Source organism: Castanea sativa, chromosome 7 (genome assembly GCF_040712315.1).
Source record: "Castanea sativa cultivar Marrone di Chiusa Pesio chromosome 7, ASM4071231v1".
Classification (NCBI taxonomy): Eukaryota; Viridiplantae; Streptophyta; class Magnoliopsida; order Fagales; family Fagaceae; genus Castanea; species Castanea sativa.
In genome coordinates this window covers 13,093,116-13,237,294 of record NC_134019.1, presented here as the reverse complement: position 1 = coordinate 13,237,294, position 144,179 = coordinate 13,093,116, and the positions used below count along the sequence as shown (strand labels likewise).

At 36.9% G+C, this 144,179-nt stretch overlaps 2 protein-coding genes across 5 annotated transcripts; one reads left to right on the top strand and one right to left on the bottom strand.

The window, feature by feature from the left end:
- Positions 1-52,043: 52,043 nt before the first annotated feature.
- On the bottom strand, positions 52,044-58,126 carry LOC142643584 (putative arabinosyltransferase ARAD1). Its single transcript, XM_075818271.1, has 3 exons — positions 57,062-58,126; positions 55,430-55,795; positions 52,044-52,591 (listed from the first exon to the last, which is right to left on the bottom strand). The coding sequence occupies exons 1-3, from the start codon at positions 58,022-58,024 to the stop codon at positions 52,403-52,405; spliced, it is 1,518 nt and encodes a 505-aa protein (XP_075674386.1). The 5' UTR covers positions 58,025-58,126; the 3' UTR covers positions 52,044-52,402.
- Positions 58,127-79,904: 21,778 nt separating this feature from the next.
- LOC142605338 (putative arabinosyltransferase ARAD1) lies at positions 79,905-89,173 on the top strand. Of its 4 annotated transcripts, XM_075776799.1 has the most exons (4): positions 79,905-80,210; positions 84,160-84,793; positions 87,696-88,061; positions 88,780-89,173. In XM_075776799.1, exons 1-4 carry the CDS (start codon positions 80,026-80,028, stop codon positions 88,966-88,968), a joined length of 1,374 nt encoding a protein of 457 aa, XP_075632914.1. In that variant the 5' UTR covers positions 79,905-80,025; the 3' UTR covers positions 88,969-89,173. The 4 variants fall into 4 exon arrangements, with proteins under 4 accessions (XP_075632914.1, XP_075632913.1, XP_075632911.1 ...); XM_075776798.1 differs by lacking the exon at positions 79,905-80,210 and having other exon boundaries at positions 84,049-84,793; positions 88,766-88,898; XM_075776796.1 differs by lacking the exon at positions 79,905-80,210 and having other exon boundaries at positions 84,051-84,793.
- Positions 89,174-144,179: the final 55,006 nt, after the last annotated feature.

Below are 144,179 nucleotides of genomic sequence, written 5' to 3'. Positions count from 1 at the left end.
AGTAAAGAGAGCTTAAAATTGGCTCATAGTCATAGGATCATTCTATTCCGTTTGCTTTATTTTCAATGAATTCATTGTTTTGTAATTGTGCTCGGGTGGTATAACCTCTAATGTATGTTCTTTGTAATGTAAAGTAACAATTAATGAAAAAAGAGACTCTGTTCTCATCAATTTTATTTTAAGAGAAATGTTATGTTCACAACATTTTTATAACTAATTATAGGTGGCAGGTTGTTATTATTGGAGCAATAAAATAATCTCAGTGATAAGTTCAAATTTACACCAATAATAACCAATCACTTGTAATTTATTGTGAAAATATTATAAAAATATTGTAGATATATCACTTTTCTTATTTTAATCCTTGCTTTAGCGAATCAAATCTTGCAATTGAGTCTTTGTGAACTCAAGTCAATCCACAAGAGGTTAAATTGTAACTTATCTTTTAATAATCACCTTTTATGGTAACACCATGATAAAATCAAGAAGGAAAGTAGGCAATGGAGGATCAAAATCCAAGGTTTTAAAAGTAGGAGCAAACAAATAATCGAAAGGAGGTGGCTTTGGTTTTTTGGTCCGATGGTGATAACATCATAAATAATATCCATCAGAAAATTATTTAATAAAATAAATATATTTATATTTTCTAACATATTCTTCTTTTTTATTTTGTAATGTCCAAAATTTAATTCAAATATATTACTAGAAGAAAGAGTGGCTCATTTATAAGCAACATCATTGTTAACATCCATTTATTTTTTAAATGTGACTTTGTTTTGTGAGAGAGACTTCTGGAAATACCACTCCAACAAGAATTTTAAACATAAACTCAACATTGAACTCAATCAAAAGGCAGCCCAGTAAGAATGTTAGGCCCACATAATTAATTTGTTGATACCTTAATGTTTAAAATGCTTGATGGGTCAAGAGAATGTGGCTATACTTTCACACGTGGGACAAGTACCACACCAACACATACGACACACAATTCAATTTTCACAAATCCAGCATCTTATGATCTAACACGATCATCAACTTTATACTGATCTTGTTGCATCACTCTATCTGGTAATTTTATAAGCTATGACTAGAGAAGTTGCCTTTCAAATTATAACGACAGAGACAGAGGTGTGCTCTATCAGTGGATGAACAAATTCCACGGACTGGTGATAATGTTCCAATATAAACTTTCTCCATCTTCAACGAGATTGAGTATATGTATGTATCATTAGCTTACTTTTGATATTATTGGAGTTGGAGAATATTAGAAAAGTTTAGTACCTATTTGTTAAGAGGATTTTTGTTTTATTTTCAAAATAGTATGAAAACAATTTTTTAAAAATGGAAATTGAAACACGTGTTAGCTTTCACTTTTAAGAACAATTTTTAAAATATTGAAAAAAAAAATGTTTAAGATACCATTTCTATTTTTGAGATTTTAAAAAAATTATAAAAAATAACAAGTAAAATTGTAGTGGGCCTTTTGTGTGATATTGGGCTGGACTGGTTCCTGCCATACTAGACCCAAAGTGTTTTGGATTAGGGAGTTGGGACCGGTTCAATTGCAACCCACATTAGTCCGGCTTGTACACAAACTATGCCTAGTTTAGCCCAGGTTTCGATCACATGCCTCTAGCAGGAAGAGCTGTTATGATAATTATGGCAGACAGATACAATAAAGATGATAACAAAGATTCATTTGCCACTTAGACAAAATAAATAATGGGTTGTTACAAGAAACACATGTTTTATGAGATGGCAATACAAATAAATACTGAACAGGTGATAATAAGCTTATTGAATCACAAAGAAATATCAGTCTGCCGTGCAGAGTTATGTCGCGGGGTCTAAGTTAGGAAGGAAACACCATTTCCTCAATGCGAATAATCTCTCCAGTGAAGAAATTAATTGCTTTGAGGGAACGGGCTCTAAATGACTTGTGCCCAAATGAACATCTCGCTTTTAGCAGGGAGCGTGGTTTGAGAGGGAGAGGGGGAAATCATCCTATTCGGTGCATTCCTGTTGTGCTATTCTCTTCTTTTTTGTTTTTTCTTTTCTCTCCGATTCTTTCTTTCTCTTCCCTTTCGTTTTTTATCTCCTCCTGTTTTACTTATTCATTGTGGTTCTCTTTTTTTAGATTACTGTTCCCTCCCCCCTTGTGCACAGTAGGAGTTCCTTATATAATGCTTGCCGTAGCTGACTTTTACCATTTTAGCCCTTAATTGTCTTTATTTGATGTGAGTGTCTTTGCCTACCATTATTGATTGGTCAATCGCCCAGCCAGTGCCACTTACCTGTGTTGGTTGTGCCACTCCACCTCACTAGACAAAGAAGACTATTTTGTTTGTTTGCTTGCCATGACATTCTTATTTGTCACGGTGTAAGTACTCTTTTCCTCTTTGTTCCTCATGGCATGCACCTAGTGGTTTCAACTCAGCTTTGCTTCTTTTGGGCGGTATGTCATCCCAGCTAGACACTAACTCCAAAAGAGCCTGAGCAAGAAGCACAAAAATAGGTTTTCCCCCTCCCCACGGCCAGACCATGCCCTCTTACCTCTAACCCATGACCCGCCACTTTTTGTATTGGTTGGGTACAGACTGGTGGTGTTTGGACCTTGCGCGTGCCTTATTTCCATGTTCGTCCAAAATCTGCCTACTGCTCATGCGTTTGTTGCTGTTTGGAGGTTCGTTTGCCTATTCTGTCGTTTTTTCTTGACTTCTTACGGCGTGGGCTACTTTCTTGATTTCTCATTCTTTATGGCTTGCTGGGCTTTGCCCGATTGTGGGCTTCCCTCCGTCGTGCCATTCTCCGTGTTTCATTCTTAGCCTTACTATTACTTCCTGTCACATCATTCTGCCATGCCTGTCATGATGTTTACTTGACCCAGAACTGCTGGGCCTCTTTGGGCTTGCTATTCATCTCTTTTCTGATGGCCCAATATACTCATTGGGCCTCTTACTATATTACTTACGGGCTCCCGCATCCTATTTACTTCCTTTTGGGCATTTTTGGCCCTTTTACTTTCTTGGGGCATCCTTGGCCCTTTCTAATTCTGTGCTTCCCATGAGCTTTTACTAAGTCCTTGGGCTTCCTTGGCCCAAGTACTTTATACTTCGTCCTTGGGGCTTATGGATTCTCCATTGTCTCTTACTTTCTTTACTTACATTGCTTTAGGCCTGCTATGACAAATGTGACTCATTCTCACTTTTCTACATCTATACAGCCTATGTGTTTGCTACTTCTCTCTTTTCGGGTCTTTTTAAGTCCATTTACTTCTTCAAGGTCCATTTGTTTGCTTTATGGTTCCATGATCCATTATTTCTGCCGCTTAGGCTTAATGGCTTTTCTATCCAACTTTCTTCTGCCCACATTGTTGGGCTTCTTCCTTTTGCTGGGCTTCCAAAAAATGAGCATCTACAAGAATTTGTAGATTAATTTTTTTTTTTGGGATAATAATAAAGGAATTAGCTTAGTACCTTTTTATTTTTTTATTTATTATATCAGCTTAGTACTTTTTTTAAACAATGATAAGCTTCAAATTTGAAGTGTGAGATTTTTTTTTTTTTTTTTTTTTGTGATAAATATAAGCTCCTTAATTTAAGAGATAGAAGAGTTTGGACAAATCTGTAGGGTCTACAGTTTTTAATTTATTTACATCTATACCATTAAAAACATTTTCCATATCTTGAAAACATATTCTTAGCTGTTTTTAAATCTTGTATTAAATAAGGAAAATATGATACAATTTTCCGAAAACTATATTTAGAGAACATTGACCAAACCATTTATTGAAGTGCAAGACCCACCATATTATTGAATGCAAAACAAAAAACTATTTTTAAATATTCTTACCAATCAGACCATTTTCTAACAACACTGTACATACAATGGAAAAATGTATTACACTAGCTTCTTTGAGATTTATTGAAATCACACCTCCAAATATTAGTATAAATGGTAGTTCTATATAAGTACTACAAATAAATTAATATACGAGTTTGCTAACAAAATATTTCCTTTTAAAAGAAATCTCTACCAAAATTATGTTGAGAAATTGTATGTTCACAACATTTTTACAACACTTTCACAACAAATCTTAAGTGATAGGTTGGTAATGACTATTATGGATGGGTAAAAAAGTAATTTAAGTAGTGGATTCAAATTACAACCAATAATAATTAACCACTTAAGATTTGTTGTGAAAGTTTTGTGAACGTAGCACTTCTCTTTGAATTTTCTGGGTTTGTGTTCTTGTTCAAGATAAACCTAGATCTTAATGTGATTTTTGGTTTTTAATTCTTTTTTATTTAGTTAAAATTGATAAATTATTTTTTTATATTTAGAAGTTGACTGGATTTGACATGGAATTTTTAAAATGCCAAATAAAAATTGTTATTATTACTTTTAATGGTCACGTCAACATTTAGTATGCTAATGGTGAACCCCATTTACCACGTAGACTATTTCCATTAGTGAGACGACAATGGGAACCAAAATGAAATCGTTTTCTTGATTTTAGAGCTAAATATGGTAAAATTTAAAAGTAGTGACCAAAATGAAAATTGGGTCAAAATATAAGATCTAAAAGTGTATTTTTGCCTTGGTTTTAATGTCAACATGAAAGAAAATGCAAAAATGTTATTGTTATGGTTATTGTTAGAGGTGATGAGTTTCTACCGAACCCTTGGAAGTTCTCTTGGCGAAATATTTGGTATGTGTTTGAAATGTGTGCCCCTAGGGTGATGTGTGTGTGAGTGAATATTTCACACTTTTTACTAATTTATTTTCAAGGTTTTAGCAGTATTTGGGCCATTTACAACATTTTGGGGATAATAATAAGATAAATTTTATTATGAGTTAGATTTTTCAGAAAGGAATTCTCTCCCTTTATTGGCTCGGTCCTCGTTTTTAATTATTGACAAATGGTGGTGGTTCACTTGTTGGAATAAAAATACATATTAAAATCAACCTCATTAAACATTAGCTGCCATATACGAGAAAAAGCTCGTGTTAAATTTATTTTTCATCAGTGGGAGTGTGAGGGTCATTAATAGGTTAGTAGTGTAATTTGACTGTACAACTATTCTGCACCCTACGCTTCTCAACTTTGAGTGGTAACATTTAAATTGTGAAAAAACTTATAAAACAAGCTATATGAAAACTGCTACCAACACACTGAACACAGTATATGAAATCTCTCTTTTATTCCATTATACCTTGTTTTTGCAGCTTTTTGTTGGCAGAGGGAACCCCTAAGGAGTTTCCATGAATCATTGTCATTACACATCCCCCGGAGTTTTGGAATACCAATTATGGAGCAAAGCAGATGAGGAAGGCTATTTTTCAATCAATGATATACCTCTTAACACAACTTTGAGTGGTAACATGCTAAAAGTCATTTTACCGTTATTAGGTGTCTCTTATGTTGAACTTATCCCTATAAACAAGTTATTGACATGTGGTAATGACTACCTTCATATGCTAGTGGAAGTTTATTGATTCATGCAGAGTTATGTACTTTTCTTAGAGACTCTAAGATTAGTTAATCTCAATGGATTAACTAATTGTATCGTGTAGAATTTGTTATTATTATTATTATTATTATTAACAATAACCTTAACAATAAGGTTGGTGGTGATTGTGACTTTTGTGTGGTTAATATTAAATTTTACCCAATTTAAAATATAATCGAGACTAATCTAGCTTAAATCAACACTATAAAAAGTTCTAATTATGAAAAAAACACATAATTGCCGATTGAATGAATCGCCCTCAATTTTTTTTTTTTGTTGAAAAATGCCAAAATTATTTAATACTAGACTATGAAGAATCTTTTCATCAAGTGCTTAGAAAAGACAACAAAAGTGGAAGCAAAAAAAGAAAGATTAAGATACTTTAACGATGTGCAAATCACAAGTGAGTGAACTTGAGACTAGTTGATTTGGGAAAATAATAACAATGACAGTAAGAGTACAAGAAGTGTCTTGAGTACTACAACTATTTATACACTATCTGCAACTAATTAACAAATTATGAGTTTGTTTATGTATTAAATTATGTATTGGTAAAGGTTTACTATCACTACCACAACATAATGTTTGTGTGCATTGGGTTTAGATTAGCATTTTTCTGTTAACTTATTATAATATTTACAACTTTTTTTAACCTCAAACTTAAAAAAAAAAAAAATCCAAGCACTAATTTCATCTGCCAACGTTTTAATTGAAGCACAACAAAGTGATAACATAAGACAATATTTAGGATGAAAGCTCAAATTTGTGTGAAAAGTGAAAACAATAGAGCTTTATAGACCCCCAAATAAAAGTTACGGCTTGGTTGATTTTTCTCTAACTTAAACTAAGTACGGAATAAGAGTAAATGCAAGCGAACAAATAATAAAACTACTCTAAGTTATATCCATCAAATATCAACAATAAAATGAAAGCTAAAAGAGTAGGGAAGAATGATGCAAATACAAGATAACACCGAGACGTGTTATTGAAGAGGAAACCAAATAACTCGGTGAAAAACCTCTCTGTCGCCCTCTAAGCAGTAAATTGATCTACTAGAGAATAAGTTGGAGTACACGAATAACAAAAGACCCCCCAAGCTTAGTCTACCCCATGTGCTTGAGCCCTCCAAGCTCCTGCTACCAACTGACTTGATGAAGCCTTGTCTTCTTTAGCTCTTTGGATCACGCAATTCAGCTCGATTACATTCGCCAAACGATTGACTTTTTCCAATGCTTTCCAGCAGTACCAAAATCTCACTTTACACTCAGATTGGGTGTGGTGAGTGTTTGGGCTATCAACCTCTCAAGAATATGGATATGGAGAGGTAGGAGTTAAGGAAAATAAAAAAGGATTGTGTAGAGGATTGTGGGTATAACAATCTCTAATTCTCAAGGGTAATATCTAGGGTTTTCTCTTTGAAAAACACTCCTTACATTATGTGGGTAATGAGGGTATATATAGTGTGGGTGAAAACATGGTGGAGCAGATATGCCAAAATAGCAAAATAGAATATTTTGCGGGTATTTCACTTCCTTACCCACGAATTACTTGCAAAAACTAGTTGTCATAACTCTTCGCATTCTAGTCTTGTGCTCTGCACATGGCTCACTTTGCGGGATAGCTTCTCGCGAATTTTCTCATGAAATCCACTTAGTCTTCAATGAAAACTTGAGTTTTCACACTCTCTTTCACACACAACCCTTACAATAAAGTCCCACATAAAATACAGGATAAATGTGATTGAATATGATTACAATCAAATTTGGCACGAAATTAAAGCTAACACAAAATAGTTGTAAATAACAACTTTACACAGACTGTCAATAACAAAGTACTATTTATTTTTTCTAAGCACAACAAATTATTGGTTAACTTCAAATTTTCAAAATATGAAAATGAATTAGTTTATCAAAAGTCAGAAAGATGGAACTATTAATTACCAGTTACTATTTCCCTAGATTCTCCAAAAAAAAAAAAAAAAAAAAAAAATTTCCCTACACTTGAAAATCCAACAAACCTAGCTTAATATCATACTTAATTTTTTTTTAATAAATAAAAATCACTCCTCCTAATTGCATCCCATACCATATTCATTATTGGGGAACGTATTTTATTTGTAAGATTAACATTTGATGGAAAATTTTTAAATGTTCATTTTTTTCATCTAATGTTAATTTAATAACTACAAAATGTTCCCAAGCCAGTAATTAATAAAATATAAAAAATAAAATAAAAAGCACATAATTAATATTGTAAATCAACCAGGTGAGTTCCAATTGAAACTAATTTTTTATGGGTTGATTTTATTGTATGAATTTTGATAATAAAATTCGCTAAGATTGTCAACATTTTTTTTTTTTTGAATGAGCATGAATGTTCAATTAATTAGAATTTCAAATTTTATAAAATTATAGATTCTTGAGTGTTTAAAATAAGAAAAATTAAATGATATCATTGTTCATGTTCAGCAATGCAATATTTTTTTATCTCTCTTTTTCTTAATCTGCAGATCAATTTGTTTATCATCTCCACTAGCATGTCCTGGGTGGGGAGACAGATAATATGCCTGCAGTTTTGTCAGTCTTGTCATATTTATAAATGGGAGAAATGGTTTTGAGTAGCCAATGATCACAAGTTGTTATTTATTTTGATAAATATTTAGGGGTGTTTGGTAGAGTAGTTTGAGGCGAGATTTTTGTAATTTTTTGAAATACGTGAAGGTGAAAAAGTGTAAAAATGTATACAGTGTTGCTTAAAATATAAAAATGTGAGTTTGAGATGGAAAAACAAACGGCCCTTAAACCTTTTAAATTTATTGTCATCTAGTTATCTACAAACTGGAGTATTGTTTAGGGGTGCTTGTGGACAAATTATAAGGAATTCTTGGTAGACAAAGTGATATGATTTATCATTTAACTAAAAAAATTTCATTTGTTTAAAATTGTTAAGTCAGAAATTTTTTTTAAACAAAAATTGATTACTAACTCAACAATTTTAAATAAGTGGAATTTTTTTAGTGAAATGATAGACAAATGACGTGGTCCACTATGAGAACTGTATAATTTTTCGTGTTTGAGTAAGCACAAGTAAAGAGAGCTTAAAAAATGGCCCATAGTCATAGGATGATTCTATTCTGTTTGCTTTATATTCAATGAATTCATTGTTTTGTCCTTGCTGTGCTGGGGTAGTATAACCTCTAATGTATGTTCTTTATAATGTAAAGTAATAATTAATGGAAAAAGAAACCCCTGTTCTCATAAAGTTTGTCCTTTTTTTTTTTTTTTTGGGTCTGTGGGGCGACATTTAGTCATTTAGTGGGTGAGCAATGTTATTTCACTTGCATCTTTATAAGGTAAATTACAATTTACCCAATTTAATTTGGTGATTTCACAATTAAGTCTACCAATTGTTCAATTTGATGAATTCCTTACATTTGGAATAAAATGAAATCATTAAATTTTGTATAATAAGTGTTTTTGTAGACCGTGAGCATTTGACTCTAACCATTTCATTTTATTCCAAACTTTAGGCGGTCAAGTGTAGAAATTAAAAAGTTTTTGAACTAAAATTATGATGGGGCTAGATTGCAAGTGGGTAAATATGTTGAGGAAATCCCATTATGTCTAGCTAATTGCTAATCATGTTTATACGTGAAGCACATGCATATCCACACACCTCAGTGCTCAAGCGTGTCACCTGCCCCATGGATGGTTCAGTAACCAAAAAAAACCCACTATTCCAATAAGGCAATAAATTGTCGGCTACAACTTTGCATTCAAAACATCAAAAACATAAATTGAGCTGGTGACTAAAGGCAGGTGTATTAAGGATGTTCTCGTGAATTGAATAGGAATAAATCGTGAGATTGTTTGGCTTAATTATAGTTTGTTACTATAGGTACAAGAATTTAAAAAAGAGTAATTGTACCACGTGTCATAACCACGGCCGAGGGGGCCATTTTCATGCCGAGGAGGTCACATCCTTGGGCAGTAAGGTCACGCTAGTGGCACGTTACCAAAGGAGATCATACTATAGAAAAAGAGTTTTGGGGAAGGGGTTAGCTATGACATGACTGAAGGGATGGTAGCTGCCACTACATTTAATACATCCCACCAAATCTCCTAGCTGCATTTATGTGGAGAGAACCCTTGAATAGTGTTACTTTAATTGCTGCAACTCACAAGGGGTTTGGGAAGGCGTCTGATGGGACAAGCACTCAAGTAGTGGCCTAGACGATTAGCAAATGGAGGGCCATGATCATTTAAAGGGAGGTATATAAGGTAAGAAGCCCTCCGGGGAGAAGGGATCGGAAAATCTGTAGAGAAACCACTATAGCACCAAGAACTGAAGTTGTATCCCAGTTTAAGAGGAATACAGATAAAGATCATTCTTCTCGGATTTTCCCGATGAAGGTTTTCTTTGCGCAGAGCTTGTTTTTCTTTATTTTCTTACTATCTTTGATTTACTGTGCGGGTTGTGTGATCCATTGAAGCCTAAATTTTAAGCCCACTCTCTACAAATTTATTGTATTGGGTTATTTGGGCCTTAAATCCATTCATCTTTTGGGCTTAAGAACCAAAACCTGCCCTTACAATTACATTCAATATCTTTGCATACAAAATATCTTAATAGAAACAGTACAAAAAATATGCTCATTAGTTTAACAGCAAAAATCTAAACAATTTAATTTGTATGGAAAGCTAACAAAAGCAAAATCTAATTTTGATTCTAATTGAATTTTCTCTAAACCTTAGTTTAAAAAATTATTTTATAAATGGCATTACTATATAAATGAAACAAATAAGTTAATATCCTGAGTTTGTTAACAAAATATTTCCTTTTAAAAGAAATTTCTACCAAAATTATGTTGAGAAATGCTATGTCTATAATATTTTTACAACATTTTTATAACAAATTCTAAGTGGCAAGTAGTTAGTGGCTGTTATTGGTGGGCGAAAAAGTAATTTAAGTGATAGATTCAAATTAGAACTAATAAAAACTAACTACTTAGGATTTGTTGTGAAATTATTATGGACGTAACAATTTTTTTTGAATTTTCTGAGTTTGTGTTTTTGTTTATACTTGTTCAAGATATACCTAAATCTCAATTCATGTGATTTTTGGTTTATAATTATGTTTTTTTTTTTTATTTAGTTAAAATTGATAAATTAATTTTTTATATTTAGAAACTGAAGTAGATCTAACGTGGCATTTTATGCCAAATAAATTTTTTTATTATTACTTTAATGGCCACGTCAGCATTTAGTGTATTAATGGAGCACTTCGTCTGCCACATAAATTATTTCTGTTTGTGAGATGACAGTAGGGACCAAAATTAGAATGCTTTTTGATTTTAGGAACTAAATGCAGTTAAATTAAAAAGTAGTGACTGAAATGGAAATTGGGTCAAAACATAGGGACCAAAAATGTATTTTTGCCTTGGCTTTAATGTCAACATAAAAAAAAAAGTAAAAATGTTATTGTTATGGTTATTGTTACAGGTTGTGAGTTTCTGCTGAACCCTTGGCATTTGAGACCCACTTACTAGAACTCTTGGAAGTTTGCTTGGCAAAATATGTGGTATTTGTTTGAATTGTATGACACTAGGGTGATGTGTGTGAGAGTGAATATTTCACCCTTCTTTTTTTTTTGAGGTTTTAGCAGTATTTGGGTCATTTCTATTATTTTGGGGGTATTTTGGTCATTTTAATAGTTTTGAGATGATTTTGGTTATCTTATCTTTCTTAGGTGTGATCTTTTGGGGCTTGGGTCTATCTTGTATTTTATTAATCAGGAACAAATGATGGAAATCTTGATTCCATTTTCAAATTTATTAATTGGATGCTACGTTATCGTATATTCTACAGCCCTTGGTTGATTAATATTGAGAGTCATCCCCTCAAATATAGGGCTGAGAAAGAGTATGTTACTGATGGGATATTTTATTTTACTGTTTATTATACAAGCTCAGGTATAAGCAGAGAATTCGCTATATAATGTTAAGAGTCATCCCATAGGCAAGAGAATCAACTATAGGATTGAGAACGTATTGACACAGTGAAGTAGAGTAAAATAGAGAAGTTACATTTTGGGAAGATAAGAAGTAAAAAACGTTTGGGGAAAATAGTTTTCTCCCTTTGTTGGCAATGGTCCATTTGCTTTTCTTGAATAAAAAAAGAAAAAAGAAAACTAGCCCCACTAAGGGTAAGCAGCCATATACAAAATTAATAAAGCTCGTCTTAATTATTTTTTTATTTCATTCGAGTTAGTGTGAGGGTCATAAATACGTTGTTTGACAGTACATCTATTTTGCACCTTAAGCTTCTCAACTAGAGTGGTGAAATGCCAAAAGTTGTTTTGCCTGTATTAGGTGTCCCTTATGTTGAATTTATCCCTATAAACAAGTTATGGACATGTGGCAATGACTACCTTCATATGCTAGTGGAAATTTTGACTATTCATGCAAAGCTATGTACTTTTCTTAGAGACTCTAAGATTAGTTAATCTCAATGGATTAACTAATTGTATTGTGTAGAATTTGTTAAAAAAAATTGTTATTATTACTTCAACTAATAATAACAATAACAATAACAATAACAATAATCATAACCATAAAAATAAGATTGGTGGTGATTGTGACTTTTGTGGGGTTAATATTTTTACCCATGTTTGTACCACTTAGTTCAATAAAAGAAATATTGAGAAACGATTTAAAATTTCATGGCTTAGCAAAGTTATAAAAAGTTCTAATCATTAAAAAACAAAATTGCCGATTAAATTAATCGTCCTCAATTATTATTATTATTTTTATGAAAAATACCAAAATTATTTAATACTAGACTATGAAGAATCTTTTCATCAAGTACTTAGAAACGACAACAAAAAAAAGTGGAAGCAAAAAAGAAAGATTAAGATCCTTCAACGATATGCAAATCAAAAGTGAGTGTGTAAGTACACAATTGCACCTGGACCCAAAGAAGATTATGGGCTCAGGCCCAATGAGCCTTAAACAATGAAAATTTGTAGAGCGTGGGTTTGAAATCTAGATTAAAGGTACTGAGAACTTGATAACAGGCTTTTATATGCAAACACTTGTAAATAATGAATGATAATTGCAAATGGGTCTCCTCGGACTTGAGCCGAGGACTATTTCTTTACTATTTCTCTTTCTTCCTTAAAGATTACAATTCTTAATTTCTTTCTTAGTTACAGCCTCCCCTTAACTCTCTGGCCTTCACCCCCCTTAAATGCGGCCAGGGAGGTAGGTGCAGAGTCTTTAATGCGAAGGTGGTAGCTTTTGCTCTTGATATTTTCTTTAACACTGGTGCATCTAGAAGGTTCAGGGTCTCCCCCTTTTAACTAACAGTCTTTCCAGAATTCTGCCTTGACCTTTGTAGTAAATCTTCGAGTTCTCTTGGAACGGTCCGAGGAGGAACTCACCATCGGCTGTATCCTCGGACCCTTGGCATATGGGCCGATTCACAGTACTAACAAATTCCTAGCTTATGAACAGATCGGCCCTCCTTGCTAGAGCCCAAAGGCCCACATGCCCACTTGGGTCCTTTTACTCCCCACAATAGCCCCTCCAAACTCTGTTTTTCAACATCCGAGGAGAAAAATAGGGTTTTGATCTAACGAAAACTTTCCCCACACGTTCTGTAAATAACCGCGCGTGTGAAGACCGTTTCGCGTTCCAGAGGATGCCACTTGGCGGTTTTATTTTCAAAAACGTGCGCATTTATTACCGTAAGTTACACCTTGTCCCCCACGTTCAACGGTGAGATGAGCATCCAACGGTCCTTGTTACTCTATGAAAATTTGGGCGGGACAAATACAATTTCGAGGCCGCTTCCCGCACGTCGTGACGCTTTGGGAACCTGCGCCTTCATTTATTTCTTCAGAGGCTAATCCCATCAAAACATCAGTAATCACCTTTTGTCTGCAGAAATCCGTGGAAATTCGCACAACTTGAAATTTGTAAGTTCTTATTCCTTTTTTTCTTAACCCTTTCTCCTTGGACCCTATCCTCGGCTCCCCTTATAACTGTTCTCCCTCTTAGAACTTAGTCTTTCGTTCCTTTCTGATGAGAAAGTTTAAGTTTCTAGTTGATACCGCCGCTGGGATAGAATGTTTTAGAGCCAAGTATCATATTCCCAGCGACGTAGGTTTAAAATACTACCTGGCGGAAGCCGTGGCCGGTTCTAGGAAAACCGGAGAGGTCATCATCCCAATGGTCGCCTTCGTAGAAGGTGGGATGACCCTCCCAATGAAACCCGTAACCAGGGAGTACCTCCGCAACCACTGGTTGTGTCCCGATCAGTGCGCTCCAAACGTTTTTAGAGTTTTAGGTAGCGTCGACGCTCTAAATGAGCAAATGGGTCTCAACCTTACCTGGCACGACGTTGTTTTTATGTACGAGTGCCATAAACTTACCAAGGTAGGTTATTACATCAAATCCCGTTCTAGTGTCGTTAGGTTAATCTCCTGTCTGCCCAAATCCAATAAAGGCATGAAGGATGACTACCTCATCGTCTCTGGCAACTGGCACGACGGCCCCCACTGCCCAGTTGAGTGGGGAGATCCAGGTGCGACACCTTAGGATTTAACTTCCCACCCCCTAACTCCCTCTAACATCTAGAAATGTGCATTTACATTTACTTGAGCGTCTAACTTTAACTTATTGCCTGTTATATGAATCTGACCATGTTTGTTTATTTTGATGTCTTTCTTTGTAGATAAGCAACTCGTGCGCCCACACTTAAGCCATTGCAACGTTGCAGATTTGAACCGCGTGCTACGCTCCAAGGTATTCATCAGCGAAGATTTACAACTTAGAGCGGCTCATCTGATACTAGGCTACGATCCGATATCCTCGGACTTCCAGGAGATAGAGAACGCCATTATTGCCGGTGACCGGCGGCGTAGGAGGATTCACGTAGCTAGACCGCATTTCCTGGCCGACCACAACCTTCCCGACGCCCCCCACACCATACTGTACTCACAACCAATTGCTGCGATCCCTCTCGCTACACACTCTCAGGCAATTGTCGTCCCAGAGGAGCAGGTGTCTTCTTCGAACACATTGGACGAGGAAATAGATCAATTTCAACTCGAGGACGCCCCACGACCTCGTGGAAACCCGTTCGTTGTTCTTTCCGATGAGGACGAGGAGCCTGCCAAGATCTCTGGGATCGAGGGCCAAGTGATAGCACGTCCAGAAGACAGCTCCATTGAGGAAGACATGGACGAGCTTAAGGGCCTCATAACCGCGAGAGGCGCGAGAGTGGCCAAAAAGGGAACGAGGGGGTCCCAAGTTCCCCTTGCCTTGCCACCACCCCCTCCTCCAGCCGAGCCCAAACCTCCCACTGATGATCCTAAGAAGAAAAGAAAGGTGGATGCCGAGGGGGCTGGTGGCGAGAAGCCAAAGAAGCTGAAACAGCAGCCACCGCCGGCCCAACAGCAGAAGCTGGACAAGGGCAAAGGTCGCGCCCGCTCAGTTGAAAGTAGGGAGATCAGAGACGTGGCCGAGGTGCGCCGAGCACCAGCTACCTGGTCTCCTGACTTGAGACTAGACGGCGCACCAATTCCCTGCCACTCCAGCATTAGGGCAGTCCAACAAGGCCACGCCCACCATCTGGCCGAGGTGTTGGAGTGTCCTCTTCTGCTGCCCAAGGACATGGAAACCTTGGAGAAGATGGGTCAACCTCAGCTGTTCCTTTCATTAAAAAGGGGTTTAGCCTTGGTAAGTTCCACTTCGCACTCGTACTTTATATTTATTTGTAAACACTTTACCATATTTAACCTCCTGACATTTTTGCAGTCCATCCAAGAAGTTTTCGCGGCCGAGAAGTTCGTGGAGGATTCTCGGAAGCGCGCTGGGATGAAGCAAGAGCTAAGGCAAGAGGCAGAAAGGTCCCTAAGCCAGGCACTAGTAGAGAATGGCAAGCTCACATCAAGGCTGGCCGATCTAAAAAGAGAGAGGAATGGTGCTGAAGCCAGCTTGAAGACGATGGAGAGCTAAGTGGAGGGGCAGCGTAAGCTTTTCCGCCAAAAGGATGACGAGCTCGCCCAAGTCCAACAGGCATGCTTTGACTTGGAAAAGGAGCTTACGCGGGCGAAGGAGGAGGCTCGCGCCCACAAGCACGCACTGGAGGCTGCGAAGAAGGCCAGCTATCAGGAGGGGGTGACTAGAACGCAAGAACAGCTGACAGAGGCTTTTGCGGCCTTGTGCCGAGAGTACTGTCAGCAGGTCTGGGGAGAGGCCATGAATGCAGCAGGGGTTCCTCAAGCTTCCGAGCTGAGGAAGCCCAAGAACATTTGGCTTCCCCTAGACATACAGGAAATTGAAGACCCTCTTGTTGTTGCCTTTTTTGCCCTTCCTCCTATGGTGCAAGAACTTGTTCTTGATCCTACAGAACCTGAAGGTTCCCATAAAGAGAAGGACGAGTGTGGTGGTGCCGAGAAGGAGCAGATTCAAAATGTGGAGCCCCTCATTCCTTCAACAGACAAAGGGAAACAAGCCTTGTCCACTTTTGAGCTGGAACTGAAGAGCACTGAGGCTGGCAACAGCTCCCTCCAAGACCCTCTTTCCCTAGTTTAAGGCCTAGTATAGGAACTTTCTGTACTCCCCTTTTTTGTAAATAATTAATGAAGAACATTTTTATTCAACTTTCGTTCATGTTGTCTTTGTTTTACTTTATTCTTTTTGTGCTTGCCATGAAAGTTTTCACTAACAAATAGTTAAAGGGAGAACAGCATAAATAAGTCTAACTCCATTAAGCAAACAACTATGACTTCAAGACAGCCACATAACTTAGTATAGATATTAAACATTGTCGTAGTTAGACAACTCACATGATGGTTAAACCTTTGTAATCTGACGTATTGCTTTCAGTAGGATGTAAGGTCCGAAGACCATTCCTTACAAAAATTTGTTTAACACTTAAAGATGTGGGACTTGAGATCCAAATTAATGAATGGTAAGATACTGATTTCCACAAAACGGGTGATAAGAATAAGAACAATGACAAGATATTAAGAATAGTAACAAGATATCAATTTCCACCAGGTTTGTGGTCTGAGAACTACACTTAACCAAGTTTTTGTTTGATTCTTAAGAATAGTAACTTCAAATGTTAATTTCCCCAAAGTAGGAGGTCCGAGGACCCGGCATAACTAAGGTTCTGTTTAACAAATGACAAGATATCAATTTCCACCAGGTTTGTGGTCCGAGGACTACACTTAACCAAGTTTCTGTTTGATTCTTAAGAATCGTAACTTCAAATGTTAATTTCCCCAAAGTAGGAGGTCCGAGGACCCGGCATAACTAAGATTATGTTTAACAAATGACAAGATATCAATTTCCACCAGGTTTGTGGTCCGAGGACTACACTTAACCAAGTTTCTGTTTGATTCTTAAGAATACTAACTTCAAATGTTAATTTCCCCAAAGTAGGAGGTCTGAGGACCCGGCATAACTAAGGTTATGTTTAACAAATGATAAGATATCAATTTCCACTAGGTTTGTGGTCCGAGGACTACACTTAACCAAGTTTTTGTTTGATTCTTAAGAATAGTAACTTCAAATGTTAATTTCCCCAAAGTAGGAGGTCCGAGGACCCGGCATAACTAAGGTTCTGTTTAACAAATGACAAGATATCAATTTTCACCAGGTTTGTGGTCCGAGGACTACACTTAACCAAGTTTCTGTTTGATTCTTAAGAATAGTAATTGCAAGCCCCTGAGGTATTTATAACTTTGAACTGAGAACAAACAAAAGCATATTTTATTAATAATAATACCTTCGAAGGTTATTTACATTCCATGGGCGTGGTACAATTCTTTCATCTAGGTCAGCTAGCCGATACGACCCTATGCCTGCTACTGAAACAATGCGATAGGGGCCTTCTCAGTTTGGTCCTAGCTTACCCCAAGCTGGGTTCTTAGAAGTGCCCACAACTTTTCTTAGTACAAGATCCCCAGGTGCGAGTGGCCTTAGCTTCACGTGGGCATCATATCCTCGTTTAAGCTTCTGTTGATAGTAAGCCATTTGGACCATAGTTGCCTTGCGTCGTTCCTCAAGTAAGTCAAGACCTTTCTCTAGGAGTCCATCGTTATTCTCCGGGCTAAAAGAACTCGTCTTCAGGGTGGGGAAGCCAGATTCCAGAGATATCACCGCCTCGGCTCCATAAGTCATAGAGAATGGTGTTTCTCCCGTGGACCTGCGCGGTGTAGTCCGATACGTCCACAGGACATGTGGGAGTTCTTCTACCCATCTGCCTTTTGCATCGTCTAACCTTTTCTTCAGCCCACTGACTATGACCTTGTTCACGGCCTCGGCTTGCCCATTTCCCTGAGGATAAGCCGGGGTGGAGTATCTATTTATGATGCCTATATCACCGCAATACTTCCTAAAAGCCTTGCTGTCAAATTGAACGCCATTGTTTGATATAAGCGTATGTGGTATTCCAAACCTAGTGATGATGTTCTTCCAAACAAACTTCTTGGAGTTAACATCTCTGATATTTGCTAAGGGCTCGGCCTCAACCCATTAAGTGAAATAGTCTGTCCCCATGAGAAGCCATCTTTTGTTTCCTGCAGCTCTCGAAAATGGCCCCACTTTGTCCAATCCCCACTGCGCAAAAGGCCAAGGACTGGAGAGAGGGTTAAGAACCCCTCCAGGTTGATGAATATTAGGGGCAAACCTCTGGCATTGATCACATTTTCTAGCATAGTCCTGAGCCTCTCTTTACATATTGGGCCACCAATAACCCTGAGTCAGGGCTATATGGGCTAAGGACCTCCCCCCTAGTGTGGCTTCCACAAATCCCTTCATGTAGTTCCTCCAGAAGTGCTTCCGTTGATTCAGGGTGCACACACAACAAGTACGGTCCTGAGAAGGATCGTTTGTACAGTTTCTGGTCCTCGGACAACCAGAAATGTGGCGCCTTTCGATGTATCTTATCTGCTTCAGACTTGTCATCAGGAAGGATATCGTTCCTAAGAAAAGATATGACCGGTCAATCCAACTGGGTTCAGGTTTTATTAGATGGATGCGAGCCGCATTGACGGGGGTAAGAGTGGGCTTTAGCAAATCCTCTACGAGGATAATCCTGGGCAAATCTTGAGCCGAAGACGTTGCCAATGTGGCCAAAGAGTCTGCATGGGTGTTTCCACTCCTAGAGATGTGAGCTAAGACGAAGGAGTCAAATTCAGCTTGCTGACGCTTGACCTGGGCCAAATATTCTTGCATTCTTGGGTCTCTAGCCTCCATGGTCCCCGTGACTTGGCTGACCACCCATCCTATGTACCATCTCCATGCCCGAGAACATCTAGATTTCCTTTCCACCTATCCTATGTACCATCTCCATACCCACCAAGACTGCTTCATACTCGGCCTCATTATTAGTAGCCGAGAACGCCTATCTCAAAGATTTTTCGAAGACAATCCCCTCAGGGGACATTAGGACAAGTCCAACACCAGACCCTCTCTGATTAGCTGCCCCATCGACATACACTTTCCAAGTCGGAGGTACTGCGGCTGCGATCACACCAACTGATTTTTCATCCATGCGCGCCTCTTTTAGAGTTTCTTCTAGTAATGGTTCGGTAAACTCTGCCACCAAGTCAGCGAGGACCTGCCCCTTCACCGAGGTGCGAGGCATGTATTTAATGTCAAAGGCTCCCAAAATGGTTCCCCATTTTGCCACCCTGCCAGAGTAATCGGTGCTGCGTAACACCGCCTTGAGAGGCAACTGGGTTAGAACCACTACAGTGTGAGACTAGAAATAATGAGGGAGCTTACGCGTGGCATGAACTATGGCCATAAGTGCTTTCTCCAAGAGCAGATAGCGCACCTCGGCCTCATTCAAAGATTTACTAACATAATAGACCGGTCTTTGCACCCCGCTTTCATCCCTTACAAGGACCAGGCTGACCGCGTGGACGGCCACTGCCAGATAAGCAAACAAGACCTCGTCCGTCTCGGGGCGAGACAAAACGGGTGGCCGAGAAAGATATTGCTTAAGCTATTGGAAAGCTAACACGCAGTCCTCGGTCCATTGAAACCCTTTCCATTTATTCAACAATTGGAAGAAAGGACGGCATCGGTCAGCTGACCGAGAAATGAACCTATTCAATGCGGCAATCATTCTGGTCAATTTTTGGATTTCTTTCGGGTTCCGAGGCGGCTGCAAATCCTGAATAGCCTTGACCTGCGCTGGGTTTACCTCTATGCCTTTGTGAGTAATCATATACCCCAGGAACTTTCTAGACCCCACGCCAAAAGAGCACTTTGAGGCGTTAAGGCGCAGCTTGTACTTTCTTAGCACCTGGAAGGTGTCGGCCAGATCTCTCATGTGTGAAGGTATTGTTTTACTTTTCACCACCATATCATCCACATATACCTCGATAGTCTTCCCTAGTTGCTGTTCAAATATTCTGGTCATCATTCTTTGGTAGGTAGCCCCAGCATTCTTCAACCCAAACGGCATGACCTTATAGTGGTAGTTCCCTGTTGGAGTAATGAAAGCAGTATTCTCTTGATCCTCCAACGCCAATGGAATCTGATGGTAACCCTGGAAGGCATCCAAAAAACTCATACGAGGATGTCTGACAGTGGCATCCACAAGTTGATCAATACGCGGCATTGAGAACGAATCCTTGGGGCAAGCCTTGTTCAAATCAGTGAAGTCCACACATACTCTCCACGTTCCGTTTTTCTTTTTAACCATAACTGTATGCGCCAACCACTCGGGGTAGAAAACTTCCTTAATAGCCCCTGCCCTCTTGAGTTTGAGCACCTCTTCCTTCACAGCCTCGGAATGTTCTTTGGAAGAACACCGAGGTGGCTGCCTTCTCGGAACAATGGCAGGGTTGACGTTTAAATGATGACAAATGAAGCTCGAGTCTACGTCGGGAGCCTCATAAGGGTCCCATGCGAAAACATCAATATTGTCTTTCAAAAATTCCAACAACTCCATCTTCTCCTGGTACGGCAAACGTATGCCGACTTGGAAGAACCTCTCTGGGTCATCGGCTACCAAAAACTTCTCTAACTCCTCACAATGTGTCTCCTGTCACCACTCTAGGTGCATCAGGGGCCGTTAATTGCTATAAGTCTTTGATGATCAAAGCCGAAGACTCGACTCCCATCTGGTGCAACATTGCAGCCGATATGCATTGCCTGGCCACCGACTGGCTGCCGAGGATCTCTTCAACATATTCCCCCGAGGGGTACTTAACCTTAACGTGTAAGGTAGAGGAGACGGCTCCCAGAGCATGCAGCCATGGTCTGGCGAGGATGGCTGTATATGGGGAGTACGCATCTACCACAATGAAATCCACCTCAACCGTTTCTGAGCCGGTTTGAATGGGCAAACGGATCTGTCCCTTCGGCACAACAGCCCTTCCTTCAAAGCTTATGAGTGGCGAGTCATAAGAAGTAAGATCTTCCAGCTTCAACCTTAAACCCTTAAATAAATCAGGGTACATGATATCCGCACCACTGCCCTGATCAATCATCACCCTCTTCACATCATAATTCCCTATCTTGAGAGTGACCACAAGAGCATCGTCATGGGGTTGAATGGTACCAACTTTATCCTCCTCTGAAAATCCCAAGATGGGTAAAGTCATCTTCGACCTCTTCGGCCTACAGCCTGCCTCCTCGGCCTGAGAATGGGAAACCGCCATTACCCTAGTGGGACCTGAGCCGGTCCTGCCAGGTGCAACAAAGATAACGTTAATTGTTCCTAATGCCGGTCGAGATGGATTATTCCTTTGATTGTTTGAGCCAGATCGATTGCCCTGCTTACTAGGTTGACACAGGTGCTGCTTCAGTTTTCCTTCACTGACAAGCTGCTCCAAGTAGTTCCAAAGGGTCCGACAATTCTCGGTAGTGTGGCCCACGTCCTGATGGTACTGACAAAAGAGGTTCTGATTCCTCTTCGTGGGGTCTCCTGCCATCTTACTAGGCCACTTGAAGAAGGGCTCCTTACGAACTTTCTCCAGCAACTGGTGTACTGGTTCTCGAAACACAGTGTTCACGGCCTGAGGTGCAACCGAGTCGGATTGACTATTGTAATCTCTCCTTGGCTTGTTATTGTGGTATTTGTCCGACCTGAAATCCCTTCTCTCCTGCGGGATAACCTTCTCCTTACCCTTTCCTTGCTGCTGGTCTTCCTCTACCCTTTTGTATTCATCAATACGATCCATGAGGCGATGTACGCTGCGGACGGGCTTTTTGGTCAAGGACTTCCTCAAATCATGATCAGTAGGAAGACCTACCTTAAAGGTATTAAGCGCCACCTCATCAAAATCACCATCTATCTCGTTAAACATCTCCCAGTACCGGTCGGAGTATGCTTTCAACGTCTCCCCTTCCCTCATGGTCATGGATAACAGTGAGTCCAACGGCCGAGGTACTCTGCTACACGTAATGAACCGCGAAGCGAATGCTCTAGTAAGCTCCCCAAGCGAACCTATAGACCCCGATTTAAGGCCGTTGAACCACCTCATAGCAACAGGTTCCAAGCTAGAGGGGAAAACTTTACACATCAGGGTCTCGTTGTGAGAGTGCACCGCCATCCTTTGGTTAAAGTGACTCACGTGCTCCACTGGATCAGTCCGGCCATTGTAGATGGTGAAGGTGGGCTGGGTAAACCTCCTGGGGAGCCTCCCCTTCTCAATCCTCCGTGAGAATGGAGATTTGGAGAGTTGGTGCAAAGCCCGGCTCATAGCATCGTTCCCCAAGCCCCTAGAAGGAAGTTTCTTGCGTCTGCGAGCTAGCTGGTCGTCCTCCTCACAAGAGGACATTGCGCTGGGGGGTGAGCATGACCTTGAGCTGTAACTACCTCCCCGATCCTCCTCTGAGGAAGGATTAGATGAGGACGGTGAAGACCTACGTCTGGCGCGGCGTAGCTTTCTCTTCAAACGATTGATCTCCTTCTGCATGGCTTTAGCACCATCCTCGTGGGTGGTGCTACCCCCACCATAAGTATGGCTAGCCCCGGGGTATTCTGTATGAACACTTCCCTTACGATCCCTTTGACGCTCAAGACGTTCGAAAAGATCCTCCGGTTGTGATCCCTGAGACTCTGCATTGTGTGAGCCTAAGCCTACCATAGTATCCCAACTCCTTTTAGACTAGATTCCCACAGATGGCGCCAATTGTAAGTACACAATTGCAGCTGGACCCAAAGAAGATTATGGGCTCAGACCCAATGAGCCTTAAACAATGAAAATTTGTAGAGCGTGAGTTTGAAATCTAGATTAAAGGTACTGAGAACTTGATAACATGCTTTTATATGCAAACACTTGTAAATAATGAATGATAATTGCAAATGGGTCTCTTCGGACTTGAGCCGAGGACTATTTCTTTACTATTTCTCTTTCTTCCTTAAAGATTACAATTCTTAATTTCTTTCTTAGTTACAGCCTCCCCTTAACTCTCTGGCCTTCACCCCCCTTAAATACTTCATTCCCTGATGCTTTTTTGACAGTGACTAGAAGTTTCAGCCCTACTGTTCAGGGATCACTTCCCCATTAATGCGGCCAGGGAGGTAGGTGTAGAGTCTTTAATGCGGAGGTGGCAGCCTTTGCTCTTGATATTTTCTTTAACACTGGTGCATCTAGAAGGTTCAGGGTCTCCCCCTTTTAACCAACAGTCTTTCCAGAATTCTGCCTTGACCTTTGTAGTGAATCTCCGAGTTCTCTTGGAACGGTCCGAGGAGGAACTCACCCTCGGCTGTATCCTCGGACCCTCGGCATATGGGCCGATTCACAGTACTAACAAATTCCTAACTTATGAACAGATCGGCCCTCCTTGCTAGAGCCCAAAGGCCCACATGCCCACTTGGGTCCTTTTACTCCCCACAGAGTGAATTTTTTATTTGGGAAGGTAATAACAATAACAATAAGAGTAGAAGAAGTATTTGAGTACTATAACTATTTATACACTATCTTCTACGGATTAACTAATTATGAGTTTCTTTATATATTAAATTATGTATCGGTAAAGGTTTACTTTCACTACCATAACATAATGTTTGTGTGCATTGGGTTTAGATTAGCTTTTCTTTTCTTTTTTTCCCTGTTAACTTATTAGAATATTTACAAATTTTTAGTACATAGTACTTTCAAAAATAAAAATAAAAAACAAAAAATTTCAAGCAGAGAAAAGGCTCTGCCTCTACCTATTAAACATTAGAAACATAATTATGTAAGAGGCAAAAAGAATGAACTTATTCACATTTGCTTTTATGTTCTTTATGTTAAGATTAAACAACTATGTAAGTAACTAGGCAAAATCTCTTTTTACACTATGATATGTAAAGGATTGATTTTTGTTTACTTCCAATTACTTTCTATTCCCTCTACTCACAGGATAGAATATGCATTTTTCATCTAAAGGGGATCAATGGGTAAGATTCTCAAGCTCAAACATAGAACAGTCCTACTGATCATTAATATATTTGATGTACCAGAACTACACCATAAAAAATTGTGGCCTACTCACCTAGTTTGCTCGACCAATCTTCTTGCGCATTGCGAAGCACGAACAAACGCATAATATAGTGAGAAGTCAAAACTTTTAAAAGTGTCATCTTTTGAAGCTATTTTAGAACAAGAATAGACATTTAGTAATCCTGTTTAGCTATAGAATAGATAGACACAATATGCAAGGACATCCAACCTCAACATTCTTCCTCACCGAAGATTCAATCCAAACTCTAATTTCATCTGCCAACCTTTTAATCTAAGCACAACAAAGTGATAAAGTGATAACATAAAACAAGGATGAAGTTTCAGAGTGTCAATAACAAAGTACTATTTTTTTTTCCAGGAACAAGAAATTATTGGTTAACTACAAATTTTCAAATCTGAAAATGAATTACTTTATCAAAAATAAAAAAGATAGAACTATCAATTACTAATTACTATTTCCCCAAAAAAAAAAAAAGTATTTCCCTCCACCCGAAAATCCAACAAACCTAGCTTACTATCATACCTAAATTTAAAAAAAAAAAAAAAAATCTTACTTTTCACTCCTCCTAATTGCATCCCATACTATATTAATTATTGGGGAACATATTGTATTTATAAGATTAACATTGATGGAAAATTTTTAAATGTACATGTTTTTTCATCAAATGTTAATTTAATAACTACAATATGTTTTCCAGCCAGTAATTAATAAAAAAAGAAAAAAAAATTAAAGAATACATAATTAATATTGTAAATCTACCATGAAAATTCCAATTGCAACTAATTTTCATGTGTCGATATCATTGTATGAATTTCGATAATAAAATTCACTAAGAATGTTAACATTTTTTTTTTTTGAATGAGCATGAATGTTCAATTGATTAGAATTTCAAATTTTATAAAATTATGGATTCTTGAGTGTTTAAAATAAGAAAAATTAAATGATATCTGTTCAGCAATGCAATATTTTTTATCTCTCTTTATCTTATCTGCAGATCAATCTGTTCATCATCTCCACTAGCATGTCCTAGGTTGGGAGACATATAATATATGCAAGCAGTTTTTCAGTCTTGTCATATTTATAAATGGGAGAAATGGTTTTGAGTAGCCAATGATCACAAGTTGTTGGGACATGAGGGTTTATTTATTTTGATAAATATTTAAGCCTTTTAATTTTATTGCCATCTAGAAAAATCTGCCTGCAGCAGCGTTGGTTTCAGTGGCCTTTGAAAAAAACGCCACTATAGGGTTTTGCCACTATATGTACCTTATATAGCAGCGTTTAACAAACGCCACTATAGGTCCTTAAAAGACCACTTTAAGCAGTTTCCTCATATATATATAAATTTTAAAAATTCAGCAAAATTTTTTTTAAAATAAGGGAGCTATAGCAGCGTTTACAGAAGCCACTATAGAAACGCCACTAAAGGTCCGGCAAAAAAGAAATTAAAAAACATTAAAAAAAGTTCAGAACTAACAAAAAAAATTTAAAATAAGGGGCCTATAACATCGTTTTCAAACGTCACTATAGGTCCCCAAAAAAAAAAAATGAAAAACCCGCTAAAAAAGTGGCCAGATCTAAACGGAAAAATTTTAAAATAAAGGACCTATAGCAGCATTTGCAACCGCCACTATAGGTCTAGCTAAAAAAAATAAAAATAAAAAAGATAAAAAAAAAAGAAATTAAAAACAAGTTTAGAACTAAACAAATTTTAAAAAATAAAAATAAATGAGGGACCTATACAATGTTTGCAAACGTTGCTATAAGTCCAGCAAAATTCAGAATTCAAAACCCACTTTCCCACATACCCCCGTTATCTCCACTCAAAATTCAAAACCCACCTACAAACTGGAGTATTGTCTAGGGGTGCTTCTAGGAGTAAGCACAAGTAAAGAGAGCTTAAAAAATGGCTCATAGTCATAGGATGATTCTACTCCGTTTGCTTTATATTCAATGAATTCATTGTTTTGTACTTGTGTTGGGGTAGTATAACCTCTAATGTATGTTCTTTATAATGTAAAGTAATAATTAATGGAAAAAGAGGCCTTCTTCTCATCAAGTTTGTTCTTTTCTTCTTCTTTTTTTTGTCTATGGGGTGACATTTAGTCATTTAGAGGGTGAGCAATATTATTTCACTTGCATCTTTAAGATAAATTACAATTTACCCAATTTAATTTGGTGATTTCACAATAAAGTCCACGAATTGTTCAATTTGACGAATTCTTTACATTTGGAATAAAATGAAATCATTAAATTTTGTAAAGTGAGTGTTTTTTTTTAGATTGTGAGCATTTGACTTTAATGATTTCATTTTATTCCAGACTTAGGCAGTCAGGTATAGAAATTAAAAAGTTTGTGCACTAAAATTATGATGGGCGTAGATTGCAAGTGGGCAAAAATGACCAACTATCGCTATTTAGCAAAAAAAAAATAGCAATTTACCACTGTTTTGGAAATATGTAAGGATCTACTTTTTTTGAAACTCGAGTTCTTTGAAAAAATATATTTTGAAAAATTTTCAAAATTTTTCCATAAACTCGAGTACCATAAAAAATTTTCAAAATTTTTCCATGGTACTCGAGTTTTTCATGGTACTAGAGTTTATGGAACTCGAGTACCATGGAAAACTCGATTTCGCCAAATTCGAGTACCCAAAAAGTGGTAGATCTCTACATATTTCTGAGATAGTGGTAGATTGCAACATAGTTTGCAAAAATGTACTATTTGACTATTTTTGCCTTGCAAGTGGGTAAATATGTTCATGAAACCTCACTATATCAAACTAATTGCTAAGCATGTCTATACATGTAGCACATGCATATCCACACACCTCAGTGCTCAAGCATGTCACCTAGCCCTAGGGTTGTAAATGAATGAAACTGATCATGAGCAACTCGAGCTTGGCTCAATAAAAAGCTTGTTCACGTTTGTTTGTTTATAAATAAGCCAAGATTGAGCCTTAGTTTTAGGCTCGTTTAATAAACAAGTAGAACTCAAGAAAAAAAATTTGTTCACGAACAAGCTCGTGAACTACTAGGCTTGATACACAACAATTCAAGTATAGACTCATTTATAAATTTATATGTGTTAGCTAAATATACTCATTACACATATCTTAATAATGACATGGTCAACATGAGGCTACTACCTATATTACCTTAATTTTTTTCCTTTCCTTTAAACTGATCAAGAATCATTTTAAACTATAGTTACATTTAAAAATAAATAAATAATTAAGTAGGCTACATATGATCCTTCCCTATCAATTATCTAAAGTAAAGTTATGAAACATGTTAGTATTTTCGCATTCATAATAGTTACAAACATGTATATTTCTAGTCATTCACCATCTAATGTGAATGTAAAAATTTAATTTTGAACAATTGCTGAAGCTGTAGATAAGGAATGATGAATAAATGAATTATATAGTGTAAATTATTAATTTGAATAATAACTCATCGTAAGTAAGACTAGATGCATGATGAAATGAATATACTATTTTTTTTTCTTAATTTTAGAGATTTAAGCATTTAATAATGTAATTTTTTTAGGTCTCAAGGTCAAAAACTTGACCTGAGCTCGAGTTTGAGCTTGATATTAAGTTTGAGTTTGACTTGACTAATTAATCAAGTCAAGCCAAGCCAAGTTCAAACTTTTTAGCTTTCCCCCGAGTTCAAGCTCAAACACTATTCTTAGGCTTGTCACAAGCTCAAGCCAAACTCGAGCTTTTGATTTTTCTTGACGAGCCAAGCTTGAACATGTACTACTCGACAAAACTCAGCTTGTTTACAGCCTTAACTAGCCCATGGATTGTTCAGTAACAAATAATAAAAATAAATAAATAAAAACCAACCCCACTATGCCAATAAGGCAATAAATTTTCGACTACTACTACAACTTTGCATTCAAAACTTCAAAAACATAGATTGAGCGAATAAAGGTAGGTATATTAAGGATGATCTCGTAACTCTAACGTCCCACTAATAAGAGTAGTAGACTACATGAATAGTTTTTTCAATTTAATAGAATAGATCATCATTTGTTATGTTACGAGATTCATACACTTACACTACAGGATGAGACAAAAGTACTTGTACTTAAAATTAAATTTAGTGCATGTTATTCAAATTACTCTATGATTCATTCTTCCTTTTAAACCTAGTTTTTGGAAACTCTAGTCCCTAGGTAAGGTATCATCATATAGGTAATTTATTATTCTTTGCACTTTTAGACTTTTAGGAACTCAAAGGTTTTAGGAAACAACACTTCATCTGATATATCAATATTAGAATAAAATAGTGCTAATATATGATAGATTCATTTTTTTATTGGCTCACTCTGGTGGATTTAACAACGATTCTTAATGCTTTATATTCACAATAAATTATCCATCTCAAAACAACACACACACGCATATATATATATATATATATATATATATATATATATATATTCTAAAAAAAAGCCTATATATATGTTTTTTAAAATTGCCATTTTCCATGTAGTAAATTAGCAATTATGCGTGCTGCCCTTAGGATACAGCAGTCCAGCCACCTTGCTGACTATCCTTGCAAGTCTTCGTCACTTGTAGAATATGAATATTCTCTCAAATCTCAATAATACTTTATGAGAAATGGTGGAGATACAAACTTTTTTTACAAAAAATTTTACAAACTGTTGATGTGATGAATAATTATTGGTAAACGAAAAAGTAATATTAGTAGCAGACCTAGGTGAAAACCAATAAGAAATTGGTCACAACAACATTTTGTAAAAATGTTGTAAAATTTTTGATAAAAATGCTGTAATGTATATATATATATATATTAGAAACAAACAAACACACTCACGCACACACAAGAGAAAGGGAAGAAGGTTCTAATACAAAGGTACATCACAACTCCATTCAAAACCGTAGTAACTATTTTAAAATAGTTTGTAATTATAACATTACTCATATTTTTTAACGTAGAAATAGTTTAATTCATAAAATAGTAGTATCTTATTTATTATGTAAAATTAATATAACATAAACATATAATCGGATGGTTGAGAAGAGAGCAAGAATTTACGATGAGAGAGAGAGAGAGAGAGGAAAAAAAATTATATCACCTTTTCACTATTCAGCTGACCACACATATATACATTAGTCCGGAGGAGCATTCTCATTTACATAGATGTATAGCCGGCATTTGTGAATTCAAAAGAATTTGTAAACGTTTTTTTTTTTTTTTTCATTAAGCATTAACACATAGCAATTAAGCTATGCCTTATATGAGATGAGGCTATTAACTATTAATAAGAGAATGAAGGTTTTGAAACTAATAGAAAGAAAACTGATGCATATTAAAAATCCTTTTTTAGTTGGATTATTTTTTGAGAGAGTTTCAACCTATAGCGTCTGCTCTAAATGATAGCTCTTTATTATTAAATCAAGACACTAATCGGTTTTTGGAGTAGGCATGGATTGAACCACAAATCTCTTATTCAATTATCAGAGACTTTACTAATTGAGCTAACTAAAACCCACTATTTTTAGTTGGATTTGAAATCTAAATTTGAAACTGATATGCCATCCGTGATAGTAAAGCTGATTTCAAATATATTCACTAAAACGAAAGTTTAATAAAGTTTTATGATTTTTTTTTTAACAATACTCATCACTAATAATGTCTAGAGTGCAATTATATTTTTATAATAATATTAAATATAAGGGTAAATTACAATGACTTACCCTGAGGTTTGGAGTAATACCAAGCACATCCACAGATTTTAAAAAATACAAATTTGGTCTTAAATCATTAACACTGTGTACAGCCATTTGTTCACTCTCACCTAAACAATTTTCTAGTTCATTTATATTCTCCAATTCTTATTTTCTCTCTTGTTTACCCAGAAGGACCAGAAAATAAATGCCTCTCTCACTCACTCACAAGCTCAAACTGGTATTCAAATGATATACATGGTCATGTATTTAAGAAACATTCAAAAAACAATCTCACTAAACTTGTATTCATTTTCCAAAACCTTACATAGTCTCATTTAGGGGAAAATTTTTACAGAGCATTCAAAAAAAAAAAAAAAAATCACCACATCAATGATCAAACCAAGATCAACCCAATTAGATTTAGCATCACAAGATCACGCCTCAAACAAACCAATTAGGTTGGACAAAACGGAAAACCCAATTAAGTAATTGGTTGTTTATTTAATAAAGAGTTATTAAATAAAATAATGAACTTGGAAATTAAACGTACTTGTGATTACATATGTAGAATTGACTAAAAGACCATACATCTTTTCACTAAGAAAGAAAGAGAACACACGTAGAACTACTTGACACATTTTGGGCAAAAAGTGGAATTGGGGGTGAAAATTAAAGGTCTTCCTAAGATTAATCTTCTTCTTTGTTTTTAATTTCACAACATCAAGGTATACTTCTCCATTCTTTTTTTCTAAAATTCAAAATTCCATGTTATCTTACATGAATGAAGTAGATCAATATATATTTTTTGCTATTTGTTTTGTATGAGATACGAAATCATATGTTCCAAAATAATTAAAAGTAATAATTTGCAAGTTTTGTATTATATTACTGTTACATATGAGAACAACATTGATTCATAAGGAAAATTCGACAAGATGAATCAAGTTAGAAACAATCTTGAACCTACTTGTGGCATTGATGCTGACCCTTTTTAATTTTTAGGAACAGCAAAGCAAAAAGTAATGGTGTGGATTTAACATAAAAACATGATTGTTAGGGAATACGATCAGTGAACAAAATTGACGTGCTAGAACATGAAGAATTTGTTTCATCGAGCACTTCGAAAGGACAACAACAAAAGTGGAAGTGAAAAAAGAAGGATTAAGATACTTTAATGACGTGCAAATAAGAAGTGAATGAAATTCTAACTATTTAATTTGTGAAAGTAATAACAACACCAATAACAATAATAATAATAATAAGAGAAGAAGTGTTTTAAGTATTGCAAGTTTACAATTATTTATACATTATCTACTGCTACTGATTAATTGATTATGAGTTTGTTCCTATTAAGTTCCGTATTGGTAACAAAAAGTTTACTATCACTACCATGCTTGTGTGCAATTGGTTTGGATTAGCCTCTTTTTGGTTAACTTATTAGAATATTTACAGCTTTTTACTACCTCACACACGCAAAAACAAATAAATAAACGACGACGACAACAACAACAACAAATTGAGTAAGGAAAAAGGGTTTGCCTCCACCAATTCATATATTGCAAACAAAGGTACCACAAAAATACTGAAGATTGCATATGAAACTTGGCTATGAATGATACATAATAGGAAGGTTCAAGAGCCATCAAATCAAGTGCCAAAAGTGGCGTGATATGTAATGGATGTTTTTTCCTTTCCACTTTATCAATTGAAGGCATATTTTCAACTAACACCTAAGCTTGTTAAAAATGCGAGACTACTATTTCAAAGGATTTTAAACATCCCACTTCTTCGAATACAGAGAAATTGAAATAAATATTACAATAATTCTGGTTGCCTGAGAGACAATATATATGTATACCCTTCCCAAAAGAGATATTTTGAAGGTTGCAACTTTTAAGGTAGATAAAAAACATTCAACAATTAATGTTCTTAATGAAAATAACAATATTAAGAAATTCCCGATTCTCGTACCACTCTTTCATGGTTTCAACTTCTTTGAAAACCATAAAAAAATCCACCACTGCCCTTTAGAATCAACTTTTCATGGAACTCAATCTAAATGTAAATAATAAATAAAAGTAAAAATAAAAATTCAATCACAAACTACATTTCAAAGAAAACAATAACAATTCAACAAAAGAGACAAAAAGTCATGATCAATGAGCCTAAACATTGACTATAACCAACAATAGGATAGAATCCATGGAAGAATCACGGTAGTCAAAGCTATATGTGAAAGGGTTAAGTGTTTCAAAAACACATTTAGTTGAGTCATCTAGAGATGACTCAAATATTGTACTTGATCAACTTCAAGGAGGGAACTAGCAAATGCAAAGGCAATTAGACTATTGTCATTTAATCCAAAAAGCAAGGAAATTTTAAAAGGGAAGGCTCAAGAGAGAATTGTGAAGTCCATTAGCAAAATTATAGGCTTGGATGATGACAAATATTTCAGAATTTTTAAATTCAAGCAACTATGATTTCCAGAAATATTTACGACAAACTTTAGATGCTGTTAAAACTATATGTCTATGTCTAAAAACTCATTGGATATGTTATAAGGGTTGTATAAAGAACATCAATACATTGTTAGGTAGAGATTTGGCATTGGTGTTAACATAAAAAAATATATAAAATGTTATTGTTATGGTTATTTTTATAGGTTGTGAGCATCTATCGGTTTTGTGGATACCAGTTCTTTTGGCATTTGGGTCTCACTTACTAGAAACCTTGGAAGTTTTCTTGGAGAAATATGTGGTATATTTTTGAAATGAGTGACACTGGGGTGATGTGTGTGAGAGAGTCTTTCAATCTTTTTATTTACTCTTTTTTTGAGATTTTAGCAATATTTCGGTCATTTTCAACATTTAAGAGGGTGAGCAATTTCATTTCACTTGTATCTTTATAAGATAAATTACAAAATACCCAATGTAGTTTGGGGATATCACAATTTTGTCCACCAATTCTCAATTGTCCAATTTAATGGCCTCTTAATATTTGGAATAAAATGAACCTGTTAGGGATTTCGTCTAAATAAGTGCCTTTTTCACATGTTATCATTTGTCTCCAATGATTTCTTTTTACTCCAAACTTTAGGTGGTTGGATGTGGAAATTAAAATGCTTGTGAACTAAATTGCAATGGGACAAATTACAAGTGGGTTAATTGTAATTTTGCTTATTCAAATATGGAGGGGTAAATTTTTTCACAAAATTTATTAATTTGGATGAAGTCAATATCCTTACTTTGGGGAATCAAATGTTGCAATTGAATCTTTAACTCAATTATGATAGTGCCAATTCACAATAGGTTAAATTGTTGTATGATTATTGGCCCATCATTGGTAGGCCCCTGGGCCACAGGTCTAACACCAACTCCCCGATGGGCCCAATCCATGGTGCTCAAGAGATTGGGCCCTGAATTGGTTAGTTCTCAATGTCCGACCTTGCTCAGGGTCAACTCCAAGGGTATCTCGATAATGCCTTAGGGGATGTCGCCACCAAGCAACATCCGACGTCTATTGTGTGTCCTAGAGGCTGAAATCTCCGTTTCCAAAGTGGGGCCCATGTTTGTTAGGAATAATCCTGAAGGGCCCACTTGCACAAAAAAAATACTAAAAGTAATCAGTACTGATCCACTAAAAAAAAATAAAAAAAGAGAAAGAGAGGGAGGAAGAGGGGGTTAGACACTAGATGGTAAGGAACCCAAAACCTACAGCTTAAGAGAGAGAGAAACCGAGAACAAACAACCCTAGGTAGAAGGCAGATAACCGAATCACAAACACTAACTTTGGTCCTAAGGACCTTCCCATTGTAGGATATCCATTCACCCACCACAACAAATAAATTGTGAGCCCAATAAAGGAGTTAGCCCATTAAACAAAATTTTGGCACGCACAATTGGCGCCATCTATGAGAATCTCCTATTTAGTTGTAGTTTTGAGCAAAGTTAGTCACTTGGGAGTATGGTTGACTAGTGTTTGACGAGTTCCGCAGACAATCGGTTTGGAGGTTCGTCCACGAGTTTGCATTGGCAGAAAAGGAGGCAAAAAAGGGATCAGGAATATAGGTACGAAGGACATAGGGAGCAGTCAGACTCGGGAGAAGGGTCCTCTCAATTGTACCGCTCAACGTCCTACACTCCCGAGTATGAAGAGTATGATAGAAGGGATCAGGAGTTAGAGCGCTTGCGTAAGCAAGTTAGAGATTTGGAGCTAGAAGTTTGGGGTAATCGTCAAAGAAAGAATCATGGTGAATTTCACGAAGACTCTAGTAGTACAAGGGAAAGTCGAGGAGAGTTCTTTCACCATAGTGGCTCTCATCGATCAAGAAAGAGATCACATGAATTTGCCGAACGATTGTCAAATTCACCTAACCGACGAAGGCATCACAGCGTCGCGATGGATGCGATGAGTTTTACGAAGGGCGGCCTAATCACCATTTTTTTACGAAATTGAGCCTGCTCAAATGCTGTGACGTTTTAACCAGCCACCATTCATTTCATATGATGGTAAGGCTAACCCCGTTGAACATGTCAACCACTACATTCAAATGATGTCACTATACAGTCAGAACGATGTACTTATGTGCAAGGTATTTCCTTCTAGCCTTGGACCCATGGCTTTGAGATGGTTCAATGGGCTAAGGAAGGGGCCCATTCATAATTTTGGCGAATTAATTCAGGAGTTTCAGGCTTGGTTTATGACTCGTAGTCGGGTGCCCCAACCTATTGATGCACTACTATTAATAAAGAAGGGGGCTGAAGAAACTCTTTGGAGTTATACTAACAAATATTGAGAATTTTATAATGAAATTATGGGAGGCAATGAGAAGGTGGTTGCTAGCACCTTTAAATTGGGACTTCCACAAGATTTGGAGCTAAGAGATTCATTAACCATGAGGCCCCCCAAGAACATGCACCAGCTGATGAGGCGAATTAAGGAATACAAGAGGTTAGAAGATGATTGGTAGCAGGGTAAAGGCAAGGCACCTGCTACTTCACAGTATGTAAAGGATTCGTGGCCTGGGGGCTTTCAACTAAGACCGAGGAGGGAATTAAGGATTCAAGAGCCGAACTTGCAAATAAGGGAATATAACATGACGTTCAAAGAAGCCATCCATAAAATTCTTGAGTGGATCAAGAACGAACCATACTTTTGGTGGTCAAGGAAGATGGGAGCGACCCAGCCAAAAGGAATCAAAATTTGTATTACACGTACCATTGGGAAAAGGGACATACAACTTAATAATGCAAGATATTTAAGGATCATTTAGAACAGTTGGTTATATTGGGGCATTTGAAGGATTTTGTGGTGGCACTCGAGGGTAACGTTGTAGGGTAGCTACTGAGAATACAGAGGAATACACTTCCACCGCCGTTAGGGGTTATCGAAGTTATACATGCAGCTTCAATTTGTACAAGTTTAAGCCAATGCAAGGGGGTTTTGAGTATGGTTTTGGTGGAGAATCCTAAAGGTGAAGCTCGACCTGGAAAGAAGCCGAAGTTAAGTCGGGGACCGATTGAGTTCTGAGATGAAGACTTGGAAGGGACAACTCAACCACATGATGATGCTCTCGTAGTCACTGCTAGAATTGATGTTTTTTGTAGTAAAACGGGTTTTAGTGGATCAGGGAAGCGAGACCGAGGTAATATACCCCGACCCGTATAAGGGATTGGACTAAAAATGGAGGATTTGTCTAAGTATGACACCCTCTTGGTGGGATTTGATAGTAGAATGGTGATCCCCGAGGGACAGATCTCCTTGGCCATCAATACTGAAGGGAAAGAGGTAATGGTGAACTTCATAGCGATAAATTCCTTCTCCCCGTATACTGCAATTATCGGCCGGCCTTCGATCCACGCTATGGGAGTTGTACCATTTACTTTGCATGTGAAGGTGAAGTTTCACACCGAGCAAGGAATTGCAGTGGTGAAAGGAGACCAACAGGTAGCAAGACAATTTTTGGTAGTGGCTGTCAATCGAGAGATTAAGCAGAAAGAATTAGTCGAGCAAGACCTGTCATAGCAATTATAAGGGCCTATAGAAGGTGGGAGGGATGAAAGTGCTTAGGATCTGGTCAAGGTCAGTATACTTCCATATGAGGATAGCAGTTTTCGAATAAGTGCAAGCATAGGGCAAGAAGATTAGGCAGCTCTTTTGTTGACCTTGGTTCAAAATGTGGATATTTTTTCCTAGAGCCCGTATGATGTCCTCGGGTGGATCCAGACTTTATTACTCACAAGGTAAGCGTGGATCTGTCATTTCCCCCCCCCCCTCCCACCCCAAGAAAAAAGGCCAAGGAGATTGGCCAAACAACATGTTAAAGCTGTGAAACAAGAAGTAGAGAGGTTAAAGTAAGCTAAGGCAAATAGGGAAGTGTTTTTCCCAGAATGGTTGTCTAATACTGTGATAGTTAAGAAGAAGAACGACAAGTGGTGGGTGTGTATGGACTTCATCGATCTTAACCAGGCGTGTCCTAAAGATCCCTTCCCTGTTCGAAAGATTGATTAGCTAGTAGATGCAACATGTGGACACCCAAGGATGAGCTTTCTAGATGCATTTAAGGGATATCATCAAATTGCTCCGGCAGTTGAGGATTAGTAGAAGACGTCTCTCATAACCCCTAAGGCCAATTACCACTACATAGTGATGCCTCTCAGCCTTAAGAATGCGGGGGTTATTTATCAAATGATGATGATTAGGATGTTCAGGGATAAAATCGGGAGCACGGTGGAGGTGTACATAGACGACATGGTCATGAAGAGTTGGGAAAGCCAAAGACACGTAGACGATTTAATAAAGGTATTTGAAATACTCCAACGACACAAGCTACATCTCAATGCCAACAAATGTGCCTTTGGTGTGGAGGCTGGGACGTTTCTAGGATATATGATTACGTACCGAGGAATAGAAGTGAATCCCGATCAAATAAGTGCTATAGAGAGACTTAAACCACTGAGAAACCCAAAAGATGTGCATAGTGGGTATGCAAGGCTAGAATCATTGCAAGGTTGTAGAAGCATTGACATGATGCATCCGATAAAAGTTAAGATTAATGGGGGAATAATAATAAAAATAATAGGGGTAAAATAAATTAATTCAAATTGACTAAACATGAGCAAATCTGCACCCATTGTATCTATTTAAACCTCAATAGAGTTGAGCTTAATTTCAACATTTGGTCACCAAACATCGGTGACGCATAAACCAAACAAAGAAAAACAAGAACAACAACTAAGAATATATGCAGTGACAAATTTTAAGCTTTAGGGTCCGGGGCAGGGTCAGCAGGATTAGGAGATGCGCTTGAGGTAGTTTGAAGGTTGGGATTCGACAGGGCAGAAGGCATCACCTGATCTTCCGCGAGGGTGGAGTTGATTGACGCATCTAGTTCAATCACCTCGGCATGGGAGTCAATCTCTTCAACCAACTCCCTTATGCTGAGGCTATCTTCCTCTTCATTCTGAGTGGTGGTTTGGACGGAAGGATAAAGCATCTCTTTGGGGTAGGGCACTTGCTGATGTCCTTGAAAGTTGACTTTTCAGGAAGGCCCAAAGCGTTCACAATAGCCATCCATCCCTCCCTGAACTCGTACTGTTGGGATTTGAGCATGATGGGCTCACTAGAGTTCTCGGTGTCAGCAAACCCCATAGCGTAGAACTTATCTTCACTTTTTACCACTGCCTTCTTTAGATCAGCCGCCTCCTTGTTCCAAGCTAAAATGATGCTCTCGGCTTAAGCAAGCCTCAGCTCAGCTTCTCCTAGTTTTCCCTCCAAGTCCACTACCTGTTGTTCAGCTAATGCATGGGCCCTCTTGGCCTCTGCAACCCTCCTTTCGACAGCCTCCAGCGTGGCCCCCAAATCCCGCAAATTGATCTAGGATACTTCCTTGAGAGCTCTCTCCTTCTCAGCCTCCTCCACAACACCCTTGAGTCTCCCTTAAAACATGTGAGTCATTTGAGTAGCCTGCCAGGACAGTTAAAAAAAAAAAAAAAACTAAGGAAAAAAGGGGAAGCCGAGATGGCAATAAGAGGCAAGTAAATATAATAAATATAGAAGGAAGAGAAATAAGGGAAAGGATTTGGAACTTACTGCGATGGTGTGCCATTTAAGCCTTAGAGATATTGACTCATCAGTGCCATCCTCAAAGTAGCGCATGTTGTTTGGTAGCAACAAGGCTTGCCCTAAACTATCTGCAATCCGGCCACCTTGCCCATTGGCCCAGTTTCGGATGCTAGAGATTGCTGAGAGGGGTTGGTCACCCAGCATGAACACGCTCTACCGGCTCGGTGTTGGTGGTGCCGAAGAGGAGGCTATATTGAAGCCTATCATCTCGGTTGGTCTTGGGTCCAAAGGAGGCTCCTAGATGACTAGGGGTATGGTGGTGATCGGGGCCAAAGGAGGGCCAAAAGGCACATCACTTGGGCGCTTGGAGGATTCAGTAGTTTCCCATGGCCTTTTGCGTCCACGAGGAGCTGGAGGAGGAGGAGCTTCCTGTTAAGGTGCTGATCGTCCCCCTGGCAAAAAACGGTCAGTCGTCATTTTTCTTCTAACCACCATCTCAACTATGGGTTCCTCGGTCTCTATTCCTTCAGATGAAGAGTCAATGAGCTCCACTAATGTTGCTCCCTCAGCTTGATCAGTCATGAACAGCTCTTTAATAGGAATGTGCTCAGCTTGATCGTGAAATACCTAATTAGCCAAGCCGTCTTTGATTGGTAGTAATGATCCTTCCCTTATTTTTTGGGGATCGAGTCATCGAGCTTCGCCTAGTGTCAGTCCCCTTGGGAGGAAGCCGAGGAGGCGTACATTAAGGTAAGATAGCAACGGACTACCGACTGCAAGTGCTTGCCCTGGATTTTGGTAGCTCGTGTATGACAAAGTGCACCCAAGGATGAGATGGGACGCCCTGAGCTGACCATTGTATTGTACGAAGATCTCAAAGTTTAACACAAAGTTCAAGTCCCAAACATGTATAGCGTTGGGATCTGGCTTGAAATGCTTGGTGTCTGCTTGAACAAAAGGAAACATTAGTATTAAAAATAAATAAAAGAAAAAGGGAAAAGAAAATAGAGGGGGAATACTGACCAATCTCTTGAGGTGAGGTTGAGCGAGTTAGTTCGTCGACAAGCCTATCGCCGCACACTTTTACGTACTCTCCAGCCGAATTCCTATTGGAGTTGGGGAGGCACGATATTAGTCGAACCATAGTGTCTTGGACCTTATGGTAATATCCCGACCTCTTATTACCACACATACTATACATTAAGTTTGATGATGGAAAAAAAATCAGTGGGTTGAATGCTCTAGACTTCAATGGGCTAAAGATTGCTTGGAAGGCCTAAAAAATAGAAACACGACCAAAGGTGACCGGGACGAACCGGCCTAGAACCCCCCAATGCTTAAATTAGCTTCTCGCTCAAATTCTAGAGTTCCAACTTTTTAGGGGTTGTCAAAAACTTACCTTCATTCAATGCGAATAGGTCCTTATATAGTAAGTCTTGGGGCGGTTATTTATTTTGTAACTTCCCCAGTATTTATGGAAGCTTAACTTCTGTTAACTACCGTAGGAGTTAGAATATTTATTCTCATCTTCTATAACTGCCACGGGAAGTTAAGTTGGAAGTTAGAGAAATGAACAAAGATCTTGCCAATGCTACAAGATAGTTCCACACAGTCCAATTTATAAGATTTGGTGAAGAAATACATAAATTTCTTAAGGGTTAGGGGGTCGTCTAGGGACTTTTTGGATGGTCGACCCCTGCTCCCATGGACGACCATCCTAAAAGGGGACGACCACCTAATGTTAGGATGGTCATTCTGCTATGGACAACTTCTATGGATGAATTGGAGTTAACTATTTTTGCTCCCATCAAAGTTGATATCATGGTGGTCAAGTTGTAAATTGTATAAGTTATTAAGCCGACTAACGCAACTCACTACCCTATAAAAGTTTGGTGGACGTTGGTCGGGTTAAAAACCGTAAAACCTAAGTGCCCTAAGTAGTAAAAGGTCCACTAGCAACCTAACCCCTCCTTCCAGAATAGCCATAAGGGGGAAAAATACTACTTGAGGATGCCTATCATTTTCTATGCTACCCTCATGGTAATACTTTATGTCTACATATAGGGGAATGTCAAATCTGGTCCTAAAAGTGGCCAAAGCAGCCTCGGTCTTAAGAAGGTACGCAAAACCCATATTTGTTAGGATTAGTGCCCTTAAATCCTATTGTATGATGCTATGTATGATATTATGTATGACATTATGTATGACATGATGTATGACTTAATATTGTATTTGATAAAGTTATTTTATTATTATCTAAAATAGTGGTTACGTGAATATGGGACATTATCATATAGTCCATGAGATGCATTGTATGTGATTTATGTGAAAAGTCACAGAAGATGTAAATCACAAGTTCTTTGTAAACTCAGAATTAATAGTTCGTAGTCGGTGATGAAATTGGGCATTTCATCTGCGAAGACTATAACGTGTCAACTAAGATGATTTGTCTTGATCATGGAAGTAGAAGCTTCTAGTTGATATGTTGATATGTTTTAAGAGTTAAAACATATTTAACAGGACATCTTTGAGATTTATTTTTATTCTAACGACTGTCAAATGAATAATAATAAATCTCACGACTTCTATTTGCATGAACTCTTAATCCTAAAGAGAATAATGGACCTGATCATGAAGTGTAGGTTGCTTTGATATATCGGGAGTGAGATCTGAAATAACGGTCAAAAACCCGATAATGTTGGGCAGCCACATTTAGTGTTGATGGAACATATATTCTCAAGATGGAATTCATAATCTCTTGATGGAGATATAAAATATTCCCTTGAGATAAGTTTAATGGTTTCAGCTTATTCGAGAGTTAGGCCTAACCACTTTAGTAAGAAATTACTAAAGTATATATTTATGAAATTGGATTTCATAAATATATAATGAATAACTATAATGAATTAAACCGGGTACTCAAGGATAAGATGTAGTAATTTACAAAGTGGCAGCTACATTTATGGACTTTGTGTTACTACGAATATTTAATGAAGGGGTTACGTGTATAATAAAGTTTTGGGATATAATTTATTAATAAGGCCTAGAGTGCAATTATATTTATATAGTGGTATTAAATATAATTAATGGTAACTTTGTACTTGTCAAGAGTTGACGGAAAAGCCCAAGGCCCATTGGAGCTAGTGTCTTATTGGTCCCTTTTGGTCCCACTCCAAGCCACACACTAAAGCCCAATTGGAAAGGCCCAATAGGCCAACCCAATTAGATAATCAGTTAGTTATAAAGGGAGAAACATACAGAATTTTTATTGGAAGAGATTAGAAAAGAAAAAAAAACGGTGTGTAAGAGAGTGTGAGACACACTTTCATTCTCCCTTAAAAACTGATTGAGAGACCACACATCTTGGGCGTAAAGTGGAATTGGAGTGAAGATTAAAAGTGTTCCCAAGTGCTTCTAATCTTTGTTTTGAATTTCTCCACACCAAGGTACGCTATCTTGTTCTTAAATTCTGAAATTTATGTAGTGCACGTTATCAATCATGAATGAAATAGGACCCTAGTTCTGCGCTTCTTGTGGGTTTTGCATGAGATGCAAAACCAGATTTTTTCCTTCAATTGGTATCAGAGCCAGGTTTTCATATCATGATTGTATAGCGTGTGATTGAATTTTAGAATTTAAGAAAACCGTTATCTTTGTCTTTCAATTTTCTGCATCATTTAAATATATTGAAGAAGATAAAGTTATTGAAATTTCAATAACTGTTATGTGCGAACCATAACTGCACTGCTTGTATTTCTTTCTGCACGGTTTGGCTGGCATGTAAATTGCTTATAAAGAATTCATGCGATCAATATATTTTATATATATGACCATTACTGCTCTGCACGGCAACATTTAATATCTGTTGCCTGGATGTTTATTTGAATATGGGTAGTTATTGAAATGGGGCGGTTATTGAATGTAATTGGTTGTTATGGTACTGTTTCGGGTTTGACATTTTTGTTTCTATTTCATGGCCCACGGTTACATTAATGATCTTAAGGAAGTAATATAAGGATTCTTTTGAATCCTTGTCATTTACATTAGACCGAATGGTCTAATTGTTGTCAGATATCACTTTCTTGAATGCATGACTTTTGAATTCACATGTTAGTTTTGCCTTGGACATGAGTTTGTCTTTTGGCAATCAATGCATGGCTTGCATCTTTTGTCTTTTATGCCATGGAGAAATATGGGATCCGTGTATGTAGGATTCCACCATCTAAAAGTACCATTGTTGTGTATATATAATATAATATTGTTTTATAATATATGAGTTTTTTATTACGTTATATATATATATATATAATATAATGTAATTAAATATATATTACATATATTAATTGGTATATTATATTATATATAATATAATATGAATTTTTATATGTAATAAGGGTTTTTATTACGTTATATATATATATATATATATATATTTATATACCTTAATGCTAGTTTAATGAAATTTATTCCTAATTATATTAGGATTATTTTTTCAACGTGTCTAGCATTATTATGGTTCTTAATTTTAAAAACCTTTATTTTAAAATATCTAGTGGGAGAGAGATTCAAGGGTTGGATCTCACGGCCTCCATTGTTGGTTCATAGTAGTGTGAAATATATACTTTGTCTTTGCCTCGAGCTTAGCATTCCATGCGGAGAGTATTTATTTCATGGTCCTACAAGATTGAATTTCTTGGTTTATAGTGGTTTGATAAACACCTTGTCTTAGCTTCGAGCTTTGCATTCCATGCGGAGGGTGTTTTGTCATGGTACTACAAAATAAGCCTGTTAAAGGGATGAGATGTGGTTACACATAATTCTAGACAATGGTATACACTAGACTAAGTATTTTAGTATCCTCTATGCTGAGTTCTTACTATTATTACTTAGAGGCTAAATGTAAAACGGCATATTATTAGTGTTTGATAAGAGTTATCATGATAGCACTAGTAATGAGAATTGTTCTCAATCAATCATAGTATTTTATGTTCACTCTATGCTGAGGGATATTGAATATGAGATTGGATTGTCATTGCATATATTATTTTATGGTTTTATTAAGGTTCCATATTATATGCTTTTATGCTAAATTGATAATGTCCCATTTACTTATTATATTCATGTTTATTATTTTCAGATTTTGTCATGGCATCATTTAGCCCACTTGTTTCTATTCTTAACCAAAACAAACTGACTAGATCCAACTATGTTGACTGGAAAAGAAATTTGGACATTGTTCTTACCTCTGAAGAGCACAAGTATGTGCTTACTCAACCATGTCCTAAATTTCCTTCATTAGATGCTCCTCTTGAGGAAAAACAGCGATATGATCGTTGGCAGAAATCTAATGAGATGGCCAAGTGCTACATCCTAGCATCTATCTCAAATGTTCTACAGCATCAAATGCAGGATGTAGAACTTGCTTCGGACATAATGCATAGTCTGAAGGAGATGTTTGGTGAGCAGGGCCATTCTGCAAGGCAAGAAACCATGAGGCAAATTTATAATACCAAAATGGCTGCAGGAAGTTCAGTGAGGGAGCATTGTCTTAGGATGATTGCTAATCTGAACACATTAGAAGTTTTAGGTGCCGACATTGATGGAGAATCCCAAGTGGATATGATACTCCAGTCATTGCAGAATCATTCAAGGAATTCAGACTCAATTATAATATGAACAAAAAGATTTATTCTTTGTCTGAATTAATGAATGAGTTAGTGGCGGCGGAAGGCATCTTTGGTACTTCTAGTGTTGAAGCCAATGTGGGTGAAGCTTCTACTTCTCAACCTAAGTCGAAAAAAAATGGGAGAAGAAGAAGGACTTCACTAAGAAAGATGGTAAACAAATTGCCTTAGGGGTTGCCAACAAAGGAAAGAAAACCAAAGGAAAGTGTTTCCATTGTGGTGAGAAAGGACATTGGAAGAGGAATTGTCCAACATTCAAGGCTGCCAAGAATAAAGGTATGAAAAGTTCATTTCTTCTTGAAATATGTTTGGTACAGAATCCAACAGATTCCTGGTGTGTGGATTCAGGTTGTACTAATCATATCTGCAATTCTTTGCAGGGGTTCCAGGAGACCAAAAAGTTGAATGAAGGAGAACTATTTCTTACTTTGGCTGATGGGAGCAAGATTCCGGTTGAAGCTGTTGGAGTGTTTAATTTGTGTTTTAAGTCTAGAGTTTTAATATTGGAAGACTGTTTATATGTACCTAATGTTCGTAGGAATTTAATTTCTGCAACTTACTTAGGTAAACATGGATATTGTATTATCCTGAAAGACAATGTTGTAATAAAGAAGGATAAAGTGTTTATCGTCTGGCAATATTGTGGATGGTCTTTATATTTTAACTCCTGATAAGCATGAATTATACAATTCTGAATTAGATAGTAGCTTTCATGTGAAATCATTAAAGAGAAAGTTTCCTTCTACTAGTGATGCATATCTATGGCACTTGCGTTTAGGTCATATTAATTCAAGTAGGATTCAAAGACTAATCAAAGATGGACTTTTACAGCCCATGGACTTTGATGATTTTCCAGTTTGTGAATCTTGTTTGGAAGGAAAGATGACCAAACGACCTTTTAATGCAAAGGGTAGAAGAGCCCAAGATTTGCTAGAACTAGTACATTCAGATGTATGTGGTCCTATGTCAATCCAAGCAAGAGGTGGTTATGAGTATTTCATTACTTTCACTGATGATTACTCTAGATTTGGTTATGTGTACCTAATGAAACGGAAGTCCGAAGCCTTTGAAAAGTTCAAAGAGTTTAGGCTGAAGTTGAAGTTGAAATCAATTAGGTAAACACATAAAGGCCATTCGATACGATCGAGGTGGCGAATACCTTCTTGGTGATTTTAAGGATTACTTGACTGAAAATGGGATTATATCCCAATTGATCACCTGAACTCCACAACAAAATGGTGTAGCGAAGAAAGGAATATGACTCTTTTAGATATGGTTAGGTCCATGTTGAGTTATTCAACTCTACCATTTTCTTTTTGGGGATATGCCTTGAATATGCAATGTATCTTCCGAATTTAGTACCTTCGAAGTCTATTCCTAAAACACCCTGTAGAGTTGTGGAATGGGCGTAAGCCTAGTATGAGACATCTCCACATTTGGGGTTGTCTAGCACATGTGTTAAAAGGAAGGTTGACAAGTTACAGTCTAAAACAGAAGTGGTTTTCTTTGTAGGGTATCCAAAGGGAACAGTTGGAGGATTATTCTATAGTCATAAGGATAATAAAGTGTTTATTAGCACAAATGCCAAATTCTTGGAAAATGACTATATGAATAATTTTACTCCTAGAAGTAGAGTTGTCTGGGCTGAAATGAATGAACATGTAGTTAAACAGCAAATGGATGAAACTAGGGATGATGTGATCGTATTAGATACACCACTTGATACTACTCATGAGATGTCTAGTACACAGGTGCCTCGTCGTAGTGGGAGAATTGTTCGGCCTCCTATAAGATTTGTGGGTTTAGGAGAAACTTATGAGGCTATCTCAGAAGAGGCTGAATCGGATCCTTACACTTATGATGAAGCAATAAATGATATAGATGCACATCATTGGGTCCAAGCTATGAAATCTGAATTGGATTCTATGGATTCCAATCATGTATGGGATCTTGTAAAGGCGCCTAACGGCATTAAACCTGTTGGTTGCAAATGGGTTTACAAGAGAAAGAGAGGGATAGATGGAAAGGTTGAAACCTTTAAAGCAAGACTAGTGGCGAAAGGGTATACACAAAAAGAAGGTATTGATTATGATGAAACTTTTTCGCCAGTAGCCATGCTTAAATCTATCAGAATTCTCTTATCCATTGCTGCTCATTATGATTATGAGATTTGGCAAATGGATGTCAAGACTGCATTTCTTAATGGCAATCTTGAAGAAGAAATATACATGTCGCAACCAGAAGGTTTCATAGCAAAGAACCAAGAGCATATGGTATGCAAGTTGAATAGGTCCATTTATCGACTTAAACAAGCATCTAGGTCATGGAACATCAGATTTGATCAAGCAATCAAGTCATATGGTTTTGAACAAAATCTTGATGAACCATGTGTGTACAAAAGGCATCGAGACAAAGTAGTAATGTTCCTAGTGCTTTATGTTGATGATATTCTACTCATTGGAAACGATGTAGGGGTAATGTCATCGATTAAAGTTTGGTTGTCAAGCCAATTTGATATGAAGGACTTGGGTGAGGCTAACTTTATTCTAGGGATCAAGCTTTGGCGAGATCGCAAGAATAAGATGTTAGGCTTATCACAAGCTGGATATATAGATAAGGTTCTAGAACGGTTTAGCATGCAAAATTCCAAGAAAGGATTGCTTCCTTTTAGACATGGAGTTCCTCTGTCTGATGACCAAAGGCCTAAGACTCAAGAGGAAGAAAATATGATGAGACAAGTTCCCTATGCTTCTGCAGTGGGAAGTCTCATGTATGCCATGCTTTGTACTAGACCAGATATTTGTTATTCAGTTGGCATGGTCAGCCGATATCAATCAAATCCAGGACCAAAACATTGGCAAGCTGTAAAGCATATTCTCAAGTATCTTAGGAGAACGAGAGATTATATGCTTGTTTACCATAGTGAGGATTTGATTCCCATTGGCTATACAGATTCAGACTTTCAGTCAGATCTAGATTTCAGAAAATCCACTTCAGGATGTGTTTTCACCTTGGGAGGTGGAGCCATAAGTTGGAGTAGTGTTAAGCAATCTTGTATTGCGGACTCCACCATGGAAGCCGAGTACGTTGCTACTTGTGAAGCAGCAAAGGAGGCTGTTTGGCTCAAGAAATTCCTTTCTGATCTTGGTGTAGTGAGAATGGAGCAAGTTCCCATCACATTGTTTTGTGACAATAGTGGAGCGGTTGCACAATCCAAAGATCCAAGGAATCACAAGAAAGGAAAGCACATTGAGAGGAAGTACCACATCATTCGAGATATTATTGCTCGTGGAGATGTTGTGGTAGTAAAGATTGAAAGTGCAAATAATCTAGCAGATCCTTTTACCAAAGCCTTACCTCAAAGGACTTTCGAGTCACATTTGGAGGGAATGGGAGTTAGATTAGTGCACAATAGTCTTTAGGGCAAGTGGGAGATTGTTAGGATTAGTGCCCTTAAATCCTATTGTATGATGCTATGTATGATATTATGTATGACATTATGTATGACATGATGTATGACTTAATATTGTATTTGATAAAGTTATTTTATTATTATCTAAAATAGTGGTTACGTGAATATGGGACATTATCATATAGTCCATGAGATGCATTGTATGTGATTTATGTGAAAAGTCACAGAAGATGTAAATCACAAGTTCTTTGTAAACTCATAATTAATAGTTCGTAGTCGGTGATGAAATTGGGCATTTCATCTGCGAAGACTATAACGTGTCAACTAAGATGATTTGTCTTGATCATGGAAGTAGAAGCTTCTAGTTGATATGTTGATATGTTTTAAGAGTTAAAACATATTGAACAGGACCGCTGTGAGATTTATTATTCTTCTAACGACTGTCAAATGAATAATAAATCTCACGACTTCTATTTGCATGAACTCTTAATCCTAAGAGAATAATGGACCTGATCATGAAGTGTAGGTTGCTTTGATATATCAGGAGTGAGATCTGAAATAACGGTCAAAACCTCAGTATGTTGGGCAGCCACATTTAGTGTTGATGGAACATATATTCTCAAGATGGAATTCATAATCTCTTGATGGAGATATAAAATATTCCCTTGAGATAAGTTTAATGGTTTCAGTTATTCAGAGAGTTAGGCCTAACCACTTTAGTAAGAAATTACTAAAGTATATATTTATGAAATTGGATTTCATAAATATATAATGAATAACTTTAAAGAATTAAACCGGGTACTCAAGGATAAGATGTAGTAATTTACAAAGTGGCAGTCTACATTTATGACTTTGTGTTACTACGAATATTTAATGAAGGGGTTACGTGTATAATAAAGTTTTGGGATATAATTTATTAATAAGGCCTAGAGTGCAATTATATTTATATAGTGGTATTAAATATAATTAATGGTAACTTTGTACTTGTCAAGAGTTGACGGAAAAGCCCAAGGCCCATTGGAGCTAGTGTCTTATTGGTCCCTTTTGGTCCCACTCCAAGCCACACACTAAAGCCCAATTGGAAAGGCCCAATAGGCCAACCCAATTAGATAATCAGTTAGTTATAAAGGGAGAAACATACAGAATTTTTATTGGAAGAGATTAGAAAAGAAAAAAAAACGGTGTGTAAGAGAGTGTGAGACACACTTTCATTCTCCCTTAAAAACTGATTGAGAGACCACACATCTTGGGCGTAAAGTGGAATTGGAGTGAAGATTAAAAGTGTTCCCAAGTGCTTCTAATCTTTGTTTTGAATTTCTCCACACCAAGGTACGCTATCTTGTTCTTAAATTCTGAAATTTATGTAGTGCACGTTATCAATCATGAATGAAATAGACCCTAGTTCGTCGCTTCCGCTGTGGGTTTTGCATGAGATGCAAAACCAGATTTTTTCCTTCAATATTATAGAGTAGAAAATTTGAGGGGAACTTAAAACATAAGGCAAAAAATGAGGAACTTACAATTGGTACGCTGAGGAGGGTGGTCTCAAGAAGGAGGAAGGTGGTTAAGAACTATGGACACTGAGAAAAATGAGAGAAGTAAGAAGTGATCAATGAAGGGGAGGGCTTCCATTTATAGGGGGAAGTTCAATAAAGCATTAAATGAGATTTGGGTGGGAAAAGCATTAATCCACCTTTTTGTAACCGTTGCCCATATGGCCTCGGTAGACGAACTGTTAGGTAATGATGACCTTTCGATTAGACAGCCTGTTGCTTCACATGTCAAAAACAAAGGTTGTCTTGTTTGTAATTAATGACTGATGATTGGTATACCCGAGAAGTAACCGGAGACTTAATGAGAATCCTTGATTCCATCCCCGATGTGCAGGAAGGAATGAAGGTGCAGCTATTGTACGGTTACTGGCCTATCATTGGTAGGCTCCTGGGCCATAGGTTTGACACCAATTCCCCGATGGGCCCAATCCATGGTGCTTAGGAGATTGGGCCTTGAACTGGTTAGTTCTCGAGGTCCGACCTTGCTCAGGGTCCGCTTCGAGGGTATCTCGGTAATGCCTTGGGGGATATCACCACCGAGCAACATCTAGTGTCTATTGCAAGTCCTAAAGGTTGAAATCCCTGTTTCCAAAATGGGGCCCATGTTTTTCAAGAATAATCCTGAAAGGGCCCCATTTAGACAAAAAAATAATAATACTAAAAGCAATCACTGCTAATCCACTAAAGAAAGATATAAATAGGGAAAGAGAGGGAGGAAGAGGGGGTTAGACACTAGAGGATAAGGAACCAGAAAGCCACAGAGAGAGAGAGAGAGAGAGAGAGAGAGAGAGAGAGAGAAACTGAGAACAAACAACCCTACGTAGAGGGCAGATAATCGAATCACAAACACTAACTTTGGTCCTAAGGAACTTCCCATTGTAGGATATCCATTCACCCACCACAACAAATAAATTGTGAGCCCAATAAAGAAGTTAGCCCATTAACCAAAATTTTGGCACGCACAATTGTAATTTACCCTTTTAATAATTATGCATTTTTCATGTTAAAACAATGATAAAATCATGAAAAACAAAAGGAGTCCAAATCTTCTAAGACATTTTTCTTGCTCCACTATATACATCTTCTGTGACATTTTTCTTATTCTACTATATACTCCACCAATTATTGATCCTCCACCACCACCAACCTTCACTAAAGTCATCAAAAGCCAGACACCAACCACCACAACCACCCACCAACTAAAATAAATCAAAAATAAAAACCCAACACATGGTGGATCAAATCGGTCATGAAATCCACTATGACAAGCCCAACCACACCTATTGAACAAAATTCTTGGTAGATTTGTTGGAGGGAGTTGGTAGTGGCCGAAGGTGGTGTCTAGCTATTGATGACTTCAATGAAGGTTGGTGGTGGTTAGAGTACTGGCAGCGGTGGTGGCTAATGGGGAAGGTTTGGGTTTTTATTTTTATTTTATTTTAGAAAACTAGAATAAGAAGATGTAAAAAATTAAATTTTAATTAAATAGATGTCCATATGCAAGTTTTTATTGGTAGAATTAGGGTTGTCCAAGGAACCTACCCACTCGTCCAACCTGCCCGTACCTAAACCAAACTCCGACAGGTTGGTTGCAGGTCTCCTCTTTCAAAACCTGTGAAACCAGACCTGCCCAAAATTTTCAATTCTTCCAGCAATTTTTCAAGTATTCCAGACTAGACCAGTGAGATCTCATTGAGATCTAGTCTAGAACTTTCAAGATCTTGTAGTTATCTAACAAAATATCAACCAGATCTCAACAGATCCAGCCATATATTGGCCCTGGTGATAAAACTCAAAATTGATCAATACAACCCGAAACCGATGAGACTTGAACCAGGAAATCTGATGAGATATTTTGGGTTGGTTTTGGGTTACAAATGTATTCACTCGAATTTCTCAAGTTGAGTTTGGGTTGGGCACAAACCTGACCCAACTCGACTCGTGGACAGCCCTAGGTGCATAAAACATAGAGTGGAACATGAAAAATAGGACAAGGAAAATAATGCCATTTTAATAATCAATGTCATTGTTAATATCAATTTATTTTTCAATGTGGAACTTGTTTTGTGAGAGAGCCACCGAGAATTATAATTTTTTTTTTTAGATAGTTAAAATATGTTGCTAATCTCATAATTCGAATATTTTTTCCTAGACTCCCAAACACTTTATGCATGGCAAGAGCCAATTAAGCTATAAAGCTATTGACAAATTATAAACATACAAACAACATTGAACTGAAACAAAAGGCATCCCATTATTAAATCAATGAATGGTAGGCCTACAAAATAAATTAATCCATAAATTCATGTTTATAATTCATAGTGGGGTTAAAAGTTTTGTAGCTCAAAAGAAACCTCGTGGTATTTCCAAACAAAGACGTCCAGGTTTTAAATCCCCTTCTTGTATTGTTGTAACTAATTAAAAAAAATCCTTGATGGAATGTGGTATTTATAAAGGAGAAAGTATAGTATTCTCTTTCATTTTTGCAACGTGGGACTTTCAGTAACATAATTCAACACTCGGCTTTTCTCACTTCACAAGGTGCATGTGATACAAGATTCTGCCCAATTGTAATGTATTCACCCTATATATTATTTACAGCTTCTTAAAGTTTTATTTTCCAAGTACAAATGTACTTTTACCTAACTAATATATTTTAAGCCCAATACACCAATGAAAATAAGTATTGATTGATCTTCACAAATTCAGCATTTTATGGTCGAACATGATCATCAACTTTATAATGATCTTGTTGCATTCACTCTATCTGGTAATTTTATCAGCTATGACTAGATAAGGTGCCTTTCAAAAAAAAAAAAAGGTGCCTTTCAGATTATAATGACAGAGGTGTGCTCTATCAGTGGATGAACAAATTTCACGGACTATTGATGATGTTAGAAAGAAGAAAATTAATTTTGAAAAAAAATCCAATTGATAGAAACCATAGAGATCTCTAAATCCATTTCAGGTCCAATATAAACTTTCACCATCTTTGACGAGATTGAGTTTATAGCATGTATTGCATTTGTTTACATTTGATATTATTAGAGAGATTAGAAAGATTAATTTTCTAACAAAACTAGTTCAAATGATGGACAAATATATTAGGATTAATTTCACTGAAGTCTCCGAGGTTTATCAGAATGAAACTCTTTCAAACGTTGTATACATGACTTTCCCCCTCAGCTCAAGGTTTATATAAAAATGTCCAACTTAATTTCTTAACTGAATATTTATCCCCAAAAAAAATAAAAAAATTATTATCCGAACTATTAACAAATGACACTTACTACATTACTTTCCTTAACATATCAATTGTAAATGGTGAAAAAAGTAATAGGTTTATGTAAAAGTGATTGTCTAGTGTCACTACTCATATAGTTATCCACTTCAACAAATTGTAACAAAAGTTGTCCTGAAATTGTGGTAGAAATAAGTAGGAATCTTTTGTTTTTGTTGAACTGAGTAGGATTATTTATTTTATTTTTTGAAAATGGTATGAACAAATCGAGTCCTGTTTGCAAATAATACATGAAGACTTAAGATAGATGAGAACGACTTTAAAAACAGAGGCACTATATACTTGCGTAGTCATTGAGGGAAAATCTTAAATACATAAGGAATAAAAGAATCGATGAGTATAGAGATCTTTTTATTCTCTACCATGTACAAATGAATTACATTATCGAGTATTGATATAATTTACCAGTGCTGAATCTGTTCTTCAATCACCAAATCTACAACAAGAAAATGTGTAACAAAACCTCAACAAACGGCAAACTCTAGTACCCTATAGAGTGGGAAAAAACAAAAGCCTAAAAAGGAAATTGTGGTACTATCAGCATTTGGTATATGAGCTCAATTTATGAAGTAATTACCACCAAATCCTTCATTGAAACAAAAGAATCCTCCACGGTGATACTGGAAGACAACCATGCCAGTTTTCAAATTATATGCTCCAAAATCATCGACTAAAGTGGCTTCATAAGCTGGTGAGTATCCCTGTCTGATTCGTACAGAGGCAAGAACAGTCTGGCTCAGTTAATTCCCTCTTAACAAGCCGTTTGTCCCGATTAATCATCAATTTAATTAGGGGTAGCTTCTGTGAGACTTGGCGCCAGATTTCATTCACTGTACCGTTTAGTTCTCCATATTGGAAGTAATGCTTCACCTGAATCACATATTTTAAATTAAGAATATTAAACTTGGCAATCTGATGTTAACTGAGAATGTTGATCACTCAACAGATGACACACTGTTTAACACAAGAAAACCAGTGAACGAACCCAAAAAAGAAAAAGAAAAGATGTAGCTGTCATTTGAAAGCATGAAGGCAGGAAACACAATTTCAATTTACGAAGTGCATTAGCTGTAACGCAATTCATACCATCGCTATAGCGGCAACAGAACAATTTTGACAAACCTAGTGTTGCAGTCAGTTCTAAGTGCTGTCTCATTCAAAAGGACTCACATGTAACTACAACCACAAATGGCTGTGACTACTATTTGTAAAATGACCATATTCTGACTGTACAGCCGTGGTGGCCTTCATAAACATTCTTGTTCATCCAAGGCCACAATCTTGCGTTCTCACATACCATTCCCTTACCTTACTATTAAATTTCTTGAGTATCTTGTCCAAGGTGCCATAAGCAGAAAATAACCTCACCATTGGCAGAATTAAACTAACGGATGACATTACAGCTGCATTTTCAGTACTTAAATGTGAGCTCTATGCCTATATTTCCACCATAAAAGATCTTCCCAGACATTCCCATCATACACTGGTTTCTTTCCAACACTTCCCACTTTTCATGTGTTTTTCATATAGTATTTTTTTTCCCCGAGTTGTAGAAAGCATCAAAGATAGTGAAGACTAGGGTCTTATCCAGACAAGGTATAGCAAACACACCAAAAAGTGGGGTACAGCCCAGGTAACAGAGAATGTAAGTGACAGTACAGATAGACAAGGTGAATAAATATGAGCATGAACACCAACTAAACTAAGGATCTTTTCATAATTATTTAAATAAAAAAGTCCAAAATGAGGAAAAATGAGAGTCGCAGCACAAATATACATGGTGGAATATCAGCATGAACACCTCCCTATAATAAGGAAGCCTTTCATGGTTCATCTGAAGTCTGAAAAGGAGATAAAGGAGATGGAGAAAAGCTACAACATCCACGAAAAAAAATTATAAAAAGGATAATTGTTGCAGCCATTGAAATGATAGAGTAAGGGTCAAGTCGATACCTTTAGAGTGATTTTCAGTTATGAAAAGTTGACAACTTAGAACTTATCATGTATGGTGACAACATGCAAAAAGTGCAATTGAAGTGGGGGTATATGATTTATATGTATATATAGGGAACGGGGAACCTTTATAAAGAAGAGCCCTTTGGACTCACCTATACCCAGTAAAATCTATGGGCTGCGGACCCCACCCACGCAAACTAGTTGCTGGGCAATCTAGGGGCATTCACCCGTGATAGGCTAAGCAGTTTATGCTCATAACCCAGGTATATGCTTTTAAAGGTCCAGTGAAAATCATCCTAGGGTTAAAATCAATCTTCAATTTATGTTTTAATTTCATAAATTATGGTTAGTTTAGCAATAAAGGATAGATCTGAAATTTTTAACAACTGTAAATTAAAGGTATTTGATGAATTGAGTTGGGCGTAGAACTTTTCAGGAGTTTCTATGTTTGCTGGGTTTATTTTCTCTCAATCCAAGCTAGTCTTTGATTGTGTTTTATTTATACCTTCAGTTTACTGGTCAATTTAAAGTCCAAATACTAGTAGAAGAGAGTATATTATTATCCATACTGAGGTACTTAGAATGAGAAGTGATTTTGATAATAGGATCACAGGCATTTCATGTTGGGTAGGCATGAGTACCTATACTCTCTTTTTCTCACATTGGCCTTGCACAGTATCACCGTTCATGTTTCTATTCACAAAGTCTCTAAACAGCACACACTTCTCACTTTTCTTTCTTAAACCATGGATAACCAACGCACCCAAAGGAACTAAAGAAAAGCTAATTTCTTCTGCATAAGCCTACCCTCAATGGAAAATTCTCCTATTCCTCTCCTACTAAATGAACCACAAGGATCATAATAGAATGCTCAGGGTGTAATGTACTTGTATGCATACAGAATAAAGTTAAAATGATAAGTGTACTATGACTAGCCAAGGGCCTTGTAGCACCTTCTGGCATTTACAAAGAAGACGCCTAGGGCTCAAATCCCCCCTCCTCCATTGTAACTATCAAATTATCAAAAAAATAATATAAAAAATACAAAAGAGAAGAAAAAAAAAAAAAAAACTATTATAAGAACAATAAGTGCCACAAGAATCCTGTGTAGCCAATTTCATTAGGACCAACTATTTACAAACTATAATTATAAAGGAGCCATGTCTATCTTATGATTAATATAATAATATTGGTAGCTCTAGTGAAGATGTTCTGTTCTTCCATGAGAAAAATAAGCCTATAAGTAGACAGAATTTTATATAACAAATTAATAACTCCCACAATGGAATAAATAACAACTTAAGCAGCCAAAATAGGATGCATAAATAGATAAAGGAGCTACCAAGATGCATACATGAACCTGTGCAAATCCCATTACACCAATATGCTACAACAATTTTAGCTCCAATCAAACTGAACACATAAAAAGAGAAAAAATGATTTACAGCAATGAAACCAGTCCTGAAATGTACAAATTTCAAGTCTCAGTACACAGCGTTAGGGTGAAGTTCCTGTTGACTACAATGTAAAACTGCTTTATTCTATTGTTTCTTGCACAGCTGCACTCACGTGCATACACAAGCAGTTAAACTCACATATAACATATTTACAAGACATAACAAATTTACAAGAATAATTAAATATAATAAAAGGCTCAGGTTGAAATCAAAATAGGGAGGAAGACAACATGGAATAAATAAAAGAAAAGTGAAGCAATATTATACGCAAGAAGAATATGAAGATAGTACTAACCTCTTTTAGCTCTCTCTGATATTCCATAATGCTCTCAGTGGTTAGTCCTCTCAGCATTGAAACCACAAATCCCGGTTTGAGAGCAGAGGCAGAATCTACAAATATTGCAATCTTTCTATAATCTATAACATCTTCAAATGGCAATTCAATACTATCACTGATTATCACTGGGACACACAAGCTAACTATAGAATCAAAGAGTCGGCAAGCTGATGGAGTATCACCAGCAGGATTTAAACAAAACTTAGATGTATGCATCCCTTGGGAAGCAGCCCGTCTATTCTCTCTGGATTGTGTTCCATGTCTTACTATGACATCCTCTTCATTTTCAAGTAATTGGAAAAGCAAATCACGAATTTTTCCACCCTACACACACAAACAAGCCACCAAGAGAAAAAAGAAAATTTTAGATCCAGTAGTAAGTTTATTCAAAAATAAATCTCACTCATGAAAATATTCTTCTAGTGATGAAGTATATGCATGCTACTATCAGTTTTTAACATATCCCATAAACAAAGATGCGATTATATTCAAACCAATTATCCAGCTTGACAAGTTCCTGTGATGATCAAGTGGTGCTGCAGATTCATGGCCTATATTAAACTAACGAAAAAGATTCTGTTGACAAAAAATAAGATGGCCCTCATACCTAGGATACTATCAATCACGTTGATAACGATTTTCCTGTGTTGAACAAAGATTTAGGACAAAAACTAATAAATCTGAGAAGTTCTAATACAGGAATCTTAAGCATGAGAGAAACAGGCAGCATTCCTTGGAATTGGCCTTCAGAGCAACCTACAAAGTGTAATTGTTGAATATCCATTATCTGTTTTTTCTTTATTTTCCTCATAAAAAAGAGGTTTATTATCAATCTTCTCCATTTTAAATTTTTAATAACCTGAGACCAAACATCATCCTCACTCTGAAAGTGAGACAATTCTTCCATTCTAGTGGATATTGTAAATCCAATGGAAAACAACTACCATTCATGGGCTCACTCTTAAACATTCTCTTAGCACCTTACAAATGCAATCAAAAGAAGATAAACATGGCAGGGGTAAGTTTTTTTTTTTCCCCTTTTATGTGGAAAAGGAGACATATGCAAAAGGGATAGGATAAAGGAAACCAACTTAGAGTCTTAGACTACCGTTTAATCTAAAGGTGATTCTAGCGCCAAGTTAGAGATTCGAGTCTCTAGAGTCTCCCTGAGAAAGATGCCTAGCTAGAGCTCATTTCTGTAATCAAATCTAGATATGAACAAAGCAAACAAGACATCTTTGAGATTTGAATGTACTTCTCCCATATAGATGAAACCATTCTTAGTAGATCTTGAGCTAACCAATATCAACTAACCCATCCAAACATAAAGATATAGAGATCAATTTTAGAGTATTTCCTTATTTCCTTCTTCACCAGAGTACAAAAACACTGCCCACTTTCACATAGTCTTAACACTAACAAATATTCCAACAATGACCCATCAAAATATCAATCAAAATGTCTAATACTAATTCATTCCTACCCATCATCTCATATCAAAAGAATTATCAAAGTCAATGCACATTGCAACAAAAATCAACCATTTTCAAAAAAGCAATAAACTTTACTAAACTGCATTATTGCATATACCTCTTTCCGATACCGAGCCCCCATGAAGAACAATAGCGTCTTCCGATTCTCAACCCCAACATCGCCAGTATAAGTATTGATCCTATGCGAATACGGCACGATCACATCCTTGATTAACGACGCCTGGTCCGATCTCAACCGTCCAAAATCAGAGACCAAAAGCACACTATTCTTAACCTTATCAATCACTCTATACAATGCATTCGGATCCTGAGCCACAATCACATGGTCCCTCCCATTGTTCCTCTTCCAATACTCCTGCTCCTCCAACCAATCCACCAATGCCTCCTGGTTCTCCTCGTCACTGTACATGACCCGACCCTGATCCGGACCCGACCCGGCGGGTCGGGCCGTGTTCACAATCAAACTCAACGACGAAAAGAACGGCACGTAGAATAAATCCGCCTCGTCCGGATCCGATACCCTGATCACCGGAGAACCGACCCGTTCGGAATCGGGTCGGGTCAGATCTTTGTACAAGTACCACTCCGCCATGTGCTGGTGGCCCGGGTACTGGAGAAGCGCCACGTCATCGGCGGGCTGGCGTCCGCGGGCTATGGAGTGGTGTTCGATCACGCCGTGAGTGAACCTTTTCGGGAGCTCGTAGAGATAGACTTTGAGTACCGACTTTCCGGGAAAGTTGTTCGCGTTTTCCCGAGAAAATCCGTTTTCGACGGAAGCGGAATTCGCGTACGTGAAAGGGAAAGTAGTTTCGAGCTTCGACATCGACTTCGGCGACGAAGAAGACGAAGAAGAAGAAGAAGAATTGGCGGGACTGAGGAAAGTGTTGAGTAAAGCGTAAACGACGAGAAGGACGAGAATGGTAGCTAGGGTTTGTTTGAGCAGCGAAGACTTTCGCGCCATCGTGGAAATTAGGGTTTGAGTTTGGGACTGAAAAGAATTTAAATTTGAAGAAGTAGTGGGTTTGGAAGATCTTTTGGATTTGGATCGCACTTCGCTCATTGTGTGAACTTTATTTTCTTTTTTTGTAAAAACTTTTTATCTTGTGAGAGAGAGAGTGTTGTGTTGTTGTATAGTGTTTTGGAGAGGAAAAGTGGGAAACAAAAAAAGTTATATTGCTTGTGAGAACAAAAAAAATTTGCTTATTTTTTAATGTATGAAATGGTGGTGTTGATGGATGAGAATGGTGAAGGGAAAATGAGGTTTTAATTTGTTTATTGAGTTTACTTTTAGTATTTATTGTTGATGGGAGTTGGTAGATACATGGGTATTTCAAATTTCAATACAAATTGATGGGATGATGATGGTATTAAAAATATTTATTAAAGACTCAATCAAGATAAGGAAATTTTTATTTATGCTTTTTGAGAGGAAACTTGAATTTTTAAGAGAAGGCTAGTAGACAGTCTCAATCTCTCTTTATTAGGAGAAGATAAGGAATAACTGAACAAGCTAGTGGACAATTTCAACTCATCAATCAATACTAATTACAAACAAAAAACAAAGAACTCATCAATCATGCTGAAAATGAGAAGTGAATATGTTAATTTTTTTTTTTAAATTAAAGATGTGAATATGTTATAAGAAAAGATTATGGCTATTTATAATATTGATTCCCTTTGATGTTTTTATCATATTTTCTAAAATTGAATTAAAAGTACTTTTCTAAAATTGAATTAGAGAAAAATTTTGTACACTTGAAAAAATGGAAATATATAATGAAAGAAATGTTAAAGCATGTTAAATATAAATTTAAATAATTCTTTTACGTATTGATATAGTTATTTATACTTTATAGCGAGATCTTGTGTCATAAAGTTAATATATTACTTTTTCCTTTTAGCGTAGTATATAATAATGCATGGTTGTGGTGGGAGTAATTCTTTTAATATTTGTGGTGCATGAAAAGGTTTACCAAAAAATATTTATAAATTATAAATTTAAATATATCAAAAAGTAATATCAAATTGAAGGATTTAAAGAAAATATGCCACCTAATTTAAATAATATTTTTTTAGAAAAGACCAAATATAACTTTGTTAGTGTTTATTTTGTGTTGGGTTGCTAATGCAGATCGGTTAAAGGAGAATAAAATATTTTAATATTTTTGTAAGTGCACAATTGCACCTGGACCCAAAGAAGGTTATGGGCTCAGGCCCAATGAGTCTGAAACAATGAAATTTGTAGAGTGTGGGTTCGAAATCTAGATTAAAGGTGCTGAGAACTTGATAACGGGCTTTTATAAGCAAACACTTGTAAACAATGAATGATAATTGCAAATGGGTCTCCTCGGACTTGAGCCGAGGACTATTTCTTTACTATTTCTCTTTCTTCCTTGAAGATTACAATTCTTCTTCTTTTTTTCTTAGTTACCGATCCCCTCTTAAATACTTCCTTCCCTGATACTTTTTGGACAGTAATTACAAGTTTCAGCCCTACTGTTCAGGGGTCACTTCCCCATTAATGCGGCCAGGGAGGTAGGTGCAGAGCCTCTAGAAGGTTCAAGGTGTCCCCTTTTAACCATTAGTCTTTCCAGAGTTGCCTTGACCTTCATAATGAAGTTTTGAGTTCTCTTGGATCTGTCCGAGGAGAAACTCGCCCTCGGATGTATCCTCGGATCCTCGGCGTATGGGCCAATTCGTAGAGTTTAATTCTGGTGCAGGTCGGCCCTCCATGCTACAGTCCAAAGACCCATATGCCCACTTGGGTCCTTTTACTCCCCACAATAGCCCCTTAAAACTCTATTTTTTATCATCCGAGGAGAAAAAATAGGGTTTTGATTCAACGAGGACTTACCCCACACGTTTTGTAAATAACTGCACGTGTGGAAATCGTTTCGCGTTTCAGAGGATGCCACTTGGCGGTTTTATTTTCAAAAACGCGTGCATTTATTACCGTAAGTTACACCTTGTCCCCCACGTTCAACGGTGAGATGAGCATCCAACAGCCCCTGTTACTCTATGAAAATTTGGGCGGGAGAAATGCAATTTCGAGGCCGCTTCCCACACGTCGTGACACTTCGGGAACCTGCGCCCTCATTTATTTCCTCAGAGGCTGATCCCATCAAAACATCAGTAACCACCTTTTGTCTGCAGAAGTCCGTGGAAACTCGCACAACTTGAAATTTGTAAGTTCTTGTTCCTTTTCCTTAACCCTTTCTCCTCGGATCTTGTCCTCGGCCCCCCTTTTAACTGTTCCATCTCTTAGAACTTAGTCTTTCGTTTCTTTCTGATGGGAAAGTTTAAGTGTCTAGTGGATACCGCTGCTAGGATGGAGGGTTTTAGAACTAAGTATCATATTCCCAGCAAGGTAGGTCTAAAATACTGCTCGGCGGAAGCCGTGGCCGGTTCTAGGAAAACTGGAGAGGTCATCATCCCCATGGTCGCCTTCGTAGAAGGTGGGATGACCCTCCCAATGAAACCCGTAACCAGGGAGTACCTCCCCAACCACCGGTTGTGTCCCGATCAGTGCGCTCCAAATGTTTTTAGAGTTTTAGGAAGCGTCGATGCTCTAAACAAGCAAATGGGTCTGAACCTCACTTGGCATGATGTCGTCTTTATGTACGAATGCCACAAACTCACTGGAGTAGGTTATTACATCAAATCCCGCTCTAGCGTAGTTAGGTTGATCTCCTGTTTACCCAAGTCCAATAAAGGCATGAAGGATGACTACCTCATCGTCTCTGGCAACTGGCACGATGGCCCCCACTGCCCAGTTGAGTGGGGAGATCCAGGTGCGACACCTTAGGATTTAACTTCCCACTCCATAAATCCTTAAATCATCTAGACATGTGCACTCGCATTTACTTGAGCGTCTAACTTTAATTTATTATATGTTCTATGAATCTGACCATGTTTGTTTATTTGGATGTTTTTCTTTGCAAATAAGCAAAACATGTGCCCACGCTTAAGCCACTGCAACGTTGCAGATTTGAATAGAGTGCTACGCTCCGAGGTGTTCGTCAGCGGAGACTTACAACTTAGGGCGGCCCACTTGATTCTGGGGTACGATCCCATCTCCTCGGACTTCTAGGAGATCGAGAACGCAATAATCGCGGGTGACCGAAGGCGTAGGAGAATTAACGTAGCCAGACCCCACTTTTTGGCCGACCACGACTTCCCTGACGCCCCGCACATAGTGTTGTACACACAGCCCATAGCGGCAGTTCCCCTCGCTGTGCACTCTCAGGCAATTGCTATCCCAGAGGAGCGAGTGTCTTCTTCGAACACGTTGGACGAGGAGATAGAACAATTTCAGTTCGAGGACTCCCCATGACCTCGCGGAAACCCGTTCGTTGTTCTTTCCGACGAGGAAGAAGAAACAGCCGAAGCCTCTGGGATAGAAGGTCTAGTGATAGCGCGTCCAGACGACAGCTCCATTGAAGAAGAGATGGACGAGCTGAAGGGCCTTATGACCGCAAGAGGCGCACGAGTGGCGAAGAAGGGGACGAGGGGGTCCCAGGTTCCCCCGGCTTTACCACCACCTCCTCCTCCTCCAGCCGACCCCAAGCCTCCAGCCGAAGATCCCAAGAAGAAAAGGAAAGTGGAGGCCGAGGGGGCTGGAGGTGAAAAACAAAAGAAGATGAAACAGCCTGCGCCGGCCCAGCAGCAGAAAATGGACAAGGGCAAAGGGCGCGCCCGCTCAGTTGAAAGCGGGGAGATCAGAGACGTGGCCGAGGTGCGCCGAGCACCAGCTACCTGGTCTCCTGACTTGAGACTGGACGGCGCACCCATTCCCTGTCACTCCAGCATTAGGGCAGTCCAACAAGGCCACGCCCATCATTTGGCCGAGGTGTTGGAGCGTCCTCTTCTGCTGCCCAAGGACATGGAAACCTTGGAGAAGATGGGCCAGCCGCAGTTGTTCCTCTCATTAAAAAGGGGTTTAGCTCTGGTAAGTTCCACCTCGCACTCGTATTTCATATTTATTTGAAAACACTTTACTGTATTTAACCTCCTGGCAATTTTGTAGTCCATCCAAGAAGTTTTCGCGGCCGAGAAGTTCGTGGAGGATTCTCGGAAGCGCGCTGGGATGGAGCAAGAGCTAAGGCAAGAGGCAGAAAGGTCCCTAGGCCAGGCTCTAGCAGAGAACGGGAAGATCACGTCACAGCTGGCCGACTTGAAAAGAGAGAGAGATGGTGACAAGGCCAGCTTGAAGACGATGGAGGGCCAAGTGGAGGGGCAGCGTAAGCTTCTCCGCCAAAAGGATGACGAGCTTGCCCAAGTCCAACAGGCACGCTTTGACTTGGAAAAGGAGCTTACGCGGGCGAAGGAGGAGGCTCGCGCCCACAAGCACGCACTGGAGGCCGCGAAGAAGGCCAGCTATCAGGAGGGGGTGAGCAGAACGCAAGAACAGCTGACAGAGGCTTTTGCGGCCTTGTGCCGAGAGTACTGTCAGCAGGTCTGGGGAGAGGCCATGAATGCAGCGGGGGTTCCTCAAGCTTCCGAGCTGAGGAAGCCCGAGAACATTTGGCTTCCCCTAGACATACAGGAAATTGAAGACCCTCCTGTTGCTGCCTCTCCTGCCCTTCCTCCTGTGGTGCAAGAACTTGTTCCTGATCCTACAGAACCTGAAAGTTCCTATAAAGAGAAGGACAAGTGTGATGGCGCCGAGAAGGAACAAATTCAAAACATGGAGCCCCTCGTCCCTTCAACAGACAAAGGGAAGCAAGTTTTGGCCACCTTTGAACTGGAGTTGAAGAGTACCGAGGCTGGCAGCAGCTCCCTCCAAGACCCCCCTGCACAAGCTTAAGGCCTAGGATAGAACCTTTTGTACTCCTCCCCCTTTTTTGTATATAATTAATGAAGAACATTTTTATTCAACTTTTGTTAATGTTGTCTCTGTTTTACTTTATTCTTTTTGTGCTTGCCATGAAAGTTTTCAATAACAAATAGTTAAAGGGAAAACAGAATAAATAAGTCTAACTCCACCATGCAAACAACTATGACTTCAAAACAGCCACATAACTTAATTTAGATATTAAATAATGTCACAGTTAGACAACTCACATGATGGTTAAACCTTTGTAATCTGACATATTGCTTTCAGTAGGATGTAAGGTCCGAAGACCATTCCTTACAAAAATTTGTTTAACACTTAAAAATGGGGAACTTGAGATCCAAATTAATGAATGGTGAGATACTGATTTCCATAAAACGTGCGATAAGAATAAGAACAGTGACAAGATATTAAGAACTGTGACAAGGTTTGTGGTCCGAGGACTACACTTAACCAAGTTTCTGTTTGATTCTTAAGAATAGTAACTCCAAGTGTTAAAAATCCCCAAAGTAGGAGGTCCGAGGACCCGGCATAACTAAGGTTCTGTTTAACAAATGATAAGATATTAATTTCTACAAGGTTTATGGTCCGAGGACTACACTTAACCAAGTTTCTGTTTGATTCTTAAGAATAGTAAGTTCAAATGTTAATTTTCCCAAAGTAGGAGATCCGAAGACACGGTATAACTAAGGTTCTGTTTAACAAATGATAAGATATCAATTTCCACAAGGTTTGTGGTTCGAGGACTACACTTAACCAAGTTTCTGTTTGATTCTTAAGAATAGTAACTTCAAATGTTAATTTTCCCAAAGTAGGAGGTCCGAGGACCTGGCATAACTAAGGTTCTGTTTAACAAATGATAAGATATCAATTTCCACAAGGTTTGTGGTCCGAGGACTACACTTAACCAAGTTTCTGTTTGATTCTTAAGAATAGTAACTCCAAGTGTTAATTTCCCCAAAGTAGGAGGTCCAAGGACCCGGCATAACTAAGGTTCTGTTTAACAAATGATAAGATATCAATTTCCACAAGGTTTATGGTCCGAGGACTACACTTAACCAAGTTTCTGTTTGATTCTTAAGAATAGTAACTTCAAATGTTAATTTTCCCAAAGTAAGAGGTCCGAGGACCCGGGATAACTAAGGTTCTATTTAACAAATGATAAGATATCAGTTTTCACAAGGTTTGTGGTCCGAGGACTACACTTAACCAAGTTTCTGTTTGATTCTTAAGAATAGTAACTTCAAATGTTAATTTTCCCAAACTAGGAGGTCCGAGGACCCGGCATAACTAAGGTTCTGTTTAACAAATGATAAGATATCAATTTTCACAAGGTTTGTGGTCCGAGGACTAAACTTAACCAAGTTTCTGTTTGATTCTTAAGAATAGTAACTTCAAATGTTAATTTTCCCAAACTAGGAGGTCCGAGGACCCGGCATAACTAAGGTTCTGTTTAACAAATGATAAGATATCAATTTTCACAAGGTTTGTGGTCCGAGGACTAAACTTAACCAAGTTTCTGTTTGATTCTTAAGAATAGTAACTTCAAATGTTAATTTTCCCAAAGTAGGAGGTCCGAGGACCCGGCATAACTAAGGTTCTGTTTAACAAATGATAAGATATCAATTTTCACAAGGTTTATGGTCCGAGGACTACACTTAACCAAGTTTCTGTTTGATTCTTAAGAATAGTAACTTCAAATGTTAATTTTCCCAAAGTAGGAGGTCCGAGGACCCGGCATAACTAAGGTTCTGTTTAACAAATGATAAGATATCAATTTCCACAAGGTTTATGGTCCGAGGACTAAACTTAACCAAGTTTCTGTTTGATTCTTAAGAATAGTAACTTCAAATGTTAATTTTCCTAAAGTAGGAGGTCCGAGGACCGGGCATAACTAAGGTTCTGTTTAACAAATGATAAGATATCAATTTTCACAAGGTTTGTGGTCCGAGGACTACACTTAACCAAGTTTCTGTTTGATTCTTAAGAATAGTAACTTCAAATGTTAATTTTCCCAAAGTAGGAGGTCCGAGGACCCGGCATAACTAAAGTTCTGTTTAACAAATGATAAGATATCAATTTCCACAAGGTTTGTGGTCCGAGGACTATACTTAACCAAGTTTCTATTTGATTCTTAAGAATAGTAACTTCAAGCGTCAGAGGTACTTATAACTTTGAAATGTTAACTAACGAAAGCACATTTTATTAATAATAATACCTTCTAAGGTTATTTACATTCCATGGGCGTGGTACAATTCTTTCATCTAAGTCAGCTAGCCGATATGACCCTATGCCTGCTACTGAAACAATGCGATAGGGGCCTTCCCAGTTAGGACCTAGCTTACCCCAAGCTGGGTTCTTAGAAGTGCCCACAACTTTTCTTAGTACAAGATCACCAGGTGCGAGCGGCCTTAGCTTCACGTGGGCATCATATCCCCGTTTTAGCTTCTGTTGATAATAGGCCATTTGGACCATAGCTGCCTCGCGTCGTTCCTCAAGTAAATCAAGACCTTTCTCCAGGAGTCCATTGTTATTCTCCGGGCTAAAAGAACTCGTCTTCAGAGTGGGAAAACCAGATTCCAGGGGTATAACAGCCTCGGCTCCATAAGTCATAGAGAATGGTGTTTCTCCCGTGGACCTGCGCGGCGTAGTTCGATACGTCCACAGAACATGGGGGAGTTCTTCTACCCATCTACCTTTCGCATCGTCCAACCTTTTCTTAAGCACACTGACTATGACCTTGTTAACAGCCTCGGCTTGCCCATTTCCCTGAGGATAAGCTGGGGTGGAGTATCTATTTATGATGCCTATGTCACCACAGTATTTCCTAAAAGCCTTGCTGTCGAATTGGACGCCATTGTCTGAGATAAGTGTGTGTGGAATACCGAATCTAGTGACGATGTTTTTCCAGATGAATTTCTTAGAATCAACGTCCTTGATATTTGCTAAGGGCTCGGCCTCAACCCATTTAGTGAAATAGTCTGTCCCCACGAGAAGCCATCTTTTATTTCCTGCAGCCCTCGGAAATGGCCCCACTATGTCCAATCCCCATTGTGCAAAAGGCCAAGGACTGGAAAGAGGGTTGAGAGCCCCTCCAGGTTGATGAATATTAGGGGCGAACCTCTGGCATTGATCACACTTTCGAGCATAATTCTGAGCCTCCTTCTACATATTGGGCCACCAATAACCCTGAGTCAGAGCTCTATGGGCTTAGGACCTTCCCCCAGTGTGGCTTCTACAAATCCCCTCATGCAGTTCCTCCAGAAGTGCTTCCGTTGATTCAGGGTGCACACACAACAAGTACGGTCCTGAGAATGATCGTTTGTATAGTTTCTGGTCCTCGGACAACCAGAAACGTGGCGCCTTTCGACGTATCTTATCTGCTTCAGACTTGTCCTGAGGAAGGATGTCATTCTTAAGAAAAGATATAACCGGGTCAATCCAACTAGGTCCCGGCCTTATCAGATGAATGCGAACTGCGTTAACAATGGTAAGAGTTGGCTCTAGCAAATCCTCCACGAGGATAATCCTGGGCAAACCCTGAGCCGATGACGTCGCTAACGTAGCCAAAGAATCTGCATGGGTGTTTCCACTCCTAGAAATATGAGCTAAGACAAAGGAGTCAAATTCAGCTTGCTGACACTTGACCTGGGCCAAATATTCCTGCATTATGGGGTCTCTAGCCTCCATGGTCCCCATGACTTGGCCGACCACTAACTGAGAGTCTGAGAACACATGGATTTCCTTTCCACCCATCCTACGTACCATCTTCATGGCCACCAAGACTGCTTCATACTCGGCCTCATTATTAGTAGCCGAGAACGCCAATCTCAAAGATTTTTCGAAGACAATCCCCTCAGGGGACATTAGAACAAGTCTAACACCAGACCCTCTCTAATTAGCTGCCCCATCCACATACACTTTCCAAGTCGGAGGTACTGCAGCTGTGATCAGACCAACTGGTTTTTCATCCATGTGTGCCTCTTTCAGGGTTTCTTCTAGCAATGGTTCGGTAAACTCTGCCACCAAGTCAGCGAGGACCTGGCCCTTCACCGAGGTGCGAGGCTTGTATTTAACATCAAAGGCTCCCAAAATGGTTCCCTATTTTGCCACCCTACCAGAGTAATCGGCACTGCGTAACACCGCCTTAAGAGGCAATTGGGTTAGGACCACCACAGTGTGAGACTGGAAATAATGAGGAAGCTTACGCGTGGCGTGAACTATGGCCAGAAGCGCTTTCTCCAAGAGCAAATAGCGTACCTCGACCTCATTCAAAGACTTACTAACGTAGTAGACCGGTCTTTGCACCCCGCTTTCATTCCTTATAAGGACCAGGCTGACCGCGTGGACGGCCACTGCCAGATAAGCAAACAAGACCTCGTCCGCCTCGGGGCGAGACAAAATGGGTGGCCGAGAAAGATATTGCTTAAGCTGTTGGAAAGCTAACACGCAGTCCTCGGTCCATTGAAACCCTTTCCACTTATTCAACAATTGAAAGAAAGGAGGACATCGGTCAGCTGACCGAGAGATAAACCTATTCAATGCAGCAATCATTCCGGTCAATTTCTGGATCTCTTTTGGGTTCCGAGGCAGCTGCAAATCCTGAATAACCTTGACCTGCGCTGGGTTCACCTCTATGCCTCTGTGAGTAATCATGTACCCCAAGAACTTTCCGGACCCCACGCCAAAAGAGCACTTTGAGGCGTTAAGGCGCAGCTTGTACTTTCTTAGCACCTGAAAGGTGTCGGCCAGATCCTTCACGTGTGAAGGTATTGTTTTACTTTTCACCACCATATCATCCACATATACCTCAATGGTCTTCTCTAGTTGCTGTTCAAACATTCTGGTCATCATTCTTTGGTAGGTAGCCCCAGCATTTTTCAACCCAAATGGCATGACCTTATAGTGGTAGTTCCCTGTTAGAGTAATAAAAGCAGTCTTCTCTTGATCCTCCAATGCCAATGGAATCTGATGGTAACCTTGGAAGGCATCCAAAAAACTCATTTGAGGATGTCCGACAGTGGCATCCACCAGTTGATCAATACGCGGCATTGGGAACGAATCCTTGAAGTCCACACATACTCTCCATGTTCCATTCTTCTTTTTAACCACAACCGTATGCGCCAACCATTCGGGGTAGAAAACTTCTTTAATAGCCCCAGCCCTCTTGAGTTTGAGCACATCTTCCTTTACAGTCTCGGCATGTTCTTTGGAAGAGCGCCGAGGTGGCTGCCTTCTCGGCATAATGGCAGGGTTGACGTTTAAACGATGACAAATGAAGCTCGGATCAACGCTTGGGGCCTCATAAGGGTCCCACGCAAAAACATCAATATTGTCCTTCAGAAATTCCAATAACTCCATCTTCTCTTGGTGTGGCAAACGTATGCCAACTTGGAAGAACCTCTCCGGGTCATCTGCTATTAAAAATTTCTCTAACTCCTCACAAACAGCCTCATCTCCTGTCACCGCCCCAGGTGCATCCGGAGCCGTTAATTGCTATGACTCTTGGATGGGCAAAGCTGATGACTCGGCTTCTGACTAATGAAGCACTGCGGCCGATATGCATTGCCTGGCCACTGATTGGCTGCCGAGGATTTCCTCAACATACTCCCCCGAGGGAAACTTAACCTTAACATGCAAGGTAGAGGAGACAGCTCCCAGAGCGTGCAGCCATAGCCTGGCGAGGATGGCTGTATATGGGGAGTACACGTCGACCACAATGAAATCCACCTCCACCATTTCTAAGCCGGATTGGACGGGCAAACGAATCTGTCCCTTCGGCACAACGGCCCTTCCTTCGAAGCTTATGAGTGGCGAGTCATAAGGAGTAAGATCTTCCAACTTCAGCCTTAGCCCCTTAAATAGATCAGGGTACATGATATCTGCACCGCTGCCCTGATCAATCATAACTCTCTTGACATCAAAACTCCCTATCCTGAGAGTGACCACAAGAGCATCGTCATGGGGTTGAATGGTACCAACCTTATCTTCCTCCGAAAATCCCAAGATGGGTAAGGTCACCTTCAACCTCTTCGGCCTACAGCCTGGTTCCTCGGCCTGAGAATGGGAAACTGCCATCACCCTAGTGGGACCTGAGCCAGTCCTACCAGGTGCAGCGAAGATAACATTAATCGTTCCCAATGCGGGCCGAGATGGATTATTCTTCTGATTGTTCGAGCCAGATTGACTGCCCTGTCCACCAGGTTGACACAAGTGCTGCTTTAGTTTCCCTTCACTGACCAGCTACTCCAAGTGGTTCCAAAGGGTCTGACAGTTCTCGGTAGTGTGGCCCACATCCTGGTGGTACTGACAAAAGAGGTTCTGATTCCTCTTCGCAGGATCTCCTGCCATCTTACCAGGCTATCTGAAGAAGGGCTCCTTACGAACTTTCTCCAGCAACTGATGTACTGGTTCTCGGAACACAGTGTTCACGGCCTGAGGTGCTGCCGAGCCGAACTGCCCAACATAATCTCTCCTCGACTTGTTGTTGCGGTACCTGTCCGACCTGAAATCCCTTCTCTCCTGCGGGATAACCTTCTCCTTACCCTTTCCTTGCTGCTGGTCTTCCTCCACTCTCTTGTACTCGTCAATGCGGTCCATGAGGCGACGTACGCTGCGGACGGGCTTTTTAGTCAAAGACTTCCTCAAGTCATGATCAGTAGGAAGGCCTACCTTAAAAGTATTGAGCGCCACCTCATCAAAGTCTCCATCTATTTCATTAAACATTTCCCAGTACCGGTCAGAATATGCTTTCAACGTCTCCCCTTCCCTCATGGTCATGGATAGCAGCGAGTCCAATGGCCGAGGTACTCTGCTACACGTAATGAACCGCGAAGCGAATGCTCTAGTGAGCTCCCCAAACGAACCTATAGACCCCGATTTAAGGCCGTTGAACCACCTCATAGCAATAGGTCCCAAGCTAGAGGGGAAAACTTTACACATCAGGGTCTCATTGTGAGAGTGCACCGCCATCCTCTGGTTAAAGTGACTCACGTGCTCCACCGGATCAGTCCGGCCATTGTAGATGGTAAAGGTGGGTTGGGTAAACCTCCTGGGAAGCCTCCCCTTCTCAATCCTCCTTGAAAACGGAGATTTGGAGAGTTGGTGCAACGCCCGACTCATAGCATCGCTCCCTAAGCCCCTTGAAGGAAGCTTCTTGCGTCTGCGAGCTGGCTGGTCGTCCTCCTCACCAGAGGACATTGCACTGGGGGTGAGCATGACCTTGAGCTGTAGCTACCTCCCCGTACCTCCTCTGAGGAAGGACTAGATGAGGACGGTGAGGACCTGCGTCTGGCGCGGCGTAACTTCCTCTTCAAACGATTAATCTCCTTCTGCATGGCTTTAGCACCATCCTCATGAGTGGTACTACCCCCACCATAAGTATGGCTAGCCCCGGGGTATTCTGTATGGACACTTCCCTCACGATCCCTTCGACGCTCAAGATGCTCGAAAAGATCCTCCGATTGTGATCCCTGTGACTCTGCATGGTGAAAACCCAGGCCTGCCATAGTATCCCAACTCCTTCTAGACTAGATTTTCCACAGACGGCGCCAATTGTAAGTGCACAATTGCACCTGGACCCAAAGAAGGTTATGGGCTCAGGCCCAATGAGTCTTAAACAATGAAATTTGTAGAGTGTGGGTTCGAAATCTAGATTAAAGGTGTTGAGAACTTGATAACGGGCTTTTATAAGCAAACACTTGTAAACAATGAATGATAATTGCAAATGGGACTTGAGCCGAGGACTATTTCTTTACTATTTCTCTTTCTTCCTTGAAGATTACAATTCTTCTTTTTTTTTTTCTTAGTTACCGATCCCCCCTTAAATACTTCATTCCCTGATACTTTTTGGACAGTAACTAGAAGTTTCAGCCCTACTGTCCAGGGGTCACTTCCCCATTAATGCGGCTAGGGAGGTAGGTGCAAAGCCTTTAATGCGGAGGTGGCAGCCTTTGCTCTTGATATTTTCTTTAACACTGGTGCATCTAGAAGGTTCAAGGTGTCCCATTTTAACCATTAGTCTTTCCAGAGTTGCCTTGACCTTCATAATGAAGTTTTGAGTTCTCTTGGATCTGTCCGAGGAGAAGCTCGCCCTCGGATGTATCCTCGGATGCTCGGCGTATGGGCCAATTCGTAGAGTTTAATTCTGGTGCAGGTCGGCCCTCTATGCTACAGTCCAAAGGCCCATATGCCCACTTGGGTCCTTTTACTCCCCACAATTTTATGTTGTTTTCTCTTTTTAGTCTAATTATTAGGATTTATTTGCTTTTACAAGTTTAATTAAAATAATTTTTCCTAGTTGAATTACGATTTTAATTATTTTTCTTTTCTTCATTAAATTGTTTTTCCTTTCTTAAGTAAAAGTAGGATTATTATTTCTTTTCTTAAAACGAGTAAGAAAAATTCTATTTCTAGAAATACTATTTATAGAAAGGTTGATTATGGTTATATGTTTACTAATACAAGTTTGTTAGAGAAGTTTTCTCTATTATTTTTCCTACTAGCCTAGTGTTCTTGTAGAACTTAGGTTTCGTAGAAGAGTTATAGTAATTGTGTGTTATAGACGCTTCTATACACCTACACTTCATCGGTTGCTTTTATTCTATTAAAGCAATGAGTTATAATTAATTTTTTATTGATATGTAACAAAAACAAAATTAATATATGTCATAATGTTGATGTGGAAAACATGAAATTTTGATAACCTTACATCACAACATAAGAAAGATGCGTATAAAATGTCTCAGTGTTCAATTTTATTGACAAATGCCATATTAAAAATTTATACTATAATTAAGATGTGAAAAAATGTAGAATTTCAAAAACTTATGTGTAGATATGCCTACCATTGTTATGAATTCCGTTCCGTTCCGGTCGGAACGGACGGAATTTCTCGTACTGGTATATAATCCGGAATAGAAATACCCTTTGTTCCACCTCGGGTCAAAATCCGGCCAATTCCGGGGCATTTCGGTCATTCCGGTGTGTTTCAGCAAATACCGGCCGAAACTAAAGATTCGGCCGGTATGTGTTTTGGGTTTGCTTCACACTTCACAATTCACAAAGATCAAAGAAAAAGAAGAAAAAAGAAAAGAAGAAGAAAGATAAGATTCACATCAGATCGAAGAAGAAGAAGAAAAAAATTCAAGTCATGGACAAAGCTCAAGTGCTGCCATTAAAACTCACTTCTTCATCCTTGTTGCTTTGAGCCACCATACTTCTCTGTTATTGACATTTACTTTGCTGGAGAACACTTGCATGTTGGGCGTGTTGAGCTAGCCTTTGTTTGTGTGAGGAAGAGTTAAGACTTAAGGATGCATTAAATTAAAAAAAAAAAAAAGAAGAAGAAGAAGAAGAAGAAGAAGAAGAAGAAGATAAAAAGCGGAGAAGCTTCTGAAGTAGAAGAAAGGAGATCAGATGAAGAGGAAATGAAATTGATAAGTGGAATAATACGTGTGGGCTAATGGAAATGGTAGGAAGCTTCTAGGAAATTTTCAACTTAAAAAACTATTCATAAATACTTAGTTATTTACAACAATGCCACAAGTGAAAAGTTAAAAAATATTTCCATAATTATTTTTATCCACTTCACTGAATTTTTTTTTAAGGTGAAAGTTTATACACTATATTTATTATATTATTTGTAGAAAAATTATAAATAAATATTTTTTTAATCCCACTTTATTTAAGATTTTTTTTTAAAATAAAATAAAATTCATTACTTTATATAATAGTAATAATATCTAGTTATATATATATATATATATATATATATATATATATAAATATATATATATATATATATATATATATATTAGGAACTCCGAAACACCCTGAAACGGTACACCGGAATAGGCCGGTATCGAAATATTTCGTTCCACTAGACAAATCGAAACAGAGTTCGAAACGGAATTAATAACATTGATGCCTACATGATGATTGGGCTTGTGTTAAGGGTCAAATTGCTACTTCACCGTCCTTTCATAGGAGAACTCTCCCACAAGTTGCCAATCGATGAATCAAACAAAACCGTTTGCATCTCACATTTGGGTGGTTAGTTAGGCCTCGAACAAGTTGGGTATAACATGGAAGTTTAATTAAAAAAACATATCATGTAAGATTGAAGTTTTATCAAAATAAAAGTAATAAAAAATATATAATGAAACTTCTTTCATATCTATATATATATTGAAAATTTTGGTAACTAAGTTTTATATAGAGTAGTGTAAGTGCACAATTTGTACCCGGACCCAAACGAGTGATGGACTCAAGCCCAAAGAGCTTTATACAATGAAATCTGTAGAGTATGGGTTTGAAACTTAGGTTAGGGATATTGGAAAGTTGATAAACAGGCTAGAATGTCGCAGTCTATGCAAGTAATAGATAAATATGACAAAAAACCATCCTCGGACGTAAGCCGAGGACAATTTGTATAACCTTTCTTTCTCTAAGCAAAATATTACAATTTTTAGTTTTCAAAAGAGATCTCCTTCTCCTTTCCTCTCTCGTCTTCTTATATCCTTCTTCTTCTTCTTCCCTGTTTCATCCACGTGTAACACAGATCTTCCTTCTAGATACTTGTCCCATCCACCACCTTCTTAAAGTCTTCAAATATTAGCTGGAATGCTGAATACTACTGTTCAGAGGTCATTTCTCCATTAATGCGGCCAGGGAGATAGATGTAGGGCCTTTAATGCGGTGGTAGCAACTTTTTTCTCAGATATTTCTCACACGTTCCTACTTCTAACGGGTGCTTGGATCACGCCTTTACCCAACAGATCTTCTAGAATTCTATCTCAAAACCCTTTAGCAAGTCCCATGACCTCTTCTGGGCCTGTTCGAGGAGATACTCCTCTTCAGACAACTCCTCTGCCCCTTGTAGTGCGGACTGGCCTGTGGGCTTAAAAGACTCTGATTGAACAGACTTATACCAACTAACTAGGCTTAAGGCCCAAACGTGCATTTAAGCATTTTTACCCCCCACAAGTAGGATTTAAAATTTATTATAAGTTTGATAAAAATTTCACTTATTGTAAACAATGTTATTTTAACTATGTAAAATAAATGGAACAAAATAACTGTCTGGATGACATAATGATGAGAAAAAAATAAAATATAAAATATATGACATTCACTTTGCTTAGTCATAAATCATAATATATAAAATCCAACTTTTATTATTATTATTATTATTATTATTATTTTTTTTTTTATTTTTTTTTTTTTTGATGAGAACTTTTATTATAGAGCTTGTGATTTGAATTCATGTGATATTATTGTTACTTTATCCCCTTATATAATTTCTTTTGACAATAAAAAAGGGTAATTTAATATATACAAATAATAATATAAGTTTATATTTTGCAATATTGTTTTAGGACAAAAAATGACATTATTACATTCTTAGGAATTTAGATTTCCTATAATCATATTTACAAATATTACATACTAGAAATTATATTAAATTGGAGAAAATTTTCCTCCAACTCACTACAAAACAACTCAAATGAGTTATTATCTGTAGTTTTAGTCAAATTACCTATAAGATAATCAAGTGATGAGTCCTTTAGATGGCTTAATAAGTTATTTAAAACAATATACACGGATGATCATTTGAATCGCAATGTAATGAATTTAAGGAGATTCCCCCAACTTAAAAGGGCGGAAAACTTTATATTATTGGATTTCCCAAATCAAATGCCACATTATGAGAATATGAATTCTTTTCGAAATTGGTGAGTATCCACATGATAGTTGGTTTGGAGAAAAATCAACCCATTACCTAGTAACTAAAATGAGCATACATGTGTACTTTTAATTACATGAACTAATTAATAGTCTTGTTTACTTATTTAAATGATTTATTGATTGTGTGATCATATATACATGAGTGACCTTACAAAATATAATTGGTTGGAGAAAATTCCTTCAACTTAGGTCATTCGTTAGCTAGTGTGGTCACAATCATATCTCACTAAGACGATTTGGTCAACACGATGGTTGTTTCATCTAAGGTCTAAGCCACTAAACCCATGACGACAACCAACAATAAAACCCCACCTTTAGTGGCGGCCAACCCAAATGTGTTAGAGAGAGAGAGAGAGAGATCATCAAATTTAGTAGTGGTAGGCCGTAATGTGGGAATTGTGATTGGTAAGTCTTTTTTTTTAGAACGATTATAGAACATATATTAAGATGTTGAAAGAGTTGCTACAAGCTAGAAGAAATCAAAGTACACCAAAGTGGATCCTAAGCAAAAAGGCTTTGGCAAGCACGATGCCCCCTTACACAAGAAGTAACTAGCAAAAACAGGAAAAAAAAAAAAAAAAAACACAGATGTGCCTTAAGAAGTTGTTTGCGTTGCTATGAGACGTTGGTACTTTGTCAAGAGACCAATAGCTTCATTAAAGATGATCCTAGGCTATAGTTGAGCTTTTTCGAAATAGAATTTGTTTCATGCATTCCAAACAGCCCACATGACAACAGCCTAGGTCTTGAGTTCTTGCTGGCTCAATCTGTGTACCATACTCCAAAACAATCCAAAAAAACTTGATGCACCATTAGAGTATTTTTGGATTCGCCGACTAGCCATGGACCAAACATTCCTCACAAAAGGGCACTCCCATAACGCATGACATAAGGTCTCAGGGTGTTGACAATAGAGTTCACATCTTGGGTTAAATTGCACCTTGCATCGTTGCAAATAAACTCTTGTGGGCAGAATAGTTGAGCAAGCTCTCCATGGCAAAGTCCACACTTTTGGAGGCACATTTAGTTTCCACACCTTCCTCAATCTGCCATCAAGTCGAGCCTATGAATGCTAAACATGAGCACGACTTTTAAGACCAAGGGTGACTCTATAAGCTGTCTTGACTGTAAAAATTTGGGCATCATTTTCCTTCCATATGAACTCATCCTTGGAGGTCTATCAACGCCCGACCTTGATAAAAAAAAACTGTCGAGCCTTCATTCGACCACCCATCTTGGCGACGCTCCCATGCGCGCGGAGCCCGTTGGAGGCTCCTTTCAATAATGGTGTGGTTCATGTGAAACTTCGGGTGCTCTCTCTCTCTTGGGGGAGGAAGGTAGGTCTACCTTTGGAGGTGTGACAAAAATCTTGGCCAAATTTTAGGTGATTACCAAAGGTAAGTGAAGTCGTCACCAATCATTGGATTTTTTTAAGGTGTGATTTGTCACCTATTTCTAGTTGATTTTATTACCAAGCCTAGGCTAAGAAAAATGACATTTTTCCTAATCTGATATGGATGGAAAAAAAATCTTGATTCTTGAGTCAGGAAGTTTGGTTACTTGTGGGGAAGGTGTTAGGCACTCCACAATGCATGTCCAAGAACAATCCTTTGTTTTAATAAAACCTTAATTTTTGGAGATTGACAGTAAAAAACATGATTTTGGCATTGGCTTTCGAGACTTTGCATGCATGGGGGGGGGGGGGGCTTTGAGGTTTGGCTTTTGAATGGGTATGGTCCTAATATGCTTTTCTAAGGCATTTGGGCAAAGTACAAGATTTCCATGGCGAAAATCTGGCGACATGTCACCTTACTTTCGCGACGGAAATTAGGCATCGCTTTTCTTTAGGTGACATGGACTGTGGCAATCACACCGAAAGGGGCGAGCAAGTATGTATATATATATATATATATACATCATGCACAATGCAAGCACATAGAGCAGGAAAGTAAATGCCTACATCCCTAGAGCATGGCCCAAAATATAGGTGCAAGAAAGTAAACAGGGGTTGCCATACTCTAGAGATGATGACGAATGGTACATGGCATGATATACCTAATACAACTCATCTAAGAGAGAAATGAGGGAGGAAGGAAGGAGTTTAAAAGAGTACATAACCAAATGGGAGAGGCTAGACCCCTAAATCTACTGAACATAGCTGCTTGGCTTATATCCACGTGCTTGCATCCTTGCCCTTTTTGCTTGCGCTTGGGAGATCGCACCCTAGCTTCATGCATTCTCGTTCCATGTGTGTACATGCAAAGGCAAAGACAAGAAACTAGCAGACAAACAATGGAAGGAAAAGATGCAAAGAGCATATGAAAGAGGCATACAGCAGATAAACATGATAGACATGGCAAGCAAAGAAACAAGAAAGCAAGCAAACAAGCGAGAAGGCAAACAAGCAAGAAAGAAAACAAAAGGCGATGTCCATGAAGGACAAATGTAGGTTTGGATCGAATGTCCATAACTTCATTGTCTTGAAGCATGGACGACACATTAGCAAGCAAGACTTATGCATGGACATGTGAGCAAGCATGTAAAGATGCATAGAAAGCCAACGGGTGGCGCGAACAAACATGGTAAGCATAGCATCGCATGAAGTGGAAATGGAAGGGTATGTATGAAGCAATCCAGCATTCGAAGATGCTTCCCAAATGGTCACATCCAAACAAGGCCTCATGGTCGTCAAATGTAACCAAATAAGATCAAGCCCGCGGAAGGCACCAAGTATGGCAAAGCCTAGAACAAGAGAAGCTAGCAAAAGCATAAAACATAAAAGCTAGCAAGCATAGACATGCAAATAGGATGATCCAAACCCTTTGATGTGGGCCTTGGTGTATGGACAATGACAAAGACCATAGGGTCTAGATCGGGTCCTAACCATTAGACCAAAACATAAGAAAATGCAATAAAATGAACAAAAGGGCTACAATAGCACATGACATGACAAATAAGGTCTAGGCCTAAACACATAAACACGGTGTGAAGAACACAAGCACATAGATGATAGCATAAAACATGTAGAGAGCATCGATCTAAACACCAAAGCACACGGAGGCATAGATCTAAACATATAAGAATGTAGATGTACATCTAAGCATGTGGATAAGGTCATAAAGACATGGAAGAACACAAATCCGAGCATGGATATTGGCATAGAATCATAGGACATGCATATAAACATGTAGATCTAAGCAATGTATAACCATAGACATGATATCAAGCATGTAGGCATGTAGACCCAAACATCAACACATAAGAAAGAAGGATCTAAACATGGCATGGAGCATAAAGTATGAAAAAAAGGCAACTAGCACATGAACAATCATGGAAGCATATGGAAATAAACCAAAAACATGTTAGAAGCAAAATAAAACAAAGAGCATGCTAGATAAAGCAATAAATCATGTTATTAAGGCAAGAGAAAGCAAGATAAAAGCTAGACGAAGCTTTAAAGAAAAAGGGGTATGGATAGTAGCTAAAAAGCTACATCTATACCCCTTAAACCTCAAATCCAAGGTATGGAACCAAGGAGAGGAAGATGGAGGGTATGAATACTACCTTGTATTTTTGGTAAAGAGAAGAATCAACAGGCTTTAATGTGTTTTTTTATTTTTGGAAGAGAGGAGAAAAGCTCAAAAACCGTCCTGGAAGAGAGCATGCAGCTAGGAAGTCTTTTTTTTTTTTTGGTCTAGAGGTGCCTAGGGCCTTTCATAGCCTCGACACCGATTACGAGGCGACAGCCCTTCAAGGGCTGCCACCTACAAACCTCCTCGGATGGGTTTGATCTTGAAACTCTTGGAAAGATCTTGACTTCCAGTTTCTAAAAAGGTATGGAACTTGAAAATCCAACGGTCGGATCATAAGTTATGGCTCCCTGAAGTTAGCGGTGCATTGATCAGTGCATTAACCTGGTTTTCATGATATCTCGGTCGTTCGAACTTTGATTTCGACCCATGAATAGTCGTTGGACTGAGAATTTGATAATTTTCACAATTGCATTGTTTTCAACCCGTTTTGACGGCCGAATCAAAATTAGGGTTTTTGGAGCCTGTCAAGAGTAAACTTCGGGTCAATCTTGGTCAAAATTGCCAAAAATCTCTGTAAAGCTCGGGTTTGATGTAAAACTATGAAAGGTACTGTTTTGAGAGGATTTTGACTTTGTTTGACTTTCGGTCAACCCAAGGTTGACTAGGGACATTTTGGTCATTTTAGTTGAAAAAGTCACTTTGGGTGCTTCAGTGTTTGAATGAGTTGTGCCATGTCATTCTGAATGTTCTTGCGGTCTCATGGAGAGAAAATAATATTAGACAAAATATAATATCAACAAGGTTAGATTATTCAGAGTACAACCACTATTTCTTGTGGCGTTGATGGAGTAAATAGTGCCTATATTTTCCCACGATCCCATTGCTTGGTGTCCTTGTCAATGAGGTCCCTTACATATAGTGGACTTGGTAGAGGTCCTAAAAAGATAGGAGCATGAGGTAACTATTTATGTGATGCCACTTTAATGTGTCTCCCATTACCAACCCGTCACCTTGAACCCTCCTAGATAATTTCTCTAGTCATAAGTAAACTTCTCCACACATAAGAGCGATTGGTAAGTCTTAAATTTGGGGAAAGGGGGTGAGAGAGGGGAGGAGAGACAAATTGTAAATCTCATAAGGGGAGCTTAGAAAGCAAAATCTAAAGGATGCTAAAATATTGATATGGTAATAAATGTGATTAGTGAATGTCAAAGACATAAGAATGAATGTTAGAATTACCTTTTATTTATTAACTACATTTGTAATTTTGTATACATTATCTTTCCAATCCAATTTATCTTTCTAATAAACGGTGGTGCTTACTCCATACCATTTATATACATAAAAAAGTCACTTTCTCTTATATCATCTTTGAATTTTTATTTTTCTAGGATTTAAACCATAAAATTCTGTCACTTTCTCTTCTCTTATCATACCCCTTTATTAATTATTATAGTAACAAAAAAGAAACCACGTAAAACCTCATATTTCTTTTTCTTCATTGGGTGAAAGCGAAAGATAAACCCTCCTTCATAAATAACTCAGTAACCTCCACGAGACACACGTCTCTATCTTCCTCTCTGCGCACGTTGTGTCCATGTTCACTACCGACACCACCCTCACAAGTTGCAGGTCACAACCACAAATTGCTTTCTTAACTCTGATGAGTCAATAAAGATGGCTCTACATATAAACCAGCCGGCAGAACCATATTTATATAATAATACAAGTATTAGTTAAATACATATGTTTAAAAAAAAAAAAAAAAAAAATTTAAAAATCACTTCTTTCCATGCACTATATATATGCCTATGTTGTTAAAAAAATACACACTTGTTTCTGTATAATTGGAATCTAAAGAACGTTGAATTGTTTTTGTTTTTTGTATTTCCAAAAAACACTCACTGTCACTGATCATTAAGCTTAATTAGTTTCCGTTATTTAGTGATGAACAGAAAGCGCAGGACTTGGCTGTTGAATCAGACACTCACAGCCATGCTTTTCTTCGTGCTATCCATCTATATCTTCTTCACCACCATTCAATCATGGGCCTCCTCAAAGCCCACCAAGCCCATTAGGCCCAATATTCTTCTTCCTCCCATTTCACCCAACGCTTCTTCTTCTTCTTCTTCCTCCATGAGCAGGGACGGAGCCAGGACTTGGAGTTAGGGGGGGCAGAAGTATAAAAAAAAAAAATGAAACTCCAAATAAACATTCATTTAATAAACCATCAACAAAGAAAAATACAGAAATTTTTTTTTTTAAAGATATTACAATGCAATTATTTATGAAAATGGAACTCGCCGTCTTTTTAAATCTTCGAAATCATTTATGATTGAATCCGTACTAATTGTCGCAGCAATGTCCCTTTCAATGAATAACATCATAGTGTCTAACAAAAACTCATCTTCCATTTTGTTGCGAAGGTCAGTTTTGATGACATTCATAAATTTGAAAATGTTCGCTCTGAGTTGCAGAGAAACGGGAAGAGAGTAAGCACAAGCTTGTCTTACAAATAAGCGGATAGATTTCTGATTTTCTAGTTCTCACCATCCATTGGCACAATTCAGAAATATTTTTCAAATTCTTGAACCCTGAATGCTGAACTACATCATACTTATAAAGATCAAGTTCCTTTTTCAAATCATTCTTTTCATCATCTGTGAAGTCTATTGGATAAAATTTATCTACCAATGAACAAATATCACTAACTCGAAAAGATTCATATGCCTCTCGAGGGTCTAGAGCTGAGCTAAGCATAAGTAACTCCATGGCATGCTCGCTAAACCGATGATTTAGTTCCTGTAATTGAGAATCTATTCACTTGCATTAAAAATATCTACTTTATAATAATGCTCATTTTTAAAGTCCTCTTGTTGATGACGAGATCGACCAAATCTTGCAACATAACGAGCATTCATATCAGGGACATCTATACCACGTTTCTTACAAAATGATATCACAGTAGCTAGTAAGTCATCCCATTTCTCATCTCTAAATTGTTGAATAAGCTTTTTAGTGGATGAAACTAAATGCATAGCATTTAAAATGTCTTGTGATTGGTTTTGCAAAGCTTGACAAAGTTTATCAGTGATTCCCATAGTTTCATTAACAAAATGCAAGATGAAGACAAATTCAAATGAAATTAATACCTCATAAGCGGACTCTGCTTCTACTTTTTGTGAAGAATTTCCTTCATCCATGATTTTCAATAGAACTTCACATGTTGGACTAAACAACTTTATCAAGTTAGAAACCGATTTATAATGCGAACCCCAACGAGTATCTCCAGGTCGCTGTAAAGTGACCATCTGATTAAGTCCTTTCCCAGTCTCAAGATCTTCAATATCAATCAAATATGCAATGTCAGAAGCTCTAGCAATTTTTAATTGCTCAATACGTTTGCATGAAGCACGAATATTATTGATAGCCAAAATCAATTTTTTGAAAAATCTATTAAGAGGGACAACTGCTTTCAATGCTCCTACTAATGCCAATTGTAAACGATGTGCAAAACAATGAATGTAGTAAGCATATGGACAATCATTCAAAATCAAAGCTTGTAATCCATTCCACTCACCCCGCATGTTGCTTGCACCATCATATTCTTGCCCCTGAATGTTTTGGATATCTAAGCAATGATTAGAGAACAAATAATATATCTCATTTTTAAAGGTCAATGCTATAGTGTCAACAACATGAATAATCCCATAAAATTGTCCTCACACAAAGCCATCTATATCAACATATCTTAAAACCATAGCCATTTGTTCTTTCATGGACTCATCATGAGCTTCATCAACCAATATGCAAAACTTTGCATCACCAATTTCTTCCCCAGTTGCCTTCTTCACTTTGGTTGAAATAACATGTAGAATTTCTTTTTGAATCTGAGGTGAAGTGTAGGTGGCATTTTTTGGAGCTTTTGCCATTATTTCTTCAATATTATTATTATAGCCCACCATCAAATCCAATGTCGTAAGAAAGTTTTCCCAATTGGTTGAAGTAGAGCTTCCATCTTAACCTCTAAAAGAAATAGCTTGCAAGGCAAGATGTAGAACAACATCAATTGAAGCCTTCAATCGTACTCGATTATTTACAATTTGTTCTGAAGTGAAATTGCCCACTACCCCGTCTATGTGTTGAGACTGTTCATCAAATCCTGGCACGCTTTATGGGCAAATCTATGAGTGGAGTTAAGATCATTCCCCATATGAAGACTAAAAGAACAGCTTTCACCATTTCTCACTTTCTTCCGATTCTTAAATCCGTTAACTGTGAATGCATTTTGTCCATCATGCCCAGTTGGCTTATGAAAGAGAAAGCAGAGTAGACAAAAAGCGGCATCTTTTTTAGGAGAATATTCAAGCCATGGCTTAAAGCAATCATCTTCATACCAAGAACCTTGAAAGCTTCGACCCTTCTTAGATTTTAAAATTTTTTTTAAAACGAGGCTAGTATGGACCCAACGTAATGTAACGTCGCCGGATCTCATCTCGTTGATCAACTTGTTAAGTATATATTGGTCTTCGCAATCCGATCACGTTCTAATTGCAACGAACTCATATCAACCTTTTGAAATTTTGTTTGAGAATTTTCTTCAAAAGGGACATCAAGATTTTCCTCAACAGGTTCATCAAGGATTTTCCTCAATTGGGATGTCGAGATTTTTCCTCAATTGGGGCATCAGGATTTTCCTCAACATTAGTGGTTGGCAATGTTGCATCGCTAGTATTAGCTTCTAAACTATTTGAAGCTTTTCTTTTGAAAAAATCAAATATGGTAGTTGACTTTTTCATAATCTACAAATAAAATATAATTTGAAATTATTATGTTATTATATGGTCAATAATCTATAATCATTACACACAATAGACAAATACTATGCACACAAACATTCAACAATGGCCCAATAAATTTTAAAATTACAAATAATCTTTTTAATTATTTACTTAACCTTAATGTTTTAAAAGAAACTAACTAATAGACGAAAACACTAAAGACAAAACTAAAAAAAAAAAAAATTACAAATAACAAAACATGACAGCCACATCCAATTGCTAAAAACAAAAATTAAAAAAAAAAAAATTACAAAACATTAATGGTGAGAGTTGATGTTGCGTGTGGGGTTGCCTAAGTGTGTTTGTCAATTGTCAGATGAAGAAAAAAATCACAAATGACAAAGCATCACAGCCACATGCTATTGCTAAAAACAAAACTTAAAAAAAAAAAATTACAAAACATTAATGATGGGAGTTGATGTGGCGTGTGGGGTTGTGTAATTGTGTTTGTCAATGGTCAGATAGAGCTTTTCATGTATAAAAGAATATAAAGTATGGCAAAAGACAAATATGAAAGATAGGTGAGTAATAATTTTACCTCTCTTTTAACTCTCTCTTTACTCTCTGTTTAGAGTTTTTCCGTCTCCGTCCCAACTCCCAGGCTCCAGCCTCCAGGCCAGCTTTCCTGACTGCTAACTCCCTCTCTAGTCCCTGCGCTTAGTTGCTCTGTGTTCTCTTTTAAGTTTTCTTTACAACTTACAAGCCACAACAATATCAAGTGTCAACAATCAACACATTACAAAAAGTAAATCATCTCAAACAAGGATTCAATATGAGATGAGACATGAGAGGATACCTTTGCTTCTGCCGCTGGCTGCCAAATTCCTCTCCTTTGTGTTCAGCCGTAAGTTAGTTAGGTTTTCTTGATGTTTCTTTTTTTTAAATGGCTTAGAGTTAGAAATCCCCTTCTCTTTTTTCCTTTTATTATATGTGTGAGGTAAGGTGTTTCCCACTCCTAGACAAGGTAGATATCTAATTAGAACCGGCTTTGATTTTTGATTTTTGATTTTTTTTTTTGCTTACGTTTGTTTTGAGGAGTTGTTTGGGCTTAATTTTTGTTACTGGGCTATTTTTTTTTTAAGCATTTGAAAATATCAATAATATTATGAGAGGGGGGCAAAATATAATTTTTATTGAAGAAAATTGCTAAAAATAATATGTTATATATATACTAAAATTTTTTTTTTGAAAATCTGGGGGGGGCCACTGCCCCCCCAAGTCCAAGAATAGCTCCGTCTCTGTCCATGAGAGTCAAAGTTTACTTGTACGATGATCTTCCGACAAAGTTCACCTACGGCGTCGTCGAACATTTCTGGACAGCACATGGTTTTGCTGACGTGGCAAAGTCAACGCTCCAAAAACTCAAGTACCCGAGTCACCAACACTCCTTGGAGTGGCACTTGTTGCTGGACTTAACCCGACCCGAAAATGAAAGAACCGGGTCTCCAGTCGATCGGGTCATGGATCCTAACGAAGCTGACTTGTTTTACGTGCCGTTTTTCTCTTCATTGAGTTGGGTTGTGAGCAGGACCCATTTTGCGAACGGGTCGGGTCAGGTCAAGAAGTACTCGGATTCGGAGACCCAGGAGGAGCTGGTGACGTGGCTGGAGGCGCAAGAGTATTGGAAGAGGAACAAGGGGAGGGACCACGTGCTGGTTTGTCAGAATCCGAATGCGTTGAACCGGGTCATGGATCGGATCAAGAATGCCGTGTTGTTGGTCTCGGATCTCGGGCGGGTAAGACCCGACCATTCCTCGTTGGTTAAGGATGTGGTAGTGCCTGACTCGCATAGGATTAGTGCCTATAATGGAGATGTTGGCGTTGAGGATCGGAAAACGTTGTTGTTCTTCATGGGCAATCGGTTTCACAAAGGGGTAATTATTTAATTTTAAATCAATTTTTCTTTTTGGGTTTTTATTTCTTTTAAATATTATAATTATTGAGTTGCTTTTAGATTTTAACCAAAAATAAAAAAAGGAGTTGCTATTAGATTATTTATTAGTTGTTTAATATGATTTTTATTGGAATCAGTTACGTATATCAATATAGTTTTTATGTTTTTTGAGACAAGTGTACCAACATAGTTCCATTCATTATATTTAGAAGTTAATTATTATATACTAACCTTTGAACATGCGCTCACGTAATGAATTAAAACCTATTTGTTAAGGTTGAGCTTTTTAGGAAGTCAGAGTAATTAAGCAACTTTTTTCTACTTCTGAATCCGGTGGGATAGAGAATTTTTGTTCATCATGAATTGAAATAAATATGTGATTTTCCGAAGACCCCATAAATGATCTGAATACAAAGAATGATCTCTCAAAGTGAAAAATACTGAAGGAAATTAGGCCAAACTAGAAGCTTTTTGTAGTTGTTGGAGCTAGAATAGGACCATTCACCAAACTTTGGTAAGCAAGAGCAGTGCTGGATAGTCAATATATAGCCTTCCCCAGCTATGGAATTCAATTGTTTGCCTTGAAATATTCTTTTCCTTCCATTGACTTATTAGACTTCTGAAAGAGATAGCTTCCTTTACAGCTCTAGGATCCAATGCTTAACAATAATATAATTTACTTTTGACTGATTCAGTTGGATTTGCATGAGTGCATCACCTTAGATGAACCAAATTGGTAGTATTTTTCTGCTGATGCGATGAGTGAGAGGACATTTTGGAAACATCTGATTCTGCTTAGCATCTGACTTGCGGAGGACATGAAGATTTTTGTGTTACTAGTCACCTAAGAAGGAAGGTGGCTTAGTGAGTGGACTGAAGCTGCTGTTAAGAAATGTATTTGGAATTTTTTTTCAAAGGTAGGATCTATTCAGGTAGCTTGGAATTCATCAAGATTATTTGAGGGAAAGAAGCTTTTGAATAATGCTGGCGCCTCAGGATTAACCTTGGTGGTGGAGGAAGATTTTAGAACAGTAGCTAGACCTGACTTTAAGCATCTTGCATGAAAGGGAAATTCATTCTTTTTTATGGAATGACAACTGGCATCTTGAGAGGTTGTTGATTTTGAAGTACGTTTAGGTGCGGTTTGGATTGTGCTGAACGCGTTTTCCTCTTTTTTTTTTTTTTCCTCTTGCTGCACGTCTCATCTCAAGGGACAAATTACTGTGCACATACTGTGCAAGCACTGTTCAATACTGTGTAGTCACTGTTCACGTAATATGCAGTCACTGTTCACATACTTAGGAATTTTTAATTAAAAGTGGGTCCCATGGTACTATTTATACATTTAAAAATTATTTTTCTACCGTGTTTTCAACTTTCAGTTTTCAGTTTTCAGCTGTATCCAAGCGGACCCTTAGTATGATATATTATACTGCTAGCTCTCTTTATGCCAAAGGTTCAAGTCTCTTGCATGAAGGATACTGGCTATGGCTTGCCGCTAGGACCACAAAGTTGGTTAGCAGTCCAATTCATAGCTATCAGATTAACTTACCAGAGGAAGATGAAGTGGAAACATTTTAAGACTGGTTAGTAAACTTGCCGCTCAATATGGAATGAGCATTGAACCAAAAGACCTGAGGTAGGTTGGTGGAGAATGATTTAGTTTCCAGTCCCAGATGCTATTTCCAAGCATTCTGTCATCAGTTGGTTGAGATAGTCTGGCCAAATGAGGGCACCAGTACAATGGGGGCCTCTTGTGTGTATTTTGTAGAAGGCAAATTGAATGCTAAAGCCATATGCTCTTTTGGTGTTCATATATTAGGAGGCTTTGGCAACAAGTCTTGAGGATGTGCCTGATTAATACAAATTTGTCTGACTGGGATAAAATTATTCAGTGGAGAGTTCATGAGCTTAAGGGAAAGAGGCTTCATGTGAAGTAATGTAGGCTTCTTGCTTACATCAACCATATATGTTGCAACATAATGTAGGAATCCAAAATGGTAATGTAAAGGCAGAAGCAGGCATATTTGGAGTGATTGGTGTGAGGAAAGTTGGTTGCTGCAAAAAAGTCAAGAATCTCATTTTAAATAGAGCTTTGTATAGTCTTTGGGACATTGTTCTCTGTTTTTAATCAAACAAGAGAGGATGTAATTGTCAGTTGATGTGTAGCTGTGCTGCTGGTAGTTTGTTCTGCTGTTTGATTGGGGTTGCAGCTCTGGTATTGTGTTTTTCTTGTTGTATGGCTGTTTTCTTGCTTAATAATATTCTGCTCACTCATTAGAAAAAATCCAATGCCACCTATTTCTGCCATCCCTATCTCCACAGCCCCTACTGAATATTGTGGATCCTCCCATACTTATCCTTACAACCTCTCTAACTCTCTCTCATGCATGCTAGCTCTATTGTGCTTTACCTATTTTTAGCTATAGTTGACAGTCTCCTGCAGTCCAGAGCATTAATTTTGGAACTCGAGCGTCAGCTTAGTTGTCAATGGTTAGTGTTAGATTACAAGCCCAGAGGGCCAAGCCACTGTACTATATTTGTACTTCACTACTATACCTGTCCATATAAAGTCAATTTTACACAGCTCAACATACTTTTTACTTTTTAGTAAGTTTTATGAGCCATCAGAATTGAAGCAATTTCTTGACCTCTATTTTAGAGTTTCATAATTCTCTTAGTTTTATTGTGTAATTTTTCTTGTTCCTGTGTTCATCATTGTGAACATAAAGTGTTTTTATTTCAATAAAGCAATTCTACTTATAAAAATAAAATGAAATTAACAGATTAAATTCAATTAATGAAATGAACAAAAGAGGGGGGAGGGATAGCAGAGAAAAGGTTAAACAAAGTTGTATAAGCCATGGATTCTGCATTTGTAGGTAGGAGAAGTCAGTGAGTTTCTTTTTCAAGTACTTGAAAATGAAGAAGATGTCATAATGAAACATGGAGCACCATCACAAATTAATCAGAGTTTTGCTTCACAGGGGATGCACTCATCAAAGTTTTGCTTAGATCCTGCTGGTTCCATGTCAGCATCATGCCGACTCTTTGATGCTATAGTTAGCATGTGTGTCCCAGTAATAGTTAGTGACATAATAGAATTGCCTTTTGAAAATGTCATTGACTATAGAAAAATTGCAATATTTCTAGATCCCACCTCTGCTGTAAAGCAGGGATTTTTAGTTACAATGCTGAAAAATGTCACCACAGAAAGGATTCTGGAATACCAGAGAGAGCTGAAACTGGTAAGTTCAATTTGCATAATTTCCTGAAATTTTCGTTGTAATAAGGGTACTAAAATTTTTTGGCATATCTACTTTTCCATAAAAAGTCATAGCATAGTAGAATGAAATTTCTGGGGAAATAAATAATCTAGTTCACACAGATTTTGTTATTTAATCTGTATTTAACTACAGACTCAAGAACCGAAGGTTGAAATTGACTAAACTGAATGTTACCTTTAAAACTGTTCTCAGGAATTACTAAGCAACTAATTCGAATGGTTTAAGATGCTTTTATATGCGGCGAATAACTTTAATTTACCACTCCTATTTAATATTTCTACTTACTATGACTCACCTTGATATGCTTTTCTGTACACATTCAAATCTTCTTGACCACAGTAACTTGCTTGCTCTTACATTCAGGGGGTAATTATAGGTAATGGAGCACCTAATTTTACTAGGTCTTGGTATTTTGTTGATATGTCCGTTATAGTATCCTATATGTCTATTAACATCTCCTTTTAGAATTGATGGAATTATTGAGGAGGATTATGATGATAATGTTCACAAATCACAATAATGATGGTGACATAGCAGCTGCATATTCTTTATGCATTGAAATTTTCCATAAATCTTCTTTTATGTCATGACATAGAACCTAATATGTTAGAGATCAAGGTGTGCTAGTTACACCAGCTGCCTAAGGTTAATTATTCTCAATTTAGTTCTTGTAATTCAGGTGAAGCGATACTTTGAGTACAAAGATCCAAATGGGACAGTGAATGAAGTCTGGCGCCAAGTATCACAGAAGCTCCCCTTGATTAAACTGATGATCAGTTGTGACAGAAGGCTTGCCACAACGCATGTGTCTGAGCCAGATTGCTCTGCATGCCTCTGTTCGAATCAAAGTGGCATTGTTACCACCTGATGATGCTGCCTTTGACAATGATTCTGGAACTTTAGGCCTGCCTAAAGAATCAATGTCTTTTGCATATTGAGAGTCAGTGCATGGCTTTTCTTCGGCAAGGAGAAGATCAAGGAATTTTAACTGTATAAAATAACTTTTTTCACCAGAACTGAAGGTAGATGTGAATATGGAATCCCTTCCATTTGCAGGATTTTTGAATTTTGGGTTTCCTTACACTTTTCATTGTTTGGATACCTCACTTATTTTCCCCATCTCGCACCCCCTCCCCCCCCCCCCCCACCCCCACACACACACACACACACACACACACACACACACACTCGCTCTTTCCCTTTCCCCACTTTGTATCTTCTTTTCTTTCTTGAAACAAACAAATTTAGCATCTGGAAACTTGATTGTATGTACTTGAAATGTACATGATAGAGATTACAAGGATCACGTTTATGTTGATTCTTTTATTTGAGCCGTCATAATCCTCGAGTGTTCAATGTTTAAAAATAAAATAAAATTTAGTCTTACCTATGATTTATGAGGTCTTTATCATATCCCTCTTTGTGTGTGTGTGTTTTTAATTACTATTATTTTGAATGAATTTGCATTCTCCACTAAGAGTCACATCTGTTTTGCCTCCTGAAATTAGGATTTATCATTTACGTAATGGTCTTAGGCTCTAAATTGGAAGAAGGCCAATTGACAAAATTTTTGAATTGCAGTGATATAAAATGACAAGATTTCCACATCACATCTTAGATTAAGAGAAACTGAGATAGAAAATGTCAAAAGTCGGGAAAGACTCATCTACAAAGTGTTTTTTGAGACACGACTTTGAGGATTTGTTTTTAGAAGTTAGTGACTCAGTCAAACAAGAGATTTTTAATTTTTTCGTTAGCCTTAGCGGTCTATTGTTCTTAAATGGTGAAAAGTTAAAAAAAAAAAAAAAAAAAAACAAGTCTTCCATCTTCTGAAGAAACCGCAGATCAATAGTTGCGAGGAATTTTCCTATGAAGTCCATTCCTTCTCTCTTTGTTTATATGATGTTACCCTCATTGTTGTGAAACTGAAACCCCTCCAATGGTCCCTCCCTCACAGTTTTAGTCTCATTGATTAATGATTAATCTTCCATTTCCTTTTGGGGTAATTTGATGGCATCCATGGCACCGTGTTCTTCTGATCCGAAATATTCCATCTCTTCGCTCTTTCCAGCAGCCAAGTCTCTGTCTGGAAGTGATATTTCATTATCTAATCAAACGCCTTTAGACTTTTCTCCTTCCATACCATTCTTCTTTCCACCATACAACTCTCTTCCAGGCTCTGTATCGTCTCAAACCAAACACTACTCTCCTTATTCCATATCATTATGTTTTCCACCCACACAGTCTCAGTCAAATTCATTATCTAGTGAAAGACCATTTCACGAATTAGCTCATTCCATACCCTCAATCTTCCGGCCAAACTATTCCTATTCGCCTCCAAATAAATCAACCCGGTATCACCATGATCAGAATACATCAAACAAAAGCAAGTTGAGGCATGATGAGCCTAATATACCTCGCTGGCAACCAATTAGATTTCGTATCTCTGACAAAGACGACGAGAGAATATTCCCACAAGAGGTCGAAGCAGTGTTCAAGAAGGCCTGCCGCGACAGGTGGACCTACGCTATCTACTGGGAGTTAGACTGGCCATCCTCTCCTTGGTCGCGCACTTTTAGTGCTGCAAAAGGGTTCTACAATGTGGACGAGGATGATCACAAGTTTAAAGACAAGGCTGTCTCGTTCTTCCAGCTCAGGAGATCATGGCCCGGCAGCATCATACATAAATTTTTCAGCACTTCGAGTCCAAGGCCGCTTTGGCTTGTTGGCGACACCCTGCTAAAGTCAAGGCATTACCGGGCTCAACAGGGTCGGAAGGCTGGACTCCAGACCATGTCTTGGATATGCGTAGCGCATGGTGTCATGGAAGTCGGCTCAACAAAGGTAATTCACCAGTTCAACAGGAAAAAAGGTCGTGTGTTCCCACAGCGACACGCACAACATGTGGACCTCACCAATGCCATAAGAGTCATGTCTTGGACACGTGCGCTGTGCCGTGTCAAGGAAGTAAATCAGGCCTGCACTCAGCCAGATTTAATTCCTATCGAAAACCATGCAGATGCAGAGATTGCCGAGCTGGTATTAGAACGACCAGATTGTGAGAGAAATATAAGCTGGACTCCAGATCATGTCTTAGATACGCTTAGCACACAGTGCCATGGAATTCGGCTCAACAGAACTAATTGACTGTCTCAACAAGGCCATAGGAGTCATGTATACTTTTGCCTCTTGAAGTTTTGGATTGTATTTATTTTGACCATTTATGTTCCAAAATTTTCATATGGGCTCTTCATGTTTGACTTTGTTAGTTTGTTTTCATATTGAGACTGCCCATTTCAATTAGTAATCTAACTGTCTATAATATGTTTTTTTGCTTACAAAATTGAAATTCCTTCTTTCCACTAAAATATAGAGCAATTTTTAGCTATAGTTAATGGTCTTTTGCAGCCAAGAGAATTTTTGAAACTTTGGAGTGTTAGCTTACTTGTCAATGATTAGATTTTATGAGCCGTCAGAGTTGCAGAAGTTTCTTGACAAAAGATGTTTGGATGCAAAGAAATATTGTCTTGACTGAGATTTACACTTTGGTGGTCTCACTAGCTGATTCTGCATTTTTAGGTTGGATAAGTCCGTGATTTGTATTTTCAAGTACCTGAAAATTAAGAAAATGTCATAATGAAACATGGAGCACCAGTACAAATTAACTAATCAGCGTTTAGCTTCACAACGTTTGCACTCATTAAAGTTCTGCTTAATCCTGATTGTTCCACGCCTGTATTGGGCGACCTTTTGATGCTATACTTAGCATTTGTGTCCTAACTCCTAAAAATAGTAGTTAGTTACAGAACTGAATTGTCTTTTGAAGATCTCATTGACTATGGAGAGATTGTAATATTTGTAGATTCCACCTCTGCTGTGAAGCAGGGATTTTTAGTTACAATGTTGAGAAATGTCACCACAGAAAAATTCTGGAATACCAATGAGAGTTGAAGCTGGTAAGTTCTATTTGCATAAATTTTACAAAATTTCTTTAAGACGAGGGTACTTAAATAGTTTAGGGTCTGTTTGGTTTGAAAAAGTCGTGTATTCACTTTTCATTTTTTTTATTCTATATTCAAATCTTGAATTTGAATATATAAAAAAGCACTTATTTTCTCATTTGGTAGTGTTTAGTAAGTTGTTTTGAATACATAATTTGGGTATAAAATATATTGTATCCGAGTTTGGTCATGTTTTCTATTAAATTTTTTTTTCTCACTCACACACATCACATCACTAAAAAAAAAAAAGATGTAACTTTGTGTTTTCATAATATTTACGAATATGCCATTGTATTTGTATTCATAGAAAATAAAAACATTGAAAAGTTGTATTCATTTTTTGTATTCAAATTTAACTTTTAGAATATTGAAAATGAAAACCGAATATAAATGCTAAAATCAAACAAGTTTTTAGTGGTGGAACTCATTAAAAATTGAAAATAAAAACAAAAAAACGGTGTTTTTTCTAACTAACCAAACTGACCAACTCTATCGAATGAATCATTCCACCTAAATCCACAAGTCAAAGGAGAAACGAGGGGGGCAAATGCCCCCCTTGACCTCCCCAAAAACCCAACATATAATAATGCATACAAAGCAATTTGCTCCTCACACGAATAAGAAAATCTCTCTTCTGTCAATTAAAAGCCCATATATCCATATAACTACATATTACTTCTATATGTCATTTAACAATTAAAATATAGTTCAATGGGTCGCACCTAAGACTCAAAGTTTTGTGCTTTTGAATTTTGATAGGTTTCCATGACTTTTAAAAGTTTGACATTTCTCAACGTAATTCAAAGATAAATAATGCTACCAATACAATTTTTTTTTAAAACAAATTTTACCTTTGTTAAAGGAACAATGTTACATACACAATATTTTACTAATATTGAGTTTTAAGTTGCTATAATTCTTATTTGGGTCAACCAATCAATCGCATTACTCAATTGTTTAGCATATTACAACTTGCCAACTCAGTGATTATGAAAAATTTTGTGCAAAATAATTTTAAATTTTAGACTTATTGTTGTTAAGTGGTCTATTATAAGTGGTAGAGGAAAAAAAAAAATGATAGATTCATATGTTTTACTTGCGTCCACCACTCACAATCAATCACTTTAATAAGTGTGAAATTTGTTGAAAAAAGAGTTGTATAATTGGTATTATTATTCAAAATCTAAACTAGCTTGTGAATATACTAACTCCCCTCTTAGGGGGTACATAATCATACTTTTAAAGAAGTCCTACTTATATCCTTATATATGCCACCATAACCCTAGCCTCCACTTTTTTTTTTCTTCTATTCTATCTCTTGGTTTATATATATTGTTTTTCAGCATTAAACTTGGTGTTTTTGCTATAGATCCAAATTTTAACCACATAAAAGAATAATAATAAAAAAAAATGTTGAATTCTATATTTTTTTAAGAGCATTCAAGGTGGTGAGGATACAACTTTGTAGGCACACTGTTATATTCTTAACACTTTCACACTAATTTATTATAAAAAATCAAATTACTTATTTTCACTTTATGTATTTATAATAATCTCTTAATTAGGTTGTTATTTAACTATGAATTGATTACTTTTGTTTCCATTAATTTTAATGATATGAAATATATATTTGTGCTAAATTGAGATTATGGAATTGTGGTAGAACATTCTTTATTCACATAGCAGATTTCTGTAACATTAATAGGAAGCCTATATAAATGCCCAGTAAATATGACTTTTACATAGCTTGTAAGGTTATGACCATTCACTGACTTGATTGAGATAGGTCAATTTGTGTGAGCCCACTATTTTGGAGTTATTTACGATAACGCCACCAAGTTTAGTTTTCTTTGTTCTAAAAATGAGTCATTAGCGGTTTTCAGAAACTTATTTCATACTAAAATGTGAAAATACCTTTCTCTCTCTTCTTTTTTTTTTTGGTAAGAGAAAAGTGAATAGGGGATGACCAGTGTGGCTTCCCTATTTGAGCTTAATCATAGTAGCATCCTAACTGCTCTTGGACAGAACCCCATATTTTTGGTCAGTTAAGTTAGGTCGACTATTTGAGATGAAGATGAGATATAAGAAGTATAAACACAGAGTATCAACATAGAGCTAGTTGTGTGAGGGTCAAACCCAAGTCTTGAGACTTGTTGGCTCAGTTTTTTACCAACTAAGCTACCGGAATGTTTTGGTAAAAATAGTTTTTGAAAACAAGATTTAAAAAACAAGCACTTGGAGTAAATTTTAATTAGGTACACAAAGCTAGCAAGCACAACCCACATGTTTGGGCTGAACCAGCACATGGGGATGACTGAAAGAAGAAGATAATCTCAAGGCCTGTCAACATGGATAGAAAAACCTATAAACCAAATTGATGGTATTGGCCATTGAGGCCCACAAAAATAGCAACAGCCTAGCTACCTAACTGAAAGACGTGAGGTTGAGGTGGTTTCCAAATTAATGCTATTTCCAGGTATTCTTTCTTCAGTTTGTTGGCTGTCAATCAGAGACGGAGCTATTCTTGGACTTGGGGGGGCAGTGGCCCCCCCCAGATTTTCAAAAAAAAAATTTTAGTATATATATAACATATTATTTTTAGCAATTTTCTTCAATAAAAATTATATTTTGCCCCCCTCTCATAATATTATTGATATTTTCAAATGCTTAAAAAAAAAATAGCCCAGTAACAAAAATTAAGCCCAAACAACTCCTCAAAACAAACGTAAGCAAAAAAAAAAATCAAAAATCAAAAATCAAAGCCGGTTCTAATTAGATATCTACCTTGTCTAGGAGTGGGAAACACCTTACCTCACACATATAATAAAAGGAAAAAAGAGAAGGGGATTTCTAACTCTAAGCCATTTAAAAAAAAGAAAACCTAACTAACTTACGGCTGAACACAAAGGAGAGGAATTTGGCAGCCAGCGGCAGAAGCAAAGGTATCCTCTCATGTCTCATCTCATATTGAATCCTTGTTTGAGATGATTTACTTTTTGTAATGTGTTGATTGTTGACACTTGATATTGTTGTGGCTTGTAAGTTGTAAAGAAAACTTAAAAGAGAACACAGAGCAACTAAGCGCAGGGACTAGAGAGGGAGTTAGCAGTCAGGAAAGCTGGCCTGGAGGCTGGAGCCTGGGAGTTGGGACGGAGACGGAAAAACTCTAAACAGAGAGTAAAGAGAGAGTTAAAAGAGAGGTAAAATTATTACTCACCTATCTTTCATATTTGTCTTTTGCCATACTTTATATTCTTTTATACATGAAAAGCTCTATCTGACCATTGACAAACACAATTACACAACCCCACACGCCACATCAACTCCCATCATTAATGTTTTGTAATTTTTTTTTTTTAAGTTTTGTTTTTAGCAATAGCATGTGGCTGTGATGCTTTGTCATTTGTGATTTTTTTCTTCATCTGACAATTGACAAACACACTTAGGCAACCCCACACGCAACATCAACTCTCACCATTAATGTTTTGTAATTTTTTTTTTTTTTAAGTTTTGTTTTTAGCAATTGGATGTGGCTGTCATGTTTTGTTATTTGTAATTTTTTTTTTTTTTAGTTTTGTCTTTAGTGTTTTCGTCTATTAGTTAGTTTCTTTTAAAACATTAAGGTTAAGTAAATAATTAAAAAGATTATTTGTAATTTTAAAATTTATTGGGCCATTGTTGAATGTTTGTGTGCATAGTATTTGTCTATTGTGTGTAATGATTATAGATTATTGACCATATAATAACATAATAATTTCAAATTATATTTTATTTGTAGATTATGAAAAAGTCAACTACCATATTTGATTTTTTCAAAAGAAAAGCTTCAAATAGTTTAGAAGCTAATACTAGCGATGCAACATTGCCAACCACTAATGTTGAGGAAAATCCTGATGCCCCAATTGAGGAAAATCTCGACATCCCAATTGAGGAAAATCCTGATGAACCTGTTGAGGAAAATCTTGATGTCCCTTTTGAAGAAAATTCTCAAACAAAATTTCAAAAGGTTGATATGAGTTCGTTGCAATTAGAACGTGATCCTGGATTGCGTAGACAAATATATACTTATCATGTTGATCAACGAGATGAGATCCGGCGACGTTACATTACGTTGGGTCCATACTAGCCTCGTTTTAAAAAAATTTTAAAATCTAAGAAGGGTCGAAGCTTTCAAGGTTCTTGGTATGAAGATGATTGCTTTAAGCCATGGCTTGAATATTCTCCTAAAAAAGATGCCGCTTTTTGTCTACTCTGCTTTCTCTTTCATAAGCCAACTGGGCATGATGGACAAAATGCATTCACAGTTAACGGATTTAAGAATCGGAAGAAAGTGAGAAATGGTGAAAGCTGTTCTTTTAGTCTTCATATGGGGAATGATCTTAACTCCACTCATAGATTTGCCCATAAAGCGTGCCAGGATTTGATGAACCAGTCTCAACACATAGACAGGGTAGTGGGCAATTTCACTTCAGAACAAATTGTAAATAATCGAGTACGATTGAAGGCTTCAATTGATGTTGTTCGACATCTTGCCTTGCAAGCTATTGCTTTTAGAGGTCGAGATGAAAGCTCTACTTCAACCAATCGGGGAAACTTTCTTACGACATTGGATTTGATGGTGAGCTATAATAATAATGTTGTTGAAATAATGGCAAAAGCTCCAAAAAATGCCACCTACACATCACCTCAGATTCAAAAAGAAATTCTACATGTTATTTCAACCAGAGTGAAGAAGGCAATTAGGGAAGAAATTGGTGATGCAAAGTTTTGCATATTGGTTGATGAAGCTCGTGATGAGTCCATGAAAGAGCAAATGGCTGTGGTTTTAAGATATGTTGATACAACTGGCTTTGTGCGAGAATGATTTTATGGGATTGTTCATGTTGTTGACACTGCAGCAGTGACCCTTAAAAAGGAGATATATTATTTGCTCTCTAATCAGTGCTTAGATATCCAAAACATTCGGGGGCAAGGATATGATGGTGCAAGCAACATGCGGGGTGAGTGGAATGGATTACAAGCTTTGATTTTGAATGATTGTCCATATGCTTACTACATTCATTGTTTTGCACATCGTTTACAATTGGCATTAGTAGGAGCATCGAAAGCAGTTGTCCCTCTTAATAGATTTTTCAATAAATTGATTTTGGTTATCAATAATATTCGTGCTTCATGCAAACGTATTGAGCAATTAAAAATTGCTAGAGCTTCTGACATTGCATATTTGATTGATATTGAAGATCTTGAGACTGGGAAAGGACTTAATCAGATGGTCACTTTACAGCGACCTGGAGATACTCGTTGGGGTTCGCATTATAAATCGGTTTCTAACTTGATAAAGTTGTTTAGTCCAACATGTGAAGTTCTACTGAAAATCATGGATGAAGGAAATTCTTCACAAAAAGTAGAAGCAGAGTCTGCTTATGAGGTATTAATTTCATTTGAATTTGTCTTCATCTTGCATTTTGTTAATGAAACTATGGGAATCACTGATAAACTTTGTCAAGCTTTGCAAAACCAATCACAAGACATTTTAAATGCTATGCATTTAGTTTCATCCACTAAAAAGCTTATTCAACAATTTAGAGATGAGAAATGGGATGACTTACTAGCTACTGTGATATCATTTTGTAAGAAACGTGGTATAGATGTCCCTGATATGAATGCTCGTTATGTTGCAAGATTTGGTCGATCTCGTCATCAACAAGAGGACTTTAAAAATGAGCATTATTATAAAGTAGATATTTTGAATGCAGGAATAGATTCTCAATTACAGGAACTAAATCATCGGTTTAGCGAGCATGCCATGGAGTTACTTATGCTTAGCTCAGCTCTAGACCCTCGAGAGGCATATGAATCTTTTCGAGTTAGTGATATTTGTTCATTGGTAGATAAATTTTATCCAATAGACTTCACAGATGATGAAAAGAATGATTTGAAAAAGGAACTTGATCTTTATAAGTATGATGTAGTTCAGCATTTAGGGTTCAAGAATTTGAAAAATATTTCTGAATTGTGCCAATGGATGGTGAGAACTAGAAAATCAGAAATCTATCCGCTTATTTGTAGAGTGGTCAAGCTTGTGCTTACTCTTCCCGTTTCTACTGCAACTACAGAGCGAACATTTTCAGCTATGAATGTCATCAAAACTGACCTTCGCAACAAAATGGAAGATGAGTTTTTGTTAGACACTATGATGTTATTCATTGAAAGGGACATTGCTGCGACAATTAGTACGGATTCAATCATAAATGATTTCGAAGATTTAAAAAGACGGCGAGTTCCATTTTCATAAATAATTGCATTGTAATATCTTTAAAAAAAAAAATTTCTGTATTTTTCTTTGTTGATGGTTTATTAAATGAATGTTTATTTGGAGTTTCATTTTTTTTTTTTATACTTCTGCCCCCCTAACTCCAAGTCCTGGCTCCGTCCCTGTTTGTGCAGTAGTGATAGTTCATCATCGGATCATTCTCTAATTCCACACTTCTCTCCTTATTCCATACAAACATTCTTTCCACCCGCCCATTCTCAGAGTTCAGAATCTAGTGAAGGATCGCTTTACGGCCTTTCTTATTCCATAGCCTCATTCATCCAGCCAAACCATTCTTATCCTCCAATTGAATCAGCCCATCACCATCAGATTACTAAAAACAAAAGCAAATTGATTCATGAGCTAAATTTTTTTTTTGAGTAAAATTAAACGTCAGTTTCATGGGTCTCAGAGGCCTGAATTGCCTTATTACGAAATTACCGGGCGCCCAATTGAATTTAGAACCTACGGCCGAAACAGAATCTTCCCACAGCAAGTGGAGGCAGAGTTTGAGAAGGCCCAGAAGAGGTGGACCTACGCTATCTACTGGGAGTTAGACAGGCCAAGTAATTCTCCTTTAGGGGGCACTTTCAGTCCTGGCAAATCGTTCAACAATGGCAACATAGCCTACTCGTTCTTCGATCTCATTGATTCAGGGCCCGACACCATCTTTCAAAGTGTCATAGACCAAGTTTTCAGCACTTCGAAACCCATCTGCCTAGTCGAGAAGGACTTACTGGCCAGCTCGCCGTACTACCGGGGCCGTGAGGGCCTTGACTATGGACTCCAAACCATGTATTGGATACGCATAGCGGACGGTGTTATGGAATTTGGCTCTAAAGAGCTGATTCACCCTGTTCACAAAAAAAAGAGAAAGAAAAAAAGGAGCTGAATCACTCAGCTTGAATCTCATTTCGATTTAATTGATTATCCCAGATGAGCACAATGCGATAGATTAAGGGTGTATGTATGAGAGAGAGAGATTGAGCAAAGAAAAGATAAGAAGAATGAAGACAAAGCTGCAATAGAAGAAGAATGGCAACTAAAAAGTCAAACGACAGTAGTTATAGTCTTTTTCTTCTTATTAGCTACAAGTAGTTATATGCATTAGCTTAAGTATGCCACTCACGTGCATATAAGAGAGTACAGTTGTCTAGCACTCATTTTCTAAGCTTCCAAATCTCAAATTTGAATGCTGTTTACTCTTCTTCAAATATTCTTGTATTCATCCCCAAAGATTTCACTCTTATTAATTTCACTTATGAAAATTTCTTATGCCTTCAGCATTGCCATTAAAATGTCTCAGTATCTCCATTACTACACGATTAGCAACAATGCAACTCAACTGATGATGGCATACACCACCTAAAGATATGTCACCCCCCCCCCCCCCCCCCTCTCTCTAACTCACTTAGGAATCTCATATTTGTTGTAATAACTTAATATCCAAAAATTCTTATAGTTCCCATCCCTTCAATTAGTAATTAGTTACACATGTTGAAATTATGACGAGTTAGTTAGTTAATTAGTTAGTTAATTACAATACAATAAGGTCATGTGAACCAATAATATCATTAGAGCTAGTCTCCTATGAATACATGATTGTAATTCAACATTAAATATTGAAAAATAAGCCAATTCATTGTTTAGTTCATTTCCTCTTTCTTAATATTTCTCTATGGATAGTGATTACTTTGAATTAAGTAAATAATTTATCATATAATTGAATAAATTAGTACTAATACAAAAAATAGATTATTCTCAAAGGAAAACTAATGAAAATATACTTCAAAATACAAATTAAATAAAATTACTTAAAATATTAAAAAAATCGAAGAAAAAGAAAATCTAAAAGTTAAGTTTTGTAAAAATTAAAACTTAACTTTGATTTGGAAAGCCCTTGTTCTCACAAGAATCTTTGCCTTTCATAATTTGAACCTATTGTCACGACCATGTTGGCATTGATATAAATCTTCACAAGTGGTAAGATTACTTTTTATATAAATGGAGCTAACCTATAGATCCATAAAAAAGGTCCAAGTCCCCCTGAGCATCATGGGAATGCCACCTATGTACACTTCAGAACCATAGCGACAGGAGAAGTTCAGCATTTTTTTTTCTAGCCCCCTTCTTCAACCTTTGTCTCATCACCAGCTGCATTGGCATTATCAGTACCCTCCGCCTTTTCCGCCTGTTCTTATATTTCTTCAACTTCCTCTTCTTCCTCTACTTTTTCGTATTCAACCTCTTCATTCATCACCTCCTCAGGATCATTGTCTTCATTGAGATCAGCCTTTTCATCGGACTCAACTGGTTTTCAGGCCTTTCCACTTCAACTGGCTTTCAGGCCTTTCCACTTCAACTGGCTTAGCAATTTGCCCTTGCTCGTGGCATCTTATATATCTAATTAAACATGCTGGCAAGGCAACTGTGAAGAAGGCTAGAAGAATTCATGGGAAGAAGTATACACGATGAAGCAGAATCTTGTCAGTTTCTCTGGGACTCGTCCAGGTGGTTCCTAGTAGTACTCTGACGAACCTATGGATTCAAGAACTTATTGAGTGGTCACCGGTGTGGTGCCTGCCACAACGCCTCCGATGCCAAAGTCAGTGTGAAAGAAGGCCACAGTCAAAATATCAAAAATAACTCAGTATAAGTTGTGATGATGTGTGTACCTTGTATTGGTGTTGTGAGGGTTTTATATATCCTTGGGGACTATAGTCGTTGGGGTGTTAATGACTCCCCTGATAACGTCTTTGGTGGAATAATGGGTTTTAATGCGTTTCCACCGGTTCGTCCAGCTGGTCTTGTAACGGTTGAGGCATTATTGGCAGCATTGAATGGCATTAACGTTTTCTCCAATGACGCGGATAACTGGTCAGCTTCGTCCGTAAAGGCTACCTTGTTTGTGTTTAACTTCGTCAGTATCATCAGATGCCCCCCGAGTTTCATGGTCGTCAGTGAGGATCGTGGAAGACGAATAGTTTTTTTTTTTTTTTGACCTTTGGGATTTCGTGCCGCATTGAATGCGTGGTGGCGGCGTTACGTGGGTTGTGGCCACGTGGCGTGATGTGGTTGGAGAAGGATTATGACCCTTGGGTTTCCCGCCGATTTTCGGTTTCACTTCCATTTGGTTTTTAAACTTCTCCTCCCCTACTTTATCTTACATTTTCTCCAAATTCTCGGTTTCTTTCTCCGAGCATTTTTTCCACCTATTTCTTCATTTCCGTTTGAGCTGGTGCGTGTTGGGCTTCTTGTTTCCTTTCCTTGAGGTACGTTTTCTATTCTATTTTTCTTTCTTCTCTCTTTTCCTCTTCGCAAATGTTTGATTTCCTTCTCTTTTTGGCTTCTATTTCTTGTTTTTTCTTTTTTTTCTTTTTTCAGTACTTTCCTATTTACTTGTACTTTGTCTGGGTGTCCATGGTCAGTAGCTTAGGCGTTAGAGAAACTTGCCCTTCGATTTCCTTTCTTTTTGCTCGCTTAGGGGGGTCTTTAGGTGTTTTTCCCAATTTGGAGGGTTTCGTTTTTGCGGGTAATAGCTTAGGTGTTGTTTTGGGCGATTTGTTTCCCTTGCTCCACCAGTCGGTCGATTGGTTTGAAGGTTTGGTGAAGGGACAACGGCCGATGTCTGAGGTTAGGTCTAGTGATCTCGATACGGGGTTATCGTCTAGCGGTGATCTTATGGAGGGGGATATTGCCGCATCATCCTTTAGAGAGGTTAAGGCTTTCCATGCCCTCATGGAGGTGTGTGGGCTAGATTCTGATGCCGTGGGTAGGTTTAAGGATAGGTTTCAGTTCCCGAAACGGGTTCGGGTCCGTCGGCCTACTGACGAAGAGAGGGCTTGTCAGTTTTTTCCAGGTGAAGTGTGCTTTTATGAGGCCGCTTTTACTTATGGATTAAGGCTCCCCGTCCACCCATTTGTAATGGAACTCTTAGCTTATTTGAGTATCGCTCCTGGGCAGCTTATGCCCAATTCATGGAGGATAATGGTCAACTGTATGGAAATATGGTTGGCTACTAACGGGGATATGATCAAGGTAAATGAGCTTGTTTATTTGTATCGTTTGAAAGAGTCAAAGGAGTACGGGTATTATGAGCTAGTACCTTAGGAGAGAAGAACCAGGATCGTCAAGGGCTTACCCTCGTCCTTCAGGTACTAGAAGTCTAGATTTGTGTTTGTGTCTGGGGACGACTTTGAGACCCCCTCTAACCAGGATTGGGGAGATATCCCCCGATTGCTTCGTCGGTGGGGAACCCCGACTTTAGGTGCGTCAGTATCCTTTCCTTCCCTTTTCTTGTTGGATCCGATGTTATCGTTACTAATTTCTTTCCTCCCTGTGCAATTAAAAGGAGGTCAAAGTTGAAAAGCAGGTACAAGGAGCGCGTTGAGGCGGCCATTGTGTATTCCCAGTCCATCAAAAACTGGGACGACTTAGTAGATCCGCGGACACTCGCCTTCTACAACCTTGGTCCCGATCCATCTCCCTACGTCCTGTGGAGCATTGATATTGAAGGAAAGAAGAGTAAGTATTTGGGTTCATCAAATTCATTCCCGTACTTGTGTTTAATTGCCTTGTTCCTTTACAATATTTCCCTTCTTCGCAGAGATGACGACTAAATTTAACAAGGGCATGTACGAGAAGATGCGATCCAAGAAGGACGAGCCGCTGTCCAACATCGGGAAGAAGGTGGTTCGTGTGAAAGGGAAGGTCTCTTCCGTCACGCCGGTTGCTTCGGCTACTCCTGTGGTTTTCGGCGCTGAGACGACGAGGACGGCTTCGCCGACTACCTCGATAGAGGAGATCCCGACCCCTGCTTCGAAGAAGCCTCGTACATCAGATAAGGGGAAGGAGGCTACTTCTTCGTCAACCATTTGGGATGATGAGAAGTTGGCGATGGATCGGGCTCGTGGTGTCGTGACCGCAAAAGACCTAAAGGTGTTCTCGGATATGCCCCCAAATGAGCTGATGAGTCGTCATCTCTAGAAGCTCGTCCAGGTAACTACATATATATGTATGTTTCTTACATTGGTGTGCTTTGGGCTAAATTTCGTCGCGTATATATTAATATGTATATATGTATATTTTTTTTGTTTTAGGTGCTGGGGGAGACTGTTCACCTTTTGTCTGAGTATCTTGCTCAGGAGGTTAAGGTTGAGTCTTCGCTTTCTCGGATCAAGGTTCTGGAGATGGAGAATTCGAAGCTGAAGAGAGATCTAATAGCTTCGATGGAGGACGTTCATCAAGCCATGGATAAGGCCAAAAAGCTGAGTGACGAGCTGAAGGTAGAGCAGTAGCTTGTACTGGAAAAGGACAAGCAGCTCGCAGCCGCGAAGGAAAAAATTAAGGTCGTCACCTCCAGGGCCATCGAGGGCTTCCAGTAGACTGAGGAGTACAATTCTGTGCTCTTTAGCTTGTACTTTAAAGGGTTCGAGCTCTTGAGGAGGTATTGCATCAAGCACCCTTCCGGGGTAGACCTAGAGGCGCTGGACATGGAGGAGGTGGACAGGGAGATCTCTGCTGATGAAGCTGCCCAAGCCGCCGCAGCTGACGCTCCTGGAGACCTTCCTGATGTTCCTGCTGTCGAAGCCCCGGCCCTTGATGCTCCTGCCGAGGATGACGCTGCTCCGGATGTTTGACCCCATCACCTGTTCAGGAAAAAGAAAATTCTTCTCCCTTTTTTTTTTTTAAATGGTGCCTAATGTGTTTAAGGCTTCAGTTCCAGGACATCTTTAAATTTTGTTAAGCATATATTTGGCCCAGTGTTTATGGGTTTCTAAATGTAAAAACAATGATGATTGCCTTTGGTTTTTAGGCTTATATAATATCGTATTTACTTACATATGTTGCTCTTCTGTGTGTCAATTTCTTCGTACCCGTCAGTAATGTACATACATTTTGTCGGAACGTTATTACTTAAGCATTTTTTGTTGTTTTTGCCTTCGTCAGTAATGTACATCCGTCTAGGTGGAATCTTATTACTTAGGCGTTTTTTTTGTTTTTTCCTTCGTCATTAATGTACATCCGTCTAGGCGGAATCTTATTACTTAGGCGTTTTTTTTGTTTTTGCCTTCGTCAGTAATGTACATCCGTTTAGGCAGAATCTTATTACTTGGCATTTTTTTTTTTATCTTTTTGCCTTCGTCAGTAATGTACATCCGTTTATGCGGAATCTTATTACTTAGGCATTTTTTTTTTATAATCTTTTTGCCTTCGTCAGTAATGTACATCCGTCTAGGCGGAATCTTATTACTTAGGCTTTTTTTTTAATATCTTTTTGCCTTCGTCAGTAATGTACATCCGTCTACGCCATAACGGGTTTCCGGGAATTCGTACCGATGATACCTGTATGAACACATTTTTTTTTGAACCGTTATTTCATTAATTTTCAGGATCGGGTACATTCTTTGAGTTACATCTGTCCATGGTATTTCTTCAAGTGTTCAATGTTCCAATGTCGCGGGAGTTTTTGCCCGTCTAGGGTTTCCAAGTGGTAGCTGCCTTGTCGGGAGTAGTGGACGATTCTGTAAGGCCCTTCCTATGTGGGACCGAGCTTCCCATGGGCTGAATTTTTTGTTGCATTGGTGACTTTGCGTAGGACGAGGTCGCCAATTTCGAGTCTTCTGAGCTTTACCCTCTTGTTATAGTATTCGGTCATCTTCTGCTGGTACTTCATCGTCTTGCTGGAGGCCTTGTCTCTTACCTCGTCTTAGCAGTCCAGATTGATTCGAAGTTGATCGTCGTTGTCCTCCTCGCGGAATACTTCTCGCCTGGTGCTGGCCACACCCACCTCGACTGGGATTACCGCCTCAGTGCCATAGGTGAGTTTGAAAGGTGTCTCTCCCGTTGGCGTTCTTGCTGTTGTTCTGTAGGCCCACAAGACGTTGGGTAATTCTTCGGGTCACGCGCCCTTTGCTTCGTCTAGTCGGGCTTTGATAATTCTGAGCAGTGTCCGGTTAGTTACTTTTGTTTGTCCGTTCGCTTGTGGGTGTCCAGGGGACGAGAACTGGTTCCTGATACTTAGTCCCGAGCAAAAGTCTCTAAATCCCTGGCTGCTGAACTGATGACCATTATCCGAGATAATCGTTCGTGGAATCCCAAACCTGCAAATTATGTTCTTCCACACAAAATTACGGATCCTCGCTTCTGTAATAGTCCTTATTGCTTCTGCTTCGACCCATTTTGTGAAGTAGTCAATGGCAACGAGCAGGAACCTTACCTGTCCTTTTCCCTAGGGTAAAGGGCTGACGATATCAATCGCCCACTGTGTAAATGGCCACGGGGAGGTTATCGTTGTCATCTTCTCTACTAGTAGCCTCTGGACGTTCCTGAAACTCTGGCACTTATCGCACCTTCTGACGAGCTCCGTAGCGTCTGTCTGCATGGTCGGCCAAAAATATCCTGCCCGAATAATTTTGTTTACCACAGTCAAAATATCAAAAATAACTTAGTATAGGTTGTGATGATGTGTGTACCTTGTATTGGTGTTGTGAGGGTTTTATACATCCTTGGGGACTATAGTCGTTGGGGTGTTAATGACTCCCCTGATAACGTCTTCGGTGGAATAATGGGTTTTAATGCGTTTCCACCGGTTCGTCCAGCTGGTCTTGTAACAGTTGAGGCATTATTGGCAGCATTGAATGGCATTAACGTTTTTTCCAATGACGCGGATAACTGGTCAGCTTCGTCCGTAAAGGCTACCTCGTCTGTGTTTAACTTCGTCAGTACCATCAATACACATACCAAAAGGTGGAAACAAAATGAAAGGCCAAAGGGAGTTGCAGTCTTGCAGAGTATGAATTTCAGTGCTTTTGGTCAACACGGTCTGAACTGTAACTAAACCCACGTGATGAGATAAAAACTCAGGGGTTGCAATAGAAAGAGGGGAAGGTTTTAAAATAAAATATCTAAAAGTTGATAAATGAAAAGAAAATGTAAAAGTTAGGTTTTAATTCTTACAAAACCTAACTTGTAGAACTTCTTTTCCTTTGATTTTTTAGTTTTTAATGTTTTGAGATGAGAGATTTTTAACAAAAGTGGGTAACAGAAGACAAATAGAGCTAACCTCAAATAAATAAAATGTCAATTTTTAAACTACAAGTAGGTAGTTCTTTTTTTTATTCATTTTTATTTTTTTAATTGCTGAGACGTTACAAGTACGATCCAAGGGTTCTACAATGGGCAGGATTTCAAGTTTATAACAAGCTTATGTTCTTGACTTCTTGGTCACGAAGATGTGGCCCGGCAGCATCATACTTCAATTTTTCAAACTACCACAAAGTCTTGAGCCTAAATGGGCTTGCCGGGGCCATAAGGCCGGACTCAAGACCATGTCTCGGATACCCATAACGAAAGGTATCATGGAATTCGGCTCAAATCTTGAATTTGAATATAGAAAAAAACATTTATTTTCACATTTGGTAGTGTTTGGTAAATTGTTTTGAATACATAATTTGGGTATAACATACATCATAACCAAATTTGATCATTACTTTCAATTTTTTTTCTTAAAAAAGTATATTTTCTCACTCACACACATCACATTACTAAAAAAAAAAGTGACTTTGTGTTTTCATAATATTTAGGAATATACCATTGTATTCGTATTAATAGAAAACGAATACAATGAAAAATTGTTTTCATTTTTTGTATTCAAATCCAACTTTTAGAATAGTGAAAATGGAAACTAAATACAAATGCTAAAACTAAACTAGTTTTTTAGTGGTGGGACCCACTAAAAATTGAAAATGAAAATGAAAATGAAAAGCTTTTTCCAGCTAACCAAACAAGCCCTTAGCATCTCCATTTCTCCATAAGAAGTCATAGCATGGTAGAATGCAATTTTTGGGGAAATAAATATTCTAGCTTGTACAAATTTTATCACTTGATCAGTAAATTAATTATGTTCGATGTCCATATATATATATATATATACATATTTAAAATAAAAAATTGGTAATGTGTATGAATGATATACAATAAGTTCTATATAGATAATATATGGTGATTGACCAAAACTAATTCTTTTTTCTTTTGCTGAAACCCAAAACTTATTAATAGTTGTGGCATCTCATAGTGTGAGAGAACCAATTCTCATTAATAAAAAAAAAGAGAGAGAACCAATTCTCATATTTCTATATAGAATATGATGCTCTCACCTCTTAGCAAGAATTAATGTGACTAAGTTGAGCTTTCATTTCTTCTAAAAAAAAAATCTTCTAAAAAAAAAAATGCTTCATTTAATGGCTAGCTTCACTCAAACTAAGATAAGCTCTAAATAGTTAATTAACTCCACTCTTTTTTGAGCAAACAGTAATACTTATTAAAACACATATGAAAATAGTGATATAAGTGCTTTAAAAAGGGTTTATAATACATTACATAATCAGAGTACAACTATAAAAGGGCTTAACATTTGTAGTTGTACACTGGGATTGTAAATAGCAGACACTAGATACACATAAAAATAGTAATATTGTTGTTTTAAATTAGGTTTATAATACATTACATGACCAGAGTATAACCACAAAATGACCTAACCTTTGTAGTTGTAGATTATAGTTATAAACAACGGATACTAAACACACATAACCAACGTGGGATTAACATCTCTATTTTTTTTTAGTAAACAGTAATACTTATTAGAACATACACAAAAATAATAATATTAGTGTTTTAAACCAAATTTATAATATATTACATAACCAGAGTATAACTACAAAAGGAAACCTCTAATACAAGATTGTTGAACAGAAAACATGATAAGAGTATAAAAATGTTTTTATCTTTACACAAGACAATTTGAAAGTACAGTACTTTTGTCTTATGGAAGGAAAAAGTTTATCTATAAAATTGGTTGTAAGTAGGGCAGTAAACGAGCTGAGCTTTGTCGAGTAGTGCATATTCAAGCTTGACTCGTCAGAAAAAATCAAAAGTTTGAGCTTGGCTTGAGCTTGTGACAAGCCTAAAAATAGTGTTTGAGCTTAAGCTCGTGGGAAAGCCAAAAAGCTTGAACTTGGCTTGGTTTGACTTGATTAATTAATCAAGCCAAACTCAAGCTTAATATTAAGCTCAAACTCAAGCTCAAGTCAAGTTTTTGAACCTGAGATCTAAAAAAATTACATTATTAAATGCTTAAATCTCTAAAATTAAGAAAAAAGAAAAAGAAAATAGTATACTCATTTTATCATGCATCTATTCTTACTTATAATTAGTTATTATTCAAATTAATAATTTACATAATTAAATTCATTCATTCATCATTCATTGTCTACAGTTTCAGCAATTGTTCAAAATACAATTTTTACATTCATATTAGATGGTGAATGACTAAAAAAATGTTTGTTTATAATTATTATGAATGAGAAAATAATAACATATTTCATAACTTTACTTTAGATGACTGATATGAAATGATCATATGTTCTACAGCTTTAACAATTGTTCAAAATACAATTTTTACATTCATGTTAGATGGTGAAGGACTAAAAAAATGTTTGTTTGTAACTATTATGAATGAGAAAATAATAACATATTTTATAACTTTACTTTAGATGACTGATATGAAATGATCATATGTGGCCTACTTAATTATTTATTTATTTTTAAATGTAACTATAGTCTAAAGTGGTTCTTGATCAGTTTAAAGGGAAGGAAAAAATTAAGGTAATATAGGTAGTGGTCTCATGATGGCCATGTCATGAATATATTTAACTAACACATATAAACTTATAAGTAAGTTTATGCTTGAATTGTTGTGTATCAAGCCTATCAAGCCTAGTAGCTCACAAGCTTGTTCGTGAACAAATTTTTGCTCGGCTTGTTTATTAAACGAGCCCAAAACTAAGATTCAAGTTTGACTTATTTATAAACAAACAAATATGAACAAGTTTTTTATCAAGCCGAGCTCGAGTTGTTCATGATTAACTTGGTTCATTTCCAGCCCTAGTCGTAACCTTATGTTACAAACTCACTCAACACATGTCAAATTTTGTGTCAATTGAATACTATTTACTATATAATTTATAAACTTATATTTTATGCATAATTTTTAAATTACAAAAACTTGCAATTGAAAAATTTATTGATAACATAACTATTGATTTTTAATTTTCTTGAAATTTTGCAAACATAGAGGATATAGGAAGAAGATGTAATCCAATAGTAAATTTGTCAAAATTCATCTCTAATAAAAAGATATTAAGTAAATTTTTAGTTTAAGATTACAACTAATTTTGTAACTAAACTTTGTTCCCTATCGACACAAACAACACGCACACCTTGGTCCTTACTCTCTAGACACAAAGGAATTTACGCTAGGAAGACTTGTTTTGCTTCGCACCAAATTAATGGGCACCTACCTTCCACCTATTTATACTAACCCACCGACTTTTATATTTCTTGACCATTCTGGCCCAAGACATCTTCTAGACAATTAGTGAAATTGTGGCCGAAATTTACTTGTGCAGGAAACTCTCGAGGAAAAATAGGAAATATTTCCAAGAGAATTTCCATGAGAGCGAAAGAGTTTTTTTTTTGGGTGGGGGGAGAGAGAGAGAGGGGGAGGCGGTGCTTGATTTTTGCCAACAAAGTCGGTGTAAAAAGAAGATAACATGTTGACATTGTTGTAAGTCATGTGGGTGTTAAAAAAAATAAAAAAAAATAAAAACAACGTGTAAAAAGAAGATAACATGTTGACATTGTTGTAAGTCATGTGGGACCGCTCACAAAATTACAAATGTTTGCATAGAGATTGAGATATGGTGTAACCCTGCGGTGGTTCAACTTTTAATTTTGCTATTTAGTTGTTGAGATTTTTTTTTTAATTTATTTTATTTTGTGTGTGGGTAAGAACAAAATTATATTAGTTTAGAATTCTTTAAAAGATAGGGTTATTTATTTTAGATAAAATAAATTAATTGAGCTAAATTTTGTTTTTAATTTTACTGGTAATTTTTGTCTTTGAGCTTATTTATTTATTTATTTTTGGCTTGTATACTTATTTTAGATTTTAAATCTATAAAAAATTTTATGGTCACTGAAATGAAGTAAATGCTAGACCTGAAATTTTTTTAATAAATAACTGATGTGATAAGTTGTAAGTAAAAAAATGATGTGAGTGGTGTGCCCATATGCAAACCAATAAGAATTTGCTTCCAAAACAGTTTGTAAAAATGTTATAAAAAAGTGCCCAATGGTTCAACCTTTGATTCTGCTAATTAACTGTTGAGATTTTTTTATTTTGTATGTGGGTAAGAACAAAATTATTTTTGTTTAGAATACTTTGAAAGGCAGGGTTATTTATTTTGGATAAAATAAATTAATTGAGCTCAATTTTGTTTTTAATTTTACTGGCAATTTTTGTCGTTGAGCTTTTTTTTTTTTTTTTTTGGCTTGTATACTTTATTTCAAATTTTAAATCTATAAATTTTTTTATGGTCACTAAAATGAGGTAAATGCTAGACCTGAAATTTATTATTATAAATAACTGATGTGATAACTAGTTACTTGTAAGTAAAAAAATAATGTGAGTGGTGTGCCTATATGCGAACCAATAAGAATTTGCTTCCAAAACAATTTGTAAAAATGTTATAAAAATGTTCGTGAGTATAGCATTAGTCTTAAAAGAATCAATAATATTATTAAAAGGAAACAAAATTGCTAAAATAAGTACACATATGATGATGTCGAAAATATCACCAATAAGTTGCGAGCACTCTCCAACTCGAATCAAACCTGCAAACAGAAAACAAAGAGACCTAAAAGAGAGCACCGGTGTAGTACCGGCCAAAAACCCTCCGAAGGTCAAGTTAGAATTTCTTTTCAACCCTAAAGTGCTAGAGTTGAGTCAGATGTGCGTACCTTTAGTCATGGGGGTTTTGGATGTATTTATAGGGGTGTAGAGTCGACTTCGATCCCTTGATTATCAAGCTCTTTCCTTTTATGATTAAAACTCTTTCCATTCTCATACCTTCAAGAATTTCTTTCCTTATGAAATTCCTTTGATTAAGGCTAACGTGTAGTGCAAGAATTCTTCGTATTTATGTTTGCATGAATCACACTCAGGGTCACGTCAGCCCTAATCACATAGCGTGGTTTGAGGTAGCCTGGAGAGCGACGCATGAATTCTTCCTGTCCGTCTACCACCCATCCGTCCTCTTTAAGTCATATTACCCGTCACCTTATTGTAATCATACCAGCCATACCGTCATATTGGTTTTACCCTTATCAACATATATAATAATATATTTTTCAAAAAAAAATTAGGAGGGGACCATTGTCCCCCCTAGTCCAAGGGTGGTTCTGTCTTTGTGGTTAAGAATAGTAACACACTTTCACGCACAATCTTTGTGGACCTATGCTATCTACTGGGAGTTGGACTGCCTATCCTATTCTTCCTTGAAAAATATTAGGCCAGCCAAAGGCTTCTTCAATATAGACAATCAAAAGTTTAGAAACAATGATATCCAGTTCTTCAAGCTTAGGGATTCGATTCCCATGTTCACATTTGGCAGTGTCCTTTGCCAAGATTTCAGCACTTTGATCCCCGTCTGGGTGGTTGGGGAGGACTGCTTGGCGAGCTCAATGTACTATCGGGCTCATTTGGGTAGTAAGTACAGACTCCAAACCATGTCTTGGATACGAGTAGTGGATGGTGTTATGGAATTCAGCTCCACAGAGCTCATTCACCCAACTTGAATTTGAGAGGGAGAAGGATTAACAAATGTCCTAAGAATATTGATTTATGAAATACTTTTAGAAACTTTTAATTGAAAAAAAATCGACAATCAAAAGTTTAGAAACAATGATATCCAATTCTTCAAGCTCGGGGATTCAACTCCCATGTTCACATTTGACAATGTCCTTGGCCAAGTTTTCAGCACTTAGAGCCCCATCTGGGTGGTTGAGGAGGACTGCTTGGCAAGCTCAATGTATTATCGGTAGACATGGCAAAACGGACGGATCGGGTTGGATCAGGTTTTGGTCAATCAGATTGTGGGTCAAACGGGTTACAGATCAAAACGGGTCATTTTAAGCAGGTTAAAATGACTAAGACATGCTTGGGAAATAGATTCCTTGATGTTGACTATTAGTTTATTTATTTATTTCTTTTCGTTTTATTTTGTTTTAAACAAGCATGTCATTACTATAACTAATTACATTATTTATTAAAGCACAGAACATTTATATTATTTACAAGATATGTAAATTAAATTATTTTACTGGAAGCACATGGCATTCATTTGATTTGTTCTTTACTATTTCATTCAATTAATTTAATGACATGTGTAAATTTAGAATTGGCCACTAGATTTTGACTTGCTAACTTGTGATGAAGACGTCAATGCAGGAACCTTTAGAGCAAATTAAAGAGGGAAAAGGAAATAGTGAATAATCGCAGGGTTACGAAATAGAGATCAATATACAAAATTGCTACACATTATTTTTTTTTTTTTGGGAACACCAGGATGTCATGGTTATTGACCAATATACAAAATTGCCACTAGCACATATTAGAAAACGAGAAAGTGGAGATAGAAGACATCAAAATGACGTAGATTTCTATAAACTCATCCACAAAGTGTTTGTGAGACTTGATTTTTTAAGATGTGTTTATAATAAACAGTCAGTCAACATTAGTTCAATTTGGTGAAAACAAGTTTTGAAAAGTCATACCAGCGTGTTTTCAATCCTCAAAGGAACGCGGAATATTAGTTGTGAGGAAGTTACCAATAAGCTCCACTTCATTTCTTCGCTTTCTGCTCAATAGCTTGTTCGAATTGAAGGGAAAGAATATAAATTTTTTGTATCACTTTTTATGTTCTCATTTTATATTTTACCAATTACAACTTGTTATGTATTTATCGTTTTTTATTTTAAACTTTAACTATTTTATAAAAAAAATTAAACAAAAAATTGTAATTAGTGAAATATAAAATAAAACATAACAGGTGGTATAGAAGGTTTGTATAGAATGGAGGAGAGCTTAGAGTAGAGTTGGCTGATTCCATCCTCATTAATGTGCAATCCATCCATAGGTCTCTCCTTAGTTTTAGTCACATCAAATGGGACCTTTTGCCTTTTGAATTATTAATTTGATGGAATCCATATACGTCTCTGCATGCACCAGACAATGATCTAGTGAGACTTCGAGTGTGTTTGGGACTAACTTAGCTAGTTTTTTGTTTTGTAGTTTTTATATAGTTTTTTAAAACTTTTTTTTATACCTTTTTTTAAGTAAAAGTATATTTTCTCCCATACTATTTTCTAAAGTATATTTTTAGCAAAAAGTTAAATAAATTGATTTCATATTTCTCATATTTTCACTCTTTCACTCCTTCCATCTTTTCAACCCTTCTTGCAGCCAAGTTCTTGTCTGACACCTCATCTTCTCTTCTATTTGACATAAGCAAATTTGGATTGGATATTTCATTTGTTAATGAACTATTTTAGAAAAATATTTATACTACTTTCATAAAAAATATAAAAAAAAAGTATAAAAAAATCAATTATTTATTTTTTCCATAAAAAGCTTCTAAAAATAATTTTAAAACCAATACTTTTAGGACATATTATGACTTTTCCAAACAAATTTAATTAACATATAAAACTTGGTAGTTTGTAGGAATGTACATGATACCGATAAAAAAGACCACCTTACCTTGATTTTTTTTTAATTTACCCTTCCAAATAGAGTCCAAAGTTTTTTTTTTTTTTTTAGAAAGTAATGGTCCAAAGTTCTTTACAAAGTTTCTTTTTTCAAGTCTTTTTTTTTTTTTTTGGAATAAATATGATAGAATATAAATTTATAAAAGACTCTAGAAGTCACTTCAGTCATGATTTCTAAGATTTGGTTTCAGAAAATAACAAAGTCATCATTCAATAAGTTATTACTGATTTAGTGGGCCTTACCGCCTGTTATTAAATGGTGGAAACTGAAAACGAGTTTCAACTTTGAAGGCTCTTGCAGTCTTACAAAATTGGGAAGAAAGCGTGTACGGTAAGTTTCCTATGAACTCCACTGCCACGGGTTCTCTTTCTGTTTATAATGCTACTGTCGTTGCTGTGCAATCCATCCTTAGGTCCCTCCATCGTCCCACTTTTTCTTATTATTTTCTATCTTTCCGCTTTTTATCCATACAACCAAAAGAACTCTTAGTCCCAATTATCTTCCCTTTTGCCTTTTGGATTATTTGATGGAATATATTGCCCCAGCCGATGTGTCTTTGCCCAGTACACCAGACAGAGAAATACAAATTCCACGTTCTTCTATCTTTTCGATCTTTCCACCAGCAAAGTCTCTGTCTGGTAGCAGTGGTGATGCTTCATTATATAATCAAACGCTAATTCCACACTTGTCTTCTTCCATACCATCCTTCTTTCCACCAGATAACTCTCGTTCAAGCTCCGTATCTGCTCAAACAAAACACTTCTCTCCTTATTCCATAACATCATTATTTCCTCCCACAAAGTCTGAGGCAAATTCAGCATCTAGTGAAAGACCAACTTACGAATTTGGTCATTCCATACCGTCAATCTTCCGTCCAAACTATTCTTATCCTTCTTCAGTGGAACCAACCCATGACTATCAATTGAGTAAAACTGAAAGATATCATTTACAGTGGTCTAATATTAAGGACTGGCGCTCATTTAAGTTTGGTATCAACGATGAGGAAGAAAAAACCTTTCCACTGCAAGTGGTGGCCGCATTCAATCAGGCCCGCCACGAGAGGTGGACCTACGTTATATACTGGGAGTCAGACGGGCTATCCAATTCTTCTTTAGGGCACACTTTGAGTCCTGTCAAAGGGTTCTACAATATGGATGATTTCAAGTTTAAAGACAAGGCTGTCTCGTTCTTCCAGCTCAGGGAGTCGTGGCCTGATAACTTAACCTTTGGCAGTGTCCTATGCCAAGTTTTCAGCAGTTCGATCCCCATCTGGCGTGCTGGGGCGGACCACTTGGCAAGTTCATTGTACTACCGACCCCGCCAGGGCCATGAGTATGGACTCCAGACCATGTCTTGGATACGCTTAGCTGATGGTGTCATGGAATTCGGCTCCACAGAGTTGATTCACCGACCTTGAATCTCATATCAGAAACATTGGACGAAAAATGAGAGAAAAATCAGGGGCAGAGATGTTTGTATGAGCCTACAAAAATGGGATTCCGCCTTCCAAATATTTGAGCATTCTAATGATGTTTTTAAAAAAATTGTTCAATTCATCTAATAGTTATAGATATTTTTTTCTCGCATTCAGTTTTTATTGTAAAATGTATCTTTGTATATGCTAGAATTTTAGATCATTCATATCTTTAATATTTCATTAGTTTAATCGAAATTTTTTACTTACTAAACAATTTGGTAACTTATATTAAAAATGAAAACTTTAAGGATTCACTATGAAGGATATTAAGTTATATGTATATATAAATGTATGTGTTTATGCATATTTATGAAAGTTTGTATAAACTAATAAATTAGTATAATAAGGGTCTATTTGTGATCCACTTATTATGTTGAAATTAGAAATTTTTTACTGAAAGTACAGTAGATAAAGGTAAAAATTAACTGAAATAGTACAGTGGGATCTATGAATAGTACCAAAAAGTGTAGTGGGGCCCATAAATAATAGAAAAATAAGTTAAATAATAAAATAACTTGGTTTTTTAATTTTTACCAAATACACACTAAGTTGACTCCCCAAACAAAAATTTCTGCCTATAGCCTCGAGGAAAATATTATAAGGAATGATTGAAGGATATATATACACCTTTTTAGAAAATTCATTTTCATATTGCCATTATAAATTGAGAAATGCTACGTTTACAATATTTTTATAATATTTTTATAACAAATCATAAGTGGTAGGTTATTATTGGTTCTAATTTAAGTTTATCAATGAAATTACTTTTTTGTTCACCAATAACAACCTGTAATAACCAATGTTATTAAATTTGTTCCGTTCAGGGCAGAATATCTCATACTAGAAGGGACGGATGGAGACTTGGGACTAGGGGGGGGTGGGCAATGGCCCCCCTATTTTTTTAAAAAAATAATAATATATCCATAGGCACTAATTTTAGCAATTTTGTTCTATAAAATCACACTTTGCTCCTCTTAACATTATAATTGATTCTTTTAAGAGTACTATTCTAGCCACAAACTTTTCTAAAACATTTTTACAAGCTATTGAGGTAGTAAAAATTTATTAGTTTACATTTGGGTCTATCACTTATATCACATTTTTACTTACTAATAACCACTCACTACATTAATGGCTTGTAAAAAAAAATTATATTTCTAGCATTTTACTCCTTTTAAAGGCCAGATCTAAAATCTAAAGCAAATAAAGAAGCCCAAAAAACTTATTCAACGACAAAAATTACCAATAGTAAAGCTAAAAACAATTAAACTCAATCAACCAATTTTACTCAAAATCAAACAACTTGACCATTTAAAAAATTCTAAACGAAATAATTTTGTCCAACAACAAAGCTGTCCCCTTAACTTCAAGTTTTGGCTCTGTCCCTGCATACTAGGACGTAATCCAAAACTGTAATACTATCTGTTCCACCTCGGGTCTAACTCTGGCCAATTTTGGGTCATATTGGTCATTCCTGCCAATTCTAGTCAATTACATTTCAGCCGGTACCAGTTTCCAAAAGGAAAAAAATAATAAAAAAAAAATTCTAAACTAACAAACTCATTTGCAAAGCATGTGCCACCGCCGATCTCTTGAAGAACAAACCTAGCCATCACAAACAACTGACAGGTTGCCCCTTATTTTATTCTTCTTTGCTTCATCTCAGACCCTCGGCCTCTTCTTTCATTTTTTGACTTTAGTCTATACCTTCTGTTTAAGATTTTGCTTGGTTTCTGCTTTGTTTCTTCTTTATGTTTGCCTTTTAGTTTGTTGACCTCACCCACATGACAAAGCATTCGAAGGAAAAAACTTAAAAAGTTGATGAGAGAGTTTGAAAGTTTCAAACAAATTTATTGAATCTCCCCAACATAACTTATGGCTGTAGTTTTTCATTATCTATGTATATATTTATGTTTTAATATTCTAAAAAAGTGATTTTACTATAATGATTAAATAATTTGTTGGATCAAAAAATATATAATTTGTGTTATTTGAGATTTACCTATTTGGGTCGATAATTTTATATTGTGTAAGAATGTGTGTGTGTGTGTGTATATATATATATATATATATATATTATTTTAATTTTTTTTAAGAATCCAAAACATCTTAAAACAGTACGTCGAAATAGGCCGATACTGAAATATTCAGTTCTGTTTGGAAAAAACCAAAACGGGTCTGAGATAGTATTCATTACATTGATAGTAACTAATAACTTGCCATGTATAATTGTTGTGAAAACTAAAAATATTGTGAATGTAACATTTTTCATATAAACTATCCTTTTTTTTTTTTTACTTTTATATAAATTGTCATTTTGTCAACGTAACAAAGCTTTTAAGCTCCTGTCAACTGCCTTATGTTTGATGAATTTTACTAACATGTGCTCTAAGAACACATAATAATATACTATTTTTAAAAAAGAAATTTGTTGAAAATTAAAAAAATTTGGACAAATTTTTTAATTTTTAATAAAAATTTTTCAAAAATAAATTTGTTAATTTATGCCCTGATACATTAATTACAATAATTGAAGGGCGACGTCGATAGTGATTACAATGATAAATTCATGATTAAGATGTGGACGTGATGGCTACACGTTCTTTGTGAATATGCATTAAAATATTCTAAAGATCTTCTAATATTATCACAAGTCATTTGCAAATTGGGTGTGGCACAAACAACCATATTGCCAGCTCATTTATATAGACTTTTCATTTTGCAATTTTAATTTAACATCAGGAGAATAAATTGGTCAATTTGAACTCTAAGGGCAGAATCGTGATTTGCACCGTTAAAAAATCTCCAATCAACATTAAGGAGAAGAATTTTGAGGATAAGAAACTTGATCAAACTGTCTAATCAAAAGGTATTGGAAAGTAAAAAAAAAAAAAAATCACATTGATTAAAAGATAGGAAAATCTACACCACATATCCTTTAAAAAAATCATATTTATTTACCCAAGACTCTCCGTTCCAAGTTAAATTTAATAATTTATACAACATGTACTTCTTCTCATCCTTTTCTTCTTCTTCAGTTCATTTTCCTTTCATTTATTTCTTCATTGCAACTTCCAAATTTGCGGTTCGCATCTTTTATTTATTTTTTTATTTATTTATTTTTTTTTTTCAGTTTACACATGCAATAATAAAGACTGGTGAGTCCATTAGCAAACATTCACAACCCAACCGCATAGTCAATACAGACTACAAAAAAGATCAATTGTCAAATCTCAAAATCCAGCATATTTCTCAAAAACAAATTGAATTCAATACACAAAAACCTCAAATTAGCAAACAAAAAAAAAAAATTCCAACTCCATTCACAACCCAAAATCCAATCAAAACTCTCAAAATCTTCCCCAAATATTAGAGGCGAGACGGGTTGGTAAAAGGGGTGGGCAGCGAGAATAGCGGCTGGGCATACGAGAAGGGTGGCTGGACAGGTGAGATTGGCAAGATTAGCAAGGTCTGATGAAAGAGACGAAGAGCAAAGGGTTGTGAAGAGTGAGGAGAGAGGAGTAACAACAGAAATGGGAAAGGAGGAGAAATAAAAAAAGAATATAAATTAAAAATATTAAAATATTCTGAATGGTGATATATATATATTTAATGACCTAAAGTGCGCAGCCAAAGAAGCCAAAATTTTTGGCTTAGGCTCCACGATGGAGCTCTAATTTTGTAGTTAGTGGCGGTAAAAATAGTAATATGATTTTTTAGTAGCAACAATAATAATGCCCTAGTTGAGGCTAAATCACATGAGATTATAATCGATTAGTTTTAATTGGACCAATAACAAATCATTTTAAAATTAGTTGCTTGTCAAAATCTTGTTGGATAAAGTTAGGAACAGTTGCATGGATGCATATGTACTAAAATGTCCAAATATTAACAGATTTAGAAATTGCTAATTAAAAAATATTTAAATTTATTAATATTGAAATAATTAATAATGGACTGAAAAGTTCTCCCAAGCCCCCATCAATTCGAGCATTCACATTTGGTTTCTTCAAAACAATCTATTTTGCCATCTCAAAACTTACTTTATCAATTATACCATATCATTTTACAACATACCCAACATTCCAACTTTTATTTTCCAATACAATATATTAAAATAATATATCTACAAAATAAAATATATAAACCAAAAGATAATCTTTTCAATCTATTTCAGTCTCTCTTCCTTCCCCCCCCCCCTTTCCCCTTCCCCTTCCCCTTCCCCAAAAAACCCTAACTCAACCACTATCCAAACCCAACCAACCCACCACATGCTAGTCACCAAAGTATTCAATATCAATAGAAACAATAACATTACTGCCTAGTAGCTGCACAACTACTTACCCAAATCAGATCAGTACCACCATATTAGAACAATTACCCAAACCATAACCACCTCCTCCACCCAGCAACAATCACTTACCTAGTCCTCTACCTAGCAACAATTACCTACAACACGGACCCAAATCACTGCTACACCACCAGCCACCCTAGCAAATCACAACAACAATCCTAAAACAAAAATTTGAAGAAAAACCCACTATCAATCCATGCCGATCTTTAAAGTGATTGGCGTTGCCACTATTGCCAAACCCCAACAAACCACCAATCACCACCACCACGCCACACGCCCACCGAAAAAAGCCATTAAATCAAAAAACCAACAAACCCATTATTTCGATGATCAAAATTTGATCTCCATAGAACCAATGTGATCAAGACTCCATTGGAATGGAACCCACGCCAATCAAAACCCAATCTCCACGAAACCCACTTGATCAAAACCCCATCGGAATGAAACGCACGCAATCAAAACTCAATCTCCATGCACAATAATCAAAACCCTGATCTTCACGGAACCCACCCAAAATTAAAAACCCACCTCACCACACTGATCTCCATGCATGACCTCGCCATGACCGACATGCCCTATGATGAACTCCATGCAAAATGACCCAAGCAACTCTAATGACAAGTCTTGAATGAGAGAGAGATGTGAGAGAGGGAGTGAGCACAAAGTCACATGGAGAGAGCCAAAGTGAGAGAAGAAGAAAGTGAAAGAGGGAGAGAAAATAAAGTAATAATAAAAAATTTATACTTGCCTGCTACCGTGTTGTCCTACATATAAGATTGCTAAGATTGCACTGTAGCAGCATTACAAATTTTTTTTTATAATTGGTTGCCTAGATAATACATGCTTTTTGTGCTTTTATGCTAGAATTTAGCATACTTGAGTTATAAAAGACCCAATACTAATGCTCTTATAGATCAAAAATAGCCATTGGAAGTTGGCAATTCATTCAAAATTTGAAAATTTGTGTTGAAAACTGGGACTAAGTTCTAATAATTAAGCACTTTGGACCAACATTTAATTTGTCGATTGGCATATCAAAGGCTTCTCTAAGTGCCAATAAGGCACTTAGAGCACAAATATGTAAAAAAAAATTCAGATTTTCTGCAACAGCTTTAACAAAGCTTCAGATTTCAAATATGATTTTCCTGCTAATAATTGATTCAGCTCTCAAGGCTTTAGAGCCATCCAAATCTTCTATGAATAGAGGGGAATACTCCTATTCCAAAGCACCCCACCCCCTTGCTTCTTAGATGGAAGTAAGAGTTACTGTCATACTTAGATGAATGTGCATTCTATGGTAATGGTAAGATCTTCTTTAATAGAGTTGTTGGGTTTCTAGATAGAGACCAATATAATACCAGATTCCCACCACACCTTTTTTTTTTAATAATGTTTAAAAAAAAAAACAAGTGTATCTAAAGCACTTCGAACACTTGACTATTCACTCTAGTGTATGTAGTCTTACATTTCACACACACTATGTTATTACAGGGAGAATGACTCTAAAATGTTGGTTAGATATTTTGAACCCAAAATCTCATAAGACCTTTTGAACCCAAATCTCATAAGACCTTTGAAATCATTTGGGTTACCAAGTGTTGATATCGAATTTTGTTTGGCCCTAAATATTTATGAAAGTTTGAGCTTTAAATTAAGAATTGGTGAACTTAAAGGTCATAAAATTCTCTTCAAATTGATTGTTATTGAACAAAAGTCATGCCTGAATTGGGCGAGTTATTGTGGAAACGTGGAAATTATCTCTTTGAATCTTTTGTGAAAAATGTGTATTTTGCCTTGATTTGATTTGGATACATGCTTGAAAGACATTTTATTTCTCAAAATTACTTGATTTTTCATAGAATGTGTGTCATTTCTTGAAAATTCATTTAGTTTTTCATTTTATTGTGTGTGTTCAAATTAAATTAGGTCCCTTTTCATGTTGTGCTAATCTTCAATTAATTGTTACATGAATACACATTGTGGTTCTTGTCATATGGAGGGTCAAGCTCATGCCATGTGGCAATCTATGACGAGGCTAGGTGCCCAAAGTTCTAGTATCTTCAAGAGATATTTTCATACATAAAATATGCATAAAATGGGAGAGAGTGACAAATTTATAGTAAGTGGATGAGAATAAGATAAGTCAAAATATAGGAAGATAAAGGGGCAAAATTATATATAAAGTTAAAACCGTCTAAGAGCAATATGGATAGACAATACTTAGTAATAACATTAAAATTAAAGTAGATGAATATGTAAGTTAAAATAGCCTAAGATGAATTTGTAAAGCGAACGTATACTTTACTATTGTAAAAAAAATAAGAGGTAAAAAATAAATATGAAAAAATAATAATGTGGCAATAACGTGGAGGACAAGGTGGCTTAACAGGAGTGTAGTAATAATAAATGCTATGTTTTAGTTTTTAGATAATTATAATTAAAGTAAATGAATATGTAAAGTTAAAACAGACAAAAATAAATTTACAAAGCCAATGTATTTATATGTGTGTGTATATATATTGTCAATAAATTAAAGGTAAAAAATAAATATGAAAAAATAATGATGTAGCAATGACAGGTGACTTAATAGGAGTGTAGCAAAACTAAATGCTACGTTTCAACTTTTAGATATAATAATATGGTCAACTTAAAAGTATTTAGTGTTATAAATAAAATGATAAAAAAAATTGCATCAAAGAACACATATGAGTTAGTCAATAATAAGACAATGGGAATACAAACTTCATAAAAAATTCAACAAAAAATGGAAAAAATTGAGAGAGAGATTATAACTCCTTAAAACGTATACTTGTTATATATTTATATGAGCGTTATCTCCTTAATACAATGCTTAATTTGTATAATTAAACCATGATTTGCATTAGTCCCTGTTATTTATTTTTACATAATTTCTTGAATAAGACGTCATTCATTATGTGTAATTTTCTACTTTCAGGAAATCATGTGAAAAATATGAGTTTATAGGAATTTGTGAGAGAATGAAGGCCAAACTAGAATTAAAATGGAGTTAAAGGACCATGCTTAAATTTCTAAGGAGGTGCAGCTGGAGAGCTTGGGTCATCTACCATATTTGGAAGCTTCAAAATAAGGAAAAAGAGATAGAATCTGAAAAGGAAAAATCAGATTTGAGCATTAATTAGTATTTTGGGCATATTTCTCTCCTCAAAAATCCAATGGACACAAGGCTAAATGTGTTGGAACCATGACTTAAATATCTACAACTTTTCAGTTTCGAGTTTTTCGAAATTATCAATTTTTGAAGACCGAAATTAACTCACAAGTTACTGTTGTAAACTTGGACGAAAATTAAAATAGTAAAAATTTTATTTTCTTTGGACACTTTTACATTAGGGTTTGTGAAAGCTCGGATTTGTATTAAAAATACAAGAGCTTGTTTAGACCTCAAATTAAAAAATTACGGCTTAGTTGGTTTTACTCAGTTGATTTTACTCTTACTTAAACTAAGTGCGAAAACAAGAGTAAAAGTGCGCAAAGAACCGATACTACTCTAGTGCATAAACATGAACAACTAATAATAAAAGTAAAGCACAAGAGTAAGGAAAAAGAGATGCAAATACAAGATAACATGCTAATGTGTTATCGAAGAGGAAACCTAAGAACTCGGCGAAAAACCTTTTCGCCGCCCTCCAAGCGGTAAATTGATCCATTAGAGAATAAAGTTGGAGTACATGAATAACAAAAGACCCTCCAAGCCTAGTCTACCTAATGTACTTAAGCCCTCCAAGCTCCTGCTACCAACGGACTTTACGGAGTCATGTCTTCTCTAACTTTCTAGATCCCGCAATACTCCTGATTGCATCTGGCAAGCTCACCGGCTTTTTTTGGTTTTGACAAATCCCCAAAATTTCCTAAGTTCCAAAGCACTCTCTACACTTTGAAAATGTGTGGGTTATGTTTGGGTACGAATCTCCTCTTAAGGTATGACAACGAAAGAGGGAAGGAGAAGAAGCTAGGATGATTTCTCACAAAGGATTAGTAGCTCTCTCTCTAAAAGATGGGTGTGTGTGTTGTTGAAAACCTATCTAGAGTTTTTCTCTCTGAATGACCTCCTAATACATTTGTGGGTAATGAGGGTATATATAGTATGGGTGAAGGGTAAAAAAGTCACACTTAAAAAACCTCTACGCAGAGAGTTTCACGGGTATCTCGTGGGAAGGCCTTACCTGCGAGACACTCTCTAAATTGACAACCTGGCACGACTCTTCAGCTTCCAGTCATGTGCTTCTCACATGCCCTTTTCGCGAGATACTTTTCTCGCGAGCTACTCTTAAGCCAGTTGCAAAAACGCACTAATTCTTCATTTCAAGCTTGATTTTTCACCAACTTAATACTAAATCCAATGCAATAAAATCCCACAAAATACAAGGAACAAATAAAAGCAAATACAATACCTTTTGTCATGGAATAAAGCCAACATAAAACATAATTGTAAATCACAACTTTACAATTTGGAAGAGAGGTGGTGTAGAACTAATTTTGCAAAGAAAACCTTGTATTTTCATTTCTTTAATGGCAGCCTATACTCTTTGTTAGGGCCAGGGGTTGTGTTTCTTTTATACGGTATGAATATTCAATGTGATTCTTTATAAGATTTTATTAACAACATATTTGATTGTACAATTAGATTTTTTTTGATGTATTAGTTCTTCCATGCTTTTAATAAGTTCAATCATGTTTTTCTTATTGTTTAGATGAATTTCTAATAGTTTCAAATAGAAATCAGGTTTTAAAGTGAATGGGTTTTTCTGAAAACTTTTCTAACCGCATTATTAATCTAAGTTATCATGCGTTCTTGAATTGTCTCAGTTCAACCGAATCATAATTATTTAATTGTATAAGAACAATTAATTATGAAATATATGATTTCTTAAATCACAAAGAATTTCATATCGATATAAGAAAACACCTCGATGCCCTAGTATTTACATTATTGACTTAAATCAGTTATCATTGTTACTCTTGTTTACAATTACCAGGCAAAAATTATTCTTCATCTTCAACAAAAGTTTTTTTTTTTTTTAATTACATTGTATTTGAATTTACCCTGCTCCTTGTGGTTCGACCACGGTACTCTGAGAATTATATTGCTATGATCTCCTGCACTTGGGAGTGAGCATGCAAGAGAGAGAGAGAGAGATAACTTTTTTGTGTGGGAAAATAAATATGCATAAAATGGAAGAGAGTGACAAATTTATAGTAAGTGGATGAGAGTAAGACAAGCCAAAATAAAGGAAGATAAAGAGGAAAAATTATATGTAAAGTTAAAACCGTCTAAGAGGAATATGCATAGACAATACTTAGTTATAACATTAAAATTAAAGTAGATGAATATGTATGTTAAACGAACTTAAGATGAATTTGTAAAGCCAATGTATATATTTAATATTGTCAAAAAAATTAAAGGTAAAAAATAAATATGAAAAAATAATGAAGTAACAATGACGTGGAGGATGAGGTGACTTAACAAGAGTGTAGCAATAATAAATGCTACGCTTTAGCTTTTAGATATATATATATATATATATATATATATATATATATATATATATATATATATATATATAAATTTGGGTCAATCAATTGCATTACTCAATTGTTTAGCATTTTACAACTCGCTAACTCAGTGATTATGAAAAATATTATGCAAAATACTTTAAATTTTAGACTTATTGTTGTTAGAGTGGTCTATTATAAGTGGTAGAGAAAAAAAACTATAGATTCATATATGTTTCACTTGCTTCCACCAATCACAATCAATTACTTTAACAAATGTGAAATTTGTTGTAAAAAGAGTTGTATAGATAGTATTATCATTCAAAAACTAAATTAGCTTGTGAATATACTAACTCCTGCTCTTAGTCGGTACATGATCATACTTTTAAAAAAAAAAAATCCTACTTATATCCTTATATATGCCACTATAACTCTAACATAAGCTTGCCAAATGTCTTGTAGCTGAATTGACACCTCCCTATGCACAAAGTGCTTGGGGGTCTAGAGGAGAAAGTGTTTGAGTTGTGGAGTTAGTAGCATGTTGTAATTATCTCTCAAAAAAAAAACTTTAACCTCCACTTCATGTTTTCCTCTTCTATCTCTTGTTTTATATATATATATATATTTTCAGCGTTAAACTTAGTGTTTTTGCTATAGATCCAAATTTTAACCGCTTAAAAGAATAATAATAAAAATGTTGAATTCTATTTTTTTTTTTAAGAGCATTCAAGGTGGTGAGGATACAACTTTGTAGGCACATTTTTATAATCTTAACACTTTCACACTAATTTATTATTAAAAAAAATCAAATTACTTATTTTAACTTTATGTATGTATAATAATCTCTTAATTAGGTTGTTATTTAACTATGAATTGATTATTTTTGTTTTCATTTATTTTAATGATATGAAATATATATATATATATATATATATATATATATATATATATATATATTTGTTCTAAATTGAGATTATGAAATTGTGGTGGAACATCCTCTATTCACATTGTGACTTTTTGTAACATTAATAGGAAACCTATATAAAGGCCCATTAAATATGACTTTTACATAGGTTGTAAAGTTACAACTATTTGCTGACTTGATTGAGACAGGTCAATTTGTTTGAGCCCACTATTTTGGAGTTATTTACAATAATGCCACCGAGTTTAGTTTTCTTTATTTTGAAAATGAGTCCTTAATGGTTTTCAGAAATCTATTTCACACTAAAATGTGAAAATGGCTTTTTTTTTTTGGTAAGAGAAAAATGGATAGGGGAGGCGACCAGTATGGCTTTCCTACCTGAGCTTAACCATGGTAGTACCCTAACCACTCCCAAGCAGGCACCTGTATTCTTGGTCCTTTAAGTTAGGTAAACTGTTTGGAATGGAGATGGGATATAAGAAATACGAATACCCAACTAGTTATTTGAGACTTGTTGGGCCAGTTTTTTACCAACTAAGCCAACTAAATGTGTTGGTAAAAATAGTTTTTGAAAACAAGATTTAAAAAATAAGCACTTGGAGCAAATTTAAATTAGGTACACAAAGCAAGCAAGCATAACCCACATGTTTGGGCTGAACCAGCACATGGGGATGACTGAAAGAAGAAGGTAATCTCAAGGTCTGTCAACATGGATAGAAAAATCTATAAACCAAATTGTTGATAATGGTTCATTATGGCCCACAAAATAGCAACAGCCTAGCTACCTAAGGTCCATGGGTGGAACAACATCAAAACCGAAAGACTTGAGGTTGAGGTAGTTTCCAAATTAATGCTATTTCCAGGTATTCTTTCTTCAGTTTGTTGGCTGTCAATGACAGACTTTTCTACTAGATCCTGCTGGTTCCACACCAGCATCACGCTGACTTTTTTATTACCTTTTGAAAATGTTATTGACTATAGAAAGATTGGTATTTGAAGATTCCATCTCTGCTGTAAAAGCAGGGATTTTTAGTTCCAATGCTAAAAATGTCACCACAGAAAGGATTCTAGAATACCAGAGAGAATTGAAGCTGCTAAAGTTCTATTTGCATAATTTTCCAAAATTTTCTTTAGGACAAAGGGTACTTAAATAGTTTTTAGCATCTCTATTCCTCCATTAAAAGTCATAGCAGAGTAGAATGCAATTTTTGGGGAAATAAAAAATCTAGTTTATACAGATTTTATCGTTTCGTCTATAAATTACTATTTTAACTACAGACTTAAGAAGAAGAAGGTTGGAATTTACTGAACTGAATGTTGACTTTAAAACTGTTCTCAAGATTTACCAAGCAACTAATTTGAATGGTTTAATTAACATGCTTTATATGTGGGGAATAACTTGAAATTAACACTGTTATCTAATATTTGCACTTACTGTGACTCACCTTGATATGCTTTTCTGTACTTAAATAGTTTAGCATCTCTATTTTTCCGTAAGAAGTCATAGCATAGTAGAATGCAATTTCTGGGGAAATAAATCTTCTAGCTTATACAAATTTTATAATTGATTAGTAAATTAATTATGACTTAAAGAACATGAAGGTTGAAATTGACTATACCAAATTTCACATTTAAAACTGTTCTCAAGATTTACCAAGCAACTAACTTGAATGGTTTAGCATGCTTTTATATGCGATAACTAACTTAAAACTACCAATCATATTTAAGATTTGCACATGCTATGACTCACCATGATATGCTTTACTGTACACTGTATTAAAATCTTACTGACGGTAAACTTATTCAAATCTTATTGTTGCTTATTGGAGTGTGTGCAAAAACTTTGTAAAATAGTTTATGCGCAACAAATTTAACCCTTCGAAAAAATTCCCCCAAGAGACGTGTCAATTGGATAACACTCTATTGAATGAATCATTCCACTTGAACCAACACATATTAATGTACATCTCATATACAACATAACGTTTATAATCTTATGTTTGGTGTTCATATATGTACACCACAAGAAACAAGGGCTATAGGCTATAGCCGCGTTTACAAACGCGGCTCATACTATGTGACAATACCTCCTACAGGTTGAGACCTATAGTTGCGTTTTTAAGAAACATGGCTATAGACCATGTTTGGGTTGCGTTTTAAAAACACGGCTATATGTATAGTTTGGCTGCGTTTTAAAAACGTGGCTAAAGCCTCTTACAGCTGCATTTTTGAAATGCGGCTATAGGTTTTTTTAAAACAAAAAAAAAATTATGGGTTTTTTTCCCCCAAAAAATTCAAAATTGAAACTCAGAAAATTCAAAATCAAATACAACATACTCACAATACAAATACACTCAGAAAATTCAAAATAAACACAAACTCAAAAAATTCAAAATCGAACACAACATACTCACAATACAAACACACCTAGAAAATTCAAAATAAACACAAACTCAAAAAATTCAAAATCGAACACAACGTGCTCCAAAATATAAGAACACAAACCCATGAATCTCTTCCCATTCAACAAAACTAACCTATATCTAACACTAAATCCATTCAAGGAACACAAAAGCACAAGTTCAGAAATACAAAGAGCAAGCTATAGGCTTAACCTATAGCTGCGTTTTTAATCTATAGGTATGTTAATACTAAAAGTTGCATCATCATAATTGGTTGTCAAATCATTTTTATTTTTTATTTGTTTTAAAAATAATTATTTAATATTTTTGCATTACTCTATACCTAATATATATATTATATTAATATATTGGTAACTTTTTTTTGGAAAGATAAATTAATAACTAAATGTTAACGTTTAAAAAAAAAAAAAAAAAACTAAAGGTTAACGTTCCCCTTTGTTTAAATACTAATTATAGCAAGGTTTTCCATTAATTTAGCAAGAGTCATATATAAATGATATTTTACATTTAATAGCTTAGGTGTGTCTTGAAATGCCCATAACACATTAACCTATATTTATAACTACATGTTAACCTATCCCCTTGTTTTAAGTTCTAATAAAAGGTTTCTGTTGAAACTAAAAAAATGTGTCATAAAAAGTGCCATAGGTACATACACCTACATGGTAACACAAACAATTGGATTTGGTACTAGGAAGAAGACCTAAACAGTTCTACAAGAGTGTTCCTATTCTGGGTCATTGAGTTTGTTTTCTGCATTCTGTTTTAGCAAAACAATGGCCGGAATAGTTGTGGTTTTTGACGTTGACAAGATTATCATTGATTGTGATAGTGACATATGTGATGCTCTTAAAGTCCAAGTTCAGATTACAGGAGCCTCTCAAGTACCAGATACTTTTGCTGCCACACTTCACTACCAACTTGCTTACAGACTCCAGAATCATGCTTTTGATGTAGCCATACCAGAGTTTGCCCAGTCCAATGATGCTCTTTTGATCCAAGTTGATCCAGGCATGACGCCTACGTGCACATTTGTTCCAAGACAACTGACCAAAGACCAGATGAAAAAGCTCTTTCCAGAAAATTGGATTACAAAGTATGAGATTCTCCATCAGGTATCTCAGCCAATCCAGTCCAACACTCCTTTTTTCATCAGAAACCAGAATGGTGAAGTTGAAGTCAGATTTAGGACAACCACACCAGAAAAAGAAGAAGTGACAGTCTTTCCAACAGCTATGCTCCAGCCAGTCTCTTATGAAGGTCTTGATGATCTTCTGATCAAAGCATTTCAAGAAAATGGAAAACCTGTCTATGAAGGAAAATCACCCACAGGCCATATATGGTGGGATGTTTGTGATTGTGAAGAATGCAGAGAAGAAGAAATATTTGAAGAAGATAAGAAAAGAAGAAAGAAGAAGTCTTCTCAGCAGATTCTCAAAGAAAGATATGAAGTAGGAGACCCAGAAGTCGACCTCCTTGGAGAACCTTCAGGAAGGTTTGATTACTATGTCCTTTAACCCAGATCCAGAAAACAAAAAATTCCATCATTTTCCCCATGCAAAGAAAGTCATGATCAAAACCAACAAAACCGGAAACCACCCTTAATCCCATATTACCAGAAAGTCCTTCCCCAGATACAAAAATGTCAACCCAAGCCTCCCAGTTAAACCCACACACAAAAACCCTTGCCTTGTTACATGTTTGACCATGCATCACCCTCATACTCACAAAATTTCCCTCCCTTAGAAAGTTTTGACCACCCACAAGCCAATGTAAAACATGTTTGGAAGATAAAAAACCCTGTTGGAACCAATCCAGATGGAAGTAAAAAACAGGTCTCATCAGCTGAAGCAGCCCTTAATTGGCAGGCAGAAAATGCTGTAGCACAGAATCAAGTCCTTTCAAAAATTCTTAACAACCAACAAAAGTTGACTGAAGCGGTATCCAATACCTTTTCATCCTCAAATTCCCTCATTGAAGATTTGAAGAAGAAGATAATGTCAATTGAACAAGAATTGGAGACAATTGTTTCTACAGTAAAAGATTTGTCTATATCCTTTCCCCTCATTGGGCAAAAAGAAAAAGAAAAAAAGCAGTTGTTGATGCAACTCCAGTCTTTGGAGAACTCACAGAAAGCAGCTACTCAAGCTCTTCCAATGCAAGTTTACATGCCATACCAACCTCGTCAATCACTGTATAAAGATCTGTCCATACCAGTACCCTCACCATTTTCCCCAGTTTCCCCATACCAAAACCTCCAACCATTAAACATGACATATCCAGCTCAAAACCCTTTTAAACCATGTGGACTCTTTCCCAATATACCAAACCCAACACCACTACCTCAACTCAAACCCAGACTTGAACCTCCAACCAAACCACAAAATGAACCTCCTCCCCTCAAAAAAGACAAAGAACCCTTATACCAACCACCAGACCCAACCATTGGTGCTTCCTCCAGACCCCCAGATATGAACCTGTTAGACATAAACACTGACCCTCCAAACCCGATATCATCATTTCTCAGAACTTTAACTCTTCAAGAACAAACAGAACCCTTTGTTCTTCCAGTCATTGATGAAGCAGATCTAGACTTGTCTGATCTTGACTTAGATGAAGTCTTCATGACTGACCCAAAAGTAGAAGAAGAAGATGATGTCCTTCGTCCTAAACAACCTCCACCTCCACCACCAATATTCCCTACACCACCTGTCATTCCTGATCATCATACAAAATTAACCTACTCATCAACCACAGATTCAAAACACCTGTTCACCCTTGATAACAGTCCTCCTTCAAAATGGCATGATGAAATTTTCAACATGTATTCATGGTGTACAGCTGAACTTCAAGCCCCAAACAATACAGTTGCCCAGATAATTGCCAAATTTGTAGCAAGACTCACAGGTAGGCGAGACAATGGTGGATTAACCTTGGAGAATACGAGGCAAAGACAAGCAGCCCAGATAACACACTCGAGGATTTTTTCACGATCCTCCATAAATGAATGTCTTGGTTCATTAGCCCATTACACTGAAGTAGCCAGAGATGAATTCTTATTGATGAAATGCTGTTCTTTTGAAAGAAAAGATTTGGAGAAACACTTTGACAGAATGTCAAGCAGATATTATGCCTTTAATGGCATGGATGATGTGAATTCCAAGCACACATTCTTGAATTCTTTTCCAGAACCACTTGGTGATGAAACTCTTCGCATGATGAATCTTCAAAAAATCACCTTGCAGCAAGCCTCTCTTGGAGAAATCTATCAACATGTCCTCATTGCTTTGGAAAAACTTTGCAATCAAAGAAAGTTTCTTTCGGAGATTGACAAGATCCATAGCAAGCTCAAAGACAATTGCAAAAGAAAAGATTTGCAGATTAAGTGTTATGATAAGAATTGTTCTTGCCCAACAAAGAGAAGAGATCATTACAAAAAGTATTCTTGGAAAAAGAAGCATTCTCATCCAAAGAAGAAATTTTTCAGAAAAAAGAAATGGAAGTTTCTCAGAAGAAAGCAATTCAAAGGAAAAAATTCAAAAGTCTGTTTTGTATGCAGAAAGCCCGGTCATTTTGCAAAAAATTGTCCAAAGAAAGCAAAAGCAGCAAAGCTTTTGGAGCAAGCCCAGATTCATGCAGATGATACCCCATTTTCAGATGTAGAATCACTCTTTTTCCTTGATGATGATTATTCTCCCCAAGCCTTGGCAGTGATAGCCTATTCATCCTCAGAAGAAGAATCAGATTCAAGCATTACAGATGATTCAGACCCAGAAATCCAAACTATATACACATCTCAGCCTCTTATAGCCCCAATAATTGGCCCCACACCAATAGCCCAAGTTCACATCCTCCTTGATACCTATTCCAGACCCATCCCAGTGATAGCCTTGTTTGACACAGGAGCAGCAGCAACAATTCTTCATCCTAAGATTTTACCAGAAAATCTTTGGATGTCCCATCATCAGATGTTCAGAGCAGCCAATGGAGAAACATTCTTGATCACCCAGAAAAGTAAACCCATTCACATTAGAATATTCCCAACCCTTACCATTAAACACCAAGTCCTCGGATCCCCTCTCACAGGCAGAGACCTCCTTATAGGATTTGACCTCCTCCACCAGATACCTAGCCTCAGATGGTCTTCAAAAGGCCTCTTGCATAAACAACACCTTCTCACATGGACCCAGGTACCACATTTTTTTTCACTAAACCCCTTTGATTCCTTGAAAGCCCAGATCATCAATGAATGTTGTGCAGCCACCCACTCAGAATTCCTCCTCAAAAACCCGAACCCTTTGTGGAAAAACCCAGCCTTTTTCATAACCCTTCCCTTCAAAAAGAATGAAGATGTTAACCCTACAAAAGCTAGTCATAGAGGTATGAACCCAGAACACTTATCCCTAGCTAAGCAGGAGTTAGCTACCCTTCTCTCAGAAAACCTCATTGAACCCACAACTTCTCCATGGGCATGTGAAGCCTTCTATGTTAACAAGCATGCAGAACAAGTTCGAGGAAAGCTCAGATTGGTAATCAACTACCAAGATCTTAATCATTTCCTTGCTGATGACAAGTTTCCACTGCCAAACAAAAGTGCTCTTTTTCAGCATCTTTCCAATGCTAAAGTATTTTCAAAGTTTGATCTCAAAGCAGGATTTTGGCAACTTGGAATCCATCCAGAAGAAAGATACAAGACAGTTTTTTGCATTCCAGACCACCATTATCAATGGACGGTAATGCCTTTTGGCCTCAAAAATGCTCCATCCCAGTTTCAAAAAGCAATGGTAACTCTTTTCCAACCACTGTTGTCAAATGCATTGATCTATGTAGATGATGTCCTCCTATTCTCAAAAGATGCAGAATCCCATGAAAAATTGCTTACTGAATTCTACAATTTAGTAAAAGCTCAAGGGATAATGCTTTCAGAAAAGAAAATGGTCATAGGAGTATCCTCTATTGATTTCCTTGGAGTAAACATTTCAGATGGAAAGTATACTCTGCAGCCTCACATAGCAATCTCCCTTAGTGAATTTCCAGATATACTCACCAGCACCAAACAGATCCAATAGTTTCTTGGAATTGTTAACTACATGTCAGATTTCATTCCAAAAATTTCCAGACACAGAGATTGTTTGTCCAAGTTGTTGAAAAAATCTCCTCCAGCATGGAATTCAGCTCATACAGAAGCAGTTCAACAGTTGAAGAAATTAGCAGAAAGGCTTCCCCCTTTGCAGATTCCAGGCACAGGAAAAAGGATTTTACAGACAGATGCAAGTGATGAGTATTGGGCAGCAGCTCTCTTTGAAGAAATTAATGGAAAAAGAAGCATTTGTGGATACAAAAGCGGTGCATTCAAGCCTTCAGAACTCCATTATCATTCCACTTTCAAAGAAATTCTGGCAGTTAAACATGGTATTGAAAAGTTCCAGTTTCACCTCCTTGGTCACAATTTCCTTGTAGAAATGGATATGTCTTCCTTCCCAAAAATGCTCCAGTTCAAAAGAAAAATGCTCCCCCATCCCCAGTTACTTAGATGGTCAAATTGGTTTTCACAATGGTCCTTCCAAGTCAAGCACATCAAAGGTACAGATAACCTTATCACTGACTACCTTTCTAGAAAGCCTCCAGTCCTTCATACCACAATAATTCCTCCACCCTTATGTGTATACCCAATAACCGACCCATCCTCATCCTCAGGCCCTTCTTCATCCTCAGACCTTTCTACTTCATCCTCCAATGACATCATGGACATAATAGAAACCCTTCCCTCAGACATAAAAGACCAAATAAAAACCCTAACCCTTCAAGCCAGATCCAAAAGAATCATTCAAGTCCTTCATAATTACCTCACACAAAACCAGAGCCATTTCCTTGCCATTTACCCAGATATTGAGCAACCATGGAAAACCCCATTTGCATTTTGGATAACACGATGGAACGTTGTTCATTACCTTTACATGTGGTACTTACTCAATGAGTACTACTTGTGCATTCACTTTGAACCACGTTTCTACTCATACATTTTTCTTCATGATAATAAATATTTTAACAAATTTTGGCATGAACTTTTAAAAAATGATGCTCATGATGGTCAATGGTCCAAGTATCACAAAGCAGATCACCCCAGATTTGGTCAAAAAATCACTTCAGCATGTATAGTTGCAAAGCTAAATTCCAAAAATAATGTTCAAGCAGATGGAATTGTCCACCCTCCAGATGTCCATTGGGTAACAAATGCCGACGGTGCTATTCACAGACACACAGATGTATCATGGATATCCTATCACTATTCACTTTCAATGGCAGAATCTCTCAACCAGGGAATCCTTCCAGAAATTGTACCCGCCGACCCAGATATTTGCAGATAGCAATGACCCTATCAACACCATTGGGAAATGCCCAGTCCAGTCCGTTTGATTTTGATGATCCCTATTTCCATAATCCTGATCCAGATGCAGACATTGATGAAGAATGGTTTCAAGGAAGAGATGATTAGAAGAAATTATGTACAAAAGAATATATGAAAAAAAAAAAAAAAAACGAAAATTGTGGGACCCACTTTGGACCCACTTTTGTTTTGGCCTCCTTTTCCACCTTGCCGTCACACTCCTTTCAAGTATGCATGAATTATAACTAGTCCTTTACCTCAGTTCCAGGATTTCCGTTGTCAGAAGAAGATTTTGCAGAAGCCAGCCCGTACTGCGTCCTCCGCCAGTTTCCAACACCTGTAAAGCAAGAACTCAGACTTCACGCTTTGTTACTGTAAATTATTTCGTCTTCTTGTAAGATGTTTGCCTATAAAAAGGCCCTTTGTATCATTAGTTTAGCAGAGTGAAGCGAGAACAGAAAAGAGAGAGTGAATAAGAGTAAGAAAAATTAGAGAGTCAGCTAGCTTGTGTAATATTTTACAGTCTATGTCTTCCAGTCCTGTAAAATATTTGTTCAACATAATAATATCTATTAGTTTGTTGTACCTTGTTCTGTGTTCTATCTCATATTCTGCAGTTATTTTCTATAGTATTTTAGCAATATATATATATATGATTTTTATTTTAAAAATCTAATTTATAAGTGAATAAATCAATTTAAAAATTAATAGGAGAGTGGTCCTATTTTTAAGGCAATATTTTAGTAGGAGTTAGAGTTGCATTTTTACCGGATTGTCCTTTAATTTTGTCTCTACTTAAACATAAGACTGTAGGGCATCTTTGAACTAAAAAAATAAGTTTTATCGGATTGTCCTTTAGTTTTGTCTCTATTTAAACATAAGACTGTAAGGACATTTTTAAACTAAAAAAATAAGAATAGAGAAGCCCTTAAATAGTAGTATATATATATATATATAAAAAGGAGTCCACGTAAGGCTAAAAAGCCACCTAACCTGCCATTACCTATAAGAAAGGACTAAGAAGAGAAAAATAAGGAGCTAAAGGAAACCTACTCTGCCATTAACCAAAAAAAAAAAAAGGGAGATAAAAGGCTGAAAAGGAGGCTGCGGCAGGAACTAAAATTGAATTAAAAAAGAAGAAGAAGAGATCACGTGAGCTGCCTAGTACCTGTGAAAAGAAAATTCTAGAAACAAAACAAACCAAAAGGTTAAAAAGTGGGTGATGGCATGAACACGTAAAAGAAAAAAGATAATGGTCCCTGAAAATTGCCCATTAACCGGTCAGTTGAGGAACAAAAAAGGTGGGAACAGTTTCTCAAACTTCTCTATAAATAAAGAGCCTTCAGCAAGCGAAAAATGGGAGGTAAAAAAGAAGAAGAGGCACACACGTAGATCGAGCAAGGGACACAAAAAAATAGAGAGAAAACATACAGTAAAATACACAGGAAAAAAAAGAGCAACAAGCAAAGGAGGAACAAACACCATCAACATTAAGTTGGGATTTCATCAGTCCCTTTCTTCTCTACCAAAATCTCTCTTTCTTCCTCTTTTTCAAATCTGAATCTTTGTTTGGTAAAACAAATAGGGTTAGGTTTCATGAGGAGTTCCTAACTCCATACATGAAGCTTTATACAAGAGTCCCTGACTCTTAAATCTTATTTGAAAATTACCAAATAAAAGTTTTCTTAAGTTTTGGTACAACGTTTTCTCAACTAGAATTCTTGACTCTATCCCATTAATGCAGTCTTTAACTCTACCATTTTAATTGAGTCTTTGACTCTAAACAAAAATAATGGAGTCCTTAACTCTACCATTTTAATGGAATCCTTGACTTTATCTCATTAATGAAGTCTTTGACTCCACCATCAAATTAATAGAGACATTAACTCTACCAAATTAATTGTGATTAATTGTTTGGGATTATTAATTCTTTAAACAAGATTAGAGTTAATGATTCTTAAAATAAAATGACCATAAAATTGGTTTGGGAAAATTTTCAATTCCAAATATGTTCACCATGATTAAATTGCTACCAAATATATTTATCATAATTAAATTTCTCCAAAGAAGTTTTCTTTCCCTTAATTAAATTTGAGAATTTCAATCAAGATATTATTAAAACTCCGACAAATTAGCAAATGAAAGAAATAGAAATTTGCTCAATTGTCATAAAAGAGACTAAAATCGATACTTAAAGATCCATCATTTAAAATTGGACAAAACCATATTTGACACTTTAAATCTAAGATCCCAAAAATAAGAAATACGAAGTGGCTTGATCCCCGCCAAGGGTATAAAGACGATGTGGTTGGAATCAAAGGGTGTTCCCTTGAAATAAGAGATTATAATTAAGAGATACATTATCTTGAATGGGCACTACTCACATCAATAAAACTCATACGCCAAAAAGGCCTATGGGTGAAATTATGTTTAATGAATTGTTAAACATATTTCAATGACGTTTGTTAAACAAAATTTGATGACGTTTGCTAAACATTAGTTGACAATGTTTGTTAAACATAATTTAACAGCGTTTGTTAAATATAATGTAACAATTATTGTTAACAATTTTCGTCAACAGTTTCTTAAAAAAAAAAAAAAAAAAAGGAGTTCTGATAAATTAAAGGTGTACTTTTTATATTAAAAAAAAACTATAGGTGTACAATTACGCACATAGGTCCATCTCTAAAAAGATACAATTACACATTAAAACAAGAGGAACTTAGATATTCAAAGTTTCGAAAAGCTTATGCCTTTTGTTTTAAGGCATTGAATAAAAAAGTGATAGACATCAATAAGATCAGACAGTTATCTTTCTTTCGGATATTGTTACCAAATGTAGATAAAGGACAGAATAACAGGTTTATCAAAAAAGAAAAAGGACAAAATAATAGAGAAATATAGCCATGTTTTTAACCAATAGGTATGTTAATGCTAAAAGTTGCATCATCATAATTGGTTGTCAAATCATTTATATTTTATCTTTTGTTTTAAAATTAATTATTTAATGTCTTTACATTATTCTATACCTAATATATATTTATATTGATTTTTTAGTTACTTTTTTTAGAAAGATAAATTAATAACTAAATGTTGACGTTTCAAAAAAAAAAAAAAACTAAAGGTTAACGTTTCCCCTTTTTTAAATACTAATTATAGCAAGGTTTTCCATTAATTTAGCAAGAGTCATAAATAAATGGTATTTTACATTTAATAGCTTAGGTGTGTCCTGAAATGGCCATAACATATTAACTTATATTAATAACTACATGTTAACCTATCCCCTTGTTCTAAGTTCTAATAAAAGGTGTCTTAAAAAAAACCGTTTTAACAAATTAAAGGTGTACTTTTTATATTAAAAAAAACTACAGGTGTACAATTACGCACATAGGTCCGTCTGTAAAAAGATACAATTACGCGTTAAAACAAGAGGAACTCAGATATTCAAAGTTTCACAAAGTTTATGCCTTTATTTTAAGGGATTGAATAAAAAAGTTATAGACATCAATAAAATCAGGCAGTTTTCTTTCTTCTGGATATTGTTACCAAATGTAGATAAAGTATAGAACAACAGGTTTACAAAAAGAAAAAAGAAAAAAGAATAGAGTAACAGAGAAAGTACGACCAAATAATGACTTCTTCCAAATTTCCGATACATGCCTTCTCGGTCGCTTGAGGGAACAAAAGTCACAGACCAAGGACATAAATTTAGGTTTGTCTAAAAAGCATTAAATAATGAAAATGCCACTAGCTAGGTAAAACTAAAGCAACGCAATTAACCTCAAACAAACAGAAATAAATAAATAAAATTAAAAGAAACATAAATAAAACCAAAGAACTAACTGTTCTTTGAGTCTTTTGGGTAAATATTGCTAAAAGTGAAGTTTTTTGGGGTTATAGTCACTGTTCGAAGTTATTTGGGGAAATGAGGAGAGAAAGTGAATTTCGGCAACAGTGTTGCCGAAATTCGAAGAAAAGTATGAGAGAGAAAATTAAAAGTGAGGAGAGAGAAATTTTGGAATTTCGGCAACAGTGTTACCGAAATTCCTTCTGTCCAAACCCTGCCCGCTTCACTGAGTGCCCATGCGCGTGAGTGCCCAAAAGGAAACAATAAAAAAGGTTTGTGGCAATCCCATTGCCGAAAATGGAGGGAAAAGAAGAAAAAAAGAATTACGGCAATGGGATTGCCGAAATAGGGAAAAAAAAAAAAAAAAGGAGGTGGCCATGTAGTGCCGAAATAGGAAAAAAAAAAAAGTAAAATTGGCAATGGGGTTGCTGAAATAGGGGGGGAAGAAAAAAAAAAAAGAAAAAAAAAGGAAATGTGGCAAATAAGAGCCAAAAGGAAAGCAATACACAACTCTTTATAAAGGAAAGCAAGCGTGGCACTACCCCAGCTATATTGCCCAGCTACACCAAAGTCCGCTAACAGCCTGAGAAAGCAGCAATGCAATTTATTTTGGCTCTTATTTCCAAATAGTAAAGTCAAGACCTGGAACATGTATGCCCTAGCATTTCCTTATTTGCCACATTTCCTTTTTTTTTTTTTTTCTTTCTTCCCCCCTATTTCGGCACTACATGGCCACCTTTTTTTTTTTTTTTTCTTTCCCCCCCTATTTCAGCAATCCCATTGCCGTAATTTTTTTTTTCTTCTTTTCCCTCCATTTTCGGCAATGGGATTGCCACAAACCTTTTTTATTTTTTCCTTTTGGGCACTCACGCGCATGGGCACTCAGTAAAGCGGGCAGGGTTTGGGTAGAAGGAATTTCGGCAACACTGTTGCCAAAATTCCAAAATTTCTCTCTCCTCACTTTTAATTTTCTCTCTCATACTTTTCTTCGAATTTCGGCAACACTGTTGCCGAAATTCACTCTCTCTCCTCATTTCCCCAAATAACTTCGAACAGTGATTATAACCCCAAAAAACTTCACTTTTAGCAATATTTACCCAAAAGATTCCTGTTCTTTTCTGATTGCTTATAAATATAGGATTTTTTTTACTATTTAACTAATTTTTGCAACTAAAATGATACAATTACGCATTAAAACAAGAGCAACTTAGATGTTCAAAGTTTCAAAAAGTTTATGCCTTTATTTTAAGGCATTGAATAAAAAAGTGATAGACATCAATAAGAGCAACCACATCAGCTCGTGTAAAAATTCCGTCTATTTTACACAAAAAACCTCATTTTAAAATTTTACATATTCATTTTACAAATCACCCACATCAGTTCATCTATCCTACCACCTCTATTAATTAAATAATAATTTTCTCACTTTTTTTTATTATTTCTCTCCAACTACCTATACGCACCTCTCTTCAATTCTGATTAATCTCTCTCTCTCTCTCTCTCTCTCTCTCTCTCTCTCTCTCTCTCTCTCTCTCTCTTCATTTCTCTTTCGCTCTCTCTCTCTCTACCCATTTTCCAGCTACGATCTCCGATCCCAGCTGCGATCTCCGATCCATGCACCATCGAGCCCAGCCGCGATCTCCGAACCATGCACCATCGATCCCAGCCCCGATCTCCGATCCACGCACCACCGATCCCAGCTCCGATCTCCGATCCCCAATACCACCGATCTCAGCTCCGATCTCTGATCAGGCAAGACCCAGCTCCGATCAAGCATTGATCTGTCTCTTTGTTGTTTGTTCGTGTGGGTTTATTTGTGTGTGGGTGTGTTTGTATCTCTGTGTGTGTGTTTTTTTTTTGAGCAAGTGTATCTCTTTTGATTTGTCTGTAGATGTTCCTGAGTTTGTTGAGGTTGTTGAGCCCGGAGGAAAGAGAGAAAAAAAAGGAGCGAACGGGAAATGATTAAAATAATAAATAGATGAGCTACAGTAGCCGTGTGTATTTACACGGTTACTGTAGCTCGTTTATGAATTTTCACAATTTTACATGTTTTTAGAAGCACTGATATATAACATTTTTGAGGCAAAATATATAAAAATGATCTGTTTTTTTATTTTACATAATTTTGTATTCACTGATGTAGATGCTTTAAGATCAAACAATCTTATTTCTTCCTGATATTGTTACCAAATGTAGATAAAGGACAGAATAACAGGTTTACCACAACAAAAAAAAAAAAAAGGACAGAATAATAGAGAAAATACGACCAAATAATGACTTTTTCCAAATTTTTTCCGGATATTGTTACCAAATGTAGATAAAGGACAGAATAACAGGTTTACCACCAAAAAAAAAAGGACAGAATAACAGAGAAAATACGACCAAATAATGACTTTTTCCAAATTTCCAATACCTGCTTTCTCAGTCGCTTGAGGGAACAAAAGTCAGAGACCAAGGACATAAATTTAGGTCTGTCAAAAAAGCATTAAATAATGAAAAAGTCACTAGCTAGGTAAAAATAAAGCAACGCAATTGACCCCAAACAAACACAAATATTTTTACTATTGGGATTGGTATTTTTTAAAAAGACAGGATTTTTTACTATTTAATATATTTTTACTATTATTCATTGGTGTAATTATATATTTGAGTGGTTAGTTATAGTTGCGTTTTTCAAACGCAGCTGTAGGCCATCCACTAAAAAAAATATTTTAATCGGTGCTCAAAGTTCTAGTATCTTTAAGAGATATTTTCATGCAAAATTCCTCTCCAAGTTTTTTGCTTGGTCACCAAGTTTTCTCTTTGCTCACGAAGTTTGATTCTCTTTTCCCACGCATTCTTTGGCTAGTACACTCTCCCTACCTCTTTCACCACTACATAAGGACATAACTTCAGTATAAGAAAAAAGGGAGAGGACCTCATAAAAAGGAAAATAATCCTTCGGAGCGCTCATCCCTCACACCCCTAGCTTGGAAGAGAGTCTTCTCTCTGCCTCTTCCTCATCTTCCCTTTTCCTCTATCATATTCTTCCCCAAATATCCACCAACAAAACCTTCCCAAAACACAGCAAAAAACTCTCGCAAAAAACCCTTCCGAATTTCCCAAAAAAAAAAAAAAAAAAAACTCAAAAACCCTCCCAAAACCTAGCAAAAAGCTCTCATAGAAAACCCTTCCAAATACCCAGAAAACAACTCAAAAACCTCCCAAAATACCTAGAAAACACAACTAAAAAACCCTCCTAGAAATTCTGTAGAAAACAGCAATAGAGAAAAAGAAGGAAAAAAGAGCAGGAACAACACCAAAGAAACATAGCACAACCCTCTGAATGAGTTTCCTCTCTCCTTTTTCCTTTACTCATTTTCTGGTTTTGTTTGAATCTTAACCTTGTTCTTTGTGTTTTCTCTTCAGCCAAACACCAATAGAGGTAACCACAAAAACAAAGAGGGCATCAACTAGGTAAACCTGAAATTCCTCTTTGATTTTTCTATAGCTTCGTGCAATATTTACACTTTTTTACACAATACACACACCATCACAGAATCACATCACCCACATTCTATTTCTAATCTATGCCATAGAGGGCTCATTTCTCATACCTATACCAGTTGTGCACACATATATGCATTATGCTCACTTGAACACAGAGCACACAAGCACACAAGCACAAAAGCTCCATAACTTACTCTCTATTTGTGTGCGTTGTTCACACACTGCCTTAGTCTTGGTTCATGGTCAATCCATGATATCCTAGGACTCCACACCATCGTTTTTTCGCTGACGCACCAAGTAGAGCCCTCCTAGGTAGTATATAGAAGTTTGGAAGCCTAAGGTTACTGGTTTGAGAGAGTAGCTTTTGGTTCGAATTTAGAGAGAGAGAAAGTGAGAATCCGAAGTTGAGAAGCCACACCCTTATGGTGGTGGTGGCTAGGGTTTTTTGCGGAGGTGCTAGGAAGCTCCATTCGTTTAGATCAGAGAGATCGAGGAGAGATAGAAAAGGGATGAGGCTGTTTGGGTCTAATGCATTGGGGGTGCAACCACCGTCTGTAGTGGCGACGAAGGTTGGAGATGGAGGAAGCTTGAGCTTCGGCCATGCAGTTTTTGTAGAGCTAAGGTTGAGAGTAGATAAAAAAAGAGATAGAACTTAAAGTGGGAGATGGAGAGTTTGGGATGGCTGAGAAGGAGGTAACCATCGCTCGTGGCAGCGTGTGGTGGTGAGAAGCTTTAAAGTTTGGGCCATGGAGGCTGAGGCTCTTGTAGAAAGTTTTTGAAGAGAGAGAGATAGAGAGAGAGAGAGAGAGTGAAGCATTGAGAAGCTTCTTGAGTTTAAGGATTCGTTAGAGAAATAAGGAGCTGGGTTGGGCTAGACCTAATCCATTTGATGAGACCCAATTTGTTTCCTTAATCCTATATTGAGGTCCCAGTCAACCTTGAGCTTAAGTTCGAAACCCAAATCCAGTGACTCTGGCCCATTTTCCCTATAGCCCAACTGTAAGTCCAACCTTCAAGCCTAAGCCCATTTTCCCAGTTTAGCCTAAGCCCAACACTTTGGATAAAAACCCACACACTTTAAATGATAAAAGGGTCCACCAGCTTGCTTTTCCTTTAATATATAGCATGCCATCATATTTTTCATATTTGCATGTTAGTCCATAAAATTTCTAAAATCATGTTTTGACTCAAACTTTCACAAAATTATGTTGACCCCAAAACTTTTCCAAAGTTGCATTTTTAACCTTAAGTTTCCCAAAATTGGATTTCAACCCCCTAAACTTTTACAAAATTACATTTTTGCCCCTCAAACTTTTAAAATCATTTTGACCCCTAGGATCACCAAACTCCCTTTTTAATTTCTTTGAATGAATGAAGTGTCTTGTTGGTATTCACATGTTGATAGATCAAAATTGCATGATATTCTCTTTGGAATTCACATGTTTATCCATGTCTCAATCAAGGTAATATATTCCCCCCTTCCCTTGGCACTAATGTTTTGGCTTATTATGTTTGTGAATGTGAATGAGAATGAGAAAATGGAGGATAAATTTGCCAAAAGGTGACATCTCTCATTCTCTCTCCTTTTATTTTATGTTGTATATATTCAAATGTTAGTTACGTAATAAATATTATACTCACATGTTAGTTATACATATTT

What these genes read in the sequence shown, in the direction of transcription:
- LOC142643584 (XM_075818271.1), bottom strand. Translation starts at nt 58,024, where the DNA reads ATGAGCGAAGTGCGATCCAAATCCAAAAGATCTTCCAAACCCACTACT. An exon ending in GGGCTCGGTATCGGAAAGAG is followed by an intron (nt 55,796 to 57,061) that starts GTATATGCAATA and finishes TTGTGTGTGTAG; the next exon opens with GGTGGAAAAATTCGTGATTT. An exon ending in ATCAGAGAGAGCTAAAAGAG is followed by an intron (nt 52,592 to 55,429) that starts GTTAGTACTATC and finishes TATGTGATTCAG; the next exon opens with GTGAAGCATTACTTCCAATA.
- LOC142605338 (XM_075776799.1), top strand. Translation starts at nt 80,026, where the DNA reads ATGAACAGAAAGCGCAGGACTTGGCTGTTGAATCAGACACTCACAGCC. An exon ending in GCTTCTTCTTCTTCTTCTTC is followed by an intron (nt 80,211 to 84,159) that starts CTCCATGAGCAG and finishes AGCTCCGTCTCT; the next exon opens with GTCCATGAGAGTCAAAGTTT. An exon ending in ACCAGAGAGAGCTGAAACTG is followed by an intron (nt 88,062 to 88,779) that starts GTAAGTTCAATT and finishes CTTGTAATTCAG; the next exon opens with GTGAAGCGATACTTTGAGTA.